The 144,179-nt window shown below is 38.6% G+C and overlaps 1 long non-coding RNA gene across 1 annotated transcript; it reads right to left on the reverse strand.

Annotated features, from left to right (window-relative positions):
- Window positions 1–28,456: 28,456 nt before the first annotated feature.
- Window positions 28,457–119,475, reverse strand: LOC131424765 (uncharacterized). The gene is made up of 3 exons (XR_009228283.1): window positions 119,355–119,475; window positions 30,580–30,655; window positions 28,457–29,017 (listed from the first exon to the last, which is right to left on the reverse strand). It is a non-coding gene; the product is annotated as an uncharacterized LOC131424765 (long non-coding RNA).
- Window positions 119,476–144,179: the final 24,704 nt, after the last annotated feature.

Below are 144,179 nucleotides of genomic sequence, written 5' to 3' on the forward strand. Positions count from 1 at the left end.
TGTCCAGCCATAGAGCTGACTTTTGGGTAAAAAAATAACAACAACAACAACAAAAATTTATTTTGTGGAATTAGAATGCAGCTCTATTGCTAAAGCATAAACCAAATGCAAAAAAAAAAAAAATGCCCAAATAAAGTTCTCTATTGTGTGAACTTCTCTGAAAGATGCACTACTTAATTCTAAATAAACTCAATTAGAAAGTTTCATAGAGCTAGATAATAATCCATCTGAAATCAATGACAACCAGATGTGGCTTCAGAAAGTAGCTAAGCTTGGAATGTCTGATGCCATGCCTGAGAACTGATCAGCAGCTCTTGAGAAGCAGTCAGCTCAGTGTATGTGTGTACAGCAGAATGCAAAGCAGTGGCCTGGAGCCAGACTGCCCAAGTTCAAATCTTGTCTCTGTCACTTACTCTAAGAACTTAGATAACTGATTTAACCTCTCCTAGCCTCAGGGACATCATTGGTAGAATGGTGCTAATAATCTTCCCTTCCTTAGAAGGCTGTGCAGACTAACAGGTAAAGCACATAGACAAATACTGAATACATGGTAATAGCTCATAAATACTGTTTCCAAACTAGATAAAATTTCAAGACTAAAACAGATACTTGGTTTTAATGTTAGAGGAAAAAATCTATTATCTAATTATTTTGATTTGTCACAAATGGTATTCTCTTCTTGAAAAAGTAGAAAGCAGTTTGATTTTTATTAGATGCATTTTCTGTTGTAAGAGGCACAGTCATCTTGACCTCTGTACTTGAAGTCTTTTCCAAAGCAAGTGAGTCATAAAATACTGCTATGAGAAATCAAATGAAGAGATGCTACTAAATCTATAACTTAAAGCATTGTGTGTGGTTAAATCAATGGTACCATTGAGGAAAAGGGACTTTGCAAATGCTCCTCAGGGGAAAAATACCTCCCTCTGTTTGGCAGACAATAGAAATAAGCTTTTACTTTTGGCTACAAGAAATAATGAGCTGATAGACTAAGCTCTGTGTATCTCAAAAGGAAACATTTTGTGAGGCAGCAGAGTACGAGTATGATCAAGGAAATCACAAGAAGCAATTTAGAAAGGAAAATTGGGTGACCAGAGTACTTCAGTCGAGAAGCAAATAAACATAATTATTATGAGCAAATTCATGCTATACTAAAAAGACTTTCACTAGAGAAAATACTAAGTAGTAAGTTAAGGAGAAACTGTGAAGAGTATAATTTACTTCTAACAAAAATTCAAGATAAATTTTAGAGCCACCCCCCAGGCTTTTCAAAGGACACAGGTACTCTAGCCTGTGCAATAAAAATGTCTTTGTAAAATGTGTAATGAAAAATACATACTTTAAAAACAATTCACTTGTAAGAAATAATGATGAAAAGGCAGTGCCCCTGGGGTTTTCATCAACCCAGGAGTCATGAAAAGAGATTATAACATATATTCATGAACTGTTGTGCATATTTAAATACATAGCATGGGTGGGGGATTATTAGAAGGCAAAGTGCTCAGAGGCAACAGAGCAGGAGGGTTATGAGGTGACTATAATGAATACAGAGGATCTACCTCTCTATATTAGTCAGCTTTCCCTTGCTGTGACAAAATACCTGAGAGAAATCAACTTAAAAGGAGGAAGGATTTACTTTGGCTCAGTCTTTGGTCACTTGGCTTCATCATTTCTGGACTGTGGTGAGATAGAATACCAAGGTGAGGAGCGTGTGGTAGAGCAGAGCTGGTTATCTCATGGCAAATGGAGAACAGAGAGAGGAACAGGCAGGGAACAAAATATACCCTTCAAGGGTGACTTACTTCCTCTAAATAGACCCCATCTCCTGAAGTTTCCACTACCTCCCAATAGCCCATCAAGCTATGAATCCCTCAATGTTTTAATCATTCATTGATGAGGTCAGAGCCTCCATGATACAGTCACCTCCCAAAGGGCTCACCTCTGAACACGGCTATACTGGGACCAAGCCTTCAACATATGATCTCTCTCTCTCTCTCTCTCTCTCTCTCTCTCTCTCTCTCTCTCTGTACTGAAGATTTAGCCTATGAGTTCTTTACCACATAGTTACATCCTCAATTCTTTTTATCTTCTATTTTGAGACAGGGTCTCCCTAAGTTGCTGAGGATCTAATTAATTACATTGCTGAGGCTGACCTTGAACTCACCATCCTCCTGCCCCATCCTCACAAGTCTCTGGGATTGCCAGTGTGCACCACTGCACTACACAACACATGAACTCTTCAGAAACATTTCAGATCAAAACCATAAGACACCTTAAGACCCCTGTAGATGGCTATCTATCTCTTAGGCTTTTCCTGTCTTAGTAGAGGATAGAATGTGTCCTCTACTTTGTACAGGTGATTTTCTAATTGGCAAATCTCAGCTAGTAGTATAATTTAATAAACTCCCAGTTCAATGAACACAAACCAGGCACAAATGAGATGCTCAAAAATAAAGTAGCTGAAAAACATTTACTTGGTAATTAATGTAGCAAGAGCAATTTTCATCACCATAAACTCAGTGGGCAAATGTGTAAATTTTATTGACTATAGCTGTTATGGTTTGTATCTTGAATGTCCCCGAAAGACCCATGTGTTTAAGGCTTGGTCACTAGCCTGTGGCACTATGCAAGGAGGTGGAACCTTTAAGAAGTGGAGCCTACTGGACAGAAGATAGGTCACTTGTTCTTAAAGGGGACATTTGGGATTCCAGCTCCTTCCTGCATTTCTTTACTTCCAGCTTCCATAAGGTAAACAGGCCTCTGTCACATGCTCCCTGCCATGATGTACTATGCTATGACAGGCCCAAAGGCAAGGGAGCTAAGCAAACATAGAATGACTCCTCTGAAACCATGAGCCAAAATAAACCTTTCCTCCATTTAAGTTTGTTATCACAGGTATTTTGTTACAGTAATGGAAAGCTATCTAACACAGCAGCTCAACTTCTTTGTTCCTTATCTTCCACACTAACAAATGGCAGAATACATACTGCCCGTTCAAGATATAACTTTAGTTCTTCTAGATGCTTTCATTTTCAAGTATATTGACAAATTTAAGACTCTCTCCAACTGACTCCTTTTTCTCTTTATTTTACTTTCTTCTCCAAGAGGAACTGTTTTAAAAATTTATTCTGATTTGTTATATACGATGGCAAAATGCAATTCATTTCATATTACACATATAGAGCACAATTCTCAAGTCACTGATTGTACACAAAATATTTTTTTACACTCTTTGTGTCTTCATACATATACTTAAGGTAATGATGTCTAACTCATTCCACCATCATTCCTACCCCTTTACCCCCTCCCTTTTCCTCCTTCCCCTTTGCTCTATAAAAGTTTCTCCATTCCTCCCATGCTTCCCACCCCATCGCCATTATGGGCTAGCATCCTCATATCAAAGAGAACATTTGGCCTTTGTTTTTTTGGGATTGGCTTACTTCACTTAGCATGATATTCTCCAACTCCATCCATTTACCTGCAAATGCCATGATTTTATTCTCCTTTAATACTGAGTAATGTTTCATTGTGTACATATACCACAGTTTCCCTATTCATTCATTTACTGAAGGGCATCTAGGCTGGTTCTTTGATTTAGCTATTATGAATTGTGCTGCTATAAACCTTGATATTGCTGTGCCCCTACAATATGCTGTTTTTAAGTCCTTTGGAGTGGGATAACTGGGTCAAATTGTGGTTCCATTCCCAGTTTTCCAAGGAATCTCCATACTGCTTTTCCATATTGGCTGCACCAATTTGCAGTCCCACCAGCAATGTATGAGTGTGCTTTTTTCCCCACATCCTCACCAACAACCAAGAGGAACTTTTAAGAGAAACTTCTAAGAACAGCTCACTAGGAAAAAGATATCCATTCCATGGTCATTGGATGGTGTTCACACTGGCTTTAACTGAGCTATATAATCTCAGTAGCCTTTGGTGGATGTCATCTATTTTCTCACTTGAGTACTTTAAGATGAACTTTTGATCAGTACACACACTCAGAATCTTCCTCATTTCAAATCTGGAATCCCACTGGGGCTACCTGCTCCATTCTAGGTACATGCATACCCTCCTGAGGGAATCAGAATTTCAGGCTCTTCTTTCTATAGCATTCCTTGGTGATAAGCTGTCTTATTACAGATATCATCCTGTTGATGGGATTCAGGACACTACCCCAAATATGGCATCTTGGAACTTAAGGATTTAGAGGAGGCAGGAATTTATATCAACATATTCTCTGTCCCCCCAAAGCAGGTCATAAAACCTAAGAAGGATCTTTGACTTTCCCCAGAAGCAGGTCATAAGCCCTCACGAGAGAAGTACTTTCCCTGTACCCAAAGGAAAGGAAACTTCTTAGCTCCAAAAGAACAAGGATCACAAAGAAGAATCTGAATCAGCAGACCTTGCTACCTTCCTCCCAGTTTATTACTATTAGTTTATGCTCCCTTTATACAATCATATCTCCTCACACCTCAGCTCTTCTTTTCCTTAAGAAGGTTCCTATACAATTTAAAATTCACATTAAATAAATTTACGTGCTTTTCCCTTGTTAATCTGTCTTTTGTTATTGTGGCTCTAGCCATGGATCTAAGATGGGTGAGAAAAAGATACTTTTTCTCTCTTACACTATCAATACTGCAATATTATTAAAACAAAGTGCTTTTCTCCACTTTTATAAAGCTGTATTGAATATTTACATGGCTAATCATTAATTTTTAAAAGAAATAATTGGGAACAGTATACTATTCCCAGTACACATTTAATCAGCTTGCATAAATCAAGAATTTTCAATTGTTACATATATGCATACACATATATCCTTAGTCATCATTGTATAACATCTATATATTTCTACTCTCTTAGGTATAACATACAAATATAAATACATATAAATTGTGCATTTATATTTAATTGTGCCACTTGCTTTATTGTTACCTGTCATAAATTGAGATATTATGATTTAATACACAACCATGTTTCTGTGTAAAATTAATTTTCAGAAATGATTATAAGATGCAGTACACACTGGTAGTTTGAGATACAGATTCCTGGACTGAAACCCAGCTTGAAGCATGTTACTTTATTTATATGTGCTTCTGTTTTCTAAAGTAGAAAAATAAAAACAATAATATACCTATCATATAAAATTGCTGTGGAGACTAAATGAGATCACACACTTAAATTGGTTGGAGTGATATCTGATGCCAAGTCATAGTGCAATAACAGTTTACTGTTAGTATTATTTCTGGAAGCCCCCAAACCACATCTTGACCCAGGAAAACTGTACATCTCTTGGGAATAAAGTTGATCCTGTCTGGATAATATCATTTGAGGCCTAAACTTTTAGGAATACCTTAAAGATGAAACAAATATTTATTATTTTAAATTGTAGATGGAACTTTATTTTATTTTATTTATTTATTCATTAATTATATATGGTGCTGAGAATCAAACCCAGTGCTGGGAAAGTACTTTACCACTGAGCTACAACCCCAACCTCCAAGTGTTTATTTATTTTTTTATGATTGGTCTAGGGGGTCAATTGTGTGTCACAGGATACAAAAAAATATGAGGTCATCTTTTGGGCTGTTCATAATATTCTAAGTTGTTTCCAGCATTTATATAAGCACCAAATAAAAGAACTTTTGAAAGGATTGTAATTTTCCAATGACTTACTTCATGTTCAATGGAAAACTTAGAAAGATATGATAATAATCACTTATATTCACATACATCTTTAAATTTTTAAAAATGTGTATTATTTTCCTAAAGCTGCCATAATAAATTGGGTGGCTTAAAATAACAATTCTTTTCCTCATGCATTTATGAGTGTGTGTTCTGGATGATAGAAATCCAAAACTAAAGTATAAATAGTATTGATTATGAGAGAAAATCTGTTCTATACCTCTCTCCTCTGTTCTAGTGAAAACTGACTAGTAGATCTAGCTATCCAATTGCTACCATCTACATGTTGAGTCTCCTCATCTCTGCATATTCTTATAGCCCTTCTCAATATGAATACCAGTCATATAAAATTAAGGGCCTATTGGACTCCAGTATAACCTCATTTTATTTTAATTAATTATATCCACAATAATCCTATTTGCAAATGTCATCACATTCTGAATTTGGGGAGCTAGAGTTCCATATGTCTTTTTGTTGGGGGCAGATCACAATTCAACTCATAAAAGTACCTTAATAGCAGTTCATAAAGTAGGAATTATTCCTGCTTTATATATAAGGAAGCTGGAGCTTCATATCACCCAAGTGTCCTGTCCAATGTACTGTAGCTGTGTCTTAGGTTTAACTAAGCGCTTGTGACTCAAAGTCCAATGCTTTTTGTGCAATTGCATCAGCATCACAATAATAGCTTTCATTTATTTTTTACCTACCATTTATCATGAACTTTGTATATAATTTTTATTTTATATTCTTCACTTTTAACTTTATTTATTTATTTTACATTTTATTGATTCTTTTTAGTTTTACATAACATTAAGATTCCTTTTGTCATAATTATAAAAGCATGGAATACAGTTTGCTCTAATTTAGTCCCTAGTACTTCCCCTTTCTCCCTCTCCTCCCTTTCCTTATTTCCTTTCCTCTATTCTACTTATCTTTCTGCTATTTACTTTTAGTTTTTTTTTTAATAGTTAATAGTGTCTTTTAAATTTCATATCGTATGAGGGAATGAATTCAGTGGTGTTCTACCACTGAACCAAACCCCCAGCCATTTTAATTTTTTGAGACAGGATCTTGCTGAGTTGCTGAGGCTAGCCTCAAACTTGCAATTCTCCTGTCTCAGCCTCCCATGTCACTGCAATAATAATAACAACCAACTGATTCTTAAACTGGATTACACCCCAAATAGAATTAGTTGGTTAGTATTATTGGAAAAATAAGAGGTATAGTACGGTTCAAACCTGGGAATTTATACCTCTTCTTCTACCCTGTCATTTTGCCTTCCTTTCCAGTCCTACATAATTCAGTTTAGGTGGAGCCTGAGCAAAGACAGAATTGACATAGGCAGGAGAGCCCAGAGCAGAGTACAGAGTAGTGAAGCCTAGTCAGTTAGGCAATGTCCTGCAGTGGGGAATGGAAAGTGATTGAGATGAGCAGACATGGTGCCTAATGGGGTCCAAGGACAAGAACACAGCTTCACTTTTGTGACATTCCTGCCAGAGATGTACAACTTAAGTGTAATCATAAATAAACACCAGAAAACTCCAATGAGGGCTAGTCTATAAAATAATTAGCGAAGTGTTGTGAATGTGAAAGTAAAGGACCGAGAGACTGATTCAGAATGAAAGTGGCAGGAAAACAAAATGCAATGCAAAATTTTGAACTAGAGAGAAGAAGCTGTTCTGAGGGCGCATGGCTGGTGCTCCTGAATCTCCCTTCATCCTGCTTGCTAGTCTCCCCAGAGCTCTTGCCACTGTGATGAGGCCCTCCCCGGAGCTGGGCTGATGCCGGTGCTATACTCTTGAGCTTCAGAACTTACTGCATCGAGCTACATCCTGTTCTTACTAAGTTGCTGAGGCGGGCCTTGAACTTGTGATCCTCCTGCCTCAGCCTCCATAGTCTCTGGGATTACAGGCGTGGGCCACTGAGCCCAACAGTTGTTTTTTGTTTTAATTCCTCTCAACACCTTCTCCCCACTCTCAGCCCCCAGGAAGACTGATGCTTAAACACAGAGGAGCCCTGGGCATAAAGACATTTGTCCTCGCCACTGGAATGTGCCAGACTGGCTGATTTTCCTGCCCAGGCCCCGGCTAAAATGTTCGTGTATTGGAAATTCAATCTCCGTATTCATACATTAGCTGTACCTGGAGGTGGGGAATCGTGGGCGTGGTGAAGGATTCTGAGAGTAGGCATTGTCATAGGGAAGGAGCATCAACAGGTAGGGAATTGGTTTATGCCATGGACCAAGTCGATTCCCCAGCCCACTCCCCCCAACCCAGCCCATGGATACCCGGAGAACCCAGGCTTAAAAGAAAAGCTGGATTGCAAGGAAAATAGGAAAATAAAGAGAACACGTGGCAAGCTGGGCACAGTGGCACACACCTGAATCTCAGCTGCAACTCTGGGAAGAACTAATGGAAGGGATGCTGGGTGGCGGGCAGGCTGGCCAGTTACTTTGCTGCAGTGGGCTTAGTATTTTGCCTTTTATGGTTGCATTCTTATTTTTTCCAAAAAAGTTGAGTCCTAGCTGGGCTGGGCGGTGCAGGCCTGTAACCCCACTAGGGAACCTGAGGCAGGAGAATGGCAGGTTCCAGGCCAACCTTAGCAATGCAGCAAGACAGTCTCAAAGTTAAACATCAAAAAAGACTGGGATAAATCAAAGGATTTCCTATACATTAGTGATAAATCCACTAAAAGAGAAATTAGGAAAACTACACCCTTTACAATAGCCTCAAACAAAATAAAATGCTTGGGAATCAATCAATCAGAAGAGGTAAAGGATCTCTACAAAGAAAACTGCAGAACACTAAAGAAAGAAATGAAAGAGGACCTTAGAAGATGGAAAGGGTCCCCATGTTCTTGGATAAGCAGAATTAATATTTTCAAAATGGTCATACTACCAAAAATGCTATACAGATTTAATGCAAATCCTATTAAAATCCTAATGACATTCTTCATAAAACTAGAAAAAGCAGTCATGAAATTCATTTGTAAAAAGAAGAGACCCAAAATAGCAAAAGCAATCCTTGGCAAGAAGAGAGAAGCAGGAGGCATCACAATACCAGATCTTAAACTATACTACAGAGCCATAGTCACAGAAACAGATTAAAAGACACAGAGACAAGCCCACATCAATACAGTTATCTTACTAGAAAAAGGTGCCAATGATGGAGAAAAGAGCCTCTTCAACAAATGGTGCTGGGAAAACTGGAAATCCATATGTAGCAAAGTGAAATTGAACCTCTCTCACCCTGCATGAAACTCAACTCAAAGTGGATCAAAGACTTAGGCTCTAGAACAGAGACCTTGTGCCTAATAGAAGAAAAAGTAGGTCCAAATCTTCACCATGACAGCCTAGGACCTCACTTCCTTAACAAGACTCCTGAAGCACTGGAAGGAAAATCAAGAATCAACAAATGGGATGGATTCAAATTAAAAAGCTTCTTAGCAAACAATAAACTGAAGAGAGAGCCCACGGAATGGGAGAAAATCTTTACCATATGAACCTCAATTATAGCACTAACCTCCAGTATATATAAAGAACTCAAAAAACTTAGCACCAAAATAACAAATACCCCAATCAATAAATAGGCTGAGGCACTGAATAGATACTTCACAGAATAAGAAATATAATCCATCAAAAAAGATATTTTAAAAATGTTTGTCATCTCTAGCAACTAGAAAAATACAAATCAAAACTACTCTTAGGATTTCATCTCACTCTAGACAGAATGGCAGTTATCAAGAACACAAGCAATAATAAATGTTGGAGAGTATGTAGGGAAAAAATACACTCATACATTGCTGGTGGGACTTCAAATTGGTGCAACCACTGTGAAAAGCAGCCTGGAGATTCCTCAGAACACTTGGAATGAACCACCATTTAACCAGCTATCCCACTCCTCGGTTTATACCCAAAGGACTTAAAATCAGCAGCATACTACAGTGACACAGCCACATCAACGTTCAAAGCAGCTCAATTCACAATTAGCTAGACTATGGAGCCAACCTAGCTGCCCTTAAACAGATGGATGGATAATGTACACAATAGGATATTACTCAGCTGTAAAGAATGAAATCATGCATTTTCATGTAAATGGAACTGGAGGAAATCATGCTAAGCGAAATAAGCCAATCCCAGAAAAAGAAAAGACTGAATGTTCTCTCTGACCAGCGGTTGCTGATCCCTAATGAGGAAGTGAGATAGGGAAGAAGAAGGAACTTTGGATTGGGCAGAGAGGACTGAGAGAGGGGGGAGGTGTGCGGATGGGAAGGACGGTGGATGGAGACAGACACTTTTACCCTACATACTTATCATTGGGCTACCACTGCGACTCTGCACCGCATACAGCTGAGGATGAGAAGTTGTGCTCTGTTTGTGGGCAGTGTGTCCACTGTAATGTAAAACTAATTAGAAACATTTTTCTAAAAAGCAAGAAGAAAAATCATCTCTTGCTTAGATCTCACAAGGAGCCACCGTGATGGGCTTTCAAACACGGGCCATATAAGAGGGGGGCTGTGGCTGGGTTTTTTGTCCATAAGTACAGGAAGCTCTTGGTGGTGACCTGTCAGACTCCCAGATGGTTAGCGCGTTTGGGGGTTGGTGGCTGGTGGTTGGTGGTTGGTGGTTGCGGTGTTTTGCTAGTTTTTGTTGTTGTTGTTGTTTTTGGGGGGGATTCTGTTAGTTTTGTCTTTTGGTTGTTGGTTTATTCTTTTGTTTGGGTCTGTTATTTTTATTTGAGTTGGTGTTCCGGCTTTAGGATGCAGAGTCAGAGTAGTGAGAATAGTGTAGGACCACGGGGGCCCAGCTTCTGCTACGAGGTGGCCCTCACCGACCATTACCAGGTGGTGAGGGAGCTTGGGCAGGGGGGCTTCAGCCAGGTGTTACTGGCCCGCCATCTCCTCACCGGGGCAGAGGTGGCGGTGAAAGTGGTGCCCAAGACAGAGGGGAACATGCCCGTCCTCTTCGAACCAGAGAGGTTGATGGCCCTGGATCACGGCAACGTGATCCAGCTCTTCCAGGTGACCGAGACCGCGCGCACCGTCTACATGGTCATGGAGCATGCAGATGGGGGAGACCTATGGCACTGCATCCCGGAGGTCGGTGGCCTGCAGGAGGATCAGGCCCACCCGGTGTTCAGGCAGATTGTGCGCGCCGTGCGCCACTGCCATGACAGGGGCATCGTGCACCTGGACCTGAAGCCCGACAACGTGGTGGTGGACATCAGGGCTGGCAGCGTCAAACTCATCGACTTCGGCCTGGGCGCCTCCTTCACGCCTGGGCAGAAGCTCAATGGCTTCTGGGGCACTGTCCCATACCATGCCCCTGAAATACAGCACCAAGAATACGAGGGTCCCCCGGCGGACGCCTGGAGCCTGGGGGTCACCCTGTTTCTCATGTTCACAGGGAGATGCCCATTTAAGGCGAGGGCTGCCAAGTGCCTGCAGGACGTCCTCATGCAGGCCAGCTACTACCTTCCCAGGTACCTTTCCCAGGACACCTGCAGCCTCCTCCGGCAGATGCTGAGGCTGGACCGCTGGCAGAGGGCCACCCTGGAGCAGGTAATGGGGCACCTGTTGCTGAGCCAGGGCAGGGAGCCCTCGCCCAGTCCTTGCAGCAACCCGCTCCCCAGACACCCTGACCCCTCCATGACCATCCTGTTCGACATGGGTTACGACCCCTACCACGCCTGGGTGTCCCTGGACCAGTGGAAATACGACCAGGCCGTGGCCACCTACTTTATCCTCCCGCACCAGAGAACCCAGTGGCGGCCGGGTGGGCGCTTCAGGCGAGGCCTGTGCGCAGAAGGCTAGTGGGGCCTCGCCCAGGTCCCGGCCTGCGCCCCAGGAGGTGCGCCAGCCAGCCTGCCAGTGCCAGCGTGCCCGCCATCCCTCTGCACTTCTTCCACGTGGGCACAGCCGCTCCCAGCCCAACCTCCCGGTGTCACCCTGTGCCCCACAGGCCCCAGGACCCCAGGCCCAACCCATGGAGGGTCCTCTGCAAGTGCCTTGCAGAAGTCCCCAGCTCCTTCTCCCAGGCGCCCTCCTCAGGCCAATCCTCTGACAGCAGCAGGGGCTGGAGGGTGTCACCAGGAGGATCGCCACCTGCCTCCAGCAACTGTGCTGCTGCGTGCCCTGGTTCCTCGGACAGGGAGGCCATAGGAGCCCTAGGTTCCAAAACAGAGTGGCCCCAGTGGACGCGCCCTGAGGAGGCACACAGACCAAGGGACAACCAGAAGACCTCGATCTCTGGCAAACTGACCTCACAGAGTCAGCACCCGTCCCTGCAGCAGTGAGGGATGCCCACTGGCCTGGGCCTCCCCGCGGACTCCAGCCGGTCGGCCTCCACCACCACTCTCCTCTGCCCCCTCCTACCACAGTCACCAGAGACTCTTCCCTGGGACACTTCCCCCTGCCCTGCTCTGCTCAGTCTTCCTCCCGGGCTTCTGGGACAGCAGCGAGGGTTCTTCATAATGTCTGTTCCTCCCCCACTGTATAATAAAACTGATGCCCCCCCCCAAAAAAATTGAACTAGATTATTTTGATATAAATATCATGATTGGGACAACTGGCAAAACTTAAATGTGACTTGATTATAAGATGAAAGTAATGAATCAATGTTAAGATTACTAATTTTGAAACTTCTGTTTGGTTATTCAGGATACTATCCTTGTGCTGGGAATAAGAATCTTTTTTCATTTAAATTTGACCAGTTGGCCACTTTTTCCAAAGCACATGGACTTCACATGGTGGAGACTGAATTACTGAATAAAAATGTGAGTAGTTACCCAAATGTGGTAGAATGAGAGGCTGAGCAGGCAATTACAATATCCATCCTGCTGCTCAGTATAATGTTGAGGTTAGGACCTTATATTCTAGTGACATATAGTCACTAGGAGAAGCCCTTGATCTGGTCTTTCCTAACTATTTGATTTCATTGAAATTTTTTCATTTATTTGTCCAGATTTTCCATGTATGAAGTTAAAATGATAATCTTAAATATTTTACAGGATTATTGTGAGAATTCAGTGAATTAGCTAACATCAAGCACTCAGAATAGTATCTGGTACATAGCAAGTATCCAAAAACATTAACAATTACAGATACATTGATCAACAAATGATCACTGCATGCTTGCTCTATGTGACATTCTTTCTAGACAGGGAGAACACCAATAATAATTCAACAAAACAGATTGTCCAAGATGAATTTAAAATCCATTCTGTCCCATTGTCCCAGATGTGGAGCATTTCTAAAGACTTACATTGAGCCACTTATGGTAAATTTCATACAATTATTATTTGCAAAATTGTAAACTTAGGACTTAATGGATTTAAAGAAGCAGCTTGTTTAGGATCAGACAACTAGTAGTCACAGAGGTTAGTTCCTCAAATTCTCACTTTTCTTTCAAATGTGGGTGGCAATACTTTAAGAAACTACTCTAGGAAAGGAAAACTTGGTTTACATTCAGCTAACATATATTAAACACTTACTTGACACCACATAAACTCATCTTCAGTAAGAACCTAAGGAGTCAGTGTTGTTATTATCCCTATATTCTGGTTATACATGATGTAGATCGAGAAAATAAGGATTATAGATATAAAGTGACTTGTCCCAGATCACAGAGCCGCAGCTAATGGAGCTATGATTCAAACCCAGGTAAGTCTAACCACTTTTTTTTTCCTCCATAACCTACTATGTTGTTTTAAGTTGTAGCAAATAGTTGACACTTCATTTGTTAGCATTTTTTGAGCAACTACTATTAGCCAGACATCTAGACTCTGTAGTACAAATATGAAGTCTTGCAATTCATGGAACTCTACAGAAACTTGTGTTTTCAATAATTAGGAAAGGCTCCAATGACTGCCTGCAGGATCTGAGGGTCAGTTCAGCTCATGCAGCAAATGTAAGGTGAATGGTGACTTATTTATACATAAGAAAATTATACATGCAAACACACATATATTCACATATTCTAACTCTAATATCAAGAAAGGCAGTAATTTAAATGAGGGCAGCAGAAAAACCAAAATAGACTTCTCAATGGAATTATCTGGTTTTGCCACATCCCCCAAGAATGTCCCTTGGAAGAATAAAAACTGATCTTTAAGAGAATGTATCAAATCTTTGTGCTGCTCATCCACTCTCACCATATAAAACTCCTTTCTCCTTTTTCTTCTTTCTCACTTTCTCCTTCTCTATGTTTCTGCATTCCTTTCTTCCTGTCTTTCAGTACATTGAGATTTTTTACTGCAGTGACTTAAGCCTGACAGTGGCCCTGAGGGGCTTTGCCTACCCTGCTGCTGACATCTGGGGCTAAAGCATTTGCTAAACCTGTGTTCTGGGTGATAGGGCATCAAACAGAATCCCTGACTAGTTGTGATTATCAAGGGTACTGTGGAATTTCTCACTGTGGTGTTAACTGAATGATCTGGCCCCTTGGCCTCAGAGCTATTGCTTTGGCCTGCTACAGACCCTTGTCTGCAGCTTCAATTGAAGAATTATCCTTTACATCTTCAAAGACTCTTCCCCTGATTTGCTACAGTCAAGGCCATCTCTAGGCAAAATTTTCCTATTGGCTACTAGATTTTGAATTCCCTCTCCCTGAGTGTAGCCATTTTCCCTTATCCACAGCGATCTCAGGCCACTCTCTGGCCACTGTACCCCTCACCCCCAACTAAGCATGCCCAAATCTTCCGAGTGGCATCACATTCCCTGAATCTGCTCTTTTCCCCTGTTCCTGTTCTCCTACCCAACGTGCTACTCCTATATCCTATTCTCTTGGGAGTTCTTTATTAGGGGACTGCTAACTAGGTTGAGAAATCCCGTATTGAAGAGATAATACTTGTAAATAATCAATGGCTTTCCTTACAACCTCCCCCAAATCTTCAATTCTCTTCACAGAATTTATCTGTAAGTCACAGATCACATCTCTATTGAGCCATTTCCATGTGTCAATTTTTTTTTTAAAATTTGCTTATTCTAATTAGTTATACATGACAGTAGAATGCGTTTTGATACATCATACATAAATGGAGTATAACTTCTCATTCTTCTGGTTGTACATGATGTAGAGTTACACAGGCCATGTGTCAAACTTTTCATGGATATTTTACATTGACTTATTTAATATTCATGGTGACTCTACAAATTAAGTGCTATTCATCTTACCCTTTGTTTACAGATGAAGAAACTGAGGCACAAAGAGGTTAAAAATTCACCCAAAGTCAAATAGAGACTCAGTAAGAGAACCAGGATTTGCTTCCAGGCATTTGGGCCTGAACCTGTGCTCTGCCCACCACCACATGCTGTCTGTCAAACCTGATTCTTCTCTGCTATTACTCTTCTATTTGAATATCCCCAAGAACTAGATACAACCAGAACCACCTAGACAGCCAATTGGCTTTTCATAATCTAACCCCCAACTATCTCACAATAATTGTGCTCCATTTCTCCACCCTACATACCAATGCTTGGAGTGTCCATGCCCTTGATATTGTGACCAGATAGGGATCCAAGGAGGTCCAAGGGGACAGACAGATTTCAACTTGGCCCAGATGAGTTCTTGACACACTTCTGTAAAGAATTAAGCAAAGACTTTACTAAAGGACAGCAAAGGTTTATATACCCCAAAGGTAGGTACAGAGGCCCTTAATCTCTCAGAGAAGATAAGTAATGCATCCAGTGTTGAGCTCTCCAATCATTCATAAATAAAAAAATCATTCATTTATCATAAAAAAATATATGAAATTTTTATAAAATATATAAAATTTTGGGGGGAAGAAAATATTCAGGTTCCCATGCAAGCTTTTGTGAGAATTCAGTCTCATGTCAAGCACTTGATATTTGGGAGTCAGAATATTTCTTCTTGGTTAGGCAGTCTAGCCATAAATCAGTTGTGGGCACAATGTATAGGACTTCTGAATCTGGTAACATTTAAATTGATTATGTTTTTCTTCTAGTTGATCTAATACAAGTATGCACTGGAGGTTTTGTTCATCTAACCAAAGAGATAAGCATGGCTACTTATGCTCATAGATTCAGGTCTTCGTTTACTAAGGGTTGCCTTTTCTCTCTTCCTAAGAGATCACCCATCTCAAAATCATGCATATTCTTTTTAGTCTTATTTCTGATGTAGTTCAGGAAATGCTACTCCAAAATATGCTGCTTTGGAATACTGATTACTTTGATCTGAAGGCATTTGAAAATCAACAAAGATGGGGAGAAGATTTATCTGCACTCTCCTTATCTGCCTAAAGACTACTGCCCAAAAGAAACTCCGTGGTCCTCAGTGTCCTCCCTGAGATGTTCATGAATCAGGGAAGATTAATTTGAATCACAAGAGAGGAAGCTAGAAGCTGATACCATGCTCAAACATTGTCCCAAACTACCACCTGTTCTTCTAAGGCCCCTATTCACGTTTCCCCAAATAATTTTCTCCTATGTTTTTTATGACTCATCCCCATGCAGAAGGTAAAGAAGTTTCTCAATCTCACTGACTTTTTTTTTTGTAATTGGTATTCACTTTTCTTTCCCTGTTGTGCTTTATCCTTCTTTGTGTAATAAAATTGGTATGCTTTTTCCTCTATTAATCTGCCTGTTGTCAGTTCACTTCATAGACTCAAGTATCAAGTTGAGGGAAAGTCTTCACTATCCTCCTCCTCCATCATTCCATGTCCTCTGCACGAGGGCCTTTTCCTATACTCTGACTGGAAAACCCATGCTTCAAAACCTATCTCTAGTCTTTTCCAGTTCATTCCCCTCCTTATCTGGATCACATTCCTATACATCTCAAATAACCTACATACCATTTCAAGTAACCTTCACCATGTACTATTTGACTAACAGTCAAAAGACAATCCAAAAATTTTTCCAATTACTATGGCCAATTTCATGATCTGGTGTCTGGTCTCAGTCAAAGAAAAAGAGGCTCTTAATTTTAAAGCAGCCTAGAAATTAACCATCTTCATACACTTAAGTTAGACTAAAGGCAGTTAAGCAAGCAAGAACTACCATGTAGAAACCACTTACAATACAATGGTTACTGCCCCACAACCTAGATCATATCCTGCCAGACAGGGATTGAAAAGATTACTTTGATTACTTTGATCTGAAGGCATTTGAAAATCAACAAAGATGGGGAGAAGATTTATCTGCACTCTCCTTATCTGCCTAAAGACTACTGCCCAAAAGAAACTCCGTGGTTTGAAAAGATTCCCTACCTAGGCAGTGAAGTGGCTTGCAGGTCAATTGATATAACCATCCTTTTTCACTCCTCTGGGAAGACCATTTTTGTCCATCACTCTTCATAAGCATGCATTTCTTTCTCTGGGGCTTAATTGTCATAGCATCTTAATTCTTACTATGGAATTAAATTTCAGGGATGGCAGACTGTAGTCAAAGGGCCATGAAAATAAGTAATTCAAAATTTCACTTGACCATTGCTCAATTAACTTTTTAGAAAACTTGAAGAATAATAAGTGAAGTCAGAGGATTTGACAAGATGTGGTTTCTAAATCTGGGTTAGGTTATCTCTCTGCTTCTCTGCCTAGTTATCTCTCTGTTTCCACCTCTTAGTTGAGAGGCCTCTAGGATAGTCTATCCTTGTAGCCCTCAATTTGAAGAGTTCTCTCAGCAGAGCTTACTCCTCATCTCTCTGCTGTTATACGGCCCAAATTAAACCTAAGGTGGTAACGTTTCTTTTATTACCTTATTGAAAATTTTTGAAGGAGGTTATAGCTATGCAGGACAGGGAATATATAGAATATATAGAAACTCTATGTCTTCTGCACTGTTTTGCTGTGAACCTAAAACTTCTCTAAAATATGGAAGTTTTCCATAAAAAGTAATCAACAAATTCAAGATCCTCAGATTTTTCTACAAAACCTTCCAAAATTAGTTTAAGAAGGCATATTTCTATATCAAGAAATAAGAAAAAAAAACATAGAAAGCTGCTTTGCTGCCCCTGAACAAGTATTTCTTGTTCCTTAGGCAAAAATGGGACATTCCTCACTCTGTCTGACTGCCATGGTTACTGGCCACATCCCATTCCTGACACCAATTTTTTGTGCTGTTAGGGCCTGTTGGTTATGAGCAACAAAAGCAGACTTCAGCAAATAAATGACAAAGATAACAAAAAAATAGAAAATAAGGAAGAAAGAGGGGGAAGAGATAGAGAAATGAGAGAGAAGAAAGGAAGGGAGGTATAATTTAGAAATGTATTGATGAACTCAAAGTTTCCCATACTGGTAGGAGGAATTGAATTGTCAGACTCCAGGAAGGACAGTTCCCAGGGATCTTGGTGGTGGACAATAAAAGACTGTCTCTCCAGAGTGCTCTCAGCAAAATGGAACTACTACTATTTTCTACCCTCATGCAATTTAGTCAACAATTCAAATACCTAAGATTATGAATGTCATTGATTTGTTTTGAACCACAAGCGGGCACACTTCTGAAAGAATTTGGGAGGGGAGAGATGTGAGAATGGAGTACTTTCTCTCTGAATGGTTGTGTGTCAGACTTGGGCTCACCCTTGTGATTTGCAGAACTCATGCCCACAATCAGAATGAATTCTCTCAAGAAAAAAAGAATTTTTACCAACAGAGAAAGGGGAAAAGATGATGGAATGGCCAGCTTAACAAATCTCTGTTACAATCCTAGGTGTGGTTCTTAATACTTTGCATGTCATTTTGTTGTGTATCTATCAATCATTCTTGTTGGACATGATTTTTCAATGCCTGTTAGTGAATTAGACACACAAGGCTCTCTAAAAAAGCATTTTCCAATTGCTCACTTAAAGTATTATCATTCATATTATCATAACAGGGGTCTACTTATAATATTGCCTAGCATTTTTAAAGCAATGATATAAATTTTAAGACTACCCTTTAGGATAAGTGAATCACCTAAGTATGTAAAATCATTCTAATTAAAGACTCATAATTTCAGGGTGGGAGGGAAACTTGGAGTTAACATTCCACTCTCTTTCCTCTTCCTTACAACTGCTCCATTATGCCCACCCCACATGTGTCACTGACATCAAGAAACTTTTCCATGAGCTTTGCGTTTATTTCAGTGAAACATGGAGTATCTGGTTTGAAGAGGACCTTTAATTTGAGAATTAAATGTACATCAATTAGGTGTATTTTCTTAGTGGTTGAGAAAAGGAAAATGAATGAATAGCACAGGCATTCAGAACACAGGCTATGCAGTCATAATCCCATCTCCACTACAAATGGTCTATATCAGGAAGTGAAATGGGAACAATAATAATATCTAGTCCATGGTTGATGTGAAGACTAAATCCAATAATGCTTATAAGGTCTTGCTATAGCCCATTTATAATATTCTTTATGGAATATTATAAAACTCAGTAAACAATATAGCTTGTATTAGATCTGATCAGCTATTAGATTTGATACGTGAATATTTCTAAGGGATATTTTACAATAGTCACACAGATTATAAATAACCTAATAGGACAATTGTGTTGGATTCCGCTACTTTGCTAGCTCTGATCCCATTAACCATGCATTATCGGTCTTATTAATGACCACCATGCTATCTTTTACACAAATATTAAGCTTCGCCTTTTAGCCCTAGGCCTTTTACTCCTGTGCTCATTAACTCTGTGCTATTATAAAGTCATTTTCTGTCACTCTTTATTCTTGCTCTTCTAGGTGATTTTATCCTAGTAAGAAATCCTTGCATTTAGCAAACTTGACATGAATGTTGCTTTATCTTTTATCTTAACTTGGGTGTGCTATAGCCCATTTAGCTTTGAAATTAAGCTTTGGGAATAAAAGCATAGAGTTTGCTGACCTTCGACAATCACTCTAAACCTCTGAGCTTCCTGTCCAAATTTCTCTTATCCCTTCCCATTGTCTACAGGCCAGAGAGAGAGTCTAGACATCAACACCACACACGTGCTATCTGGGCTATCCAGCTCCCAACACTAGAGAACAGTGGGGACATCTCCTTCTGTGGCTCTGTTTGCATTAGTCAATGTGGCACTAGTCTGAAACCTTCTGTAGACATTTATAACTGTGTCATGCCAACAAATTACTTTATCTCCCCCTTCTCTGATGCCAAGCCTTTCTAGGCATGTTCTAAATTCTTCAGAATGAAAGGATGACATTTAAAAGCAACTTTACTTGCTGGGTGACAGGCATGGTGATATCATATTCATTATCATCCTTTATTATTTATTATTATTATTATTTAGTTGAATGGTGATACTGTTAATAATAGTGCACATTCTATCTCCAAACTTTTTTTTGGTGCTGGGGATTGAACCCAGGATCATGCATGTTTGGCAATTGCTGTACAACTGAAACACACCTCTAGCCCCAAACTTTTTAAAGCCTTATTTATCTATTTATTCAGTAAATGTTTATTAAACCACTTCTTCTTTTTTTTCCTAGATGATGGAAATAGTAGTACACAATGCAGCTGGGATCTGTCCTCTTATACCTATAAAATCTATCATGGACGACTGGTAATTGAACAAGCACTTATAAGAGAGCAGTAAACAGTGCTGAGAAAGAGATACAGTGCCTTGGAAGCCTAGAGCAGGACGCATCACATGGAGGGTGTTGGAAAAGAAATCCTCAGGGTAGTCTAGGATGACCAGTGAGATTTAGCAACACAAAAAGGAAGGTGAATAAAAGGAATGAAGGCAGAATAACTTGCAAGCACATAAAGGCCTTCAGGTGAACATCTCACATACCACGTGCTCAATAACTTATTGACAGAGTGAAAGAGAAAGGATGACATATTGGAGGAAATGAAGGAAATTCACCATGACTAGAGTGAAGTGAGCAGGTTGGGTAAACATAAGATGAAGCTAGGTGCATGAGTAGAGGCCAGATCAGGCAGCCTACAGAAGGAGTCACAGCATCATCCATTCAGGGCAATGAAAAGCTGCTGAAACAAGACAGCGACTTAAACAGGTTTTCATTTTAAGACTATCACTGTGGCTGTAGAGTGGAAAATGAATTGGGAGCAGTATAGGAGAAAAAAGTCCATAGAGTAACCCAAGCAGGAGAGCACGGTGACAAGGATATGGTATGAGAGGACATAGTATGAAGTTAAGAAATAGTTTGGATCATATGAAACATTTTGAGAACCCAGGAGGAAAGCGTTGCTGAGGGAAAGAGGTCCAGAGGATTCTCAGGATCTTGGGCTCAGCTCTGATGCCTTCTGATGAGAGAAGTAACTTGGGGGAAAAGGATAGGTTTGGAAGAGTAACAGGAGCAAAATCCAGATTATTTGCAGTTGAAGAGTGAGAGATGAAAAGATGGAAGTAGCATAGATAGATAGACTTCTTGTTTCTGGAAGGTTTGTTCTGAAGAAAAAGAGAAAGAAAATGCAGTAGCCAAAGGGGGACAGGGGGTCTATGGGAGTGGCTCAAGGGTGGAATGGAAAGAATAACCACAGAGAGCAAAATTGAAGCTGTAAGAAAGAAGGAGCACAACTAGTAGAGTGAGGCCTCGGAAAAAGCACAAAATTGGAATAAAGAGCCCCAGAGAGAGGGCAACACAGATGTGAAGGACAACAGGAATGATAGCGATGTAAGTGTGTGGGTGCAGACCTTGGTAGTCAGCATCTGTTTTGTCTGTAACACAGAAAGTGGGGCCATCCAACTCAGTTTGAATGTGGCAGAACAGGAAGTTGAAGCAGAATAGAAGCTAAAAGAGCAAAAAGAGTGTATGAGGAAAATAGAGAAGGACTATCAGGTAGCGTGGAGAGTCCAGTAGACCCTGGAGATCGGAAAGCTGCTTGCACTCAACCTCAGAGTTGCATAATTTTCTTAGTTTTCAGCAGGCGTAGGCTCTGAGCAGCAGGCAGCTGGACAGGCCCACTTGGATTCCTCTCCTATATTTGGACAGCAACTAGCCAGCTCTTGCCTGGACCCTCAGGGAGGAGCCTAATCCACAGGTTAACAGAGATGCATGTAAAATTGACACATTACATACAATAACTACTCTCAGTGCCCTGAGAATGGAAGAAATAGTGGAAACAGTAGGGAGGCTGACAGCTGAGACTCAACTGTCCCTCGCCAAGGCACAGGGGCTCAATTCTCCAATCCATAAAATAATGGGATTGTACAAAACAGTCTCCTCCCTGTGAGAGATCTAAATTTCTGTGAAAACTGTGTATCTGCTGCAAAGATAACTCCACAATGTTACCATAAATTGGAGAAAACATTTCACAAGTGCAGAATTTCCAAAAACCTCTAGAAAGGCAAACTTCTAGAAAATCTCTTACATTCAAGAATAAAGATTCCCTGATTCCCTGTAAATTCACATTTTACTCACATTCAGAAACCCCTCAGATTAAGGCTTGAACATTTAGAGGTCCAGGGCATCTATGATGCTACCTAGAAAAGCAGCTCAACTTGTTGGCATATCATAGAGGGAAGAGAGCACCTCCTGAACAGTGGGATTAGCTAATCTGGGAGGTATGTAACGAACGTCCCCCCTGAAGGAAAAAAGAATATCGGGGGACAATAACAGTAAACCTTTATGTAACTCTAAAATTAATTGACACGTGGTTTAAAGCCAAATCAAAATAATGTGTGTGTATGTGTGTGTGTGTGTGTGGTTTTTTAAGTGCCTTTCCTAGAAACTCAGACCAGAGAGTAGAGGAGGGATTTTTCTTTCATTTTCCTTCTCTGCCAGATGAGTAATTTCAGAACGACTGCTGAGTGCTGAACAATAAGACATTCAAGGACCAAAACTGGAGAGTCGTTTTTTTCTCCACAACACCCTCGGGTAGCTGTTCGCTGTCTCTGGCAGACAAAATTATTTTCCAGCCGGCTCCTGGAGGACCATCTATAAACAAATTAGAAATTTCAAAGGGTTTGTTTTCTGCCTTCTGGCTGCCAGTAGGGGCCGTTCCCTTTGTGTCCTTCATATGAAAAAGTAATTTAACAAAGAAAAAAGAGAGAGAGAGCTGCCTCAGTTCAAAACAGACAAGCATGTACACCCTCTTCCCTCCCTCTGTCTTCTCCCTCTGTCCATTGTCATGTTTGGTCAGTTTTCTGTCAAAACAACTTTTATTGTATGCAGCTTTCAGTCCTGCAGGGCTCCAGGAGCTTGGGAGACAAGCTGTTTTCCTACAGCAATTCCATCAATAAGAAGAAAATGGGAAATGAGTACTGATTTATGGCTGATGCTTCATAACAAACAGCAGCAGTAAGAAAACGCCCACCCGGCTATAGAGGGAAGGAAAGAGAAAAGTGCGTCCCTTTCCGCCCAGTTCAGATTCAGACCCAAGCAAGCAAACACAGCCTGAAAACAAAAGACATCTTTCTAAGCACTTTACAACAGCTTGTCAAGTAAAGCACAAGAATACATTTCAATGGAAAGAAAAAAAAAATCAAGTCTGCCTCATGCTAACACAGAGCAGGAGTTAAGCTGAATATCTGGCACCACTAAAAAACCTTCCTCCCCCAAAATGTCTTAGTTGATTGAAATCACCAAGTACACAGGTATGAGGAATGTATTTTATTCCACATGAGAGAGAGAAAGAGAGAACACAACCGGCTCTTGGCTTCCTGTAAAGAAAACTGAGACCTAAAGAATGGGAGGTGGGGGTATGTCTGTAATGACAATAGCAAACTGTCCTGAAGACAGGACCAGCAGGCCAGGGTCACTGCTCCCTGTTTCATGTGGCCCAAAGTCAGCATATGGAGAATGAGATGCTTTCCTGAGTTTTGGCATGAAAAGTCCATTTTCTCATTATCTTAGTTTTCATTCTCTGAGATTGATTTGAGGCTTGGCTGGCAGTCAAGGGCTGAAGAACAGGAGGTTCACAAATACAGCTATTTCTAGCATGCTGATACTCTCTACTAATCATGGTTTAAGTGGCATGCCAAATCTAGACTCTGCTTTCTAGGGCCCCATTCAGAGGCTTGCACTTTAAGGTGAAGAGGTCTTAAAAGCCTTCCTAGCACGGTGCATTTCATTTAAGGAAATTCTTGGCTCAGGAAAACCAATTTGAAACTATTGGGAGTATGCCAATAGAAAAAAGAAATACTGTGTGGCCTTAATTTGATTCTGGGTATTTTTTTTTTAAACATAAATTTTGCATACCTCTATTTTCCAATTCTATGCCTGCAGAGTATTTGGATTTTGCAGGTAAATTTCTGGCAGCCATATCAACCTCATATTCAAATAAAGAATGAAGAATGGCTTGTTGGGGTAAAGGGCTTCGGAGCAGTCCCAGCCCAGGTTCAGAGCACACACATGTGTATGTGTGTTCTTGTTGCTGGAGAAGGGGGAGGGAGCATGCAACAGAGTGCTAGTGAAAGGAGTGGAGATGGAGGATAGAAGGGTGACATCTCCATCTGGCTAAGGTAAGTGCGACTTTCCTCTCTAGCCCCAGTCAAGCAAAATATTCAGAACAATGTTCAGATCATGAGAAACAACAAAATTATTTCCCCTCTTCCCTGTAGAAATATTTTGACTCCTCCCACATGCACCCTACATACATACCTCAAAGTGTATGTTTGGGAGCTGGTTCAGAAACACACATCATTTTAAATTCATTCATGTATCCCTAATCTGTTTCCGGTGAATGAGATGAAGCCATCCCTTTCTGCACGGTGTTAAAGAAAAGCATAGTGTTGGAGGTGGAGGAGTCGGGTTTCAACAGGAGTATTTATAGTACTTGGGCTGAGATGACTGACCTGGGTTCAAATGACTAATAGAGAACAGACAAATGGTCCTTCCCTTCCCCCAATATCGTCAAAGAATACAATATTATGCTGAAGACAAGATGTAATAAGCCTCAACACATGTAATCTAAGGGAGATGAAATATAAGTCACAGAGGGAGTCTAGGTAGTGTATTCAATAACATTCAGCAGTTTTACAAATTGTTTATTTCCTTCACCAGATGGACCTTTTTAAATTTCCTCTCTATGTACCTTAGTTCTAATGGAAAATCCACCTGAACCGCTTCAGTGCCTGTGCGGCCCTTTCTGGGATCCTGGCCAGACACAGTGCACGCAGGGTTAACGCCAGCCTTGAGCGGCTGTCTGCCCTGAGTAAGGTTATTAAACAGGAACATTTGACTCATAATTTGTTCTCCTCATGTTAAGTAGATTGCAATAACTCAGCTGTCCAGGATCTGTTTATCAATGCTCTGTGGCTTTCAGCAGCAGATATTTTATAACCACTAAGTAGATGTTCAGACCACTCATCAAATGAAAATCTCCTGTACTCAGAGCTGGTGTTATCATCACAACCCACCAAGTGAAGAGCCCTGGAGAGGTAGTAACCTTGCCCCAGAGCCTATCAGGCTTAGCCAGATCCTCATCCTGGGGAATTCCCTTCCACTAAATGACTTTAATAGAAAATGTCCCACCCTCACAAGATACTAGAACACTTGAGGGACTCTTCGTTGGCTTGTACTGTCCTAATAAACTGCCATTATATTTATTTTTATTGTCTCCTTTATTCTAATAGAAATTTTTGTAGGCATCCTAATTAAAAAAAAATAAGAAAGAAAGAAAGAAAAGAAAAAAAGAGAAAGGTAGATAAATAAATCTATAGGTATTTCAGATTTTGAATTTTTCAAATTTTGAAATATTGCACATACATAATGAGATATCTTGAGAATCAGACTTGTGTTTAATCATGCAATTCATTTATGTTTCACATATACCGTACGCAATAACCTGAAGATAATCTTATACAATGTTTTTAGCGCAGCTTGTTTTTACTGCAATCTGTGGCCTGAGGTCAGGTATGGAATTTTCCACTTCTGGCAATATGTTGACACTCAAGAAGTTTCAGATATTAGAGTACTCCAAATTTCAGATTTTGGGATAATGAATGCTCAAAGCAGTCTATATCATGTTGATTTTGTATCCCTGAAATTATACAATCTGAGATTAATTGAAGACATGATTATTGGCACTGATATGCTCCTCCATAATAATCTGATTTTGTTAGTCATTCTGGCATTTCCCACTTAGCATACAAAGTGTGAAGGTGAGCAATAATTTAACTGCAGGATATTGGCCAATTGTTAAGGCACTAGTAATGAAACTAGATCCTAAGCAACCTCTTAGGAAATACCCCAAATAGCAGAAGGACAGAAGAATAGAAGTGTTTTTATTATTAAGTGAGAATTTCCCACATGTTGAAAAAAATGCTTGTAGCTGGGCATGATGGTGCACACCTGTAATTCCAGGGACTTGGGACACTGAGGCAGGAGGATCACAAGTTCAGGTCCAGCCTTAGCAACTTAGTAAGACTATAAGCAACTTAGTAAGATCCTCTCTCAAAATAAAAAATAAAAAGATCTGGGGATGTGAGTCCGTGGTTGAACATCCCAGAGTTCAATCCCTGGGATCAAACAAAGAAAAAAAGAAAAAAAAAATGCTGTGGTTCAATCTTTCAAACAAAGTTCTTGTACTTATCAGTTATATAAACAAATGAATTCCCTGTTTTGATTAAACGTCTTTAAGTTGGAATACTGTTGCCTGTAACTGGGGAGCACTGAATAATCCCCATGCTATTGATAGGAGCAGGGTGCTGTGACTGGCTCAACTTACATCTCTCCTCCCACCTCAGGGGAGGAGAAAGACACTGCTGTAGGGTAATAGCCACTCAGGTCGACATAAAATGCAAGGAAGGCTTTTCCCTAAAGGAACAGGGGCCACTGTTAGTAGAAGATAACAAAGAAAGGCAAGGCAGGCAGACACAGTCAACTACTATCTTAAGAATCCTCTAGCTAACCCTATTTCCTGCAGGTTACATTAATCACAGGGTGTTATTCTTATCACTATGACAACTGCTGAGAAGAGAACAATTTACAACTAGAAAAGAAATAAAAAGATTATTAGAAGAAACCTCTCATGAGAAAATGTATTTAATATAAAATCTGAGGAATAAACATGAAGCAAGACAAATTAAGAGTCTGGAGTTGAAGGAACAATATAGATAAAGCCTCATAACTCTAAAAGAATTTGGAAAACTCTGTTCTAATTCATCTGCAGATATTAGCAAGATAACAATAACCAATAACAAAGTGGAACAGTTTTAATAACATACTATAATTTTAAGAAAGAAAAGAATAAGAAATGGCCACATTCATCCTACCAAAAAAAAAAAAAAAAGTTGGAAAAGCTGCATTTTTAAAGAAAAAAAGAAGACCCAAAGAAACCCACATGAACTAAGTTCCACAAAGCAAGGAACTCTTTACAAGAAGAAATGTCTTACCACTGCTCTCATACCCGGCAGAGCAGAAGGAGGAAGGTAAATCTACCAAAGTTTGAATAGACCAAATTCTAATGCACTTTAAACAGCTTCATGTGGCATTCACAACAGATTGCAGTCTAAAGATGCTCCAGCCACAGAGTAAGGCTCCAACTACCCACTGTGTCTTCTCCATGAGTCTTCATTGAGTTCTCAGGAGTCCAGGAGCCATACACCAAAAGCAGGGCAGAAGAGAGCTCACAGAGATGTTCCTCATGGGTTTAATACACAATGGATCACACATACTCACATTACAGGTGATTTTTTTATACAATAAGATTTCCTTATATTATTTAGAATTATATGTAATTTACATACATAATTATATGTAATATACATATAATACTATGTAATGTAGTATATCCACCTATAGCACATATACACATATATAAATATATGATTTTTTAAAAAACATTTATCTACAGCAAAGACTAGCAATGAATATGGTATTTGTAATATATATAGTAGTAAAATCTAAAATGACAAGGATTCAAAGTGTAAGGAGTATAGAAGGAATTATTCTGTTTTAAGGTTCTTACATGGCTCCTTGAAATAGATAACATTTTAATAGTTCATCCCATAAACTCTAAAACAATTATGTAAGACAAATCTAACACAAAGAATCATAAAGATAATACATAAGACAAAACAGAACACAAACACAAATGCAATTCACTTGAGAGAAGACAAGAAGGAGGAAGAGTAGAATAAAGAACAAATGGATTAAATATAAAACAAACATCAACATGGGAGACTTAGAGGCAACTCTATCAATAATTACATTAGATGTAAATGAACTAAACATACCTATTAAAAGACAGAAATTATTAGGTTGGATTAAACAACCAAGACAAATTTATGCTGCTTATAAAGAACTATCATTGTTATGAAGCTCAGATTAGTTGAAAGTAAAATCATGGCAGAAGGTATAAGCCTGTGGTGGGTAATCTCCAGAGAAGGCTGCCATCCATTCCTACCTGCCTGGACAAGCATGCTGCTCCTCACATCAAAAGCTGCAATCCAATTCCCCTCTCTTTGAACCTAGGCTGGCTTTTGAGGCTCGTTTAATGAGCAGAGTACATCAGGCATGCCATTCTGGAGCCTCTGAGGCTACTTTATCATACACCTTGCAGTTTCTGCCCAAGATTCTTAGAATGCCTGCTATTTGGATGCTGCTTTTGAGAAAGCAAACACCATGCAGTGAGAAGTCTCCATCCTCCTCTGTGGAGTGAGCAAAAGTGGAGAAGGGGTAGAAAGTTACTGTGATGAAATCCCTTTACATGGACAGAAACACTTGGAATAGAAGTTTTTCTGCATAAAATTTCCTATGATTTTTTTTTTTTTGCAATGCGTTGTACTTAACCATGAAGTGTATGGTCACTTGGGGATGGAGAGGAGCAGGTGAGCATGGGGGTACATCAGGACAGCTCTTCATGACATCATTCCCACAATACCACTGCTTCAGCTATACTCCTGAGACAATTAAAGAGAAATAGAAGTTTTTCCCCCACTGGAATGCTCTAAAATGAGTTTGAGTAATGAAGTAACTAAAATAACTTCAGGGACCCTCTGCATCCAAAGCTGAAAATCCATTCACTACCCAATATCCCACCCTAAATAATGTCCAGAGATGTTTTTTAACAGAATATATGAGAGCTTCAGCAATGAGATTAAGTGGCAACATTAAAATATCCCATAAAATGCATACAGATATTCAATAATAAAATGTCAACAATGCAGAACTTGTTCAAATTTTAATAAAAATGCACCCCCATTATCATATTAAAATTCAAAGACATAACATACCAAATATAAGTGCAAATAAAATTTTGCCCTTTGCAAGTTAAAGTCCAAGGCATGAAAGTTAAAGATCAGTTTTTCTTGTCCTACCCAGTTCAAGATCTGTAGTCAGGAATTCTCAAAGTTCAAAATCCATCCTTCCTAATTGAGGGTTTTTTTTTTTTTCATGTTTCCAAAAGGAATTTCCTGATGCCTCAGTAACACTAAGCTTCCATCAGTAGCTTCATTCTGGGTTGTCTCTCCTTGGGATGGATGTAGTTCCTTCTGTACATCAAGAACAGTATTAGTTCAGTGCCAGTTTTCTATATGCATCCATTTCCTAAGATCCTGAACAATTCATTATAACACATAAGGTTAATCCAGCCCTGGCGCCACAACCACTAAATTGAGAAAATAAGACAAACTCCAGATTTGGGTATAATTACTGCAGGAAAAGTAAATTCAGAAAACCTAATTCTAAGGGTTGCCAGAGCCCATCCAGAAAAGAATCAATTATGTCTGAAGGGAAGAGAATAGATGGAAAAATCCTTGGTTCAGCATCACTACCAAGTTGATGCTTATTTTCTGGAATACACAAGCTATGAACTTAACATCAACTGGGTGAAGTCTCCCAGCAACATATTAATATTGGCTGCATTCATTCACCATTTCTGTGGGTGATCTCTCTTAACTTGCTGTCTCATTTCTCAGAGTGGCATTTGAGATATTGCAGCCTTGTTGCAAAGCTTAGAAATGTGAAATGATGGAAACCCAGTCAGTAGCTGTTCTTTGAGCTGCACACATTTTCCATCCAATGTATTTAACTACCGAGTTTACATATTTTTAGTTCCTGGAACTCAGACTCTGCCTGCAGGTTAGCCCTCTGTGGCAATGCAGATTGCACAGTGTCTTGGAGAAAGCCTTTGTTAGCTTCTGTTGCAACCTCTGCCTCCTGTATTAGAAGTGCCTAGGGAAAAATTGTACCTATGCGTTGAGTATATTCAGCTAGTTGGACCCTCTACCTCACACCATATGTAAAAGTTAACTAAAATGAATCAAAGATCCAAATGTAAAAGCTAAAACTAAATGCTACCTGAAAGAAGCCAAACATCAAAGACCATATGTTATGTGATTTAATTCATATGAAATGCTCAGAATAATCAAATCCATAGAGACAGAAAATGGATTAGTGCTTCCTACAGGGATGGGATGGAGGGGCATGGAGAGTGATTGTTAATATATACAGAGTTTAGAAATGATAAAAATGCTTTGAAATTAGTGGTAATGCTTGCATAATCTTATGGATATATTAAAATACACCAGATTCTACACTAAATTTAAAGGGGTAAGTTTTATGATGCATGAATACCCTTAAACATTTTTTTAACTCTTAATCATCTGGGGGGGGGCTATCTGAGATTGAACTCAGGGGTGCTTAACCACTGAGCAACATCCCCAGCCCTATTTTATATTTTATTTAGAGACAGGATCTCACTGAGTTGCTGAGCACCTTGCTTTTGCTGAGGCTGGCTTTGAACTCGGGATCCTCCCACCTCAGGTTCCCAGGTAGCTGGAATTACAGGCATATGCCACCATGCCAGGCTTAAACATATTTTTTAATGAAAACTGCTGCAGTACTTAAGAATCCTCTGCCCCCAGGGCCTAATGAGGACCAATATTATGATCCCATCGTCAAGATGCCATTTTTCCTTTACCCACTGGCATATTCTCTTGGAACTAGTTACATTAGATTTTGCACCATCACTCCAAAACATAGCAGTTTAGAGTAGCAGCCATTTATTTAGTTCCAGATCCTGCAGGTTGGCATGTTGAAAGAAGAGACTCACCTTGAGTTCTTCTCATTTTGGATCAGTACATGTGTCTGCAGTCAGCTTTGGGGCTGCCTCAGTCAGGGTGGGTCATCTTTGAGAGAAAGAGGGAGAGGGAGAGAGAGAAAGAGAGAGAGTTCTCAAAGGAAGTCAAACAATGTCATTTCCACTACATTCTATTGGACAAAGTAAATAACAACACCAGCTGTGATTCAAGAGAAGGCATTCAAAATTTTCAGTTTGCTAAGAAGAACTACAAAGTCTTATTGCAAAGGCTATAGATTCAGGATATTGGGCATTTTGTAATCTACCATCTCCTAGAGCAAAATTCCAAGACAACAGCTAGAGAACAAGAAGCACACATCAGACAAGGAGGATGAAAGATTTCAGAGAGGAAATGTCTAAGATAAAAACAAATAAAAACTGATAAATTGATATATTAGACCAGATTGAAAGGAATTTTAAAATTTCTTCAGAAAGTACTAGTATGTAATATAGGATCATGGAAAATAATTCCTTTAGGAGTCAGGTGAGTAATATAATTATGTGAAGTGGGAAGAAATGATCTGGGGAGTATATGTCCAGCTTAAAATAATCAAATTCTTAGCTTTGGGGAAAATAAAAATGATTTCAAATATATTAAATATAATATATAGACTTCATGGTGTATGTGATCATATTTACATAATTGCCTACTTACACATGGTCATAATAACATAAACACTGAATATTAGCAACCAGAAATATGATATAGTTGGGTATAATGGCACTTGCCTATAATCCCAGCAGCTCAGGAGGAAGAGGAAGGAGGATCGAAAGTTCAAAGCCAGCCTTAGCAATTTATCAAGACCCTAAGCAACTAATTCAGTGAGACCCTATCTATCTCTAAAAAAAAATAAAATAAAATAAAATAATAGGAGACATGGCTCAGTGGTCGAGTGCCCCTGAGTTCAATCCTTGGTGACCCCCCCCCAAATGTGATATAACTGTAATGATAGAATAAAGTAGGGAGAGGTGTATGTTAGGATCAGGAAATGAGGTGAAAGGGGATCAAACTCCAAAGATCATCCAGGAATGATGGCTCACACCTATAAATGAAGCAATTCAAGAGGCTGAGATAGGAGGACCACAGGTTCAAAATCAGCTTCCAAAATTTAGCAAGAGTATGCAACTTAACAAGACCTTGTTTCAAAATAAAGATAGAAAGAACTGGGTACTCTTGGTAAAGCACTCCTGGGTTAAATCCTCAGTACCCTCCCTCCTCCAAAATTTCCAAAGATCAATAGAAACCTCAATGCATCTCAAATATTGCTGATAAAAACTTGAAGACAAGTCTCTGATTTATTGAGAAATCCCAATGTGCAAGCTAAAAAAAAAAAAAAAAAAACAGGAATATTAAACTAGGTAGTAATTGTTGGAGACTTAGGTTGTCCTGTATATTATATTAGTAGAGACTGTATTTGTTTAAAATTAAGATTATTTGAAGAAATCTAGACAAACTATCACAAAACTTAATTCAAAGAATGTGCTAATTTCACTTAAATGTAGGGAAAGCAGTTTTAAGATTTCCAATCACAAATAAAAAAAAAATCTTTGTGACTTTAAAAGAGTAGTTAATGAAACCATAGGATGATAGTAAATGATTTTGAAACAGTAAAGTTTATTGGGAAAGTTTCTGAAATTAGTGACCATTTGCTCGAAATGACTCTAACTATGAGCATGTGTTTAAAGTCATTACCTTTAATGACTTTAAGAAATCCTGCTCCTACTTTATAATACATTTGGTAACTCTGACTAAACTAGGGCCTGCTATTTTAGGGGCAAGTTTAAACTTCATACAGAGAAAATTAATATGTGTTAAAGCACACAAAATCTACAATAATAGAACATGAAGGCAGACACATTCTGGAATGATGACATAATCTTTTCATCCTCTGGTTTGGGTCCAGGTACTTAGTTTTAGCTTGGAGGCTTTATAATTTTTATAAAATAAGATTACCTATAAATCTTCCTTGTCAGAAAACCAACAGTAATTGACAGTGTTTTTGTATCTTGGCTTCCTTGAAGCAATTCTCTTTCATTTTCTGTATTTTGAAAACCACATACCAGGATTTCTCCTGGAGGCCAATTAGATTGATGTATTGGCTAGTGAGGATGGGTAACCTCTAGAACAAGGAACTGGCCAGAGCCATTGTTCCCACGGGTGCACTTACCAGGCACACCTGAGTCTCATTCAAGCCTCCACCATGTAATGCCCTCATTTAAAGCAGAGCCTGTGGGTAATAAACAAAATGTACCTCAGTGGTAAAACCACACTGTCCTATTGAGCAGGCCACATCTTAAGGGGCACTGGGAAACCAAATGTCTGTTTTGTGATTTTTAAGGCCAATGACAAGGAATTAAATTAATTTCTGGCCTTGGTGTCCCTTCTCTCATTTCCAAATTCTAGATAAAGAAAAATGTGTATATTTGGGTGTTGGGGGGGAGCAGATAATCAGACCATTTTAATAGTTCTAAATTACCTTGTTAAGGGGTAGATAGATATTCTACAGAAACAAAATGACTATCAATTTGAAGATGAAAGATATGCTTTTACTTTCTTAATTCTATTGAATGGACATCCATTGGATATCTTTACTTTCTGAAGAAACCTTATCCAGACCCCATTGAGTTTTTTAAGATAAGTAGTTTGCAGGCCTGGCCCTGAAGATCTTACACTTTCATCATAGAATCTAGGATTTAATGGATACAATCTTGTAGCTTGTAGGCAAATTTGGTACACAGCTTTGTTGAGTTTTGTAATTAGAATGTTTTATGTCATGACTTTTCCAGTTAATGTTCTGGGAACTTACATCTGACAACTTCCCAAAGCTATGTTACCCATTTAACTCCTGAAGCAATTGAGTTTGCAACACTGATGTAAACAACTGAGGCCACAACACAAACCCATGGAATAAATGGAGAGACAAGATGTTATAGAGGGAAACACATTTTTCATCCAAAAGAGATTCACATATGAATTCTGGTTCTGCCACTTGATATCTACATGATCTTAAGCAAGCTATAACATATTCTTCTTAGGGCTTTATTTTACTAACCTATAAATGGAGTTAAAAACACTAAATCACAATGTAGGCACACTACACAAGATTTCTGATTGTCACAAGATCTGTTACACTGTGAAGTCCTTATATAATTAGACTCCTATCATATCCCTCCCTGCTACAGATGCCTAAGAGACCTCAGAAGAAGAATCCATTAATCTGTCTGGGTGACCAGGAAAACTTCACTAAAGCAAGTGGTCATTTGAATTAGGCCATGAACCATGGAAAGGATTTCAATGGATAAAGAGGGGATGTAGGGCTTTCTAGGGTTGAGGTCTCGTGTTAGGTAGGTGGGGAGTAAGGTCACTTGATGAGGGTTCTGTGGGAAGGGAAGGCAGGGACCATGTCCTGAGAGTAAGCAGGGAGCAGCCTGGAACAGGCTGTGCTGTTCGCCACTGGCTGTCCCATGTCCTGATTGTGTGGTAGAATGCACAGTTGGTTGTATTTATACAGTCTAAGTTGGAGTCAAATAATTCACAGATCCTTGGAGCTGAGATCTGGAATATAAGGGCTTAGAAGGCCATTCATGAAAGACAAACTTAAAAGGAAAGATTAGGCACCAGGGACTAATCCTAGAGTTGTGAGCACAGGCATATACTTCTTGAGAACAAACTCAGATGCCATATCTTATTCAAATGATCTCTCCTGAGGTTCAGTGACAGGAATTTATGTTTTACATATTTTTAGAATTATGAGAATATGTCTATTAAGTCCTTCTGAACACTCTGTAACTTCTACAGGAAGTGCCAACCACCTGACATGAAGGAGAATTAGATACCACAATGGTTATAAGGGTAGATGACCCTGTTGTTCTGCACAGTGTCTAGAGAAGTCATGATTTGTACTGTGAGTGGGAACAGAGAATCCTGTGGGGCCAGGTAAGTTGCTCCTTCCAGCTTTCATTCTGAAGCAGGAGATGAACATGTTTGTGGACATGAAGGCATTTGATCAGTGCTCTCATGATCTGGGTATGAACTTGGAGCAAGTGACTGAAATTAGGAAGATCAGTACTGCAAAGAGATGAAAATCTTCCTTTGTGAGGAGGGTTGTGGAAGTCATCATGAAGGAGGGAAGGTGAAGTTCAAGACATAGAGCCCAGCTTGTTAAAAAGCACATGCACCATCAGGACTACAGGAGCCAGAGGACGAGAAATCTAAAATGAAGTCTGGCACAAGAATGTTGAGAGGATGATAAAAGTAGAAGTAAGAGACTCTCTCCACAAGTGGCCACTGTTACTGTTTCAGGATGCTTGCCATCCCACAGACTGGACAGCACCAAGCCCCTGGCCTGACCACAGCACTGGCACTTTTGCCCCTATGTGGTAATACATCCAGTTTTCAAGTACACACAAGAGACCTTGAAAGCAGAAATATGTATGTGCACATCCATCCAATGCAGTAACTAGTTACTATTCTGTGAGTTTGGGCAAAACTCTAGCCTTGCAGAATGCCAAGAAGTGGAAGGATTCTAATCTTCTGAAAAACTTATCATGAACTTTCCTGAGACCTTTTCCCAAGGCTCGAGTCAAGGTATTAAACCATTCTACTCAGATAATCATGGGAGAATGCAGAATGGGGAGAATCAGAGGAGAATGTATACAAAAGTCTATAGCACCAACAATCCAGACTGATAAAGCTGTCAAACTTGACTATCTTGTGGCTAGGAATCTGGGGTCAGCCCTGTACTCAGTGTCACCCTACTGAAGCAGCAAACCTCCCATCACTCCACCACTTCAGAAGCCTTGGGTCTCCATGGGTAGGTGATTTTATCATGATAGTTCGGGGAAAATGATGGACTCCCCAAAATCCCTCAGGAAGCAGGAATGTGTTGTGATGGGTGTGTGTGTGTGTGTGTGTGTGTGTGTGTAAGACAGAGAGAGAGAGAGAGAGAGAGAGAGAGAGAGAGAGAGAGAGAGAGAAACATGACTATCCTGTAACTTTTAACAGGCATGGTTGATATCACTCAGAATGTGATATATATAAAATCACAGTGCTACCTGATGTAATATAACAGGGTGGTGATGGTGATGATATATAAAAACATGGAGAGAGAGAGAGAGATAAAGACATCTATCCATGGAACGTAGTCATTGATACTCACTGAAAAATAGGCAGCTAGATCTGGAACCTTGTATATCTCATGGAAAGTAAAACTTATTCTCTTCAAGGAATGCATGATATGTGTATTGAGGGTGTTCTTGGGCTGAACTGTCAGACTCTAATACAAATGATAATCTCCCATGATTCTTTGTGGCTTAAAGATACACTCATGAAAGCTTCATATAAATATTCAAATTTTCAGGATCTCTTCTAAAATGAAGATGTGAAAACAATGGTTCTTCATTCCCACATGAAAACAATCCACAGGACCTGAATAAAAACTTACACCTGTATGTTCTCTCCAATCCCTACAAATCTTTTCTACTCCTCCGTGTGTTTCATGGACCACTTCCCTCATTTGTGTTTGTTTTTTGTCTATCTTAATTAAAGAAATAGCAAATACAGAGGATCTGCCCTGATCAAAGCAGGAGAGGTATAAAGTATGAATTACTTAACAGAATATATACTAAGTTATGGGGATAGAAGGCAAGGTTGGGATATGATGGAGAGAGCTATGAAAACCATCCTAAGCTATTAGATGTGTTCTTTGGGTAATGTTAAGAAAGCTTCCACCTAAGAGTTAGGTAAAATGTAAACTTCTTAAAAAATATGATTTCAGAAGCAATGTGAAGGACACAATTTTAAAGTTAAAGAGTAGAAGTTAGGAGGTTATTTTGGAGGAACACACCCAAGAAAAACATGTGAGTATGACCCAGAGCCTTACCCATGATGCTGGAGGAGGAGGAAGAAAGACTGCAGAGAACTGAGAGATGGAATCTACCAAGCTTAGTAGGCAATGGTCTGGATGTAAGTAAGGAAATTAAGATGATTCTACCTTCAGTGTGTGGAAGAAGAACATTAAACCATGAGATGAATTCATAGGGTGCTGAATGCAAGGAAGGATGATTTTCAGTTGATTATTCTAAATTGAAGGAATCGACTAGTCCTTTAACATGAAAACACCCACCAAATGGAGCTCAGGGAAGAAAGACTTAAATATAAGGACTTGGATATCCTCAATAGAGAGGTGATATTTGAAGCTAAGGATTAGGTAAGATGGTCCAGGACAAGGAGAAGCCGGGCAGCAGAGCCTTCTGGAAGAGTATACTTTCAGAGATGGTGATAGAAGAAGTTCCAACAGGTGAGGCTAAGACCCTTGTCCTCTGGCATTGGGTGTAATTTGACCAGGGGTAAGCACTGGTTGAGGTCAGGGTTGGGCAGAGAGTGAAGGTAGGGGAATTATTCCACTGGGTCCATCTCTACTGAGTTTCCCCAGGATGACCGCATCTCTCGCTGAAGTCCACAGCTCTTCAAGGTGTCAGGCACCCTGCCCCTTACAGCAGTGGGAAGAAGTCTCTAAGGGTGGTCGCCTCCTATCTGTAGTTCCAGAGTTCTGCCCCCTCCTTTGCTAACTTCCCATACCCTGCCCTATCTTTTTCTTTTCTATTTTTTAATTTTTTTACTTAATAATAATTGCACATATATATGGGATACTGTATAGTATTTCAATATATACATACATCTATACATTATGTAATGATCAGATCAGAATAATTGGCATATTTATCACTTCAGACATTTATCATTTCTTTATGCTGGGAACATTTAAAATCTTATCAGCTATTTTGAACCATGCAGTTAATTGTTGTATATCATAGTTAGGCTACTGTGCTATGGAACATTAGAAATCATTTCTTCTATCCAACTGCATCACCGTACCCATTGACTATCTTCTCTCCCCCAAACCTCTTCCAGGTTTTCAAAACCACTATGATACTCATTTTTTTCTACAAGATCAACCTTTTTAGTTTCTACTTATGAGTAAGAACATGGGGGTTTTGTCCTTCTATGCCGGATTTATTTCACTTAACATAATATCTTCCAGGTTCATCCATATTGTGGCAAATGAAAAGGTTCCATTTTTTTGTAGCTGAATAGTATTCCATTATATACATGTGCCACATTTTCTTTAGCCATTCATCCATTCATTGGCACCTAGCTTGATTCCATAGCATGTCTATTGTGAACAGTGCTGCAATAAACACAGGAGTCTTGCCCCATCTTTGTCCCTTCATTATGCCTTTTTCAATTACTCAATGTGAATGTGCCATCTGCTTCCAGATAGAATCCTACTGACTCAGAGGTAAATCCCTTAGGGTGCAATATCCTGGAAGCCCTGGTAGAAGAGTTGAATGCTGCAGACTGCAGAATAAAGATTGGAAAGAAGCAGAATTTAGCGTTCTCTCTCTCTCTCTCTCTCTCTCTCTCTCTCTCTCTCTCTCTCTCCAGAACATTGGTGTAAACAGGAGTCGGGTTGCAAGGTTTGACGGCAAAAATGAATTGCTAAAGGAAATTGAGGCAGTGAGCAAAAACTATTGCTTCAAAAAGGCTTGTGCTGTATGGGGCAGAGAGGGGAAGGAGATAGGACATCAGTCTGAAACAGAACTCATCTATGCCTTTAAAGTTAAGAGACATGGAAATAACACCATAAAATTGCCTTTTTTTTTTTTTTGGTCAATTGCCTTATTGTCACATGATCCAAATGGCCTCTTTAAATTAGCAAATCACTTTCTCCCCGGAATTTTAATATGACAGAAAGGTTGCAAATATGACCAAGAGACAACTAAAGATGAAATATTGAGTTCAGGCTTACCTCTCTAAGTCATTCCAGTTATTAATCATTTATAGGACACCATAAGCCACCTCCAGGAAAATGATGACTCTTTATTGCTTGTTAAAAATATTTACATTTTCCTCCACCAGCTGTATATAAGGAATTGATATTTTCTGAATTGCTAAGTCAATAACATCTTCCTTGAGCCATCAAAGGATTTGATAAACCAGCAAAACACAAGAGCCTCTGCTGCAAATAAGTGGGAGGCACTCGGGCTGTCAGGCAATTAAGTGGACCTGAATCAGCTGATGTAATTAAGCCTCTTACTGCATAATTATCTTTATTTTAAATGTGTCTTTTGATGAAACATCTGTTCCCTGCTCCAGATATGAAAAGAGGGACCCATGCTCATGAAGAAAACAGAGCTTGTGAGGCACTCACACATGCTGCCCGGGCTGCTCAGATTCAAGGCAACAAATGTTGTCATTTGTTCCATCTTCGCATGCAAGAGGCAGGTGTCCTTACGTCCTCAGTCTGCGTTTGCCTGACCTCCGAGCTCAGAGCAGCTGCCTGGAGTCCTGTTACATAAAGCAGCCAAGGGGACAGCTCAGAGGCTGGGGTACATCTAGCTATGTGGGCCAGTGCTTTGGCCATCTGCAAAGAACAATCAGATGTGCTCAGCAAGCCTAGCTCGGATTCTAATGGTCAGTAGGATTCCCTCAGGTACTTGCCTCCTGGCAGCAGGACATAACCTTCTTCCTTTAACCAAAGATAAATAGGATCAGTCAAATCAGAGCTTGTTAAAGGCAAGTCAGTGCTACTTTAATTTTGGTGTAGTGTTTTGTCTTTTCTCAATTCTGCAGACCCCAAACTCTTACTTGTCAAATCCCCATGTTTGTCTGAATGAAGGATTTTGAATCACACTAATGGACAGGAGAGTCACAGGCTTTGGTGAGAAAGAGACCTGCTTTTCTACTCTGGTGCTGCCCCTTGTGGGGTAGGTGAACCATGGTTGTCTTTCAGCATTACTTGTTCAACTCTATAAATTGAAAATAATGACACCTACTAGGTTGGATGCCTGTGAGAATTAGAAGGTAGACAGAGGTCCTGGGAGAGTGCCTTGGATATATTAGCCAATCTGAATGAACTAATGTTCTTTCCCCCTTTCTCTGACCCACTTTCTCTACTGCCCATGCAGAGGCCTAAATACCTGTTTCTTAATAAACAGTGAGAAATCTGCTAACAAGATTCTCACCGGCACCACCTCTATCCACAGAGTTCTGCAGTTTGGGGGGCAAGAATTAAGAGCATGAGGGTGAGTGTTTAGTGGAATCAACAGCAATCTAGAGCAGCCAGAGGAAGGAACAGCATCTTTGGTGAACCAAGGTCATGCCCCAGACCCCAGTGACAGCTTCCCTGGCTCATAATGAAGAGAGTTTTTAATCTTGAAATTCTATGTTCTATATTTTAGGTAGATCACTCCCTTTTTATTTATCTCCTTCAAATTATTAGTACCATTCATATTAGATCAATTTTTGGCATGCTAAGATATTGAACCAATGCCCTAATCTCCTTCTTTCTTTTATCAACTTATTGAAATATACATATAATTCATCTATGTAATATGCACAATTCAATGGCTTTTAGCATTTTCACAGAGGTTTACATTCATCAGCACAGTCAATTCTAGATTGTTTTCACCACCTCAACAAGAAATGCTACCCATCACTTCCCATTCTGTTCTCCTTCTGCCCTAGACAGCTGCTAAGCTGTTTTCTGTCTCTAGAATTTGTCTTCTCAAATCATTTCCTATAAATGGAATCAAACAATGTGTAGGCTTTTGGTGTCTGCTTTCTTTCACTTAGTACAATATTTTCCAAGTCCATTAATTTTGTAGTTTTAGGGGCTGGGGCTGGGGCTCAGCAGTAGCGCACTTGCCTGGCATGCGTGAAGCACTGGGTTCAATTCTCAGCACCACATATAAATTAAAAAAATAAAATAAAATAAAGATCTATCAACAATTAAAAACTTTAAAAAAAATTAGTTTTATTAGATTTTATTCCTTTTTATGGTCAAATAATATTCCATTGTATGGATATACCACATTTTACTTATCCATTCATGATTTGATGGGTATTTAGTTGTTTCCTCTTTTTTTAGCTATTATGAACAATGCTGATATAATAATTTATGTCAAGATTTTACATGAACACATATTTTCAATTTTCTTGTGTATATACTTAAAGGTGGAATTGTTGGGCTATATGGAAATTCTATTTTTAGCATTTTTCCCCCATGTGGTGCTAGGGATCTAACTCAGGGCCTCATGTATGCTAGGCAGGTACTCTACCACTGAATGTTTCCCACCCCTCCCAACATTATTTTGAGCTTTTGGGGGAACTCCCAGACTGTTTTTCAAAGTGACTGCATCATTCTAAATTTCCAGGAAGATTCTAAATTTTTCTTGCCAACACTTGCTGTTATCTGTCCTTTGGTGTACAGCCATTATAGGATCACAAAATGATATTTTCTTGAGGTTTTGATTTGCACATCCCTGGTAGAAAACTATCTTAGTCTATTATAGAAAACATTTCAATGACTCCGACTAGAAGCCTGGTCCTGAGAATATGTTTTTCTGGCTGCGTTGTGCCTTCAAGATGACTAATAGCCAATACAGAATGTACAGCAGTAAGACAGCTGCTAAAGGTCCTTTTTGGGCCACACCTTTATGGGAACATGTAGCACATCATTCTCCAATGGGGGAAAAATTCATCAGGGATAACTTGGTCATCTCAAAGCAAGGGCATTAGGAAGGTAGACATCACATTAACTAACTAGGAAAAGTTGAAATCCAATTCCATAATCGACTTACTATTTAATACCAAGCTTTAATACACTATCACCAGTGATGTATTTATATGCCACTTATGTGGAAGCAGGGACAGAGAAACTAAATGGCATCAAAAGAACTCAGTATGAGCCTGCTTCTAACTTTTTTAAAGGATTTTAAAAAGTCGGTAACATTAGGCTTAATTTTTCATAAGATGGAAAAAAAGCAACTTCCCTGTGGGGTTATTATGAGGATTAAGATAAAGTTGTTGAGTCTACTTTATAACTTACAAAGTACTATGTCAATTACTATTATCTGGTACTTATTAATACTAAAATTGCTCACATTTATTAAAAATTTGTCCTATGCTGGGGCTGAACTTCAAATCTGTCAAATTTGGTGTCTTTATGGGACTTAGATAAAGAAACCCCAACTTTGTATAACATTTTATATTTGCACATTATTTTATAAGCTTTATAACCGTAAGTGGCAGCAACTCTGGCTGAAATCACAAATGAGCCAAAATTCTTCTATATATCCCACAAGTTGAGGCACAATGCAGCTAGGAGAAATCATACTCAGTGTCCCAACTATGTAGACAGGGGAAGTGACAGACATACCGTCTTAGAATGAAGCAGACTGCCCAAAATAGCAACCTTAGGGAAAATCCAAAGTAAAATGGGATCGGGACACCTCACAAACTCAGCTCACCAAGACAGCATGTGTTCACCCTACAAAAGTGTGAGTGTGGCCATGCATGCACATTTAACTTTATCACCTGGGCTGTCACACACAGCTGCATTGAACTGGAGGTTTGGTTGGGCAGGAAGATCTAAAAAAACTTCATTCTTGTGTCCGGTTGCCCACCAACCTATTAGAGGGGCGGATCCTGTTTTGTTGTTTTTTTTGTGTTTGCTTGTTTATTTGTTTTTGACATCCTTCAATAGTCTAAACTATTGGTGGATTTGTTTGGGGAGGGGGGTTGTGTGTGGGTGGTGTAAAAGCAGTAGACACACAGTATCACTTCTGATCACTTCTGCTACTTTCAGAGTCAAAGGCAGTCCCCAGGTCAGCTCAGAGGCAACAAGGTAGAGGAATAGACTCTACTTCCTGGTGTCACAAGACATCATATTTCATATTTAATCTACTCTGCCACTACACAGGAGTCTTGCTTTACTTACAAAAATGCCGTGAGCTTACTGAAACATGATGAGGTCAACTATTGCTCTTTTAGATAAAGAAACTCAGACTCCAGCTTAAAATCACATTTATGAGACAGAGCCAGGTTTGAGTCCAGGTCTTTCTGACACCTGCTATTGACTGTATAAATAAAAATCCTACTGGTTATGATCAAAGCTCCTGTAGAAATTGTTCTCTCCTCTATATACATCAGGACACAAACAAATGATTTCCTTCAAGCATATTTTTCCAAGAGATTCTGTTTCCCCTTTAGAAGATTTTAATGCCGTCTGCCTGATCTCCAATTTTGCCCTTCCTCAAAGGTCTATTTTCCTCTATAGAAATGGATTTTCATTCAGGCCAAATTCAGTCACAGAATCATGTTGGAAATTTCAGAGAAAACATGAATAGTCCCTATTTTCCTGAGAAGTTATTTTTTTTTCCAGGCTAATGGAGGAGAAGCAGAAGTTGTAGAGAGAGGGCAGTCATTTAGACCCTTAGTTTTAATTTTCAATCTTTCACATATATTCTGATATATTTTTCTCCCCCTTTGAAGTAGGTATTAAAAGTAGTAACTTAAAGGTGAGGAGAAAGACCAGAGAAAACAGGTCCCCATCTCTGTAAGAAGGTAGAAAGAAGAATAGATGAAGATTATAAGCTCAGATTCATTTGAGCTCTACAAATGACTAGCTATTTGATCTTAGGCAAATCATTTCAACAAGCCCCAATTTTCTCATTTCTTAAATGAGAGGATGGAGTTGGATACCCTCTCAGCTCTAACATTATTTGATTCTAGTGCCAGAGCATGATTTTATCATATTTGCCACACATTTTTTTATTCCAAAACACACTGACATCATGCTAAATTAGGTTGACTCATGTTCCCCATGTAAACAATTGTGGCAATTGCCAAAAATTTTTAACAAACAAAAAACAAGTGTTTTTCAAGTTATTTCCTTTAATTCTCTGATCATATTTTTTCATGTATTGAAAAACTGCAAGGTATTTCTGTACGTTGTTCTTTATTTGATTCATTAGATCTCACCAAAAATATCTCACAGGTCCTCTTTCCCACTGAAAGTATCGTCTAAAGCATCATCCAAAGCTGAGCAAAAATATTTGAACAAGACGTCTTGACTTGGGGAGGGGAGTACATCTGTGTTCAAGAAAAAAAGCAAATGCACAAACTAGATGTTAATCTTTCTGTTTGATAAACCAAAGCATATTGATAGGCTCCTGCCAAATAGTTGAGATGTATTATAAATGAACATAACTTGTGTTGGATAGCATGCCGACTGAGTTGTAGAATATAGCCTGGAGGCACTTATAACCAGATAGAGCCACCAGAGGATATAGAGTTCTCAGGAAAAACCGCACATGAAATTGTGAAATGTTTTGGAAAGTAAGAATTCCAAGCTATCATCTTCCCAGAAGATCTGATTACTCTCATATGTTCTGATTTCATAGCAAACACGGGTCCAATTGACATTTGGGGAGGAATTTTTTTCAAACAAACCATTTGTGGCATCCTTGGAAATAATTCTTGATGGTTATGCATTATGGAAAAGCCTGGTATCATCATTTCTCGAGTTTATATCCACTGAATTTCTTTGGTCAAAAGAAAACTTGAGTAAAGACACAAGCTCATACACTGTTCTTTGTCACACAAACTGAAAACCACTTGACCTTTACTAAAAGTCCTAACATGGGACAGCTTAACCTAGTGCAAATGAAGAACTAGAAGCTCTAGCCTATTTCCGGTCTTTTCTGCATGTCCCACAAGACTCTTCTGAATACAGAGTTCTCATCCTCTGTGCAAGCAACTTGATGTGTGAGATCAGCCCAGGAGGACAAGGAACAAGTCTTCCCTGTGGCAACTTTGTCTCCACTCAAAGGCTACTGGAGCTTATCTTGAGATGGGAAGAGGAAGAGGATGTAAGTATATTTCTTTGCTAGGAATTTCTCTTGACCTTGCCCCAGCAGTTTGAAACTACTCTTCGTACTTACTTTTCCCCAGTTTTCTGTAGACTTTGACTTCAAATTTACCATTCTTTCTCCTCTGCCCTTCCATGGTCTCTCTGGCACTATCGCTCCTCTTTTTTATTTGGTCTACAAACGCAGATAACTATAGGGAGCCATGGAAGGATAAGCTTTTTCCATTGTACAATAAATAGAAAAGTCAAATTCTATGGGGAAAAACATGGAAGGACTTCAGGTTGGAGCAGAGAATGTAACAAGGTACATGTGGCTCTGTCCTCAGCAAGCTGACCAGTCTTATTTTCCTAGCTGCATTTCAGTCTTCAAGTACCTGTTTTAGTCAACTTTTGCATAATTGTGACCAAATGAACTGAGAAGAACAATTAAAGGAGGAAATCTTTATTTTGGCTCATGGTTTCAGAGAGTCAGTCCATGGTCAGCCTACCTCATAGCTCTGGACCTAAGGTGAGGTAGAACACCATGGTGGAAGGGTGTGGTACAGGAAAGCAGCTCAGGATATGACAGCCAGGAAGTAGAAAGAGAGCTCTGCTCACCAGGGACAAAATATAATCCCCAAAGTTCCACCCGCCCCCGTGACTTCCTTTGTCCAATCACACCCCACTTGCCTACAGTTACTACCCAGTTAATCAATAGTGGATTAATCCACTAATGAGGTTAAGACTCTCATAACCTAATGATTGTACTTCTGAACATTCTTGCATTGTCTCATCCACGAGCTTTGGGGGACACCTCATATCCAACCCATAAGAGTACCCTATTTTCCTCTGACTTACTTTTTATTCAAAACAAAATTACTCTCTCATCTGAAGAAGTGGTGTAGACATATTAGTTGGCATACATCATTCTTGTATTTACCTCTGAGTCATTAGAACATCCAGGCAGTAGACTTTAAAAGGTTATTACGTTTTAAAAATTGTCCTCTCCAAAGGGGGGGAAAAAAGAAATCACTTTTAGTAGGATAGCACATGGGACTGTTCATTAAAACTGAAAGTAGGGGACTTCCTCTACTCCCTACTTTCCTCTACTAAGATCTAGGCACAGCATATGACTAACAAGAAATCCTCTAGTCACCGTCATCATGACCAAGCCCTAAAGAATTTGAAGGACAAGGGATGCAGGATCCCTCTTTCACCCTGCACTCAGGAAAAAAACAAAAAACAAACAAACAAACAAACAAAACCAACCTAATTTTAGGATAGGATTTTTAATGATAGACAGCATGTTTTCTCAGCACACAGGCCCACCAATCTATAGTGGATCTCTGGCCAATCCCCAAATTCAGGCAGTGCCCAAGGAGGCCAACACAGAGTAGTCAAAGCAACTAGATTTCAACAGGGCCACAATGGGTAACAGTATCAACACCAGTTCCAAACAAGGACTCCTCAGCAGTCTGAGCCAGATCCCAGGCACCCTCTTTTGCTTGAGGTATGGTCTGATTTGGTCTGAGCTATAATTACTCTTATGTGAGGAAGTTGTCAGATCATCAGGAAGAAAAACACAGCATCCTCTTGTTTACGAGGAACAAGGGCTCAGATTCATTATATTGGAATATGCAAGTTTTAATTCCAAGTCAAGGATATAGGCATGTTGATTTCAGAATATTGTCTTAGTTTCTTCCGTTATATAACAGAATACCATAAACTAGGTAGCTTCGAAAATCAAAATTTATTTCTCAAGTTCTAGAAGTTCAGAAGTCCAAGATCAAGTACCAGCAGTTTGAGAACCCACTTCTTAGTTCATAATTGGTGTCATCTCACTGTGTTCTCAGGTTGTGGAAGAAGCAACGTTAAGTTTTCTTAATAAGGGCACTATCCTGCTCATGAGGCCCCACCCACATGACTAATCACACCCGTAGGCCTCACCTCCTAATACCATCACTTTGGATGTTAGGTTTTCAATATATAAGCATAAACATTTAGACCATGGCACAAGGTACAGGGGCTCAGAGTCACTGAATACATATAAATCTTATATCCCAAACTAGGGAAGTAAGGAATACCAACTTTATATCTGTAGATTTTTGGATTGCCCAACATCCATTCTTTTTCTTTCAAGAATGTACTCTTTCCCATCAGACATAGTTAGGTGAAAAGAATTCAGGGACCATGCATGCCCTTTCTTACTCAAGGGACCAGTGTAAGACTCCATTTCATCCAACCAGATACCCAGTATTTAAAGCTGAGAATAGAGTAAAGGGGCCTAGAAATGAATGAAGCTCATTTCATCCTCATGAATTGTTGTCACTGAAGTGTCTGGAATATCCTGCTTCTTTGCCTCTGAAGTTGAATAATTTCTTGTCACATCCCCAACATCTCCATGACTCCTTGAAGTTTTTTGAGTCTCTGGTATTCTTCCAATGCATTCCTGCTATCCTTAGTTAGCCACAGTTCATTTCTATGGCTTGTAATTAAAGATATGTAACTAATACACACCGATAGTCATACAATGGTCCACGCTTGACAATACATTTTATTCATTTTGTACCCAAGTTCATTCCCATAACAGTCTGACATTAGTAGACCAGATATTGTTCTCATTTTAAATGAGAGGGAAAAAAAAACCCCAAACTCAAAGAGTTTAAATAACTTGCCTATGTTCTCATAGCAAGAAAGTGTTCCCAGGCCTGAGTCTTTTGGCTTCACATCTAGGGCTCTTTTCACTGAAGTGAGGTGTGAGTCTCTCATCTGTTCTCCATAAAGCAGCAAAAGCAAGACAAGTTAATTGGAAACACCTACAATATTTGCTAGCATTTATTTGACTAATATCATGAGTCTCTTTCAAGATTTCCCTTTTAGTGTACAGGGATCTAGATGTGAAAACATTCTTTAATATAGTACAGCAATGTTAATGGAGCCAGAGCACAACAGAGTGACACATTTACATTTGGAAATACTGAAAGTAATGACAAATTGGCTCTGAAGCCACCTATAATTGTTGCCTTTTAGAGGAGGGATACTTAAGTCCATAATAACTGTAAAAGAAAATGCCTTTCGAAAAACAAAAATACACAAGCCTGTTTCCCAAAAGAAAGTACTGTTAATAATCAAAAGTTAGGCCTGGCATGAGCAGTAAGTATCTGAGAGTTATTTCTCTGAGTAATTTCTGAGAATTTCAGATTTTTTTTTTTTTTACCCATGTAAGGACACATTTTAAAGCATCACCAAAATTTAATTGACCATTGCAGGATTTGTTGAAACCAGTACAAAATAGAGTATAGGGAAGGGAGGGAATGGAATAGGAAAGACAATGGAATGAATCTGATATAACTTTCTTATGTACATATATGATGAACACACCACAGTGAATCTCACTTTCATGTACACTCACAAGAAATTAATTAAAAAATAACTAAGGGTAAATGAAAGAAAGATCAAAAGAGGGAAGGGAACAGGGGGTAGGGACAGGGAAGGGGAAGGAGAGGTAAAAGGATCTGAATTAGAATATGATATATTCCATATTTGTATAATTATGTCAAAATAGATTCTATCATAACATGTAACTGAAAAGAACTAATAAAAAATAATAAAAAAGAAATCAGTAATATTTATTTGGAATTTAAAATCACTAAATAAATAATTTGTCTGAAGTCATATTTAAGGTCTTCATCAACTTTTGGTGCAAAAAGAAAATAATTCAGTTTAGAATCATAGCACCTGAGGAATCACCCCAAAGCATAGAATCTACCAACCCCATAACTAAAATATTAAACTTCTATTTCCAGCATCACTCTCAGGCTCATCTCTGGGAGCACATTTTTTTTGGGGGGGTGGGTTCCAGGTATTGAACTCGGGGGCACTAGGCCACTGAGCCACATCCCCAGCCCTATTTTGTATTTGATTTAGAGACAGGGTCTCACTGAGTTGCTTAGCACCTCTTTGTTGCTGAGGCTGGATTTGAACTCGCAATGCTCCTGCCTCAGCCTCCCAAGCCGCCGAAATTACAGGCGTGCACCACTGCATCCAGCCTTGGAGCAAATATTTTAATAGAAGGTGAGAAAATATACAAGTATGATAGTGCATGCTTTACTATCCTACAATAATTCTCAATTTAGAAGAAAGAGCCTTCATGAAAATACTTGAACTATACCCACTGAATGAACAGACATGAAAGAAGTAGTTCATGAACATGTGAGTTCATGCAGACTTAAAATTTCTGCTTGTTACCATCTATGCTAGGCCCTCTTATAGTAAAATATACCACATAGATAAAATGTATTTTATAAATTATTGCCATTTCATAACCTTACATGAAAAATCTGGAAGCGTAACTTTTCATTCAAAACTCTGAAGTACTAAAATCTGATGTTATTTTGCACCAGGGAAAACGTGTGGCAGGGGGAGGCTATATGTATCTATATGCTAGATAAGTGCTCTAGCACTAAACTATTCCCCCAGCTCTCAAAATAGTTCTTCAAGTGAAGGTTGAACAGAAATGTCCAGACTGCAGGTTAGAAATAATGCCTCTCTTTACTGTGACTTCCTTTAGTGAGTTTTCTTCCTCTAGCTCTGGGATTTGTTAGCACTTTTTTGTTGTTGGTTTCTGTATCTGTCTCCCTATTGCAGAGCAAGCACAGAGTTAATATTTCTACAGTAACAACTATTCTTAATAAGGAAGACAAACCTTGTCAAAGCAAATAAAATGTTTTGGAAAACAAAGAGAGTAATTTGTAGGATGTGATTTTGAGGGTTTGGAATTGGGATAAAAAAATAAATATTAATATCTTTTTTTCTTGAAAGTACTTTTCTGAAAGAAAAAAATTTGATATTATAAAGAAGAGATTCATTGCAGTATTCTAATTTTGTATCACTCCATTAAAAAAAAGAGTTTTACAAGTAATTGCTTACAGAATACATAAATGTCTCAGAAAATAAGTGAATTCTACTTTATTTGGGGAGTGAAGGGATGAACAAGAGGTAGTGTCTATAGTTTGCTGGATTTCTCAGGCTTTTCTGTAATTCTGCTGCCTGCATATCCAACAAGCTGAGAATCTAAGATGTTGAAGTAGGTCAAATTTCCTCTTTCCATTCCCCAGGTTAATGACATTTGCTGTGAAGGCCGGGTGATTACTTGAGAGTTGGGAACTGGAGAGAAGGAGCCAGAAGGCTGAGTCTCAGGGATAATATACTCCATTTATCTGAAGAGAGTATTGTGGAAGTTCCCAAGTTATTCATCTGTATAAATAACATTGCCACCCACCTGGCAATTTCTCAGAGGCATGCCTCTGATTGCCTCTCTCTAGCTGCTACACAGAACAAATTTAAGTCTCATAGCTAGTCACCTTGTGGTGTTATATATTCTATTTATTGCAAAATGCCCATTGCTAAAAAGAAAGAAAAGAAAGTTTCAGGACTTTTTTTTTGTCATTTCTCTAAACATTCTGTTTTCCAGATTTAGTACCAACCATCTATTCACCAGGCTTGACTCCAAATGTGTTTTGTCAGTCTTCCACATCCCCGTAGGGATGAAAAATCACTGATAGCAATTTTCTGAATGTGTCAGAGACCAAGGGAAGTACCTGATAAAGCCTTTGCAACAATGAGGTCTGGATGTTAGAGCCACCTCCTGTCAGAATGGTATTGGTTATGCAAGAACACTTCAAAGTTAATCAAGACACCTGCCCCCTACATACACACATACACACACACACACACACACACACACACACACACACATCAGGATCTTCCAAACAGGGCAAGTTAAGTGGCAGGAAATCAGGAAAAAAAAGAGAGGGTGGGGGGAAACTCCTCAAAATCAGTTATTTTGGGAGAGATTTTCTGCCTTATATTCATTTCACATTTCATGGTGCCTGCAACTTTGAGCCTAAGTAATGTTAAAAAGGGAATGTTTTATATTTGTGTTATATTCCTGGATTTCTATACACAGTAACCATCTAAGTGATGAGAGACCTCCTAGTCCTTTCTAATTTTCCCTGTGTGTACAGTGTTATTTCAGGAATCAAAGTGTGAGGAGTTTTCATGCTTTTTAAAAATAAGAAATTTTCATGCTACCTTTCCTATGGATACTACAATAAACATATTAGTTCCAAATGGTTGAGTTTTCACTTCCACAGAACTAACTCTAAGGCCCAACTGTGTGGATTCCTCAGCATGTGGGATCACAGAAATCCAGAGGGAAAATAAAGGGCAGGATACATGAATCTTCACTGTGGAATGAGCTGAGGTGCCTGGAGTCACTGACATCCAGGAACCTGGAGTTGAAGAATGACATTTCTTAGGTAATTATGATCTCAGCCAGTTCTAATGGAGTGATAATAGTTTGGCTGATCCTGTGGGTGGTGTGCATTTCAGAGCTCTCATAAGTTCCAAGTTATTCTTTAACCTCAGGAAAAAAAAAAAAAGAATAATTGACCTATTGGGAGAAGGGAGAAAATTGACTACAGTTTCTTTGGCACTAGGGTCCCCTGTCATCTAGAAAATAGTGATTGGATTACAGACTGGATTAGCATAATTTAGTGGCAAAAGTACTCGTAACCATTTATCTTCTGGACAAACGGCTACTGGACCATGTTTCTTCAATTCTTTCCCTTCTACCTGCCTAAAGTTGAAAGGGGGGGGGAGGAAATGGGGACCAAAGGGTATAATGTGACTCTAAAATCCTAAATGCACAGGACCACATGACACAAGAAGTGTCCCACCATACATGAGTACTGTGCACAGTATTATCAGAGGCATACAGTGGGAAATGAAACTACTCGTTAGAGCTGTAGATTTCTTACAGCTAAGGGTGGTGATTTTCAACAATTGTTTCTTTGCATTGAGCAATTTTGATAAATTTTCAGTATTTTAATGATGTTTTCTTAGAAATAAAATCACAGTAATACATGTACCATATTTAAAAATCAAATACTATAGAAGAGGTTTTAAATATTCAAAAATTTTCCTCATTTCATTGTCCCCCTTCTCTTTCCCCAAGGGCCCTGCATTCCAGAGATAATTACATTAATCTTATTGTTTTCATTTAGTTAATCAAGACTAAATAATAAATTATACCAAAATTATTTATATTATTTTAGCATTCTACTTTAACTTGAAGATGAGGATTTAACTAGTGAAAGCTGAAAAACAATTAAAAATTTTGGAATGTTATAACACATAAAACAGTGTTCACTATCAAGTTTAGCAGTGTGTTAGGTTCATATTTCTTTCTTCATATGTCCAAGGTCACAATCTTTGTGCCATTGAAAGGAAAAGGATCAAGTGAATTAAACACTAAGTCATATGGGTTTTCTAAAAAATTATTACTAATATGACATCATTCTACTTTTGTTGTGTTTTTCTTTATTTCCTGGGTTTTATAACTGCCCTTTTTTTTAAGGCAAATAAAAAACTAATATAAAATTTCCTTGGCTCCCCAAAGTTAGGTAAATAATTCCCATAATAAAATTTCCTTAACACACATTTTGTATGGCATTATAATTACACATTTTGGTCTGTCTCTCCTGACATAGATTATAAATTCCTTAAAAAGAAAAAATAATCTTTTCATGCCCTCCCTCTAGCACACTGCCTAATACGCAGTATGTGTTCCTTACTTACCTTATGTCAATAAATAAGCATTGTCTGTAGATACATATCTCTCCAATAAATATTATTTTCACTCATTTTAACTTCTCATCTCCACCCTCCTTTCTTCTAGGTTCATTTGTGAACATTAAAATGAAGGAAAAATTTACATTTCAAGTTGTTTTCTTAAAATTCAGATAAACATGGCATAATTTATCCCTTGACCTTCAAAACAAGATTAACTATCACAAATATCTTAGAAATTTCCTTTTTCTCACCTTCTACTTGTGAAAATCTCATTTAAAAATATAATGTATTAAGATGCTAAGGACAGAAAGACTTCATCTAAATCAGTTTCTATTGTCTTTAAAGCTCATATATTCTATGAAAACATAAAATATACACACAATGATATAGAATATACAAATTTAAAGACAGACTATGTGAATGCAAAGCCATGGGCCAACTCCTAAGCCAAACAAGTGGCACTGATTCCTTCTTTGCTACCATGACCAATTGCTTTCAAAGTACAATGTGATTTTAAGGGCTTGTCAGAGTCTGTTCAATTTCATGTTATCACAATATTTCCTATTATGAAAGAACATTGATGCTAATATTTATAAAATTTATGAACATATACATTTGCAAAATGTCCTCCTCATCTTTATTGAAAGTAGTTTTGTTTTGTTCTAGGCTACATGTCCATTTTCTTTTGAGCTACTATCAATTCATTTGGCTAAAGTTTTACCTCAACTATTCACATTTTTTTAAAAGTAGTCTTTTATCTGAAGTATCACTTTGACAATGAGAGTTTTCTTGACCTCCTCTATGATTTGACACACCCACCTATGACTCCTGGAACATTTTCCAGATCATCAGAATACAAGCTGTGCTTTGCTATACTCTTTTTAACCTTTTTGTCATCCCTATATAACCCTGGAAGGTATGGCTCTGTGTTCACAGCCTAATTCCATGTTGTACTAAGCATCAAATACATGTTTGTTGAATAAATTGAGAAATCTTTCTGGTGGAAAACTTCTTTTAATATAGCTATAAAACTTTTTCTTATGCAAATATTCCCAAATTATTGCCTTGGTCCTAATCTTTTTGCCTCTAAATTAAGAAATTATTTTTATTAATAATTACACTTTCTGACAACACAAAACATGGGGTTGCAGAGAGTCAGGGAGACAGCAAGACTTAAAATCCCACCACCGGCTAGTGCTGGCATTCAGCCTTGTCTGAAGTTGTTTGATGAATGGGTAGAACAGACCCGATGAAGGTTTATTTTCACAGAGCTGAGGTTATTCTGAGGGCAAAACAAAAAAAAAAGGATTCATCCCAAGGGGTGGGGGTGAAGACATTTAATTTTTGACTTTAAAAGACGGACACAAAGAGAGAGAGAGAGAAAGATTGAGGTTGTAGTGAAACACTGAAAAAGAAACTGTTTCTCTAAACTTTTAAAGAATTAGAATATAAGAGACACTGGTTTGAGGCCTCTAACCAAAAGAAACATGAAAAGGAGTAAGTCATTCTTCCTAAAAGAATTAGAATATAAGAGACACTGGTTTGAGGCCTCTAACCAAAAGAAACATGAAAAGGAGTAAGTCATTCTTCCTCTTCTAAAGTATTATCTCAGACTGCTGTATGGATCATCCAATGGGGCAGTCCCAATGATCAGAAAAGACACCGGAGGGGGACTATGTGTTTGGTGGAGGTGCAGAAAGGACCTGGAGTTGAAGAGCAAAGTAGTGGTGTGGTCACCAGAAGTTAAGACAATCCACAGACCTGTGGCACTGTCAGCTCAACAAGAATATTTGCAACCATGAGTGAAATGGACCTTAAGAACATTATATATGCTTATATATGCTTGAGGGAAGATAATTTTTATGAAGTGAAAGATTCTACAGAAGTAGACAGTGTCAGAAGTCAGTAAAATTTGGATCCTCTTTTCAGTCAACTATTATTTATGATTATGTTCTAGGCATTGTGCTTGGCATGGAGTGTTGCTGTTAAAGTGACTCCATCTGCACTCCCAGATGGAATGGCCTGGAAAAACCTTTGTCGCACTAAAATTTAGAATGGCTTCCCACAATAGCAAAATATAAAAATAAAATCGAAGTGGGAAAATATGACCAACGAGCATATGAAAAAAATGCAAATTTAAACAATATAGATCATTTTCTCCCATCTAATTGGCAAAATTTTAAACATCAATAATATAAAATGTTGACAAAATGAAAGAGACATATGTACTCTCATACAATGTTTGTTTGAAGTGTAAATGAGAGCAACCTTTGAAGCAACTTGGAGATATATAGAGAGAGGGATATAGAAATACACACATACACTTATCAATCCAGAAATTCTACTTCTCTTCTATGTCATTGAGAAATATATGCACACATATTCATGAAACAAGGGTTTGCTTTACTGCAAATATGTATGGTTAAAAAACTAATAACAACTAGGATTCTGGTAGAGTAGGGATCATCAGGAATCTATCTCTATGCCTAGACAATTGCTCTGGTGGAATCTGTCTGGTGTAACACTTTTGGAACTCTGGATTCTATTAAAGGTTAGCAAATTTCAGAATAAGATTTGGATCAAAAATCATGGTTAATTTTGGTCTGTTTGAGCTCTTAGCATAGTAGTGCCTACCCATTCCCTACTCTTAGGCCCACGGCCAAGTTGGTTCCCGGGAGTTAGGGGTATGGCTCAGTGATGAAGCCCTTGCCTCACATGCACGAGGCCTAGAGTTTGAGCTAGCACCTCAAAAAAGTTGAGGGACAAAAGTTGATTCTTTGAAAAGATCAACAAAATAGACAAGTTTTTAACTAAATGGGCTAAGAAAAAAAGAGCATATTCAAATTATTAAAATTAGGAATAAAAGTAAGAATATTACTACTGACATTTTATTTCTATAGACATAGAAAAAGATTATGAGAGTTCCCTGAACAATTGTACACCCCAAAATTGGATAAAGTAGATTAAATGGACAAATTCCTAGAAACACAAGGTCTATCAAGACTAAATCTCGAAGACATTGAAAATTTGAGTAAACCTATAATTAGAAGAAAATTGAATCAATAATCAAAAATCTCCCAACAAAGAAAAATCCTGAACCTGACAGCTTCACTGATAAATTCTACCAAACATTTAGAAAAAGAGCTAATACCAATCCTTCTCAACTTTTTCCAAAAGTTACAAAGTAGAGAATACTTTCTAACTCATTATAAAAGGACAGTATTACCCTGATACCAAAGCCAGACAAAGGCACTACAAGGAAAGTACAAACCAATATTCTTTAGGACAATTGATTTTAAAATGCTCAACAACATACAAGCAAACCAAACTCAACAGTATGTTAAAACGATTACAATGTGTACTCAAGATTTATTACTGGAATGCAAGGATAATTCAACATAGAATAATTTTTTAAAAAACATTTTTAGACTGCAAATTGGTGCAGCCAATGTGGAAAGCAGTATGGAGATTTCTTGGAAAATTGGGAATGGAACCACCATTTGACCCAGCTGTCCCTTCCTCGGTCTATACCCAAAGGACTTAAAAAGAGCACACTACAGGGACACAGCCACATCAATGTTTATAGCAGCACAATTCACAATAGCCAAACTGTGGAACCAATCTAGATGCCCTTCAATAGATGAATGGATAAAAAAAAATGTGGCATATATACACAATGAAATATTACTCAGCAACAAAAGAGAATAAAATCATGGCATTTGCAGGTAAATAGATGGAGTTAGAGAAGCTAATACTAAGTGAAGTTAAGGAATCCCAAAAAAACAAATGCTGAATGTTTTCTTTGATATAAGGAAGCTGATTCATAGTGGGATAGGGAGAGGGAGCATGGGAGGATTAGATGAACTCTAGATAAGGCAGAGGTGTTGGAGGGGAAGGGTGGGAGCATGAGGTCATTAATGATGGTGGAATGTAATGATCATTATTATCCAAAGTACAGGTATGAAGACATGAATTGGTGTGAATACACTATGTACACAACCAGAGATATGAAAAATTGTGCTCTATATATGTAATAAGAATTGTAATGCATTCTGTTGTCATATATTTATGAACACAATACCTTTATTTTGTTTATTTAGTTTTTTTTTTTTTTATGTGGTGCTGGGTATCAAACCCAGTGCATCATGTATCCTAGGCAAGCATTCTACTACTGAGCCATAATCCCAGCCCATCAACACAGGAAATTTGATCAATGTAATATGGACATACCTCATTTTATTTTACTTTGCTTTATTGCTCTTCACAGATAATTGTGATTTTTACAAATTTAACGTTTGTGGCAACCTTGCATCAAGCAAGTCTATCAATGTCCTTTTCCTAGCAGCATATGCTTACTTCACACCTGTGTTTCCTTTTTTAGCAATGCTCACAATATTTCAATTTTTTTATTATTATATCTGCTTTGCTGATCTTGACCAGTGATCTTTGATGCTATTATTGTATTTTCTTTGTGGTACCATGAACCACACCCATATAAGAAGGCAAAATTAATAAATGCTGTGGATACTCTGACTGCTCTACCATCCTCTGCTTCTTTTTGGGTCTCTGTATTCCCTGAGATTCAATATTACTGAAATTAGAAACTGAAACTGCACTATTTCTGAGTTATTCCTATACTCCACGTTAGTAGAACAAAGGGGGGGGGACCATATGTTCCTCTTAATAGATGGAAAAGAAAAAGTATTTGATGAAATTTAACAACTTTTCATGATTAAAAAAAAAAACATTCAACAAAGTAGTAATAGAAGAATACTACCTCAACATAATAAAAGTCATATGTGAAAAACTCATAGTGAACAACATATTCAATGGTAAAAGATTGAAAGCTTTTCATCTAAGATCATGAACAAGAGAAAAATGCCACTTTTACCATTTCTTTTCAACATAGAAGTTCTAGCCAGAGCAATTATACAAGAAAAGGGGCGAGGAGAAGGAAGCTATATTAGATATGAAGAATTAAAATTATTTCTCTTTACCGATGATATTATCTTATGTGTAGAAAACCCTAAAGAGTCCACCAGAAAAAAAGTAAAACAAATAAATGAATTTAAGAAAGTATCAGGCTATAAAGTCAACACAAAAAGTCAGTTGCGTTTATTTATATACATAGTAAAAATCAATAATCTGAAAAGAAAATTATGCACTTATAATAAAATCAAAAGGCATAAAATATATCATAATTAATCTAACCAAGGCAGTGAATAATTTGTAATGAAAACTATGAAACACTGCTCAAAGAAATTTCAAAAGCCAAATGAATGTACTTTCTAATTCTAGTAATCCTAATTCTTCTAATCCATGTTCATGACTTAATGTTGGTTAGATATCCATCCTACACAAAGTGATCTATGGATTGAAAACAATCCCTATCAAAATTGCAAAGAAGTGTTTTTGGAAAAATAGAAAAACCCCTGCTAAAATTCCTATGAAATCTCAAAGTGTCCTAAATAATCAAAATGATCTTGAAAAAGAAGAACAAAACTGGAGGAGTAACAATTTCAGTTTTCCAAACTCAGTACAAAGTAACAATAATCAAACAATGTGGTATTGGCATAAAAACAGACATATAGGTCAATTGAATACAATTGGAATAAGCACAAGAATAAGCCCTCTCATATATAGTCAAATGATTTTGACAGGGGTGCCAAGACTATTCAATGCAGCAATAATAGTTTTTCAACAAATAGGGGTTGGAAAACTGGATATCCACTTTCAGAAGAATGAAATTGCATCCTTATACAATACCAAATACAAAGACTAATTCAAAAGGATCAATGATCTAAATATAAGACAAAATCTATAAAACTCTTAGAAGAGATCTTAGGACAAAAGTTTTACAACATTGTATTTGTCAATGGTTTCTTGGGATGACACCAAAGACAAGCCACAAAAGAAAAAAAGTTGACTTCATAAAAAAAATTAATTGTGCAACAAAAGAAACTATTAACAGAGTAAAAAGGCAACACAAAGAATGTGATAGATTTTCAAATCATAATCATATATCTGGTAAGGGGTTAATAACCAGAATATTATATAGAGAACACCTCAAACTCAAACAGAAAAATAAAATAAAAATAAAACAGAAAATCCAATTCAAAAATGGGTCAAGGACTTGAGTATACATTTCTCCAAAGCTGATATACAAGTGGCCAATAAGCACTTGAAAAGATGCTCAATATCACTAATTATTAGGGAAATGATAATCAAAACTACAGTGAAATACTACCTCACACTCAGGAGGAGGAATTGGAACTCTTGTACTCTATTAGTGGAAATGTAACATGGTACAATTCTGCTGTAGAAAACAACATGGCCATTCCCCAAAATATTAATAATACAATTACCAGATAATCCAGAAATTCTGCTTTTGAGTATATGCCCAAAGTAATTGAAAGTAGAGTTTCAAAGAGGCATGCGTATATCCATATTCACACCAACAGATAAAATATGGAAGTGACCCAAAATTGGTGTATTCATCAAGTGGACTGTTATCCCACTTTAAAAAGAAAGGAAATTCTGACATGTTACAGCATGGATAAATTTTTGAGGACATTGCACTAAGTGAAATGAACAAGTTACAAAAAGACAAATACTAATAAATAGATATATAAAAATTTAAAGTAGTCAGGCTCATAAAGTAGAATAGTGGAGATCAAGGGCTGGGGGGGAGGAAGGAAATGAAAGTTATTATTTAATGGATATAACAGATATGAACGGTGGTTATGGTAGAACAGCACTATGAAGGTACTTATTACCACTGAAGTGTAAAATTAAAAATGGTTAAGATGGTCATTTTCATGTTATGTATATTTTACTATAATATAAAAATTAGTGAAGAAAAAACAAACTAGTAATAACCAAAATATTGAGTAATGGAGAATGGGCTAGATTAAATCAATATGTCCTATCCATAACTGAAAAACTAAATAACAATTTATATGAATAAAGCAAAATGGAATGCATGAGCATTTTTGAAAAGTTCCCCCAAACCTTGTTGCCGGTACAAAGCACAATTCCTACTGAAAAACACCATTTATCTTGAAAAGCAGTAGGGCTTAGTGTCTAGAAGTATCAACTAGGCTGTGAATTCTGACTCTGCTGTTTGCTGACCGTGTAACTGTGGGAAACTTAACTTACCTGCCTGGATTCCTAAGTCTTCTCCTTAGTAAGATAGGAATACAAATAATATTTAACCTCGAAGTGTTGTTGTAGGGACTAAATTTAATGTTCTTAGAACAGTGCTTGACATATAATGAGAACGCAAGAGATGTTAGTATCATCATTATTATTATTATTTAAAAAATCGAAGTATTCTCTTTGTGCATGCAAACACTTTACACACATATACACACATATACATTCAGGGACAGTATTCCAAAGGACATACACCAATCTAGAAATAATGGTTAGGAGAAGAGAGAATTTGGGTTAGAGATGGGCTCCTGGACAGGGTGTGTATCTTTATCAGCAATCTTATAGTAAGAAATATTTTTATATTATTATGAATTTTAATATTAAAACAGATCGAACAATAATAACAACAACAAAAAAATACTATACCAGAATAAAGAACAGAAAGAAAGGGAGAAGGTGGAAGAGAAAAAAGAGTTAGTATCCTGGTATCCTGAGCTAAAGCAGCCTGAAAGTCTATGGTCATTATCTAAATTTGACCTAACTTGGAAATAGTAAGCGTTACTACTAGAATAAAAGAATTAATGATTTCTGAATAATTAAAGAATTGTCAATGAGCAAATAAAAAACGAGAATATACCCCCCAAATATTTCAATGATCATGTAAAAATTTCCATAAATCCTGTAGATGGAAGGTATCTTTCTCTCACATGTCCTTCCAGTTTTACACAATGCCCTACCACTCCATCCCCTTGTTCCAACATTTGTTGCTTTGTTTTGTTTTTGTTTACTTTGCCTTTCCTTTTGTAGACTGTTAGGAGCTTTGTAAAGCTCTGTGTAAATATCAAATATAAAACACTAATTATAAGCTTATAAACTTCATTTCTGTTGAGTAATGGGAACTGTGCTGTCAACTCAGGTCTTGACGACAAAATGCCTGTGTGAAATAAGTTGAGCCCCTGAGAAGAAAAGCAGCTTTCAGTGCCAAGAATTAGCACCAACTGCCATCCGAGCCTCCATGTGACTCAGTCAAGTTGCATAATAAGAACAGATAAATGGAAGTCAAAAACCAGAATACATTAGGGAAATGTATTTTTGAGAGTTGGAAGCTAAGTGAGCAGTGGCAGCCTCTAACTTAATCCCAGTCAGAGATGGGCAGAAGGGACAGCACTGGTAGAAATCAGTAAGTTGACATCTTTGTTGATGATCCCTCCTGCTCTGGCACCTTATCTGTCCTCCCACCCCCACCTCCTACTGCCCCAGTGACCTGTGGTCTCCTGACCAGCTCTACTTTCTCATCACATCTTCTTGATACTGTCAGGGAAATAAAATAAACCTGCTAACAAAAGACCTCTGCATGCCAGCATAGACAAAAAAAGAGGAGGCATTGTAGATTCACATGCATAAAAATGTGTACAAACTCTAGGCAGAATTTTCACATCAGTTTATACAGAGAAGTAGAATGAACAATTAAAGTGTCCTTCCCTGAGATGACCTCCTGTGCACCTTGAGGAACTTCTAAGCTAATCTTGGAAGTATTTGTTTATAGTGATAAACCTCAGGACCATGAATGTGCACTATAGGATTAAAAACTGAGTCTATAGAGCAGAGCTTATTATGACTAGAAAGAGACACCCTAAAGGGAACAGGATGGGGAGAGACAGCCACCTCCCCCTCTTTATTAGACAAAGAGGGCTTGATCATCTTACCTTACAATCTGAAAGCTTACCTTACAACACAAAGGGGGGAATCTTGATTCATGTGTCAAAACCTTAGATGATTCACTATTTGGAACCTCTCTTGTCAAATGTAATTTTCAGGGCTTTGTCTGTAACATAAAACAAAATCTTGCCTTTGGGGCTGATAAGATGAAATTTGTCTTATTTCTTTCTCTGGATTTGACTGAACTTGGCAAAGAAATGAAGTTTCTAACAGTCTAGAGTGGGTCGCCTGCCTTCAAGGTCAAACCTCGGACTCCAGAGGGGATCCTGAAAATCCTGTCTGTTTGCTGAAGCACTAGTTTGGCACAGGTAGGAAGATTAAGAAAAACTAGGGTTGCCAGCCAAAAGCAGTTCGGGAAGAATTTTCCACTTTTTTCTTCTCTTTCTCCCTCCTTCTGTTGCTCAGTCCTGCTCACTCACCCTCTAACAGCAAGCCCTCATCTCCTCCTGTCCTCCTGTCACTGCCTCCAATTCCTTCCCCTATTTATTATCCCACCCAGAGGTTTTGGGCTTTAAATGCTCTGAAGAACAATCCCTAATAAAGCAACTGATTCTTAAAGAAAGTGCTAATGACACAGTCAATTTAACTCTGGCATTCGTAACCATTTTTTCAAACTACCATTTGGTAAGCAACAAAGCTTTGTGCTGAGCTCTCAGGCTGTCAGAGAAAGCAGCTCCCAAGTATTTAAGGTTTATGATGAGGCTTCATGGCCACAAACCCCATGCTTTGTCCCCCACACCCTTACTACCAGCATGGGAGACATCCCTTTCCTCTCTTCCGTGGATAGTTGCATTTTAAAAATCTGATTTTTCCCCCCAATCTGGACAGCATTATCCTCTCTGATTCAGGGCAGACCTCTGACGACTGAACTTGTGACAAGCAGATTACAAAGCTGGTTTATCCAGGCATTGTGTTTCCCTGGCTCTTTCTGATGCCAAAGCCTCTGCGGCAGCAGGGAGCACTAATTGCTCATTTGCGGTGGTGACCTTTTCAACTGGACAGCGCCTCGGATCTGGTTCCACGTTGATGTCTCTCTTCTTTAATTACAGTGTGCTGGCAGGGAAAGAAGTACCCGGTGGCACCGAGTATCTAGTGTCTGCACCCGTCTCACTCTGCTTCCCAAAGCAAGAACTGAGAGGCAGAGGCATCTGCTCTATTCACTCACGTTGTTTTTACACTTGGATTCTGACGAGAATTTAAGCCACCAGGATCAAGTGCATTAGGACATAATGGCAAGTCATTTATCTAGGAGCCATAGGTTTTTCAAAAGGAAACTGGACAAATCTGCATCACATTGCAGGTGAAATAGATTCAGAGAGGTCTGTTTTGATATTTAATCCCCAAACCTTATAGTTTCAGTCAAGGTCAATGTCTGTGGCTATTTGCTCTTTGGGAGTATTTCAGCTAACAGCCTATGTTTGTCCCTCACTACCTATTGTGGATGCAAATCCACCACTATATTAATCTGATGCAGATAAGACAGTACCTATAATGTCAACAAAAAATTTCCAGGGAGCTTAGCAGATTGTTGGTGCTTTATAAAGGATTTTGCAGGACCAGAATGAGCTGACATGGGTACAGAGAGCAAAATCTGAGCAAAACATTAGTCAAACTCATCTCAGAATCCTGCGATACTGTCGGAGGGGTAGAAAAAAGAAAGTCAACAGTAGTGCAAGGCAGGGAAGGAGCAGTGAAGGGAGAATTGTCACTTGTTCTGCTTGTCTTCCTTCAGGTATTCCAGTTCATCTGTCTGCTACAAGAGTTGCATCTGAATATGCACTGTCCCCCAGTAAGGCAGAGGAGAAGGGACACATCTGTGCCTGTCATCCAACCAAACCCTGATGGAAATCACTGGACATTTGAAAAATAAAAAAATAAAAAACTCAGGGGAGAAGTAGAAGTTAAAAGAATTTCAAGGAAATAACAAAGCAAACTGGTACTGATAGAAGTTCAACAACAGTACAGCTGCATCTTGGTCACATTTCTCCCTGGTTGTGTATTTCAATGACATTTTACTTTTATTATTTTACCAACCACTTTATATGAAAAACTGAAGCATCAAAGCAATAGTCCCTGCCCTGCTCCTGTGGCCCACCCATCTTCCCTTTATCAAACCCACTCTCACAAAAGATATGGAGCACACATTCACTCTATAAATGTGTTGGACATTATATCCACATGCAGTTTGCAAGTGGAAGACATATAAATGTATCTGAAATTTATTAAGATTACTGAGGAGGTTGTCCTCAATCCTCTGGTCTTCAACTTAAAGAGCTATGAAAAGAAATTTAAAGAAAAAAAAACTTACTTTTTTACAAAGAAAGAATAGTTTTATATTTTGAGAATGAATGAGCAGTGATGACACAAAAGATTATGATTCTCTCTGTAGAGTTGATACCATGCCTATTTGAAGGATGTTGTCATCCCTGTATGTCAGAAAAGAAGGAGAAGAAAAACCTTCTTCCATATTTTGACTATAAATCAGGAGCCCGGGTCTGGCTCTCAGTCTTTCCAGCAACTCCTTCTGTGAATGTTCTTGTTTTCTCTTTCCTCCATGAAAATAACTTTTGCATTCCAACCACCACACTCATTGCAATATGAACTCAATCCTGGTGTAAGCACTTAAGCAAAAACCCTCAGAGAATTAAGCAAAGGCAAGGAATATTATTTCCAATCCCTGTTGGGCACTTTATACCGCCATCAACTAGCCAGAACTTGATGGTAGAATGAGATTCTAAATAGACTTTTTGCCAAGAAAAGAAAAGCTATTTTCCCAGAGGAATTATAAGAAAAAGCTAGTCAAATACATCCTCTGAGACAAATTGGTGGCTACCATGATACCTAGTAATGAGATGATGCACTTTTAAGGGAAATAGAAAAATTTTCATAATTTCTCAGATATGTCATTTGAATTGCTCAGCTAAACATTAATTCCATTGTCTTCACTTAAACAGGCATATATACTATGGTCAATTCTCAGTCTAAAACCCCTACTGACTTCAGAGGGAGATTTTCCTGACTAAAGATGACAGGATACAATTCCATGTAGGCTTGAGTGACTGTCTGTCATTTTTATTACTTGGGGCTGGAAATGTTTTCCAGCAGTACAAACCCCAAGGGACCACATGGTGCCTAAATTATCCATCTGTAATGCTGTTTGGATCCTTGTCCTCTGACTTCACGAGGGACCAGAGTGCTTGACTGCTATTGACTACAAGGGCATAATTTCTATGCCTTACATTACTGACCAAGGAATGCATTTTCCAGCTGTGGAAAGTACAAATACGAATGTTATGTTCAGAAGGGGAAACACTGGGGTCCAGGTGGAGCTAAGAGATCTTTACCAGGGAATAAGCATGTAACTGTACAACCGAAATTAACTGAGAAATTATCCATGGTGTGTTGAGCTCCAATATCTTTTTCAAGTCTATCTCAGTTATTGGTTGGGTCATTTAAAAGAGGAGATGGGAAAGAAGAGCTAAGTACAGGGGCAAACTGCATGTGTCAAGATCCTGGCTCTTTTCAAAATAATGAAACATTTTGTATTTACATTTTCTCACAACAAGAACTTAGCAGATTCCTAAATATTCCATAGAGAATAATTCTGATGTGTTCTTTTGGTGTCAGTCTAGACACATTATTTCATAGACTCAGAGCAATCCAGAAGGACACAGCAAATTTCAGTAGCTAGGATTTCGACTCCTTTCTCCAGAATCTCCTCACTAAGAAATCTGAAAATTGGAGCAATAGAAATTCTTTTCACAGTGAAATAGGCAGGCAAAATATTAAAAGTCCACTTTTGCTGCAAAAACACCTTTTTGAGGGAGAATGGCTACAAAAATATCAACCAGGAGGGAATCACAATGTATTATTTTTTCCCAACGTTGATTTTTGTTCTTCATCCTTATGTACTAAAAGAAACATGACAGAGAAACAAATGTCCCTCTACTGTTTACATTTGAGGTTTAGAGAGAGAGCAATCAGCAGATTTTCTGTAAGATCCATCTATCTGTCACTGTGTTTTATTGGATACGGCTGCAGCTGAATCAAAAGGGGAAAAAAGAAAAGAAGTGAAAGTGACAAAGACGGTTATAAAAATAGAAAAAAGGAGTGAAATCTCTGGAGTAGGAGTGGACCAAATACAGCTGTGAGCTATATTCCCTCTGCTTTTATAAAGTGTGAGCACGTACTCTTGCCACGTAAGAAACAAATTATGAAGACTAAGCATGTTTTGTGCTTTGGTATTGTAGGAATTCACGATGAGGTGTATCAGACACATTTCACAATGTGTACAATTGGAAGTGCCACATAGCAATTTGGTTAGCACCACTACCCACTCCACGCCCCACCCATTTACAGAAAACTAAGCATCAATCAGTCCTTCTTATACACAGATGGAAGCCAAAGCTCAACTTGCCATTTAATAATTCCCACAGTCCAAGCCCTCCTTTTTTTCTATAACCTAATTCCCCTTCAATCTGCCCCAATGAAAGTGTTTTCTGCTTAAGTGATTTCTATGTCACCTTCTTCCACGGTGCTCCCTTATTTGGTGGTACTACAAGAATCCTGCCCTTCTTTGAAGACCTTCCTTATCATTTGGACAATGCCATGTTCTTAAATACCATAGCAGAAAACTGGCATGAAAGTACAAAACATTGTTACACAAGAACAAATAAAATATTTATAGTCACTTAATAGCTTCAAAGAGGTGCCATTATTTTATCTTTTTTTCATGGTTTCTGTGGGTCATGAATTAGATTGGGTGGTTCTAACTTACTGTCTCTCTGTGATGGATTTGGAACAACTGGACTATCCAGAGCTTGGCTGGCTTCTATTCCTCTCTCTCTCTCTCTCTCTCTCTCTCTCTCTCTCTCTCTCTCTCTCTCTCTCTTCCCCCTTCTTCATCTGCTCTTTCTACCTGGGCAAGTTAAGATGTCCTCACAGGATCATTTCCATATACTCCATTGGTCAAAACAGTCATCAAACTCTGCCCGGTGTCAAGAAGAAGCAACATAGAACCCAAGGTTTGTTGGAAAGAATGTCAATGTCACATTCTAGGAAAAATATGTGAGATGAGAATGTTTTGGGGCACCTTTTTTTTAGAAACACAATCTGTCACAAGAATAGATTAAATTTTTAAAGGAAAAAGAAGAAATTTCTTCACCCTGACAGTTCTCTACCAAGTAACAGCATTCCTGATAGCTATTCAACTATGTTCACAAAGTTTTTTTTAAGACATGCTTTTAAAACGTCATGTTTTAATAAAATAATGTATGTTTTTGTATTGTAGATTATTTTTCAAAAAATACTATAGTTGCAGTGATGAACAGAGTAGGCCAAGTCCAATTGTATAGTTTACTGTTAGGATTTGTCCCAGTGATGCTGGGATGAAGCAACACAGCCAGCAAACTATCAAAGCGCAGCACAGCCTTCTTTTGACTCTAGTAGATGCCATAGCCAGGGTGATGCTGTTCACTGAAACAGGGTCCTGGGCCCCACTGTTCTCATCACTGTTTAGCTTACTGTCCACAGATGAACATGGCCTGAAACATAACCTTTTCTTGTGGGATATTTCACAGAATTGTAACAGTAACATAGTCTTGAGCCTCAATGGTGTTCTGCACATGAATCCTTTATAAATCTGTACAAGCACTGATTGACATCATCAGATTCAGGCTTCGTGCTGCCATTAAAAAAAATGGTTGTAGAATCAAAATGTGCTTTCAAATTAATTCATGTTAGTGACTTGGATTTCTCTAATACCAGAAAGAGAAAATTGAGTCTATACCTGGATCTCTAAAGAATTATTTTCTTCTTTCTTTCTTTCTTTCTTTCTTTCTTTCTTTCTTTCTTTCTTTCTTTCTTTCTTTCTTTCTTGTTCATTTACACACTACAACATCCCCAAAAGTCTCCAAACTCCAAAAATTCCTCCAGACCTGAAATAAATCTATATTATCTGTATCCCACACCTCCCTCCAAATGTGGTACTATAACACTCTTTGGTAATGACACACCTCTTCCCTGTGGGCCAAAATACCCAAGTGAACCAAGTTAGAATGCTCTTCCATATGAACATCTGATGTTAATAGTTCTTTTTGGAAAAGCAGTTTTCATGTCCCCATAGTATTTTCCATTACCAAGGAAGAGCCCATAATCCAAATCCTTAATGGGTCAGCATTGCCAGGGAGTGCAGTGTCTCTCAGACTTCATGTGTTTAGGAATTACCTGGAATCTTATATTTTGATCCCATGGGTGTGAACTCAGCCCAAGTTCTGCTTTTATTTCTTATTCTTTTTCTTTCTTTTTTTTTGTGTGTGTGTATGTGTGTGTATATGTACTGGGGATTGAATCCCCAGAGATACATCCCCAGTCCTTTTTATATTTTATTTAGAGACGGGTCTTACTGAGTTTCTTAGTGCCTGGCTAAGTTGCTGAGGTTGGTCTTGAACTTGGGATCCTGCTGCTTCAGCCTCCCAAGCCACTGAGATTACAGGCATGTGCCACCACACCCAGAAAAAATCTGCTTTTGTAACCAGCTCCCAATGACAGCAATACTGCTAATGTGGGAACCACACTTGGGGTTGGAAAATCCTATTTTTAAATTATGGTTTTTAGTTATTTAGATTCTAAATTACTTGTTTTGAATTCCAAGTTTCTGAAGATTCAGTATGTAAATAGGGACAGATAGTGACCTCTGTGGTAAAAGCAAGGTCTGTGGTAGCAATGGAAATGAAAAGGTGACAGACTAGGGCCCACTTGCCACTAGCAGGTGGGTCTGAGGAGGCAGGGGGTGCGTCATCTCTGGAGTTGCAGACCAATGCCGACCTCACCCTTTTACTGTATTTCCCCCTTTCTCTGAGTCCTGAACTTCACTTCTTAGACAAATCCCTCTGTGTATTGTTTTCTGTTCAAAGGTGAACTGTTAGGCAATGACCAAGCAGAGATGCGGGCAGCAGGTTGGGAACAGCTAAACGGGAGGCAGGGTGGGAAGACAGGTGTGCAAACCAGCTTGGGAGGCGGGAAGCGAGACAGAGAAAGGCACTGTCTGACAGTCTTGTTGGGTGGGAGGGAGCCAGCACCCACAGTGAAACCTGAAAGATGCCTGAACAGAACTGCCCTCATTTCTAATTTGGCTCAAGGCTGGGCCTCTGGTACGTTTATTTCTGCTAAAATTAACTGTACTTGGGTGAACAGAAGACATGTACTTAAATCTCAGTGAGCTGTTAAAATGTGTTTATTTAGGCTTTATTTAATCTCAGATTAGGTCATTTTCCTTTTGAAATTGTACATGAGCTCTAGAGGGGAGTGCCTTTATCTGATTGCTATTAGGAGCACAGGTGTAAAGAGAATTTTGTTTTTAAAAAAGATTGCAAGGGTCATTGAGTTTTCAAATCAAACAATGTGAACCTTCTAATGTGACTAAAGAGAAACTCAAATATTCACAATCAACCTCTAAAGCTGTTGAGGTTTCTTAGAGTCTTTGTGGTGCCTCAGAAAAGCTGCATTCCTAAGCCTCCAGAGAGGTAAACAGAATAGAGCTGCTGGTCACATTTCTTTTGCTCCACACCTCAATGCTGTCATTGTCTCTACTTGCCCTTCCTTGGAGGGGATTAATGGATTTCAACAGAAGCTCTTGTGGGCACGGGGAGGAGGTAGCTCCTTGTTTTATTTGCCCCTCTCTGTGTGGTTATGAAGTGTTCTGATCGGATGACCTAGCACTGCCAGGAGGAGACCAGCCCCGAGTCAAGAGGACTCTCCTGCCTACAGCTCTCTTTCCTCTACCAGCTTTCTTAAGATCAGAGGAAGAAGAAATTTTTTCCAGGGAAACCCTGATTCTGTAACTTGTGGCTCAGAGCCCACAATAAAACCATGATAGCAGTCTATAAACATTAAAACATTAATCCTTTCCAAATAGAGCCTGACGAGAACAAGCCTAATTGCAGTAATGACCTGAAGTGCAGACGCTGCCCTGCATTAATCTCTCTGGCCCTGGTGGAAACCAGCACGCAGAACCCTGGGACTGTGCGTGCATGGACCTAACTAGCTATGATAATGAGTCGAAGCACAGGCTTTCCTGCTACATGAGCTGACTGATTATCATCAAAGGCCTAAAAGATTTTTTTTAATTATTATTTTAAACCACTTTTCAAAGACTAAACATTTTAAAAACATTTACTTTAAATGCCATTCTCCCATTTGTTTTCATTTGTAGTTTTAAACTATAGAAAAATCTTCAGTTAGATGAAATATCTTAATTTTTATTCCTTGGGGAGTGTATATGTATGTATATAGGCACTTGAGTTGTACTAATATTTCAATTTGGTGACTTGAAAATGTATGCAACAGTCAGAAAATGAATTCGTAGCGAGTATGAAAATTACAGCCATGTAGGGTTCACCACATCTCCCTCTCCTTCTCTTTTTTCCAACTTCACCCAGAGAGTGGCCCCTGGTTTCTAAAGAAAAATAATTTTTTTGCATCCCAAATCAGTATCTGGACTTTTATTTGGATAGAAAACAAAGAAATGAAAAAAAATGTAAAGAAAAAATATCCCTTCCATGTTCTGAGTGGGAATGACCCTCAGGCCCAATTTCAAGGATGAGCTTTGATTTGTTTATCTGAATTAAAACACACACACACACACACACACACACACACACACTCTACTGTCATCTCAGCCACTATGAAAAGGTCCAGTGTTGTTTTCTTTATAACAATTGGTTTGGTTAGTTTACAAGAAATACTCATTCCCTGAAATTAAGAACTTTTTGTACCTTATTCACCTAAAATATTATCTATTTTATAGCCAATAATCAACCAGTCCTGCTATTGCAGTAGTTTGCTGACTGCTCAGACCACTTCTGGTCCTGCATACTCGCTCAGTGTCTTGGCATCACCAGCTTCCTCAGGCGAGCATGGTGACCAGGACCACAAACCTAACAAAGAAACTGAGTACTGCTGTCTCTGACCATCCAGAAAGGGTGGTCAAGATGTACAAGATTATCTTTCCTAGAAAACATTTTGGCAGAAACAAAGCTGAATTTAGAGTGAATCAGGCAGGCTGCTGCCTAAGGCACTGTTCTATAAGACATAGTAAGAAAATCATGGATATATCATGAGGTAGAGAAACTTGTATTTACCATATTCTTCTTAGGAAGGAATGGGAGACAGGGGTGGATCTGAGACACCAGGAGGCATTTTTTGAGTCTGATTTCTAAGAAGAGTGAGCCAGGGATCTGTGGTCAGGGCCTTGCTAAGTGGAATGTCTAAGTCCAGTAGAGCAGAACAGCTTGAGATATGAAAGTAGATACAGAGTTCCCCAGTATTCCCCCTCCATCTTTCTTATAAACAAAGTGCAAACTGTCTTCAAAATAAACAAGCAAATATGCAAAGATTATGACTGTCATGTCAGTTTTCCATTACTGTAACAAATACCTGAGATTATCAACTTATAAAGAGAAAAGATTTATTTTGTCTCATGGTTTTAGAGGTTTCAGTCTAGAATTGGTTGATGCCCTTGCTTTGAGTGAGGCAGGACATCATCAACAAAAGCATATGGCAGAGCAATACTACTTATCTCATGACAGAGAAACTAAACAGAAGGAAAGGAGAAAACCAGGATCTCATAATCCTTCTCAGAGGCATGTCCCAATGTCCTAAAGACCTCCCATTAGGCCCCACCTCCATTACCTCCCCATAGCACCACCCTGGGGATCAGGCCCTTAGCATGCAGCCATTTGGGGGACAATGAAGACCAAAACCATAGAAATGATTTTAAAAGAACCAAATCATGAATTGCCAGGTTGCCTATAGTCTTCATCCAAGACCCGTCAGACATCATTATGACAGTCATCCACTGAAATGTCTAAGTTCTTAGGGAGAGTTGCTCTCTTGGTGCTCAAAGTGGGATGTTATATGAATGTCTCATTTTTATATATAACAATTGTTGTTAGGATTTTTTTTTTCAATGGATCACTGGTAGTTATCAAAGAAGACAATACTTTTAATTCAGCTGCTTCCTTCTCTATACCATCATCTCATTTATCTCATCGTTTCTCTTATAAAAAGTTTGGTTTCACCTCATTCATGATACCCATCAAATCCCTGGATCTGGAGGGCTTGTCTGCACCCTCATTTGTTTCCCCACCAGGAAAGAGAGAAGTATTTGCAGTTGGCTTTGAGGGTAGTTTTATTTTATTTTGTTTCAGCTGGGTTTTTTGAGTATATTTTTCATTACCTGCTAATCAAAAAATAGTAACCATCAAAACATTAGCTCCAGATTTTTAAAAATCATGTTTGGGAAACCATGATCTCTGGGGACACTTATTATCTTGTTACAATTGTATAACTATAGGAGAGAACACTTTTCCCTCATTATTTGCATACAGCAATACTAGGATCAGCCTTCACCCAACCACAGTGGAAAATCACCTGTTTCTGACTTGTTTTTCTTTTTGTAGTTTGAGAATACTAATAAAAAATAGAATTATGTTCAAGCATGGGTTGGTTTATTAGTGGAAAATCTGTAAGTACCCCCCCCCTTTTAAATAAGATTGCTTAGTCTGAAAGAAAGCGTTTTGCTAAGTTTTCTTTCACTGGACTTTTGTGGCTATGAACCCTATGTTGATTGTTTGGGTTTAGGATCATTGTAAAAGGAAAGAGGTAGAGAGCATTGGAAGGCAAAGTGGGGCATGTGATGGGCGCCCAAGCCCAGAATCTAGCCCTTGACACTATTGCTATCCTAGTAGCAGGTGGAATGAAGATTCTGCATGAAAAGTTGGAATTCAACTGCAAGATTGGCTCCTGTCATCTTGGTTATCATTATGTCTCAGAATAGCATTGCTTCAGTCAGCTTTACCAAATTAAATCAAATACAATGGCCTTACTAGCTAGGGAACAAGAAGAGGTTAAGTAAAGTTTTTCATTTTGGTTAGAATGAAAACATACATCTCTGTGACAAAAGCATGTTATTACAAAGGTTGTTCTGATATGATCAAACATGATTAAAATCACATATTCCATAGTTCCTTTATATTTGGTCTTTACTCTGATGTGCTCATTGGGGTAAATAGTTCAGCTTGTTCAAATCTGAGACTCAGAGCTAGGTCTTTACTGACCCTGGTGTTTTAGGTTATTGGAGTTTTTATGAGAGCTGATCATCTGCTACATTGTGAGGATAAAAGAATCCTCACTCAGTTGGGACTCTGGCATCTAATACCAGTAATACTTTACAAGAGACAACCAATTTTCACTTGGATTTTTCTCCAAAATGATACATAAGCCATAGTTCTTTCCTCGTGTGTATCTAATATGTATATATAGAAGTCTTATTGTGTACATTACATAAGAAAATATATTTTTCTTTCTACTCTAAGCATAAGTACTACTTTTTTGCCATAGTTGCCAAAATGTTTATCATTCCAATATATTTATCTTGATTAGGGTGAGTGTATAAATTAATTAACCTTCCCTGGATAATTTTATGAAAAATCAAAATTACAAAATACTAAAACACAACATTTCACTGCAATACCTCCAGTGTTGAATTCTCATGACTTCCATGAAACCTCTTCAGAGTGAGTGAGAAGAGGTGAAGATGCTCATTAGCCTTTAATTCCTGGGTGTGATTGTGCCCTACATTCTTCAAATGCCATAGTACCATGTTTGTACATTGAAGAAATATTTCTATCGTGCGTTTCCTTGTAATAACCTCAACATTACATTCTACAGAGTAGTAAATATTCACTTAAATATTAATACAGATTAATCAAGGATTTTCTATAATGACCAACATCCCAATTTTATAAAGCTACACAATTTAATTTAGATTATCCAGCCTTAAAAAGGAGGGAAATTCTGACACATGCTACAATATGGATGAACTTTGAAGACAATATATGAAGTGAAATGAGCCAGTCACAAAACAACAAATACTAAATAATTACCCTCATATGATGTACTTAAAATATTCTAAATATAGACCAGAAAATAAAACTGTGGTTGCCAGAGGCTGGGGTAGAGGAAGATGGGGAATTACTATTTATAATGGGTACAGAGTTCCAGATTACAAAGTAAAACTAAATCATAGAAGCAGTGGTGGTGGCAGCTACACGTTATGAAAGTATTGAACATCATTAAGCTGTACAGTTAAAAAGGGTTAAGATGGAAATTTTATGCTATTTTACCACAATAAAAAATAACAATTAAAAAAAAAAACTTAACTTGATCCTGCTTTACTTAATGCTACTCCACTTCTGGTTATTTCTGCTTCTGGAGCCATAATCCAATAGGTCAAATGCAAATATCAAATAAAAGACTATTCAGAATTTATTGCAGTCAATTGGTAAGAATTTATTAGGCATCTACCATGCATGAGATATTTAAGGAATATTAGGAAATATAAGGCGGTTCTTCATAAAAAAAAAACCTCCAGAATTGTTTGTAACGTTTTCACCCATCAAAAAATAAACAACCATAAAGCTTAACAAATGGTGAACAACTCATAGAAATATGAAGATTTCAGGTGTTTCCAGATTCTCCCTAGGCTCTAGGTAATTAGGTTTATTTCCATGGCTTCTCTCTACAAAACTGGGTACCAAATTCACAGGTAGATGCAAGTTCTTGGATTACAGACACAGTGCCAAGGTCAGCTTGCCTAGCAAAGTGCTAAGATTCTGAAAAAGAGGGAACAGGTTCTAATGCCAAGGGAAGGAAACCTGGGGGTGTGATAGGGGAGGGGATGGTGATAGTCATCTGGTGGGAAATTGGCAACTACAAAGTATAGGATGTCACACCTGCACTACACATCTGACTGCAGGTTGTTTCAGTTTCATATTTTACATTGCTCTCTCTTAAACACGTCCCTAATTGTCTTCACACCCGTTGACATGGCATTCCCTGGGGGGATGGCATCACCAAATCAGTAAAGGCTATGGGAAAGAAGAGAAGAACTAATACCTCTGCAAGGAACCATCCCTCTCTTGGCCCTCCGCACCCTGAGGTATGGGAAGCCGGGGTGTGGAATCCTGGATGCAGCAGTGGGTTTACTTATTCAGGGTTTTGGAGAAGCAGAATAGGCAGGATTCAGATTAGGCCTTGACCTACTTTTAATGCCAGCCAGAAAGGCGCCTCAGTGGATCGTGAGTGCTCCACACTAGAATGCTTTAGAACAAAGGGTGCGCAACGTGAAATCTTGCACACAGAGAGGCATTTGAGGCTCAAAAAATACCCAAATATACAATGGTCTCTTGTTTAATTATAGTAATTATTCACCAGACTCCAGATGTTATGAAAAAAAAAAAAAACTTTATCTTTTTATGATTAGAAGCATGAATCCTTTCAAATGTGTGTGTCACTGAAATGGAATGTATCTAATCATCAACTTGCAGCTGAGAGAGTGCAGAGTAAATAACTGAAGCCAATCCAGAGCCTTATTAAAAGAATTTGTTTCCAAAGAGAGCAAGAGAAATACCTTCCATTCGGAAGAAATCAGCCCTACAAAAAAATAGTCAAAAGTACTTGGGGCATTCTGGCAGCATCAGGACTTATTTTATAATGTTCCATCAAATTCTGTCCAAAGTACACTGATGGCTGTGAACTGTTTATGATGCTGCTGCATTGTCTAAAAGGTGACTGGGAGTCCCAGGAATCAAGGTCCCCCTAAATATGTATGTCTGATTTGGGAAAAAGAAAGCAAGGCTGTTTCCCAGAAGAACAAGCCTGTAAATCCATCTCTGGGAACTGTTCCCTTAGATCTTACCAATTCCATGAAATTAAAGGGAAGACAATACACCTTTCTTTCTGCAGGGGTCCCATAGGCATAACTGCCTAATAATTGCTAAGATGTAGTAGCTGGCCTATAAGACGGTTCCTAATAATGCTTACCTCCTGATATGCATGCCCATGTGCAGTTTTTCCCCCAATTTGATTAGGGCTGACTATATAAATAAAAGGATATCATAGAAATGATGGTGTATGTATTCTGAAGTCAAACCATAAAAGGTATTGACACCTCCTTCTTGTTCTCTCTCACCATCTCCCTCTCTTTCTCTCTCGTCCCCTCCTTTCTCTTCTAATCCCTCCCTGGCAACCATTTCCCTTGGATCACCCATTCTGGGGGAAGCCAGCCACCATGCCAGTGGATACATAGAGGTGTCCAATAGGGGAAACCATGTGGTAAGAAAACAAAGCCCCTGCTCCCAACAAGCACTGATTTAGTCTTCTTGTGATGGCAACCACAGCTACTCTCTCCACTGCACTTCACAAGAGACTTGAGCCAAGATCATCCAGGTAAGCCACTCCCAGATTCTAGACCCACAGAAACTCTGTGAGATAATAAATATTTACTGTTTTTGAAGGCACTAAGTTTTAGGTTCATTTATTATTTAAGTAACTATTGCATAGGGCAATATTAAACTGTGTGGCCAGACCCTTTTACCTTGAGGCCTCTCCAAAAATAAAGTCATTTCAGTTCAGGCCCAATAACAAGGGTTGTGTGCCTGTGTGGATGGATGCTAAAGGCAGCTATAAGTCTCTTTCACCTGTGTTGCACAGCATAGTTCAGGGGTGCCCAAATATGCCATTCTTACTCATTTTATGGACTTTCATGTTAGAATGTGTATTTCGTGAATTTCTCTCTACATTTTCCTGAAAGAAAGAAAATAATCTCTGTTTGAAATACCAAGGTGCCACAAGAAACCAAACAAAGGCTTGAAAAAGGGTGGGGAAGGCAACCTTTACTCCTGCCAGAAGGGCATGCTATCTAACCTGGCTAACAAGCGTACTGGATAGGCAGTCCCCTTACTTTTATCCTAAAACAGCTCTGCCCTTCACCGTGACCGGAGGAGCTCAGGGTTACAATCTATGTGATTAGCTAATTTTAAAATCGGGATGGGCAAAGGGGAGGACTATAATTAAAACAGCTACAATTGGATCCAATTAAAGCTAAATACATCTGAGATCCATTTCCTGACTATATTCTGAAAAGGGACTGCCTAACTTTCTCTTTGACACAGTACCCTCACAGATTATTGAACTTAATTTATAAAATACCTTTAGATCATTGCCATATTCAAAGTAATGTACCAAATGTAGGAGATACTCATAGATTTGGAGCATACATAGACCCTGTCCTCAAAAAATTACACTACGGAGGGGGAAATGTAAGCACACAGGTGTTGTAAAATAAATACCCCAATAAAATTATATAAGAAATATGCAGAGAGGTAATCAGGGATGAGCAAGAAATATTATTTGAAATTTGGTTAAATAATAGTTAGGACTTCAAAAAAGCAAAAGGGGAACTGAGAAAGTCATCTGAGAAGGAGGAAGATGAATGTGCCCAAGCAGCCTCGGAGCTGATGGAAAAGCAACCTCAGATATACAGTGGGAATGGCCAAAGGTCTTGAATGCTGGAACCAGGAATTTATATTTAATTGAGTAGCCAGCAAGAGACGTTGAAGGGTTGTCAAGTTGAAATGATAACATCAAAACTGCACTTCAGGAAAATGATTGAATACAGAGAGAACAAATTAGAAGGGGGAGTGGCTGAAAGGGAACACAGTCAGGAGGCTATGGTCATGTCTAGACAGAAAGAACTAAGGTAAGAACCAGGAGGGGGAAGTGAGAATAGGAAGGATGGGCATATATGAGATAAAGAAATTGTGAAATATCTAGATTCTGCCATTAACAGGATGAAGTTGAAGCAGGGAAAGGGAGAGAACGAATCAGGCAAGGCAGACACAGGTGTTTCATCCTGGAATATAAACAGTGTTAGAAAGAGAATTAGGAACAAACAGAAAGGCTGTGGGGAATGAGAGCAGGAGAAGGTAATTCAAATATAAATGCACATTAGACCCTGTAGCCTTCTAGTCTATCATCCTCAGAATGCAGGTGGGTACCTTTTGCAAGTACAAATATTCTGATTTGCATTGGAAACTGTCAGGCTGGACTTGCAAATAAAGTATAAAACCATTCAGTATACCAATGCAAATATTCTTTGTATCAGTAGATGGAAATATTAAAAAACTTCAAATTAGACTTACAAAAAAAAAAAGTCTTTGCTTCTTTTGTCAAATGAGCTTCTAAACAAACTCAATCTGACCCATCCCAATCTGTTTGTTTTTAAACAAACTCTTTGCCTTATCATACTTTATGAAATGGCTAAAGAATACTTACTCCAGTTTTATAACTCCACTTTTCCTAGCAGCTCAACTTGGGAAAAATCAAAACCTGTCTACTCACTGGCAATCAGCTAATTGTGTGAAATGCCATGTTCCATCTGATTTAATTGCACCTCTTCTCTTGTGCATTTTTAGCTTGTTCTATGTGCTTAGCTTAAAAACATTTTTCCGGGTCTCAAATAGAGATCTTCTAATACCCCAATGCCAAGAATATTATGCAAAGCTAGGGTTTAAACCCAGACTTTCTAATTAGAAAATTGGGTTTTAAGTACTTCTATGCATATAACATAAGGTAATTATTTACTAAATATAAGTATTATTTGCAAATTATAACAGATCCTGGCTAGGGTGGCATAATGAACAGAGCAATATAAAAATCAATTAATAATAACAATAATTTACTGGAGCCTTAGTGAAACCACTTTAAGCACGTTAGATATATTAACTCTATTAAGGGTTTAACCAAAATTTCAAGAGCCAAGGGTTGAACCTAGGTAGACTCAGATTCTGGGTTCCCAAACACTAGTCCCACAAAGAGGAATTTTTCACAGGCATTTCTGTAGTTGGCACAGTATCAGGTTTCTATTGCTGCTATAATGAATTCACAAACATTTAGCAGCCTACATGACACAAGGCGGCATCTTTCTATCTCTCTTCCTTAGTTACACCACCTTCTTGCTCTGACCTGTTTTGCCTCATTCTTCCTTTAAGAAAACTGTGATTACATTAAATCCCTAGGGAAAACCTGGGTAACAGCCCTGTACTGAGGTCACCTGGTTGGCAGCTTAACTCTCCTTTACCATGTAACCAAATATGTTCACTATTTCCAGGGTTTAGGATGTGGACATATCTGAGGACTATTAGTCTATTTCCCATAACCGCTAATGCTCCAGGTAAGGAATTTAAAAATCCAAGTGTATTTAAAGTGTTAGAAATCAGAACGATAAATAACAGAAGGGAAAAAGAGATGGGTGGGTGAGGACACATTGCTGACAGAACTTATCTTGTAATGATGAGTATAAGCAGAGTCTGAGATCCATTTCCTGACTAGACTTCTGCCCATTGCCTCAACAGCTCTATCATTCATTCCTTGAGAGTAGATATAACCAAATTCTAGTTTTCTCCCATCACTTCCTAGTAGCTCAATGAGGAAAAATAAAAAACTGCCTCCATTTTACCACCTTACCCTCCTTCAGAATCAATATTTTTGCAAACTTGAGTGCAGCTTCCTTGGACTCTCACAGAGTGTATTCTCTCTGTCCATCCCAGCCAGGGAGGACTTCTCTCAGTACCAGGTGGTAACTGGATTGAGGCACAGAACACTGTGGCTCCAGGTGGGTATATGAGACACTTAGGGAGATGGTGACAGCATCTGGGAGGGTAGAAGAGTTGAGGTCATCCAGGCCAAGAGGGAAGGAAAGGGTAGAACAGAAGGAGGAAGCAATGGCTCTAGGACCCAGAAACTAGAGCCACTAGTAGACACACTAGTGTCCAATAGGCTGAAGGAGTCAGCGCTAGGATTGAAGGGGTAAGAAGTCAGTCCAGAGAGGCTGTCTGGGTCACATCTCATAGGGTCTTAGCACCCATCTAACTAAGTAACTGAGATTTAACATGTAAGCAACTAGGAAATCATGGGATGTGTGAAGAAGGAGCTAGAATCAACCTACTGGTGACCAGCTGTGAATTTGCCTGTCATGTTCCTCTACTATAAAGTGGAGTTAACAGTGCCTGCTCTGCTGAGTGGTAGGGAAGATTCAATGTGAGCCAACCTCTTGGCACGATGCCTAACACGTGGTGAGTGTTCTGTGACGGTGAGATAGAAAATGATCTATGCAACCACACTGTCAGCCAGCAGCTTCATCCTGGAGAGCTAAGGTGCAATTACCTTAATGCTTCAAGGTCCATTGTTTGACATCCAGAGTCCTGTGTGAGGCTTCTGCAAACTGAAGGACAGATTGGCCTAGCGTCCTCTGCTGACTCCAGGGCATCTGCTGCCTGTGGCTGCTCCAGTCTGCCAGTTGAGACTCCCAGGATCCCTCTCATAAAATGGTAGCAAGCTTCTAAAAGTAGGTGCAAGGCACATGGAATTGTGGTATTCATAGGCTGACAGAAAGACTCCAAGGGGATCCAGGGCATCTGGATTCACAGTGCCTCAGGCCTTCCATTGGTACTGCTTTCATCAATCCTGGCCTCTCCCCAGTCTGAGGGCCCCTCTCCCTCTTTCTTTCTCATCTTTACTCACCAACTCCCACCACTCTGCAGTTCTAGAAATTGAACCCAGGATCACTCTTCCACTGAGCCACATCCCTCGGTATTTTTGAGATAGAGTCTTGTTAAATTGCTGAAGCTGACCTCAACCTTTGATCCTCCTGCCTCAGTCACTGGGATTGCAGGTGTATGCCACCACACTTTGCTATCCCTTGCCTATAAAAGGTAAAAATATTATTTTTCTCATATTATACAGATCATCTTCTCTCTTTCTGTCACATCCTACTTTCAGCTTATCAAGGTATTCCCTGCTTTGAAAACAAATTCTAGTGCCAACTCTGAAATGGTCCCATGTTTTTACCATCCAGGAACAGAAGCAAGGTCGTGTTTGGCTGGACCTGAGAAATGAGACTCAGACTGTGTTGCACAAAGGGTAAGGCATCATGTTGCCAAAGGAGGATTTCACATCCTTCCCCTGGCAACTCTGCCTGGGAAAGGAGCCAAAAGCCTCCTGAGACAGAGGAATGGAACCTGTCCCATCTCTTAGGAAAATGGAAAGACATAAAGGTGACCTCTGCCTGGAGTTAGCTGAGCTGGGCACGTTAGAGGGCACGAACTCCTTCCAAGACAGCCCTCACTTCTGACACCAACTGCCAGTTCATAGCATTCTTAAAAACAATCCTCAGTTTCAATAACTCACTAGAAGTACTTTAAAATTCACTGAAAGCAGTTATACTCATGGTTACAGGGAAAGGAAATAGGTCAAAAGTCAGCCCAGGGAAGAGATGCACAATGCAGGGTATTGGAGGGTCCTCAACTGGAAGTTGCTGTTGCCTCCCTGGGGAATCAGGACATGAAGGTTTGGCAAAAAGCACAGAGTATTGCCAACCAGGCAAAGCCAGAAAAACATTCATCCATGCCAAGGCCCAGGTTTCAAGGTTTCTTTTTCTTTTTTTTTTTTTTTAGAGATCCATTATGCAGGCTTGACTGATGAATGGACTCATTACCCACGTGGTTGGTCTCAGTCTCCAGGCTAACAATAGCACATGATTCAAACCCTAGCCCATCCCCGTGGTTTGTCCACCTGGGTCTCTATGCTGAATGAATAAGTCTGGTCCTAGCCTAAGATCTGGTTGTGATCAGCCTCTGCCCTGAACAAAGATGTTCCTCCAGCTGTGACATGACACATCTCCCAGAAACTGAGCAAAAGAAAAATCCAATTCTTTACCTCACAGATTTCACATGGCTAACAGGAGCCAAAACTATCTAAATGTGAACAAGTTCCCCCTACCTCCATCCTCATTCCAGGAGGAACTAGGGTGAGTGGATGGTTGAGATCCACTGGGAATAAGTTCTAAGTTTTTAGAGGGTGGTAGATTTCTGACACAGGAATAAGCAGATCTTAGCCCAGTCATTCTAGAAGCATGGGTCAGAGAATCAGCTTGCCAGGAAGGCTGAGAGGGTGGGAGGGTCATTCACAGTGGAATAGGTGCCAGAGGGTAGAGAAAGTTGGAAAGAGGAAGTAAAGGGAATTCCTACATAAATGAGGAAGGGAGATGATGCAGAGAATGTCAACTTGTAAAGGTATAAAAAGTAAAAATCGTGAAAGATACATGATTGAGGAGGGTGTGTGGCTTTGCACATTAGATACGTGGCACTTTTGCAGATGAAAGACCACCCTGTTTAAACTATGCCAGAGCAATAAGTATAAATAAGATTGTCCCTGACCACCCAGTCAAAAAACTTAACTAGGGTTAACTGCAATCAAAGGCTGGTGACAAATGTCCCAGATTTGGCACAGTTCACTCTGGTTTCTGAACATGAGAGTCGTGAGCACTGAAGTAGGACTAGTTTCAAGGGCCCTGGTCCTGGTCATGCCTAGCTTATAAGGGAATGTCAGTGAGGTGCTGGCTTCTCAGCATATAGTCTGTAACTTTTTCTGGAATTAAGTTTAAGTGAAAGTATTTAGAATAGACAAAAAAATCTAATTTTTATGGCCATATTTGCATGTAATATTTCTCCTAAAAAGTTGATTTTCCTGGTGGGGTATACATTGCTTGAATTCATTTTATAAAAGACCAAAGAAGGCAAGAAAGTAAACTATTGAAAAAAAAATGTGACTGGGTAGCAGTCTCCAATGGTTGCTGCTCTAGAGTTCAGTGTGGACAAAGACGGCAACACTGTAGCGGTATTGGAGTCTTAAAGCTGCCCTCCACACACAAAGTGAACTGATACTATGTCTTGGTCTCAATTCTGTCTCCTTTCTTCAAATGGAATAGAAGAAAGCAATATATTCAACATCTCTACAGAACAGGCAAAGTGGATCTTTCCAGGGCTCAACTCTGACTGGGGCCTTTTTCTCTGAGAGCAAAGTCTGGTGCCTCTTTGGTCTCAGCACAACTTATGAACTCACCTATCAAGTTCATGGTTGAGGCCCCTATTATTAAAAACAGATTAACAAGATAAAAGCATACAAGTTTATTTAAAAAGTTTTGTGTGACCCAGGAGCCTTCACAAGGAAATGAAGACCTGAAGAAACGGTTCCATGTGCACATGTCAGGTTTGATGAAGAGTGGGCAGTCGTGGAGATACACACGTGGTAAGTACAGAAGGGGTGAGCTAACAGTAATGAACTGGGGGAACTTAGTCCTGTTTGTCCTTATTCTGCTCCATGACCTTTGGTCTTCAGAAATGAGAATTCCCCTCTTCCTAGTATAAAGAGGACACCTTTTGCATAAGTGTCTTATGATCTATTTCAGGGGAAGTTCAGAAAGATTCCTCCTAGGTTTATGACCTACTTTAATGAAGAAAGGCGAGGTAAGGTGCAAATGGCCTTCTTCCTTCTCCCTATTTCTTCAATGTGCTGAGGTGCCATTTTGGGAGGGGGGGATAATTTTTCCTGAACCCCTTCAGCTCTTTTTTTATTTATCTTTCCAATGCAGCCCTTTCCTCTTACAGGTAGAAATAACTAGGAATTCATCAAGCATCCCCTTTCCAGGCAACATCTCAGCCAGGACTAAAGCACTAGTACTAAGCTCAGGGTGTAATTTCATCTATCCAATCAGTAACGATAGAGAGATGTGCAAAGGATCATGGGAAAATAGAGTAGCCCCTTCCAGGACAAGGTGATTGCCAAGCTGCACATTACAGGACCAGCAGGAGAAAGCCTGGCAGGAGTGGTGAAAAAGGTCCAGTCTGAAGGGAGAGTATAATCCAAGTCTGGGGGCTACAGAGATACCACTGAGCATTCTCATTAGTGGGGCTTCAAGGTGGCATTGACAGAAGAGGAAATCAACCAGGGAGGATGAAGACCAAACACACAGCTTATTTGCCTTTCTACGGCAGGAGGCAGGAAGTTACTGAGGGATTTTGTAGGGAAATGAGGATGCCAAATACAGAGGTTGTCTAGCTAACAAGGTGGATTTGAGGGTCAAGATGGTGGATGCAAGGTCTCTAGTTGTATAAAAAAAATTGAGTTGTAGAAAATGCAAATGCCCCCGCCCCACTTCCCAGGAAAATGACGGGATGTCCCCAGGTTGTCACCTGGGAGATTAGCTCACTGGATACTTACAGATCTCTAGTCCCCTGACAGGATGCTAGGGAACTATGCATCCCTGTGATCACCAAATCTCCAGAGATTCCCAGATACTGAGGAAGCCTTTACACTGCGGTGTCTATGTCCATATCTACATATTTCAGATATTTTATATTGTATTGTTCTACAATCAGTGTGTCTTACTCCCTAATCCAAAAAATATATACATTTTGAAAAATGTATCTACAAAAATTGTCAGAGGAGAATCCTGACCTTCCACAGGTTGTACCACAACTACTTGTGGGTTACAGAAATACAACACCAGGAAGAAGAAGATGCACAGCAGATACTAGGATATTTAAAAAGAAGTAGGGTCTGCATATCTGAGGCAGTTCTCCTTATAGTTCAAGATGTCTTTGACAGAAGAGTCAGTTTGGGATTATTAGAATTTCCTAACTAATGTTTCTGCCTTTTGTGGAAAAGTAGACCCAGCCTTAGTGTGAGGACGGAGCATTTATCTTAATCATTGGGAGCTAAACGGCTTACAATAAAGTAAACTGTGTTTGGTAATTAAGATGATGTGCATTGATTCCTGCCAGTTATATCTTTTCAAACATCCTTATAAGGAAGATCCAAAAGTCACACAGCTGAGCTGTCAAAAGGCTGTGTGTGGGCTGGGAAGAAGGACAGCAGGGAGCAAGGTGAGAGGTTTTTTCTGTTTGTTTTGCTTTGTTTCCCAAAGTGCTGCTAAAATTGATGGCACTATTTCATGCTTGTAAAGAGGCAGTATGATTGTCATCCAAGCAAGGTTTCTTCCTCTCCCCAGAGACTTAAGGGCTTTGATAGCAAGTGGTCACATGCAAAGGTATAAATAATCACCATTTCCTCCTGTAAAAATAAATAAATAAATAAGTTGTGGTTTGGTGGATGAATAGGGGTATACAGTATTTAGAAGAAATCATGAAATTTCACTATTAGGCAAGAAAAAGAAATTAGTTGCCTCCAAATTGAAAAAGAAAATTAAAATTGTCTCTGCTTGGGGCTGGGGATGTGGCTCCTGCGGTAGCGCGGTTGCCTGGCATGCGCGGGGTGCTGGGTTCCATCCTCAGCACCACATACAAATAAAATAAAGATGTTGTGTCCACCAAAAACTAAAAAATAAATATTAAAAAATTCTCTCTCTCTCTCTCTGTCTCTCTCTTTAAAAAAAATTGTCTCTGCTTATAGGCAACATAATTTACACATAGAAAACCCTAAAGATATCACAAAAATAAATAAATACATATATTATGATGGCAGATATAATTTTTCAAAATGCTTCTTTTCCCTGAAAGCTCACATTTTATCACTAGTAAAAAATGTTGTCAGATGTTTCCTAAATAAATAAACACACAGTTTAAACTAATAAATGAACTCAGTAAAGTTGCAGGCTAAAAAATCAACATATAAAAAAATCAATGGCATTTCTATACATTAACAGTAAACTACCCACAAAAGAAATTAAGAAAATAATCCCATTTAAGATAACATCAGAAAATAAATACTTAGGAATGAAATGAACAAGGTAAGTAAAAGATCTGTATGCTGAAAACTATGACATTAATAACAGAAATTGAAGACACATAAATGGAAACAGGTCTTGTGTTCATGGATTGGAAGAATTAATAGTGTTAAAATATTCTTCTACAGAGTCAATGTGATCCCTATCAAAATTCTTTATAGATGTAGAAAAATCAGTCTTAAAATTTGTGTGGACCTGTAGAAGACCCCAAATAACCAAGAAAAATACAATTGGAGGCATCATGCTTCCAGACTTCAAATGATGGTGCAAAGTTATAGGAATCAAGAGAGTATGGTGGACTGGGGTTGTAGCTCAGTGGAAGAGTGCTTGCCTAGCGTATGTAAGGCACTGGGTTCCATTCTCAGCACCATGTACAAATGAATAAAATAAGTCTATCAACAACTAAAAAATATTTTAAAAATATTTTTTAAAAAAGACAGTATGATATTGGAAAAAATAAACACATAGACCAATGGAATAGAATAGACAGCCCAGAAATAAACCGAAACCTACAGAAAAGAAACCCAAGCCTATATGGTCAACTAGCTTTCAACAAAGGTGTCAAGAACATACAGTGGGGAGAAAGAGTCTCTTCAATAAGTCTTTTTGGGAAAACTAGATATCCATATGCAGAAGAATGAAATTAGACCCAGATCTTACACAATACACACACAAAAAAAAACTACCTAAAATGGATTAAAGACCTAAACATAAGACCCGAACCACAAAAAGTACTTGAAGAAAACATAGGGGAAAAGCTCTTTGGCCTTGGCCTTGGCAATGATATTATGAATTTGACTTTAAAAACACAGGTAACAGAAACAAAAATAAAGAATTGAATTTGCATCAAGTGAAAAAGTTTCTGCACAGAAAAGGAAACAACTACCAGGGCATCCTATGTGAAATGGAAGAAAATATTTGGAAATTATATGTCCAATAAGAGTTTATAGTTAATAATAAGAAACTCTTCAAAGCCAGCCTCAGCAACAGCGAGGCACTTAGCAACTCAGTGAGATCCTGTCTCTAAATAAAATACTAAATAGGGCTGAGGATGTGGCTCAGTGGTTGGGTGCCCCTGAGTTCAATCCCTGGTATCGTGATGACGACAACGATGATGATGATCATGATCATGATCATGATTATGATAAACTCATACAACTCAATAACGAAAAAACAAAAATCTTTCAAGTAAATAATGTACAATAGACCTAAATAGACATTTTTTAATTTGTTCTTTTTAGATACATGTCAGTACAATGTATTTTGAGATATTGTACATACATGGAGTATAACTTATTCTAAGCAGGATCACCTTTATGTGGTTTAACATGTTGTGGAGTTACACTGTTCATATATGAACATAGAAAAGTTATATCCAATTAATTCTTCTGTCTTTCCTATTCCCATCCCCGCTTTCTGCCCTCTATTCCCCTCTGCCAAATAGACATTTGTGTGTCTTCTTTTGAGACATACAAATGACCAACAGGTATATAAACAGGTGCTCAATATTACTAATTTTTAGGGAAATGCAAATCAAAACCACAATGAGCTATCACCTCACTCCAGTCAGAATGCTCTGATCCAAAAGGGAAAAATGTAGGTGTTGGTGAGGATGTGGAGAAAAGGGATCCCTGGCACAGTGTTGTGGGAATGTAACTTAGTACAACCATTATGGAAGACAATACAGAGTTTCCTCAAAAAATTAAAAATGGAACTCCCATGTGATCCTACAATCTTGCCTCTGTGTCTGTACCCAAAGGAAAAACACATCTCAATGAACTATTTGTACTTCCATGTTCATTCCAGCATTATTCACAAATGACCTAAACATCCTATGACAAATGAGGACATAAAAAATATGATACATACGTTATTATATATGTTATACCTCCCCACACACATACACACCACAGTGGAATATTAAGTCAGCTTTAAGAAAGGAGGAAATTCTGCCATTTGTGACAACCTAAATGAATCTGAAGGATATTATGCTGAGTTAAGGCGGGCACAGAAAGACAAATACTGCATGATCTCACTTATAACTAGAAGTTTATAAAAAGCCAAACATGAAGGAACGGAGAGTAAACTGATGGTTACAGAAGGTGGGAAGTAGGGAGAGGATGTTGGTAAAAGAGTACATACCTTCAGTTATAGAATGAGTACCTTTGGGAGACTCAGTGCCCAGCACCTTGACTATGATTAGTCAGAAAGAACTGTGTGCTGAAAATTGGCTATGAGAGTAAATCTCAAGTGTTCTTACCAGAAAAAAAAAAAAATCAAAAGTAACTAACTGGGTGAGATGGTGGAGTTGTTAGCTTGATTATGGTGATAATTTCACAATTTACATGCATATCAAAACATCATGTTGCATGTGTTAAGTACATACAATTTTTATTTGTCAATCATAGTTCAATAAAGCTGGGGGAGAGGGAGCTTCTTCATGCCTTCTCTAAGGAAATGCCCTCTTAACTAACTCCTTCTGCATCTTGAGCCCGTGTGCCTCCTCTGAGGAGGCTGATTGTGTGCAATAGCTGCTTGTATAGGGGCATTAGGCTGAGTTTTCTGTTCTTTTTGATCCCTATGTCTACTTTTTTGCCTTGTTCACTCACTGGAATAAAAATTTTTGATTCGTATCTAAACCAAGTCTTTAGAGAATATTTAAAAGAGAGAGAGAGAGAGAGAGAGAGAGAGAGAGAGAGAGAGAGAAAGTACCAACATAGAAACTTTACTTTTTATCAAAAAAGGGGGAGGGAGTAGGTATGATTCCTGCATTTCCTATTTATATCTTGGGGTCCAATAACATCAGCACAGTTAGTTATACTTGTATTTAAAATATGGACACAAAAACAATACCTAAAAAAAAAAAGCAAGTGTTTTCAAATCTGAGTTGGAGATAAGATGGAATTTATTTGAGGACTGTGGTAGTCTCAAAAAAAAAAAAAAAAAAAACAGCAATGAACTAAGACAGCATACTGAAACCAATCAAAGCAGTATCTCACCAGCAAATACAATCACTTGAATGCCACCAGAATCCGAAGACTATTCTGCCCTTATCATTCTCTAATGGCTCATCTTCTACAGAGAACATGGTCTGAAAGTATGGGGAAAAAGAAGCAAAGATAATCACATACTTTAAAAGTAGATGACTCCAAAGAATGCAATAGGTAGAGTCTGTTTCCTAATAGGATTAAAATGAACTAAATTCAGAATCAAATTGAAATCCAGGGGAATATTTATTGTTCCCACCTTCTTAATGCCTTCCCTTAAGCAGGTTTAGTTTTCATTCATCTGGCTGATCTATGACTAATAAATTCTTTATTTCCGCAGCCCGTGAGGAGCAAACACATCTTTTTCATCATTCCTCCTCAACAAAAGCTCCTCTTTGAATCCTGTTTTCTGTCTGAGTTGGCACATGGGGTGGGGAAGACGGGAAGCTGGGAGAAAACAGGCAGTGGAGGGTGTGGGGTTTCAGAGATGACAAATTCGGCCCTGAGCAACAATGCTTCCTTGTCCTGGAGCATCTCGACCCTTCTACTCTTCACCCGCGTGTGGTTAATCAGATTAAAGGCCCCTGAGAAACCCCTTTGATTCCCTGTCAAACAAAGGTATGCAAAGAAACAGCAGATAGCAGAGTACAGGGCTTGCACCTGGTGAGGAAGAGAAGCAAATGCAAACTGTATTGTGTCCAGGAACCTCAGACTCCTCCCAGGACCTGCCTGGGCGCTGAAAGGTTTCCTGTGGTCCTGGCACTCTAGATTCAGTGAAGGCTTGGGGCAATTGGTAAACAAAACCCAGCTGAGGGTCTTTTGCATAGACTGCGCATCCAAAGACATCAAAGTACCACAGGGACAAAGTTCTCTGGGTGATGTCACCAGCTACCACAGGGCAGCCTGATTGTGTAAGGGCCTGCCTGGCCTAGGCGAGGGTGACATCACGGGATGTGATTTGAGCTGTCCTTGTGCACAGAACTGTGTGTACAAAGAACAGGGTCTGTCTGTTATGTGGACACAGAGGGCATTGTGCCTCATATACATTCAAAATACAATGGGAGAGATTTTTATCTTCCATGAATATTTAATTCTCCTGAAAGCTAACCATCTGCATATCACAATACCTCAATGCTTGTGTGTGATTTTTCTCTGCTGTCTTTCAAAATAAAGCAGACTATTTCGCTCTTCCTGTGATGCCTTGAAAGTTGCTTAAATATGCATTGATCCCTTTGATCTAATGAGTGTGTGTATTTTAAAACAAAGTCAGCACTGTTGCTCTTATCTATTTGTGTAGAGGAAACAGAACAATGAGGGGAAACCAGGTCAGTTTCCATTGTTTTCCTGGTGGCCTGTATCACAATTCACTGACGTTTTGAATGTTGTTTAATTTTTGCTGATGTCTTTTTATCTTAGGCTTCATGTGAATTTAAAAAGAGTTCCATTGATATGCAACCTACTGTGTATTATGATATCCTGCCCGCCCTGTGCACTGTGGAAGCCTGCAGCTGCCTGAAACTTAATTATGCATGCATGCATGCAAAGCCCAGATGCTGGGCCAAGAGTGCCTCAACCGACTACAGTTTCTCACTTGTTTTTGTTTGAATTATAATTGGGCAGATCTATATTTCTCAACCCATTTTGTAGCTTGAGCAAGCTCCTCTTTGCCTCTGTTGCTACCTCTGCTTAACTCAGCTTTTCCACGAAGGAGCCCTTTGCCAATCAGAAGTGCCTTTGAGATCTAAGAAGGGTCATTCATGGGTTTGACAAATCCTTTTACCTACACAGCAATTTTAAAAGGTAAAAAAAAAAATGACCCTAGCCCCAATCAGTTTTCCTCCAGATGGTTGGTAGCATTAAAAAAAAAAAAAAAAGAATAGTTAACTAGAAGCTGGCATTTGGGTAGAAACAAAGAAGGCTTAGAGCCAGACGGCTACACTAGAAAGGAATACAGAGAATAAAGCCTTACACCTGCTGAAAGAAGGTAATAGAGACTAGCAAAAGCAGTTTCGTTAAGCATGCACACCTTCCTTTTAGAGAGTCTTTGATGAAATGTTTTCCAACCCACTCAGGGATCTCAGTCTTCAAGAATAATAAAGCATCACCTGAGAACATGAACTTGGGTGAGGCCTGGCAGTGAATACAGCCACATCAGTGTCACCTGGAGCTGTCCTTGTCAAGAGGCATGCAGAGGCAATAACCCTCTCACCTAGGGCAGCAACTGCTAGTCATATCTATTTCTGAGGCACAGGGACACTGGCACTGTTTTTAGCAAGGGACATCAAATAAGATACATTTTAATCTCATTGAAAGTCATAGGATATTTTGTGAACCAAAGCCAAAAAAAAAAAAAGTTACAGAACTGTAGTGAATTTCCAAAAGTAAGTGGGAATGTATGATGGGATAATTATCCATGATAATTTTAAGACATCTGAAATCATTGAGTTAGCATTATCATTTAATTAGATGACTTCTATCTGAAGAATAATTCTTAACAAATGATATTTTCATCCAAGACACTGTTAAAGAAAAATTCCAACACCATTAAAGTAGTTATTCAGGACAATGTGGCAGGTGTGGGTACTACTGCTATAGATTTTGTAGCAGTGGGGAAAGATTGGACTCCACTCCTAGCACAGTAAGAAAAAGTGGGGGATTCTGAGGAAGGATTAGTAAGAGAAAATAACAGGGTAAAGTCTGTATAAAATGACTTGACAGGATTCTTCCTGGAGACAGGCCAGAACGCTTAGATATGATAGAAGTCCTAGATCAGGCCTAGTTGAGCAAAGGGCTCAGTAGAGCCCAGATAAAGTTTGGTCAAGAAGAGAAGCTTTGTCAACACCCACTAAGCCTGTCATAGTTTCATCATGGCTACTTGAGACAGGTACTATTACAATCCCCATTTTACAGATAAGAACATGGAGCTCTAGAGAGAGTTTCCTAAAACCACAGGTTTTTATGTGTATAACTAGGGTGTTCAAACAAGTTGTCTGAACTACAAGTCAATGCACCTAGCAGCTATTATATTTTGCCTACATAAGGATATTTGACTCAGATATTCTTTCTAGCATATAAACTCTCTGGTTCTCAGATACAAATGACACTGACATTTGTCTAGTACACAAATTAAATGCTAAACACTGTTGCAAGATCTTAAGAACTACCCTATTGTTATAGCTTGGATAGGACATGTGCCCCCAAAAATATTAAAGCAGGCATGTTCAGAGGTAAAATAAGTAAATGATGAGAGCTGTCATCTGATCAGCCCATCCCAGTTTCAATGGATTCAACGGGTGGTAACTGTAGTCAGGAGATAAGTGGAGGAGGTAGGTCACTAGGGGCATGCCCTGGAAGGGATGTTCTTCCTGCAGCCCTTTTTCTCCCTGTGTCTTTGCTCCTGACACCGCTGACATAGGAGAGCAGCTTCCCTCCCCCATGCCATTCCCCAGGATGGGCAGCCTAACCTTGGGCCCAGAGCAATAAAGACAACCATTGATGACCTGAGACCTCTGCAGCCATGACCTCCAAATAAACATTTCCTCCTCTAAGTTGTTCTCGTCAGGTATTTTTCTCACAGTGATGCAAAAGTTACAAACGCACCTATATAGTAGAGGCATTTATTCCCCATTTTCTGGATAAGGTCTCCATACTTGTCCATTTTACCAGCAGTTATCGAACTTTAACAGGCTCCAAAATCACCAATAGGGCTTATAAAACATAGATGTCTGGGCTCCATACCCAGCGTTTCTGATTCAGTAGGGCTGACTTAAACCCCAAGAATGTCCTCTTTTTTAAACACATAATGTGGGTGGTGCTGGTCTGGGAATCACACTTCAAGAGACTCTACACCATGTTGTACTATTATTAAAAATAACAAGCAGAATTGATTGTTCCAGTTTCTTCACATATGTTACATATATCTTTCTTTTTTATTTTTTTAATTTATATATGACAGCTTCTGAATGCATTACAATTGTTATTACACATATAGAACACAATTTTTCATATCTCTGGTTGTATACAAAGTATATTCACACCAATTCATGCCTTCATACATGTACTTTGGATAATAATGTCCATCACGTTCCACCATCATTTCTAACCCCATATTCTCTCCCTTTCCCTCCCACCCCTCTGCCCTATCTAGAATTCGTCTACTCTTCCCATGCTCCCTCTTCCTACCCCACTATGAATCAGCCTCCTTATATCAGGAAAACCATTCAGCTGGTGGGCCTGCAAAATGGTACAGCCAATATGGAAATCAGTATGGAGAATCATCGGAAAACTGGGAACGGAACCACCGTTTGACCCAGCTATCTCTCTCCTTGGTCTATACCCAAAGGACTTAAAAACAGAATACTACAGGGACACAGCCACATCAATGTTGTTTTTTTTTAAAACATTTTTTTATCAGTTATTGGCGGACACAACATCTTTGTTTTGTACGTGGTGCTGAGGATCGAACCCGGGCCGCACGCATGCCAGGCGAGCGCGCTACCGCTTGAGCCACATCCCCAGCCCACATCAATGTTTACAGAAGCACAATTTATAATAGCTAAACCACGGAACCAACCTAGATGCCCTTCAATAGATGAATGGATAAAAAAAAAATGTGACATATATACACAATGGAATATGACTCAGCAATAAAAAAGAACAAAATCATTTACCTGCATTATTTGCAGGTAAATGGATGGAGTTAGAGAAGATGATGCTAAGTGAAGTTAGACAATCCCAAAAAACCAAAAGCTGAATGTTTTCTCTGACGTATTACGCATTCCGAATCCTCATAAGGCAGAGGCAAATTAGGTTCCAAACACTAAAGCAACTTGTGCACTATCATACGGATGGTAATAATTTCTAAATTAGATAGGTCTACCACCTAGAAGTAGTGACCAAAAGATTGATTGCTTATTTATTTCTCAACCCCAAGTTAGCCATAATACCTAACTTAAATTATTTGCCACTTAAATTATTGCTATTACCCAAACCCCCCAAAATGAACCCACATCCAGTAGCCGAAATAGCACCAGAAAATGCATCTGCACCATGATCCAGTCCCTTGTGTTTCACAAACAAGAGGAAAAAAAGATACACTGCCAGAGAAAGACTTTTTTTATATCTTTTTTTTCCCTAAATCCATCACTTTATTTTTTTTATTATTAGTTGTTCAAAACATTACATAGCTCTTGACATATCATATTTCATACATTTGATTCAAGTGGGTTAATATCTTTATTTTTTAATTTATTTCTATGTGGTGCTGAGGATCGAACCCAGGGCCGCACACATGCTAGGCGAGCACTCTACCACTGAGCCACAACCTCAGCCCAGAGAAAGACTTTTATCTACCACATTCACTCACATCTTTCCTTTTCTCCCAAGTGGAACTGAAATATACTCATCAGCATCATTTTTTGCCTTGAGTGGGTCAATGAAACTTGAATGCTAACTCATGGTCTATTAATATTTGAAACATTGATATCAATATCACTTTTAAAATTGCATTTTAAAGCAACTTTACAGAGAAGAACTATCAAATAAACATTCAATTCTTTACTGTTTTCCTGGATATGTTACTAGACCTCTCTGAAGGGCAGTCTCTCCATGCCTAAGATGGAGATGATAATACCTACAACATCCACTTGCCATGAGAACATTTGGGAAAGTGCTGAAATAATACTTGGTCAATGCTTGCAGGGATTGATGCTCTTCCCAGCTTCCATAAAATTTGCTTCTGGGATATTTTTCAATATCTTTTTTCTTCCCTCTTTTAAAAAAAAAATATATATATATATATATATAAACTACTTTGTAAACCTGTATGTTTTGTATTTTCTTGCTTAGTAAGCACTTTTTCTCTTACAGATTTCTCTCTATCATTACTTAACATTTTAATAATCATCTAGAATACAATCGCATTACTAGAAAATCATTAATTTAAAAAATTCCCTATTAGGAACATTTGGATTTCCCTCCAGTTCTTCCCTGGAATGAAGGCATTCCTTGGACTGTTTTTTCACATCTAATATTTTCTTTTTTTTTTTTTTCCTGTCTTTGGACTCCTTCCTTGACTGGAAAGTCTTAGAAGTATAATACCAGATCCAAGGGTAAAAAGCAGATCTTCAAAGCCAAAACAGAGTATCATCCTCAGTGCCAAAGCTTTTAAGACACTCAGAAGAATATTAGTGTCTGGAAAGCTTTGGCACTGAGGATGATACTCTGTTTTAGAAATGCTCAGTCCGTTGTTTTACATCCACCTCTCTATTCTTCTCCAAGGAAGCTCTTCCTAAGCAGCCTCATGCTTGGCTCTCATCAGCTGCTATTTTTTTTTTTTTTTTAGAGCAAGTGGTGCTGTAGGTCCATGAGCCATCATAGCTAAACAGATCAGAACCCCGTCTGATCGAAAGATTCAGTCATTAATCTATTTATTCTAATATAGTTGACTCCAGTTTATCCCAGGCTGCCAGAGATGATCCATTAATAGAGGTGTGTATCAGAACAGAGACTAAATATAAAGGGCTGGACTCCCCGATGGTATGTAAGCTCACTGCTGGAAGCCCTCCAATCGCTGAAGGTCTTCTTTTGTCAAAACCAAATTTGTGGGGCTGGGGCTGAAGCTCAGTGGCATAGCACTTGCCTGGAATGTGTGAAGCACTGGATCCAATTCTTAGCATCACATCAAAATAAATAAATAAAATAATTTTCAAAAAGAATTTTTAAAAAGTTGTTCCTTTCCTAGTAAATTTACAAGCAGATGTTCAAGGTTAACAAGGATATGCCTATAAGCTTTTAGGATGCCTGACACTCCTATCATGACATAACCCTAGAGAGAGGAACAAGCACAGATTGCTCATTCCATCCCCATCCCACCCCACCCCACCCTGTATGGGTGATTAAGCTCAGGGTCACTATCACTGAACTACACCCGAGCCCTTTTTATTCATTTGTTTATTTGAGACAGAGTCTCACTAAGTTTCCCTCTAACTACAGATTCTCTTGCCTCATTCTCCAAAGTTTCTGGGAATCCAGACCTATGCCATCACACCTAGCTTGGATTGCTCATTTGGTAAAAATAGATCATGAGGTGCTCTTTTCTGAGAAGTAATGCAAATAAAAGTATTATAGACTAGTCATTCATTCATTCAGCATATGCCTGTGGGTGTTTAACTATGTGCTTACACAGTTCTAAAAGCAATTAGCAAGGTATGAGCATACACACCTTCATGAAGCTTCTATTCTGATGAGATTTGGGTGAGTTTTAAAAGAACCAAATAAAAACAATTCCAATTCCCAAGAAAGAAAATGTCACATTTTTGGTCCAACATGATGGTAATTGGCTTACTTTTCTGAGCGTCAGACCTGTTGGGCCTCACAAATCATGTCCCCACACCTCCCATATGTTGCATATCACCCAGCCTGTTCCAATCACTAGGAGCCACTTCTTCACGTGGAGGCCATTACATTTTGTATATCCCAAATTAATTGGAAAATTCTTTTAAAAAAAATGATCAGAACTATCTCTCTAAGATCTCTAAGATCCCTTCATCTCCCTCTCTGACCACATAGCCCATATTACCAGAGGCAAGGATTTGAAGTTCCTCTGGAGAAAGATGGCAGTACCATGTACTCACAGTCAGTGGTGAGCTGGGAGCCTTCAAGAAGAGTGTGACTCTGGTCCTCAGGTGCTGGGAGAGCTAGGGCTGTCTCCATATACTGAGATGGCAGAACAGGGACCCCAAAGTGACTGTATTCTCCAATTCATATGCTTCCATATGTACAAGTTTGATTTCTTTTCACCTTTGGCCATAATTCATAGCTACCAATAATAAATTTGGCATAAGGATTCTGCCAACAAAAGCACCTTTTTGTGTTCTACCAGTTTCAGAGACTTCAAACACCGTGAAGAGGGCTGGGGGTGTAGCTCAGTGGAGGAAGGCATCCTCAGCCTGTGTGAGGCCCTGGGTTCAATTGCTAGCATCAAAAATAATAAAACACTGTAAAAGAACAGGAGGATGGGTGCCCTTCTTCTCTAGGTGGTTTTCACCATATTCTATTATGGCATCTAAGAGAATCATTTTTTCTTGTATAACATAGTTCATGACAGTTTCAAAATGTAGCCATTCACTATTTTGTATTTTAGGAGAGTGTGATAGCAACAAATATACACACACACACACCACACACAAATGCACATTCATGCACATGCACAAGTACATCTCAGATGATCAAGACTGAATTTCCCCCTAGGATGGAAAGAAGTTATTTGTGCAGACAACCAGCAGGTCCCAGCTTCTAACAACTCCATGTTTGGAAGACTAAGCTTTATCTTTGCTCCAAAAGGCTGCAATTCATGACAGCATCCATTTCAGGAGCCAATAAAAATGCAGAGTGGTGGGAGGGTGGTGACTATTGTGCTCCACAAACACACACAAATTTGTTTTCCTCTAAGGATGAACACAAAGCTCCTTATGCACTAAATTAAGCACGTTAACCATGGCCCTTCCTCTGGGCCTTGTTTAAGAATGCACGAAAGAACCAGAGATTATATACACAACATACATATAATGTATATGTGCATATAAGTGCGTGTGTATGTGTGTATATAAAATATTTATTAATTTATAATTAATATTAGTCACACACAGTAAGGTTAATTGTTGCTTCTCTGAACACTTAATCTGTTAGCAGTTGATAAATCTCACCCTGAATAGAAGTGAATCGTATTTAGGTCACACAAAGTCATTGCCGTTTTTTAATTTAAACTGTGCACTAGATTAAAACACAAGAGTGTTTCAGGAGGACAATTCAGAAGCAGCAGCAATAGGCTGTCATTTGGCGTAAAAAGTTTCCACAGCACACCCCAGGGACATGTTAATCAAAGCTTTTTAATGGATTCAGTCTGATCTGTGACAGGCTTTGTTCCAGAGATGGCATTTGCAGGATAGAGCTGCAAGTTATCAATAAGACACAGTAATTGCAGGGAGTGATTGAGCTGCATTTCTAGGGCTTCATACCATCCGGCTTTTTTTTCTTTCTTTTTTTTTTTTTTATCAGTTGAGGCAGAGATGTCTTGCAGTAAGAGTCAAAGGATGACTTGCTTCTTTCTTTCATCTCCCAACATATAATGATGGAAAATTAAGCAATAAGAAAAACTGACATTAATTTATAAAAAAATAAAAAAAAAAATCGTGCCCCTTTCTCCTTTCTCCTTGTTAAATCTTTGTCTTAGACTTTTAAGCCAGATCTGGGCAGCAAATCTTTTAAACTGATCAGATAAATCCATTTTAACCAGAGGCAGGCATTTGAAGTTCCTCTGTGGGCTTGGGCTGGTTCTTCAGTGGCTTCTTCATTGAGTTCTTTATTATCACTTGGAAATCAAAACAGCCAGAGGCTAAACTAATGACTGAGGATCACACTGATCATCTAGGGATAGTTAGCTTTTCAGCCACTTAAAAAGGGAAGAGCTCCCCATCAGAAGGGAGATGTCTTGGTGTCTGTTAAAAACCAGGCATGTAATAGGAACCTAATGGTTGTTTTCTTTAATAAGTCACAGTCATCACTCTGGTCGATCAAAACCATCCCTTAGTAAGAGATGTCAAGGTGGATGAGCGAGAGAAGGGGGAGATAATGTTCAAGAAGAAACTAGTCTCATTTAAGGTGCTTTTCCACAGCCACGTGGCTGTCTTCAGTTCTTATGTCTCTGAGCTAATATGTCACTGCTAAAGATTCCCATACCTGGATCACCAGTGTCAACACCTCGGAAAAAAAATCAGACATCTGCAGCTTAGTCAAAGCAGATCTCTCAGTATTTCCCAGTGTGCTGATGTGTATGTAGCTGTTACTCAGTTCCCCAGGCAAGGGGTCAGGCAGATTTATCAGCCTATTCAACTCAGCTCTGAATGTACTGATGCACAGATTGGATGTCTATCCATGTGTTTGGCTGGAAAATAAAATGATACAGAGATAATCCCTGAGATACTAACACGTGATATAACACTCCTAACACTATGACTCTTATTTTTCCATTATGTGATCTCCCATATAGAGTCCAAATTCCTTAGCAGGCCCTTCAGGACTGATTCCAAACTACTTTTTCAGCCTCATTTTTTTTTGTCATCAACCCACACTGTTCTCTTTTGGTTGGTGGCATAACATGTTTTGTAATTTTATCTCTCTGGTCTTTGTTTGTAACATTCCTTCAGCCTGAAATTTCCTTCCCCTCACTTACCAAATTCCTTCTTAACCCTTAAGTCCCACTCAAATGCCATCTACCAAGCGAGGTCAGAATTAACTGTGACAAAGGATAGAGCCACAGAAGGTTGGAGCACCAAGGTCATGGTACCAGAGATTGTGCTGTCAGAAAGCTCTAGGGAGAGAACACAGCTCCCAGCCAACAAAGGTCATTTGTTCTCAGGAGTCCAAGTGATAGCCTGTTGCTTCCCAGCATGAACAAACCTCTAAAATTCATTGGAAAGGAAAGAAACTAACCTCAATTCTGCCCCTGGGAGAGCCAAACACAGGTCATATTAGGCATTTATTCAAGAAACCACATGCTTGGTTTTCACCTGGAGATCCAACACATTTATAGACAAGGTCTATAAGAGCTTATGTTGACTGGAAGGCTGCGGGACACAAGGCCACCCCCAGCATCTATTTCCCTTTCCAGGTTCATAGCACCTTGTTTACCTTGGAGGACAGTAATTCTCAAACCTCAGACCATCAGAATCACCTGGGGGTTTTTCCAGTAGTAATGAGCCCCGTCCCCAGTGTTTCTATTCTGCAGATCTGGACTGGGGTCAGAGAATTTACATGTCTCACCAGTTTCCCCAGTGATACTGAAGCTCTGGGCTGGAAGAACACAAACTGAGGGCCATGCTTGAGGAAACTGCCTGTCCTCACCTCTGTCTGTTTTGTGAAGTACAGACTTAAGGAAAGAGAAGGGGCAAGAAGACATGTTCCTAATTAGAGATGGTGAGTCCCAAATTAAGGAAGTGGAGGAAGGAAGGAAGAGAACAAGGAGAGGGGGAGCATTTTCTGATGAACTAGATTCGTGAAAAAAAGAATCCAGAATGTTCCTACCTCTTAAGCTTAAGAAACTCATTGCAAAGTGGGGAACTGTTTTAAAAATAGAAAGGATTTGGGCTTGATCATTTGTTGAGAGGAAGGAGACACGGAAAAACTGATAAAGGAACCAAGGGGATAAAAGATGGAGCATGATTTATAAGGGCCTGGAGTGTGCCAGGATGAGGCCGAGCTCACCACCCTGGAAGAGAAACAGCCCCAGGGAGGGGCTATGGAATGGGACTCACTTGTAGGTGAGAAGTTTGGAAGCTGGAGGAGTTCATTTCAGTGTTTTCTCTGTAAAACAGAAGTTTCTAAGATTAGACATTTGAGGAGAGATGCTACTACAGGAAGCATCAGAGAGAACTGTTGAGGGACAAACCGACCAGGAACAAGTCATAGAGCTGAAAAGCGCTGAGCAACACATATGACATCCCCAAACTTTACACCCCAAATCTGCAAGGCTCACTTGAGCTTCACAGCAACCTACAAGCTCCCAGTTGAGTGTGAGCTCAAGATCTTACAAATATCACATGGTACTAAATTCAGGTCTATTACTATGCTTAATGGTAAAATATTTGTCTGTGCACAACACTGGCTACCTTGTTACCCAGAACAAAGGGACATGGTAGAAAGGAGAGTTTTAGATTCTGTTCTTCCCACAGATATGCACTGCCCCAGTGAAGAAGCCTTTCCAAGGGTGTTTCTTGTAGCCCTTTTGTATGCACAACTTTGTGCTTCAGTAGGGTCCTTAGCCATGGCCCTGTAGTTACTGCCATGACTAACAACCCACAAGGATTTCTTTCATTCTATCCGGTGTATCATAAAAGTCTCCAAACAAAACTAATTTCTACTGACCCTTAAGGTTTTTGTAACAGAGCCTCTTTATAAAATCCCCTCTCCTTTCACAACATGGGATATTATATTTCCTAACAGGTAGAAATCATTTCTCTAGTCCACTTTAGATTCATATGGATCCCATTTCAAAGCTACAGCTTATAATGGCTGTTGTATCAAATAAAGGTCTCTCACAGTGCACATACCCTCAGGAGCAGGAATTTGCCTGCTGTAATGGATAGAGACAATTAGAACACATTCAGACTAGGGTTACACAGCCCTGGTTTAGAAAAGTTCTCTGAGCAGGTAACCCGAGAAGAGAACATATTTAGAAGCTCTGGCCTGTTCTCAAAGCCAGTTGGATCTATCTGTTTTTATGCATATGTGGAAAGAATTGATGTGGAGCACAGATGCTTTAGTTTAGCCAGAGTGAAAACAACCACCCCACACCCACATGTACTTTCACACATATATGTTCCTCCTCGTACATTGCCATAAAACTAAACCAAAAGTCATTGGGACGTTTCAAGAAAATTAAAAGCCAGCTGAGTCATTTCATTACAATTATGCAGTCATTTTCAGCTTGTAAAAAAGACTAATATGGAAATAACTATTGGGGCATTTCTCCTTGGCATTTTCAATTTATGTATCACCACCTTGGCCTCCTTTGGTACCATGGGACCAATCCAGTGACTGTTCCTGGAAGCACAGTGCACCTCAGTACGATGCCATGTGCCAACAACTGTGGGCCTAGCTTTCCACTGGCTCAGAGTACATTGCAAATAAACAGTCTCCAATCCCTGCTTGGTGTCTATTTCATTTTGGAAGTGGCATTTGCAACAGGCCACGATAATGAAAAGGATAGTTGTTGTTCCTTAAAATTTTAAGAGCTGTCTCCATTAATGCAACTCCTATATTAGGCTAGTGCATTCTTTTTTTTTTAAGAGAGAGAGAGAGAGGGAAAGAATTTTTAATATTTATTTTCTAGTTTTCAGCGGACGTAACATCTTTGTTTGTATGTGGTGCTGAGAATCGAACCCGGGCCACACGCATGCCAGGCGAGCTCGCTACTGCTTGAGCCAGATCCCCAGCCCCAAGCTAGTGCATTCTTAATTTCATTCCATCCCTGAACTTAAAGGCCGCAGGAATAACCTTATATTTTACAGTATATGCTTCCCAGCCACTGAATCCTACCGGAGAAGATCGTGCAATCAAGCATATTAGCCCCCTTTTAAATTCAGTATCTCAAACCTCAGATAGGGATTCCATCAGCCAGCAATTCTACTTCTGTTTTCTTGAGTGACCTTGCCCACTTCCTGAGGTTGTTGTTTCATACCGTTCCCTGGCTTGGAAGCTTCTAGAACTCCTCTACTAACCTCATCTTCAGCTAATGATTTTACTTCATCTTTCATTAAGAAAATAGAAAGTACAGAGAAATTGTTCATCTGACCACTTCCAAAATGAAATAGACACCAAGCAGGTATTGGAGACTGTTGATTTGCAATGTACTCTGAGCCAGTGGAAAGCTAGGACCACCAAAGCCCACACTTACATCTTATTGTTTTTCTTTTCCTGAGCACTAAGCCTCTTGTCACTAAAGGACAGTACCTCCATGCTTGCTCTGGACCTTAGTACTTCTCAAGGATTTCCCTCCTTCAGTCATCCTGTACCTCCCCTGCATCACCAAACTCTCACTTTGAAAATGCCACTCTAGCTGCTCCTTTGTAGAAATAAAACAAGTGACACAGAACATCTATTTCCCTATGGCGGCTTAGCCCCTCTACACTCTTTGCAAGTCCTCTTGAAAGTCGTCTACAAGAGCCATTGTTACTCTCTCACCCTCAACATATTCCCAACATCCCACCTTCTCTCAGCTGCACCGAAGCCATCCTTGTCCAGGTGGCCAATGATTTCCATACCGTTAAACCCAATGGACACCTTCCTTGACCCTCAGCAGTGCTCCAAATAGAGACATTTACTCTCTTGTTCTTTCCTTATGTTCTCACATGTTTTCCTTCCTATGCCAGATTCGTTTTCCCAGTCTCATTTACTGGCTTCTACTCCTCTGGCTGAGCTCAGGGATTAACTCTGGACCCCACCTCTACCCCCAAATGAGATCCATTTATACGTGTTTCCAAAAAAATCAACTTTATGCTGATGATTTTAAATTGTGAGTCCTCAGCTTCCCTGCATGCCAGACTTAGGTCCATCTGGATAATTGATGTTTTCATTGTTTTTTCCAATGAACAATTCAAACTGACTGCATCAACAATAGAACTTGAGACAGTTCCCCTCAAAACCATCCTCTAACCTTTTAATGCCTACTCAGCCTTCCTGTTTTGTAAGTACCAACAATCCTGACATTCAACCATGCTTCCTGTGTGCCAGGAAGCAACTGATCTGCGCAGCCTCGGGGCTCACCACATTCCTGTGGGGTAGACATTTGTATGTGGCCCATTTTGGAGAGAGGAAAACCAAGATGCAGAGAGATTAACTTTGCCAAGGTCAAGCAGCTACTAAGAATCTTAAATTGTTACAGAAAATATGGAAAACATGGTACTGGGAAGAGACATGCAGCACTTGGAGACGAAGAAGAGCATTATTTAACACTGGTACGGGCTCTGTGGAGTCCTCTCTGAAAGCTGAGCATCACCCTTTTGTTCTCAGTATCTTTTACACAGTGCAGACTTTCAGGTTTCAGGACTTTCTCATAGAAGTAAATTTGATTTCTCCCCCCTTCTTCAGGCATCTCCAGTTTTTTCCATAGTTGCTAAGCAAGAATGATTGTAAAAGCATGGTTGCAGTTATTAATAGGGATTACAACACAAAAGTAAAACAAAACAAAAATCTTAGGAAGGAGTTGTCACTACAAGATGGGAGAAAAATCCAGACACTCTAACTCAAGGATCAGTGTTCCCACCAATACAAGTTACTGTCCTTTCTCCACAAACCTAAAAGTTTTATTTATTGTTCTTTTCCACATGTACATAATTCATCAGCAGGTCTGCTTAACTCTGGCTCTGAAATATATCATGAATCTGTCCACTGCTCTCCATATCCCTTACCACCATTTAGGTATCCTGTGTCCCGTGGTCACAGCCTCCTGATTTGATTTACCCTCTGCAACACTTGCTGACTCTGATCCACTCACCACAGATGAACCAGTGTCTTGATATGGGAATGATATCATACCACACCAGCTTAAACACCATCACCAGCACCCCACCACAGTTATGCGGAAGCCGAGCATCCCCAGCAAGGCCTGCAGGGAACTGTATTTCTTTCCAGCTCTGCTACAAGCCACTCTTCCTAACTCACTGCGACTCACCCCTGCTGGCCTCCTTTTGCTGCCATAAATATGCTCAGTGTTTCCTCCCTGACTCAGGGACTTGGCCCTCTTCCCTCTGCCCAGAGTGCCCCACCCTTTCTTTCACCCTTTAGACTGCCCCTCGGAAAGGACTCCCTAGAACACTCTACCTAAAGTAGGGCCCCTGGGCACTACTGGTCTATCTTATACAACTCGGTTCTTTTATTTATTTTTCATTTTCTTGGTTTTAAAAATTTGTCCCTCACTCCCAAGAAGTTCCATGAGACCTGAGCCTGGTCAACCTTGCTCTTCCTTACATTGCAGTGCTCAGCACTGTCGAGCACTTTAGTAATTCTCAATCAATCAATGTGCTCACTGTAGTTTCTTTACCTATCTTAAATGGGGCAAGAATACCAAAACTCATGGTTCAGCTATGTCTAAAAGGAAAACGGATTTTCTGTGAATGACAAAACAATTCAGAAATACTCCTGAAAACGCTAAAAGTAAAGGCAGGATGGCAAGGGGTAAGAAGATGGAGGAAGATTTCTTTGCACAACAGAAATACCAACTGTTGAGAGAAGCTTGGCTTGACAAAAAAGATAGAGTTCATGGTCGCTGCTTCTATCAGCTAATGGGGCATAAGGGATCCTCTTGACCCATGAAGTGAATAAGAAATTTAATTTAATAAAAAATATTTAAAATTCTGGTCCAACAGACCAAGATCACAAACTCTCTGTAATACAGTCACAATATGGAGAGTTAAATCATGCAGTTTGAAAAACAATGTAAATGCATTACCTAACCTACTAGACTTTCTCAAAAGAAGCATTAAATTGATTTTGTTCCTAATGTTTCCAAGATTCTCACGCAAAACAAGAGCATTTGCTGCCACTTATCAAGCCCTCCAGTTTATGCTTTCTAACAGGCAGCAAGGACAACGCTGCAGGAATGCTGGGTTCAATAATGACTGTGTTCAGTGAAATTCTGGGCCAAGAAATTCTGCCACGACAGCATAGACAGCATAAAGACACAATTTGATGCTCTCTGCCACAGAATTCTGCATCTCTCAGCCTGGTGCTCTCAGCCACATTATCTTTGGCTACTTCTGAGCCTCTTACTTATAAGGTCATGCTTCACTTTGCACATTCAATATACTCCAATCATTTATTCATTCATTCACTCACTCCATGATCCAATAAGCATACCAGGAGAGCTTGCTCCATGCCAGGTACTGGGTCCAGGGGTTGGAGATAGAGCAGGGAAGAAGACAGATAGGGCCTATGCTCACAGAGCTTCCTATGTGCAGGGGGTGGTAAAGGAGAAGGACATTAATCACCTAGGAAACTAGGAGGAAGAAAACCAAACAGGGTAATAAGGAAAGAGTGAAGGTGCCCCCACATGGGGAAAAGTGAGGAAGAGAAGGTAGAGCAGAAACTCTGGGGTGGGCAGCTATGAGTCTTCATAGGCACTGGAACCTCCCATCAGGGGCCTTTTCACACAATTCTCTGGATTTTTCTGGAACTGCTCCCTCCCTTTCCCTTTCAGGCCCCCAGGTTAAAATTGATCTGCCCTCTTAATATCCCGTGGGGTGCTACAACATCCTTTGTTTCTGAAAGCCCTGTCCATGTCCTTGTGGAAATTCTCACCAAACACCCAGCTGAGAGGGCTATTCTTTCCATGACCTTGACCAATAGCCACCATTCCCTAAATCCTGCACCAAGCTGCTCTCTCCACCTCAGCAGTTACCTTTGCTGACTCTTAACCAAGGTAACTCACTAGCTTGAGTTTGTTTCCTGTAAGTGGCTACCGCTCCACATAACATCACCTTTGGAATGCTAAAAGTGTCCAGGTCATTTAATACTGCCCTGGCTTTGCACAAACTTTCCTAGGATCAGAGCTCTTTTTAAGATGACACAGATCATCCCAATAAAATGTCCAGGACAGAATTTTGAACCCAAATAATGGTGTAGCATAGACGGATTGATGGATTTGTAGTTTAAGTCTGTGTGACTCTTAGAAAGTCAATTTCTTTGTCTTTAAGACAGTAATGATAATAATATGCAGTGATAACCTTATCCATTAGCACTTAAGATACTAATAGAGAGTGGACTACTCAGGCCCCATAAGGAGTAACTCCATCCATTCTGAAGTGAACCAGTCAGGGGAAGCAGATCACTCCAGCATTAATTTTGCTTCACCAGTTCTGAGAGGCAGAACATAAACAAAATCCAGGAAGACCCTTGTTTGGGTTACAAAGCTACAATTCCCCCCACAAATGTGAAAATACACAAGTGATTGTGTTAGCTTGGCTGCCAAAACAAAATACCACAAACTGGCTAGCTTAAACAACACAAGTGTATTTCTCACGATTCTGAGGTTGGAAAGTCCAAGACTGGGGTGCCAGCATGGTCAGGTTGCTGGTGAACATTCTGTTTCTGACTTCCTGACAGAAGTCCTCTTGCCGTGTCCTCACCTGGAAGACAGAAATCTCTGGACCCTCTCTCTCCCTCCCTTTTAAGAAAAGGGCCTCACTATATTGCTCAGCCTGGTCCTTAACTCAACACAATTGATTCTTTTGTCTCAATTTCTCAAATAGCTGGGACCACAAACATGCATCACTGTGCATGTCTCTAACTCTTAGTTTGAGGACACCGGCCCTGTTGGAGTAAGACCCCATTTTTAAGACTTCATTTAGCCTTTATCTTCTCAGGCTTTGTCTACAAATAGAGTCATGTTGGGGTTAGGGCTTCAATACATAAATTTTGGAGGAACACAAACACTCAATCCATACAGTTACTAGACCAATTACACAATGAGTACCCAAACACTATTTCTCAAGAATAGAAATGCACATGATTTGGAATTGCATTAAATTCCACACATTTTTTCTTTACATTACACAATAGTTTATGCTCAAGATTATGGTTAAAAATACCAAGTTAGGCTTAGTAATAATTTATATAAATAAACGACTTACTTAGAATATCTGTGCAAAACTAAATCAAAGAGCCAAAATCCAGTTCAGGCAACTATTTGATGTCCAAAGATCTAAATACTTAGAATTGCCATTGCTTTCCTAAAAATTTAATCAAATATATTAACCAGTATGAGAAACATTCTTTTGCCTTATTTTTATGTCATATACATGTGTGCTTTATAAAGAATTGAAATTTTAAATATTAAAAAAGCAAGAACTTGAAAATTGATTTATCTAATAAAATACTTGACAATAGTTTTCAAACTAACCAGATATATACGTTTCAACATGGATAAAAACCTTAAAAACAACTATAGGATAAAAAAAAAAAAGCAGATTACAGAAGAATATATTTGAATTACCTCTCTTCATTGTTATTTTCTTCCTTTAAAGAGTCAGATATAAGACAAATGTTGCAATTTAATCTCTGTTAAAACTGAATGGTATGTTCATGGATCCAGCCTGCTGCATTATTTTTCAGAATTTATGTCAATTTTTGAAATTTCCAAATTAAAAATAAAATATTTTAAGAATAACAAAAGCAATACAAAGTATCACAATAATGCACATTAACAAAATTAGAAAGTTAAATTTGGCCAGGCCTGGTGGCTGACACCTGTAATCCCAGCAACTCAAGAAGCTGAGGCTAGAGGATCACAAGTTCAAGACCAGCCTTAGCAACTTAGCAAGATCCTGTTTCAAAATAAAAAAATTAAATAAATAAAAAATACTAAAAAGGACTGAGTATGTGGCCCAGTGGTTGAGCACCTCTGGTTTAATCTGTGGTTCAAAAAGAAAAGAAAAGAAGAGAAAGAAAGAAAGAAAGAAAGAAAGAAAGAAAGAAAGAAAGAAAGAAAGAAAGAAAGAAAGAAAGAAAGAAAGAAAGAAAGGAAGGAAGGAAGGAAGGAAGGAAGGAAGGAAGGAAGAAAGAAAGAAAGAAAGAAAGAAAGAAAGAAAGAAAAAATTAGGTGGGAAAACTCAAAATGTTTCTTTAGTACACCATTCTTCACTCAAGGTTTACCAACCAGAACACCATTCCCTCACCCAATATGTTCACTCTTTTGCAGAGTTTATAATCTGTTAATGTACTCTTGAAACTTCTGATTTGGGGAGGAATTGGGGAAGATTATTCAGCACAATATCTATAATATTTCCCATTTTAAATTGATTCCAGGAATGAATACCTTTGCCCAGGATGGATTAGGCCACTGACTGAAAATTCCATATGCAAAACTTGAATACTTTTGTAAACTTTTTCAACTCTCTGTGGGAGATTACCCTGCATAACATTTTTCATCCTTTTTGGTCTCCAAATCCTCTACATTCTGAACAAATTATTGAGGCCTCCAGAAAGTTTTTGCTTTTGTGAGTTACACCTGTCAATATTTATCCATTTAGAAAGAAAAACTGGAAAGTTTTTAAAGCATTTTTATCAACTTATTTTAAAATTATAATATTATACCACCTATATGTCAACAAATATTTTAAATGAAAATAACTATGTTTTAAAAAATAGTGGGAAGAGTGGCATTGTTTTTGTGAATCGCTTTCATGTCTAGTATAATAGAAGGCAGTTGTATCCTCATGTCTATTTCTGTCTCAGTCAGTTGCAATTTAGTTTTTTGGTTGAAGAATATTAAGACAATCTGGTCACTCACATATGTGTAGTTGAAAAGGGAGGGGCTGGGGTTGTGGCTCAGTGCAAGAGCACTTGCTTAGCACATGGAAGGCACTGGGTTCAATCCTCAGCATGACATAAAAATTAATAAATAAAAGTATTATGTCCATCTACAACTGAAATTTTTTTAATAAATTAAAAAAGGGGAAAAGTATTTTAGTGATTTTTTTCACATAATTGTGAATACTTTTCTTTAATATTACATCAAAACATTAAAAATGATATGTTTTAGTTGCAATAAGCAATCTGAAATGTATAAGTGAGCTTTTTATACTGTGTTTTAGTAAAAGCCATTGGTCTAGCTTGTGGTTTTAATGGATCTTTAACCCATGTATGATGCTGTCAGATGCATTGGTCCTTTAGAAAATTTTTGTTTCCTAAGTTATGCAGATGTCTCAAAAGTTGACATATTTCATGACACAATATCAAATAATCGCATTTGTTAATATCACCATTGATCTCACCAGAAATGCCTTTAAGTTTCCAGAAGCTGTCAAGCCCATAATGGCAAATACAAGCTTTCTAAAGTTTTCATTTTTTTTTTCCTTGAAAGCTCAAATTTTATCATTGGCAACAAGCACTATCAGTCATTTTTCCTGAAGTAACCAGCTCACTTCATTCATGCTTGACGAAATGCCTGCCAAAAGCTCAAATCTGAATAACCACAGTTTGAATGTCAGTCATTCTTCAAGAAAAAATGGTGCTCCAGGAAAAAAGCCAATAGTTCAAGCTCCAACTCCACAATGGCACAATACTTTTCCATAAAGGACTGCTGTACCTCAGCGGCAATAGCACTCTGTGCATATTTTAGTCACTTTGAACATTAAAGACATGTGTTCAGAGTCAAGATTTAATTTTTAAAATAAATAATTTTACTTTTTCATTAAGGATATTCACAGGAAAAAAAAAAAACTGGCCTTGCTTTTGTTTTTGTTTAACTGCAAGTACACAGCAGTGATTCTATAGCTACTGTCACTGTTTAGTGCTGTCCCCATGACTATGCTGAGGCACTTTTATTCACTGTTGCTTTTCTAGAATCAGGGTGGATATCAGTAGAGTGAAAAAAAAAAAGCAAATTAAGTATCTGCATTATTACACAAAGAGTTTTGACTTCACAGACTCCTTAAAAGGGTCCTGGGACACCTAGATATCAGAAGACCCCACTTTGAAAAACACCAATGTAGAACTTCAAAAGATAAACAGCTTGGGCAGCCTTAAATTACTTGAAAAATTAAACAATAAAGATTAATGCCTTTGAAAACTGCTGTCATCCCTTGAACAACTAATTCACCGGCTTCTGCTATTGTAATCAAAACGAAACAAATCAGATTCTCCTGCAGCCTCATTTGTGACCACATACCCTCAGTTCTCCTAATCTTTTACATTCTTTCTGTTCCTTTCATTTCAAAGGTAAAGATAGTAACATTAAATATTTAGACTGTTCATATTTCATACTGCCAACAGCATTAAAAGGGAATCATGCCATCTTTAAAGTATAAAATTCTCTATTTAGGAGAATTTATGTTAAAGTTTTGTGTATAAGGCTTTGTAGTTCGGTATCAACTAATATTTATTTAATCCTTATTACATGCCAGATATTAGAGTTGATGCTTCAAGTTATATTTACTCTTTACAACAATTCATCAGCTATTGGCACAGTTTGTGACTAGGAAGACTCAGGTACTCACACAAACACACACACACACACAAAAAAAAAACATATTTTAGGAGATTCACTGATCTGGAGCCGTTGCATAAATATACATATTGAAAGAGCCTTTTTTTTTTCTATTGCCCTGAAAGATGAGTTTAGGCATTCAGTCATCTGATTCCCCATGAGAGCCTCATGAAGTAGCCTTTCTCTGTCCAACTTTCCTACCTACCCCCGTGGGGTATCACTGCCTAAAGGGTGGAGGAACAAAATAATCAGAGCGTCAGAGTGACACGTAACTACTGAGCCCGTAGACACTCCACAATTACTCTTCTATACTCAGAAACATGAAGAAATTGTCCAAGAGTAGAGATTTCACATGAACCCTATAATAACTGACGATTAGTCAGTTAGGCAAGAAAAACAAAACCAACTTTGAATGTTCGCTAGGGAGTGACATCAACATTTAAAAGTCACTGAGGTGAGGAATGTTTCTCTACACCTTCATAAGGAAAAAGCATACTTCTGAAACCTAGCAAACAAAAATCTTAAATTTTTCCTAGGCTTCACACTCATTGTTTACCCCATCAAAGGTCTTGAAACTTTGTTTCTAAACATTCAAACCCCATCTTGTGAAAGAGAAAATCAAAAGGCATCCTGGAATGTCTGAGACTGGAAAATTCCTTCCTCAAAATACAAGTTTTGCATCAAGACAGAAGCAGCTAGAAAAGTCTCGTGGTAGTGCCTTTGGGACTTCCTGAAGGTGGAGGACTCTGGGGGACTGGAGGTACTACAGATGTCTCCCCTGTCATGGAGAATGACCTGCCTGCCCAGGTAGGTAGGGCCCAGTCTCAGCAGACAACCATGTGTGGAAAGCTTTGTTCTGAAGGAGGGGGAACTAATTCACTCTGTCACCTTTCTTTAGTTGAGGAAGGTTGGCAATTTGAGAACCTGTGTCTAGACTCAACTTTTATGTGGAAAGAAAGACTTTTGCAATAAAATGGGTATTTTGTCATCTTTTAACAAGATGTCCACTTTATCTTAAGAAATACACAAAAGATAAGTGGAGACAGGAAACCTTCTATCAGGTCCTATGCAATGAGGCCAGAAAATAAGAATGAAAATTATATCATTAAACATCAGTTCCCTGTAGTTAAAAATACACATGGTTCTTCCTGGAGGTTTTGAAGAGCAACATTAAGCAGCCCTCCTGTGGATATTAGTTAGCATAAGTCCCTGCTTAGGTATAGGAAACATCAGATTTCCCCTCCAAATCCTACACTCTTTAGAAAATCATTCATGGTGCTTGTTCAATACAACAGCTTGTTTTAATTCATTCTTTCAATTTTAGAAGCCACAGGAATATATCAGAAATGGCCAAATCATAAATATTATTTACTTTATACTAAATGGAACTAGACCTAGGGAGACTTTGCTAATTGCCAGTATTGTAGCAGAGCAAAAATCTGTTCATGTCTCATTCAAGCAGTGGATTAGATAAAACATTAGTTCTGCGGAGCCAAGCCCTCCGGAGCTTTACTCATTTGCCTTCATGCAGGAAATGCTGGCACGTTAGGCCTCCTGGAATATCCTGAAGCTGGCCTAATAACACATCTGCTGTATTTATTTTTGAATGTAAATGGCACTCAAAAGTATGCTTTGAAAATTAATTTCGGCTGAAAAACAATAAACATTAATAAGTACAGATTTTGTTTCTGCTAACAATTACTTCATGAAATTGTTAGATGTGGTGGAAAGAACTAGTTTACAAATACAGTTTATGGCAATTAAATTCCTTTCAAATTGAACTACTCCAAACTGGATGAATTCTCCTCAGATGTTGTGAGGGGTATCAATACAGAATTGCATGATTTCCATGACTTTGTGTGCACATAAAGAGCAAAGGCACCCATTAGGTCAAGGTCGTTGTTGCCCTGAAAACAGAGGAAATTAATTTCTAACAATTGGATCAAGACAAAAGGATAATTACACAATTCTTTTATGAAAAATGCATTCTTAGTTGATGGGGACAACAAAACAACAAAAGACACTTCCCTGCTTCCTACTTTCTAAAAGATCTTTTTTAAATTATAAAAAGGCTAAAGGGTATTTTCTCTGCAAGTCCCTAAATCTAAAATGATCAAACAGCAGCAATGGCACTCTGGCTTGCAGTGTGACTCAGACATGGTCTGCCTACCCTTATGGCTGTATCGGACAGATTGAAGCATTCAGCTGGTTCTCTGAACCACGGCCATCTGTTTACACTGTGTGGTGAAATCGCAGTGCTGGGAATTGCTCTGGTACCTTTAGCATGGCCTGCAAACAATCACTCCTGGAATGTTTGGTTCTGTCCAATCCATAAGAGGAAGGGAAATTATCCTGGTGTGTGCATCCAGAGGCCACAGTGCATTCGTATCCAGCTGGACTTTTCATTCTGAGGTTTTTTTGTATTCAACTTCCTCACCTGTGAAACAGGGAGACTGATCACCTTATTTATTCCCTCAAAGGTGCTGATCCCACCTCTTTTAAACTTCTACTTTCTCAAAGGGAGATTATGAAATCCGAATGGTAATATGAACACAATCAAGAGAAGATTTGTATAGATGAAACCAAAGATGGTAATCCCCTGACAAACCAAGTCAAACAACTTTATCATAATAGAAAATGCAATTTTAAAAAATAGAGGACTGATCTAGAGAGACCCAGTTAACGACATATTTAATTATATAGCTGTTGACTCCTGGATGACAAGCAACTTGAATGAACAGGCTAGGAATGAAGCAGCTTTGTGGTAGAAACGCTCGTAGCTTGCAAGTAATAGGCACTCATGTATATTTGTTGATGGGAAAGTATGTAAATTAAATCAATGAAGCAAGATGAAAAGCATTTGCATTGATTAAAATGGTATCTGTAAGCTTATAAAGTTTGGAAGAGTTGAGGGAATATCCACTGAAGAACTGCAGAATAAGCCAGTCTGACCTGCCCTCATTCAAGTTGAAGATGTTACATGTGGAAATGCTGTGCAGGGCCTGGCAGGCAGACCAATGAGCAGCACGAAGTGGATCATCCCTGGGAATAACCAGGAGGGCCTAGAGACCAAGGAGATCAACCATGCTTCTCTTTTTCACTTGACTTTGCTACATTTACATGCATTTCAGATGAATTGAAGTATTAAAAAGTGTGTGGTTAGTTTTCTACTCTTAATCCTCTTTTCCCAAGGAAAATGAAATATATATTTTTGGCAGGGGGTGGATGGAGGAGTTGGCCTGTGAAAACAGGAGTTAAAACAAGAAAACCAGAAAAGCCACACACACTGCTTTCTCTAATTTCATTCATATCACATGCCTGAAGTTTAAAGAAGGGAAAAAAAAAAAAAAGCTCCTTCTTAAATTGGTTGTTTATAGGTCTTTGGCAATCATGTCTTGGTTCCAGATCACATTGCTGGGTCAAGACCAAGATCAGAATGCCCAATATGGAGTCAGTTTCTATTTCAGAAATTGGTTTGTTAATGACTTTCTAATGTCTATCATCATATAGCAGGAGCTATATTAATATTTTTTTCTCTCAGGCACTGTTACACAGATGTCAGCTCTAATCCCTATAGAAGGCTGCTACAAGTCAATCTTCATGGAAATATATTAGTGATGCCTGTGGAGTTTCTAGAAATATAAGAGGTGTGAAAATTATAATTGGAGAAAAATAAACCCTTAAAATTTTAAGCTGAACTTGGAATATGTGAAATTATTCAGTTTGATGACAATAACTAGCCTGCAAATTTTTCAAAATGACATTAGCATAGTGTAAACTAATAATGCATCCAGTAAAATCTTTCAGATTATCTCAATATATCAACTGTCATATACAAATCAAGAGGAAAGCTTTCTGTTTGGGCAGACAGTGATGCCCAGCACTAATATTTCACAATTATGAATTAAATGAGTACAAAATCTGTTTGCAAAACGTTATTGATGTTTCTCTTCCAACATAACCTTTACGCTGTGCTCAGAGAGTGGGAATACAGATGTTTTCCAACCTGCGGGGCTACATCAGGCCTGCCTTTCAAGAGCAGGATTGTGAACCAATGAAAGGTGTGTAAACAGATGACAGGGGCAATTACAATGTGGAATTGATTAGGCTCTCAATTACTAAAAGCACAGCACCAGCATTATTCTTTTTATGCTACTCTTTGATGACCAAAAAAAACATGAATAGCTCATCAGGACTACAATATGTTTGTATTTTGAATTTCTCTCAGGAAGAGAACATCTGCAACTACAGTTGGGGCTATGGAGAGAGAGCTGGCAGGAATTCTTACAGGAAAATGAATTTTAGTTATTCAGCCTTCAACAGGTATCAGTCACTTTTTAATTTTTCTAAATGTTGCAGAAGCACTTGGGGCCACGAAGTCAAGGATACAGTAGTGTTAAAGGGGAGGAGTTGGAGAAGGTCACTGAAAGTCTTAGACAGGGAATAGAAGAGTTTGTTGTGGCACAATCTGTAAATCAAATGATCATAAATTATTAAGAATGGATTATTTGAATCTGCCTCCAAACATACTTGTAATGCCTGTCTCATAAGAAATTTCTACTCCTTTTTATACTCTGCCTTTTCAGTTTGTCATGCAGATACTAACAGTTGAGGTTACTATACTCTCAAACCATCCTAAGCTGGCCCCAGAGTGGAACAGAACTCTTAGAATCCACTTGGAACTAGTCAACCTCCACCCCGACCTCTCCACTCCCCGATGCTCTGAACAGCAAACTTTCTAAACTCTGTGCCTTGGCCTGGTTGGAATCTCGAGGCTCAAACTGGAAGACAGCCCTTCTTTGAGATCACAGGGGAAAGTTGCTATTCCCCAAGTTGGCTGCTCACCTTAAAAATATCTCTTCCCTGCCGGTTTTTCTGTTTTGTTTTGACTTTTCTTTTTTGTTATGTTTGGTTCTTTCAAAGGCAACAAAACAGCCAGCCTGTGACCCATACCATAATTGTTAAAACAGAAGGATCGATTTTAGACTTGGCCCTGCATATGGGCAGATGTTTTGAGCATGGAGCTGGGTTTTGCTTAGGAACACTGAGAACTCATATTTGTAACGTGCAGATGTGGTGAAACTGGAATAAGTTCAGAGACGTGACAAAGATGATTAAAGGGGTAAAGAATGGTTTCTGAGGGAATACTAAAGGGATTCCTTCTGCCTTCATCCCAAGAAATGAGAAAATAATGATTATTAACTTCAAAGCCAGTTTGCTCTTCATGTCTGCAACAAACCCAATGAATGGAAATGGCTTCAATTAAAAGCAGGAGAGAATTTGGTGAGAGGAAAGGAAGGATTTCATGTCCTTTGGGGAGAGAAATATGGCAACCTGAGGTCATAGAGTCCACATGTATATGCAGTTTTTAACAAAGGTTTTGTTTTTTTTTTTAATCTGAAATCATGCACTGCTTTTTTTCTCTTTAATAGTCTAGTTTGGGGGAAGCAAAAGCTGGAAAGATGTAAATATCTCATTTCCAAACCCTATTCCTATTTTCTAAGCCTTCATACCCTATACCATAAAAGGAAATTCATAACTAAATCTCAGTTATGAGTGGATAATATTTTTCTTGATTTTCGCCATTTCAGCACTTTGCAGACACATATGGAAAAAAGGAAATGGAGGATTATGACTAGTCAGGGAGGGTTAAAGGGAAGAGAAATAGTCACAGATCTGGAAGAGAGCATATGTCATTGATCTTGTCTCAAGCTAATTGAGAACATTCCCAGGCTTTGCAGGGCAATACTATTTCTAGACTCTCAGGATTTAAGAAGTGCTCAATAGTTCGACACGAGACAGTGTCGAATACAGCAGTGCTTGATACAGAGTCTGGTTAAACAATAATTCAATGTGTCTTCCGAGCCCCCCAACACAGAAAAAGTAAGGAGGTTTTGCTTCTATTTGTTTAGAGGCAACTCCATGCCTACTGTAAAAATAATAATAGTAAAAGTGAAGGAAAAATTGGGGGCTTTGTTCAAAGCGACAGAGGACCAACTGACTCCTTTGTTTCCTTATTCGGCCCAAATATTCTCTTTCTCAACACTCCTTTTTTAGAAAACAGTCCATCCCAGAGCCCCAAATCAGGCTCCAACTACATGTAAAAAGAGCAAAAGCCTCCGTTGGTGACCTTCAAGCTGGCTAAAGACTCAGCCAAAACTTGTCACCATATGGAGTTTCCATTTCCCTATGAGAAACCACAGGGGTGCAAGCTTGGGGGACATGAATGGAGGTGCTCGGTTGTAAAATATTATTCACATGCAAGACATCATTGTTATTGTTTCCTGTAATTATTCTGCCTAATAATAAAAGGAAAATAACTGATTTTGACACCCAAGTTTTGCTGTAAATAGGCAGAATGTTGTCATGAATATGCAAAATATTATGATCATTGCCATACCTAACTAATTGCATTTGAAACATACTGGCCATAAAATAATTAATTAGCAGTGCAGAAAGGCATCATGATACTAGCTATAAATACTAAACATAACTAATTATTTCCGTCATAAAATGGTCCTGCCAAGTAATTTATAACAAACCCGGCAGAGAAGGCAAAGCCCAGAGTTCCCCTAGCACTTGCCTTTCAGGGGCTGTGTCACCCAGGCCTTTGTATTTTGTGATATTGTTGGGATGAGTGGATACCAATTTGAACATAAACTAAAATGAAACTAATCTAGGATTTTCAATGTTCTTTGAGCTGTTGGGTGATTGTGGTGGAAAATTCAGGCAGATCCTTTTGTTGTTGACATCAAAAGTGGTAGGTCACTCTGGACCTGCGGAGTACATTCTGAGCTCAAGCAAAAATTGATTTCCTTTTTTAAAAAGCAGCTGGCATTACAATGAATAGCCTTCTTTCGATTTTTCTTCTCCAGTGAAGCATTCAGTGAATGCAGCAGGCATAATAGGCTGAAGTAAACAGTGTCAGGTTCTGTTATATCAGGAGCTCTTTTAAACCAAGCAGACAAGCTATCATCAGTGCCTGAAACCCTGCAAATCATGGCAGAGTCAGAAAATGAGTTTGTTTCCTGACCAGTGTGTTGATGACATTTTGAAGAATGGAAGGAGGCGCTTTGCTAATCACTCTGGCTGCCGCATGCTCCATTATGATGCCATCTCTTTAATGAGCAAAAATAATGTGCCTGGATGAGGCAGTAATAGAATTAGAGGCTCCGCGAGCTGGACTCAGGACTGTGGTGAGCACTGTCTGATCTTGCGTGAAACATGGGAAAGGACCTTGGGATTATCTCTTAGGATCATTTATCAGAATCCTATGTCCTCATTTCTTTTTTTTTTTCTTTTTCTTTTTTTTTTTTCTGGTGGTTTGAAAATAGGAAATTGGCCTACATCGTATCAAACTATCTTGCCCTAGCTTTTATGTTTGTTGTTGTTTAGTCCTTAGGGTGAAGACCTCATGACAACTCAAAGACAGAAAGCCTGTTTTGTGGTAATTTTGCTTCCCCACCGCCCCCACACCTCCCCCGTCCACTCCAAGGACTGTGAAAGAAATGCTTATAAGCAAGGATTTGGGTGATGGAAATGTTAAAATACATTCATTCATGTCATTGTACAATCAGGCTTGCAATGATTTGACTGCTTCCTAAAAGCTGAAGACCAGCATTAACTTTTTTGTAAATAAGATTTCTTTTCTAAGTACACAGCCCTCTCACCTACACAACTGTAATAGCAAGGCCAGGGTCCCTTCAACTCTCCTTCATGCAATCCAGGGGACAGGGGAAGCATTGAGTGCTTTGGGAGAGCCCCTAGAACCCAAGGCAAGTACCATTCACATCCTGCTGATGAAGATTTCTCCTGAGAGTCTCTCCAACATAAATCCTTCTGCCCACAGCTCTCAGGATGAGAGGCAGCCACAGGGACAGGAGGGACTCCAAAGACACCCGGATGGGCAAGTGCCCAAGGGTAAAACAGAGAAAACAAATAGTTGCCACATGGTGCTGGGGACCCCTTCTTCTTCATCCCTTACTAGAATAGAAAAGCTCCCTCACCAGGAGGGTGTTTCTAAGCAATCGCACCTCTAAATAGAATGTAATTACGGAGGAAATTAACTTCACAGCTGAAGATTGTGTTGTCATGATAATTTAGAAGAGTGGGAAGGATGTTTTCTGAGCAATCCCTAATCTTTTTTTCTTCTCTCTTTTTGGTTATCACTTAATGGTATTCATTAAAACCGATAACAGAAATTGCTTCTCTTTAAATTTCCTACTGAGTCTCGATTTAGTTGAGTTAGACTTTTCTTGAAACAATACATTAGTGTCATGCCCAATTGACTTCTGTTGTAAAAGAAATAAATCTCCCATGTGACTCTGTTGCTCCCCTCTGGAAATGGTTAAAAATAAGCACTCTGTCAGGCCATTGTTCAAAGAACAACACAAGATCCCTTGACCCCCAATCTCTGTACAGTCACCACTCTGAGCTCTGCTGCAGATGAACTCCTGAGAGCCCTTCCTCCTGTCCAGCAGTATTTACCTTTGGAGAGAATACATGTCTAGAACACAGTGGGGGTTTACCCTTCATCATCAGCCCACAGGTCACTGCTGTTTTATGCACACTGACCCTGTGGCCCTGTAGCAAGCCCACAGCTTCTCCATGAGGCCCTCAACGTGTTCAAACTAAAGATTTGAGAGATGCTAATAAACATTGTAGCACACATTGATATCATTTAAAACTGAGTTTCATCTTCAAGCAATTAGCAGAGAAAACAAATCTCCCTCTTCCATGCTTGGAATCCTAAGCATCCTTTCTAGCTTGATGAAGTGGAGCCACCCAGACATGTGACATGGCAGCCACCATTTACTCAAGCTGGCAGCCTGACCCTCAAACAAAAGTGGCATAATTTAGTGAACAGATGATAATAAATGCTTCCTCTGGTGTTGGCCCCATCTTTACCAATATGGCTAAATTATGTGGGATTGAATCACTGGGTCTCTACCTATAATCCTCAAGACCATAACTCATCAGAGTCCTGACCAAAAAGCAAGTGTCTAGGTGTGCTGAGAAGAGTGTGTCTGAGTCCCTGCTCTATGCTGAACATATATAGCACTTGTCCACATGACCCAATTTAATCTTCCATAACCTTTAAGGATATTGTTACTAGAATTTCTTTTTTTTTAAATCCCTGTTCCGTTGAAGAGGAAATCAGACTTACATTGGAAGATGTTGCCCAACTAAGATGTGGAGGAACCCAGATCTAAATTCTGGGCTTTTGGTCTCTTAAAGCCACCATACCTGAGATACCTGATGGCCATTTGATTTGGCTATTAGCATTTGGTCTGAAAAGACAATATCGTTGCATTACTACAGCTCAATAATTTCCATTTATATTATTGTGATTAGTACTACTTCAGAGATGTGAATGAACATGTGGGAAAAGTTACTTTCCCCTTGCTAAAGGAAAAGAAAATGAGAAAGGAACCAATATTTGCTGAGTCTCTGTTATATACACACAAGTACAACAATTCTCCAAAGTAGATATTTTTATCAGCATTGTATAGATGAGAAAAGGAATGTTCAGAGGAGAATGATCTATGAATTTCATACAACTCAGTAGCAATGAAGCCAGACTCAAACTGAGATCTGTTTTGTCCCAGATCTTATACTGATTCCAGGGTTAAGATAAAAACTTCAAGTCTATAGGGATTAATTATGAGAATGAGTGAGCAGAACTTTCCAAATGCAGTCCTAACATTGATGAATTTAGAGAAATCTCTCTTTTAATCTTCAAATCCAAAGTCTTGAAAAGAGAAGGAAGTAATCTTAAAGTCACTAGTCTCAATTCTCATGGGAGAAAGAATAAATATGTTGGTTTTCCCCATAGCTGTTTGGAGTTTCACATATGTAAACCATGATGTATCTCTGCTGGGTAAAAAGAAACTTCACATGAAAATAACCAAGCAAACTAGAAAGCACCATGATAAGATTTGGCAATAAACTATGGTTTAATAGTTTTTGCTGTTGGATTTCTCAGTAGTCAAGGTCAGTGTGCCATCCAAAATCTCCCTCCCTTCCTTTCTGTGAGTTAAGAAAATCTGCAAGGGTTAGTAGCTCCTCACTGTAGCCTTTTCATCTTCCTTTTGTTATTAGAACATTTCCTTAGAAGAAGGTCAGTGTCAGATGCAAAAATGATATAATGTGCAGTTTTGCAGAAACAAAAGGTGTTCTGTGGAATACATATCAAGCAAACACCACAGTAAGCCAACGAGCATTTCATGAATACATGAGATGAATAAATAGTGAGCAGCATTTTGCATTTATAAGTTCCTTTTTATTGAAGCAGTAAACAGTCACATGACCTTGAATATAGCCCTTAGGATTGCAATAGAGTCTTTTTTGACAGTAGTCCAAAAATACGGCAGTTCTAGAGAGACAGAAAAGTACTAAAATTGATCAATGTCCCAGGAAGAGTTGATGAAACTTTTACATAAGAGAAATAACTATTTCAATCTGAATATCATATATAAAAGTTCAAACCAACTGTCCAAAGTAGCCATATTATCAAAATGAAGACAACTTACTCATGAATTACATGCCTTTATCTTGTAATTGGTTGCAAGATGTACATCAAATACTATTCTTCAAAGAAAGCTGATGGTCACTGAGGAATAAAATGCTAACAAACTCCCAGAGATAGATGGCCTAGCACCAAAGCACAAGACTTTTACATGAGCTCTTGTGCTATTCATAGCAAATGGCTTCAAGTACTCTTGGGGAGGGGAGTGTCTGAACATAGTGCCCTTCAATTTGGAAACTGTGCAATATTTTAAATACATTATGCTATTGAGGTCTCAAGCATATTTTTCACAGAGCCAATATGGCTAGAAGTTGAATTCCTGAGCTAATGTGACATAAAAGTCTTCTAGTATTAGCAGTTTTCCATCTTGTTCAAATAAATTGTATTACCATACATGCCCTTTAAAATGGCAGAAAAGCTGTAAGTGTGTCTGTATATCCTGTTTGAGATTAACAAAACCAAATGATCAATGTCTTATCACTTAAAGAATGAATTCTCAAGGAGTAACATCAGCAAAGATGATAAACTAGGATCCTATCTCCTCCATAGAGAAAAGGAAGTAAATACTACATGCCAATTAAAATAGTTAAGGGAGCATAGCACAGTACAGCAAAGAGTAGCAAAACTCCTGTGGAGAACAGAAAGAAGGATGTTTGCACCAAAAAAAAAAAAGTGTAGGAAACACCTTTCCTGTGTTGCCCAACTCTCAGTCAAGATCTGTGAGACAAAGATAAACAGAAAGAGCCTTCATCTCCTCCTCACTTCTACAAATACCTACAGGCTTCAACAGTACTGAGACCAGTGCATGGCCAACTGAATGCAAAGTTGCTTTAACATACTTTTAATCACTATATATGATATACCACACAAACAGAATGAAGGACAAAGACTGCATGATTATCTTAGTAGATGCAGAGAAAGTATTTGATGAATTGTCAGTATCATTTCTTGATAAAAGGACTCAAGAATATGTATACTGAAAGAAATTTCCTTAACATGATTAGGGTCATATATGCCAAGCTCACAAATAACATCATAACCAATGAGGGAAACCTCAAATTTTTTCTTCTAAGATCAGGTACAAAGCATCTATTCAACATAATGCTATAAACACTAGCAAGAGCAATTAGACAAGAAAAAATTAAAATATAAATAAATAAAAGGCAATCAAATCAGAAAGAAAAAAGAAAAATTATTCTTATTTGCAGATGGCATGACTGTGTAGAAAACCTAAAGATTCCATTAAATAAATAACTGTTAGGACTAATAAGCAAATTTATTAACAGCACAGGATTCAAAATCAACATAACAAAAATCATTTGTATTTCTTTACAATACTAACAACCTATCCAAAGAAAAAATGAAGAAAAAAATCCCATTTTTAAAAGCATCAAAAAGAATAAAATACTTAGTAATAAATTTAACCAAGGAGGTAAAAGATCTGGTCAGTGAAAACTCTAACACACTGATAAAAGAAATTGAAGACAGCACAAATAAATAGGAACCTATCCTGTGTTGGAGTAGAAGAATTAATCCTGTTGAAATGTCCATACAACTCAATGTGATCTACAGATTCAATGTAATCCCTACCAAAATTTCAATGACATTCATCACATAAATACGAAAAAAAACAAAAGCTCTAAACTTTATACAGAGCCACAAGCAACCCCAAAGATCCAAAACAATTTTAAGGAAATTGGAGACATTGTACTTCTTGATTTTCAATTATGCTACAAAGCTATTGTAATGAAGAATATGGTGCTAGCATAAGAACAGATACATAGACCAAGGGCACAAATACAAAGTCCAGAAATAAACTAAAGCTATATAGGCAACAAATTTTCAACAAGAGAACCAACAGGAGATCCAGTGGGAGATACCATTTCTTAAATAATTTATGCTGGGAAAAGGGAATGTCCACATACATAAGAATGAAATCAGGCTCTTATGTCACACACTAAAATGTCAACTTTTAGTGAATTAAAGACCAAAACATCAAGCCTGAAACTAGAGAACTTCTAGAAGGTTGACACCCAATTCATGTCTTCATACATGTACTTTGGATAATGATGTCCATCACATTCCACCATCCTTGCTAATTTCCTCCCTCCTCCCTTCCCCTCTCACCCCTCTTTCCTATCTATAATTCACCTATTCCTCAACCTATTTTATATACAAATAGAGATATGAAAAATTATGGTATATATGTGTAATAAGAATTGTAATGCAAAAAAAGTACATGTGTAAAGACACGAATTGGCGTGAAGACACTTTATATACAAAGATATGAAAAATTGTGCTCTATATGTATAATAAGAATTGTAATGCATTCTACTGTCATGTATTTTAAAAAATAAAAATCAATTAAATTTTTTAAAAAAGAGAACTTTTAGAAGAAAACACAAGGGAGAAAAAATCCTTGACACTGGTTTTAGCAGTGATGATTTTGTATATTACAAAAGCTCAGACAAAATAATGCAAAAAAAATTGTACTATAGCAAACTAAAAAGCTTCTGAGTAGCAAAGAAACAATGAGAAAAATGAAAAGACAGCCTACAAACTGAGAGAAAACATTTGCAAACCATATATCCAATATTGGTTGAAGGAAACCATTCAACTCAATAGCAAAATAACAAATGGTCAAATTTTAAAATGGACAAAGAAACTGAACAGACATTTCCCCCAAAGAAAGCATACACATGGCCAACGGTAAACGAAAAGATGCTCACAATCACTAATCATTAGGGAAATGCAAATCAAAACCATAGCATGACATCATGTCTTACCTGTTAATATGGCTGTTCTCAAAAAGAGAAGAGATAAATAGTGTTTTCAAGGATGTTGAGAAAAGTAAATCCTTGTACATTGTTGGTGGGAATGTGAATGGGTACAACCATTATGGAAAGTAGCAGAGAGGTTCCTCAAAAAAAGTAAAATAGAACTATCATATCACCCAGTGATTTCTCTTCTGAATAGAGACTCAGAAGAAATGAAATCTATGTGTTGATGAGATAACTGCCCTCCGATATTCATTAATCTTTCTCCACAGCAGCCAAAATATGGAACCACCCAGTGTTGATGGAGGAATGAATAAATGTCAATGTCTACGTAAATTGGAATTTTAGCTTTAACAAAGATAGAGATTCTGTCATTGGCTACAATATAGATGAAATTGGAGGATGTTATTATAATAAGTGAAATAGGCCAGGCACAGAAAGACAAATACTGAATGATCTCACTTATAAGTAGGGTCTTTTTGTTTAAAAAAAAAATGAATACATAAAAACAGAGAGTAGAAGGGTGGTGGTTACCAGGGGCCTGAGAGGGAGAGAAAGAGAATGCTAGGGAGGGGGACATTAGATAATGTGGAGATGTAAGTCAAAGGAACAAAGCTGTGGTTATGTAGGATGAATAAGTCTAGACATCTATCCAGCACACAGCATGCGGACTACTGTTCATATTGTACTGAGTCCTGGAAATTTAGATGCTTTTAGCACAAAGTTTTTTTTAAATGGGTAAATATGTGACATTATGGATATATTAATTGGCTTCACTGCTGTAACCATTTCATTATGTATACCAAAACATTATGTGGTACACATCAATTATATGTAATATAAAATAAAAACATGTTACAAAAAAGAATAAAATCTCACATTCTCTTTCCTACCCAATTGTTCTTTTACCCATTTACACTAATATAAGACAATGCTCTGAGAAAATATATTCTCTGGAGACTCATATTAGCTCTTTTTCAAAAGGCCAAGTAAAACCAATTTCTTGGGCAGAACTGCTTCCTCTTATAGAAAGTTCAATCTTATTTTAATTTTTAAAGAGTAATCCTACTGGGCACTAGACTATTGAATCACCATTGTGTGTGCGAATTTCATGCCTTTAAAGTTGCACACCAGAGAGCCTTCTGGACTGAAGTTTGTTTATTTGCAGCACAAGTCCAGCCAAGATGGCAGTTACAGCTTTCTACTGTCCTTCCAGGTATTGCTCCTTCTCTCCCATATGCAGGATCTCTACAGAGAAGGAAAAGAGCTAACCCTTTGGGCTTTGTCCTGACTCTGTGAACTCTACATCCCATTTGGAAAGCAAAGCTATGAATTCCAATCCCTGGATGCCCACTCAAAAGCTTTTGAAATGTAACTTTGTTTCTGGGATTGAGGCTTTGCTGTCTTTTATGATGGAGGTGATGGATAATGCTGACCTACAGAGAAATTAATTAGTATAATTCACTTGAAGGCTTATTGCTAACATCATTATAATTCATCCCCATAGGAGTCATTTGATTATTGCCTTTCTTGCCAATACAAATTAAAATAGCTAGTTACTAGTTGCAGATCATTAACCCATTTCAGTCTTTGCCATCCTACAGGATTGCAGTATGGAGAATATCAGGACCCTGTCTCCTACCACCCATCCTTTCTTTCTGTATAAAAATGATTTTCTTCATGTCCTTGAGCCCAATACAAAGAATACACAGATCACAGAGAAGGACTAGCCATGTTTCTGACAACTGTTCAGAGATATGGAATATTTAGGTGATATTTCCTTCATTATCTCTCTACACATGTTAGGAGAAAGGTCCAGAATTAAGAAGGAGAAGGAGACAGCTCCAAATCTGAAATCCAAAGGAGACAGCTCCAAATCCACTGCAGGTGGATTACATGTGGCACAGCATGCCTGAGCAGGTAGTTGACAAACAAAATCATATTCATTAATTAGTGACTTAATTATTGTAACTTCTAAACATACCACTGTCCAAAGGGAACAGTTTGTTACCCACTCTGGAACTCATTCATATTTCATATATTATTGAACTATTGTCAAAGTCTTGTCATTTTTTCAAAAGTACGTCACAGTCACAATGTATGAAGCTATGTTTTTAGAGGCTCAATGTTATTTGTACACATCTGAAAGATTTCTGTGCCTGTTGTAAATAAGGTGTCAAAAGTGTGTTATACTGAATTAAATTGGATTTGTCCATTCTATAATTGTGTAGTTAGTAAAGGAGAAAGACTAAATTAAAATAGTGTGTAAATTAGGAAAAGAACATACAACAGAAGAATAAACCATTAAGGATCAGTTACTTCTTAATTTGTGTTTATTATTCCTGATTCTAAGGAAGTCATGTTAAGTTATTGTTACATTGGTTTTTTTCATCCTGATGTTTCTGGAGAACTAGTCTAGCTGTAATCTATCCTCCCAATAAACTTCATCAAATTTCTTTACTTTGCTGTCCTTTAAAAAGATTCTCTAACTACATTTTCACTCCCTCTGAAGTATGTATGCCACATCTGGACTTTCAGGAGGAGAAGTTTACCTGTGAAGTTCATTTCTTTTACAAGAAATCTAGTAGGGTCACTCTCAGTGTGTCTTGAGTTTGTGTGCAGTATTCAAGTGTCAATAACATTAAGTCCAAAGGAAACCAAGATGAGTTGGGGGAAAATCACATTCAAGTCTGTTTCTGGGAAAACTAAACTATCCTTTACTTCCATAAATATTTATGTGTTTATTACCCTCAAAATCTAATAACTATAGACTCAAAGAGAATGACTTCATAGGGGAAAAAAATCAAAGACTGATCTGGCAGAAATTACAGTAGACTGAGATATGTGAGGGCTACTCTTAAAATAGCTGTTAGTTAGCTGGGCATGGAGGCATATGCCTGTGAACTCCCAGCAACTTGGGAGGCTAAGATAGGAGGAATGTGAATTTAAAGCCAGCCTCAGCAACAACGAGCCACTAAGCAACTCAGTGAGACCCTGTCTCCAAATAAAATACAAAATAGGGCTGCGGATGTGACTCAGTAGTTGAGTGCCCCTGAGTTAATCCCTAGTATCAAAACAAACAAACAAACAAACAAACAAACAAAAACTGTTAGTTCCCAACATTAATTTTTTTTTTAAAAAAAAAAAAAAGGTATACATATTAGGTCCGTGTTTCCCCAAATTATTACTTTCTAGGTCTAAAATACTTTACTAAGAAGATGAGTGTATTGCAAAAACCACCAGCTTTGGCACCTGCAAACTCACATTCCAGTTCTGACTCTAACATTAAGAAGGTCTGTGGCCAAATGTACCCTAACTGACTGGAAATTCATTTTTACAAATAAAAGGCAGATGAATTACAGCCTGAGGCATTTGGTTACCCAGGAAATCTATATGTCACAATGCTCATTGCCTTTTTAAAATAAAGTGAAAGTGAGCCCTGAAACTCCTGGTATAGCAAAAACTAGTTCCATGTTATTGGTTTTACTCTCCACCATGGAAACCCTTTAACTCCACAACCATATCTGAATCCCAAAGCTATTTGTGGTGGGTTTCTGTTCTATTGGACCATTTGGTTCTTATATGTTCAGTATTTTTTGTCAGTCCTTACAGAGTGAGGCAGGAGCAATGGTGGGAAAAAGCACAGGCTCTGGGCCTATGCAGTTGTGGGTTCAAATCTCAAGTCTGCCACTTACAAGTCTGCTGGGTGTTGTTGGGCAACAGCTTCATCTCCTTGACCGTCATTTTTCTCATCTATCAATGAGTATAGCGTTAGTACTGACTTCATAAATTATGTGCTCAAAATCTAGGGATAGATCAGTGGTAGAGTTCTTGCCTAGTACACAAAGGCTTTGGTTTAATCCCCAGCACACACACACACACACAAAAGTGTGTGTGAGGAGTGTTAAGGCACATTTATACAACTTAGCTATATGGTGTATAACAAAGATAACTGTTATTTAAAAGCAAAGCAAAATTTATGAGAAGAGTTCATAACTAAAGAGCAAATACTACCTTTGTTTCATGTAAGACATGAAAAGAACTTTCTGATTGTGTGATGAATTCTACTTTCCAGGGTCAAGCTAAAGCTGATAGTTCTGTGAATGAATTGAAATGATAATTTCTAGAAAACTGAATTTTTCGCTTAGTATAGGCAAAGCTATTTTTAGGCAACTTAACTAAAAGTCTAAAAATAAGAAATATGTTTCCTCCCACCTGGTTTGCTTTACTAAGGGAATGGTTACATGTATCATAGATGCTATGTTCTGAGTTCGCATTTCACAGAAGCCTAGTTCATTATGTTATTCCAGTTTCAGACAAGGGGGACTTCAATAGCTGTGTGTCTGTAACTCACTTTGCATCTTATTTAGACAAAGGTGAAAACAAATTAAAATTTCACATAAAAGTGGATATAAAATAACTAGAGTGGAATTAGAGTTAGACGGGGAGATCACATAGCACTGGAGGTTAAAAAATCATGAGCCTTGCATTAGCAAACCCTACATGAATGACCTCGGAATTTTCTGGACTCCAAATTCTTCATCTATAAAACATAGTAATAAAGAATATCCACCTCATAGAGTTGTTGTATGGATTAATGAGATGATACGTGAAACAATGTGTCTAAAGATTTACCTGAAGTTTTTGGAATTAGGGTTCCTATAGTTGTCCTCAGACTGAATGCTTTTACTAAAAAGGAAATCAGTCATCAGAAAGTCCCAGTGGATACTAAGAACTCTAATTGTGTTCATTATCCATTGTTGCAGACAGTTTGCTTCAAAATTCAGTGGCTTAAATAATGACCAATTATTAGCTCAAGAGTTTCTGTGGGTCATGAATTTGAGAATGGTCTAGCTTGAAATTTTTCACGAGGTAGTAGTTAACACATCTGCCAAAGCTGCATTCATGTTAAGCCCTGACTGGAGCTAAAGAATCTGCATGCAAATGACTTACACAGACTGGGAAGTTGGTGTTGGTGACTGGTAGCAGGCCACAGTGCCTTGACATATAGATGTCCCTATTGGATGCCTGGGTGGTAACTTCCCTTGGAGCAATTGCACCAAGAGAAAGCACAAAAAAGTGATGGTTTGTGACCTATCTTTACAAGTCATACACCATCACTTCCATCATGTCTGTTGGTCATGAAGAACAACACTGGTTCTATACAAGGGTACTGTGGGGCCAGGAACATCCCTCTAATCCCAGCTACTCTCAAGTCTAAGGCAGCAGAAATCACAAATCCAAGGCCAGTCTGGGCAATTTACCAAGACCGTGTCTTAAAGAATTCAAATGGCTCGGGATGTAGCTCAATGATAGAGCGTCTGCCTACTATGTGGAAAACCCTGGGTTTAATCCCCAGCACTGAAAAAAAAGAGACCCAGGGAGGGAACTACTCAAAAGCATTAGTACCAGGAGGCAAGATCACTAGGACCACCTAGAATGCTGGCTACCACACTGCTACCTCCTCCTTCTTCTTCTTCTTCTTCTTCTTCTTCTTCTTCTTCTTCTTCTTCTTCTTCTTCTTCTTCTTCTTCTTCTTCTTTTTTAATGTATATATAGTTGAAGATGGACACAATACCTACATTTTATTTATCTTTATGTAGTGCTGAGGATCAAACCCAGGGCTTCAAACCTGTGAGATAAGCACTCTACCACCGAGCCCCAACACCAGCCCCAACTACTGCTACCTTCTTGTAGTTGAACCCCAAACCTTCTTTATGAGGCATTTTCAGCATCTTCTTAGAAAAAGATGACCAAAAAAAAAAGCTAGAGATATCATAATACCAGACCTCAAAATATGCTATAAATCTATAGTAACCAAAAAAGCATGATATTGGCATAAAAATAGACAGACTAAAGAAGCAGAATAGAGAATCCAGAAATGAATCTGTACATCTATAAGCAACTATACAAAGTCACCAAAAACAAACATGGGGTAAAGAACAATGTCTTTAATAAATAGGAAACTCAAATCAAAAACCACAATGAGGTACCATCTGACTGCATTTTCGAATAGTTATTATCAACAACAACAAAATAAAATGCTAGGAGGGATGTGGAGAGAGTAAATAAGAATGTGAATTAGTTCAGTCATTATGTGAAACTATATAAAAGGTCCGTCAAAAATAAAAGTAGGTCTACCATATCATCCAGATATGCCACTCCAGGGTTTATATATTCATAAAAATGAAATTGTCATACCAAAGACATACCTGTAGTCCCACATTTATTGTAGCACCAACCACAATAGCTGAGATATGAAATCAGTCTAGGTGCCCATCAAAAGATAAATGGATAGGGAAAGTGTTTATATATATATATATATATATATATATATATATATATATATATATATATACATACACATACATACAGTGGAGTCTTATATAGTCATAACAAAGAATGATATCCTGTCATTTGCAAACAAAAAAAAATGGATGAAACTGGAAGACAATGTGTTAAGTGAAATAAGCCAGACACAAAAAGGCAAGTACTTCATGATCTCTCTCATATGTGGAAGTTTAAAAAATCCACCTGATTAGTAGAGATTGAGGTGGGTGGGGGTAGGAGTTGGGGTGAGAAAAGTGTGATTAGGTTTGATCAGTGCACACTGTATGCATATATGGAAATATCACTCCAAACTCCATTGATACATGCAATTAAAATATATTAATAAAAAATATGAAGAGTAGAATATGCAATAAATGTTGCAAAATATATAGCTAAAGATAAATAAAGCATGACTAGTATTGTTCATCAGGCTTTTTAAAAGATGAAATAAGAATACATAAATGCAGTTTTATCATATTTTCAAAGAGAGCTATTCTTGAGAATAAATGAGAGTAGTGACTTCATTGTTCTCCAGAAAAATGTCTGGCACACAGTAGGCCTGTACAACATTTGTGGTGATTCATTTTGAAATGTTTTAGTGTGCATGGTATGATGTGATGTGTGTGGAAATAAATGAATACTCAACAGGATCAAAGCCTGTTCCTGCTGTTTTCCTATCATGAGAATGTTAGCAATATGTTGGTATTTATATGATTTGTGAGTTTTAAGACATAAAATGGTTTGGGAGTGACATGAAAAAACTTGTGAGTCTTAAGTGAACATGAGATGGTCAACTACCCTCATCATTGCTGGACTTAGAGACCCAAGTCCCCTTCTTCCACACATTTCCATAACATAGAGCCACCTGTCAGAAGATAAGGCTGCAAACATGCTGGAAGATCTGGAAATGAGCCTTTTGCATGTGAGAAGCCAGCTATGTACCTAGGGGAGAGGGTAAGGAGAGAGAGAGAGAGAACTCTTCAGAATGAAGAGCAAAGATACTGGCTGATAAATGTCTATATGATTGGTGGACTCTGCTCAGAGACACTTCTTCATTGCAATAGGCATCCTGATGACACAAGGCTGGAGGATGGGGATGTGCAAGCCTCGCTGGCCTTCAGCTTCAAAGCTAAGAATAGTCCTAGGGATAACCTAACATTCACTACTATTTATGTACATCAACCAAATCAAAATAAATTCAGCTCCAAGGGTATCGGCACTCAGTAGAGATAGCTGGGGCAGGGGAAAGGGATGAATCAATGACTGTTCTTCTTCAATCTTCCAGGGTAAATTACTGTGTGGATTTGACACCTCTTTAACTATGTTATCCACTTGAAACCAGGCCCAGGCTTTTTTTTTTTTTTAAGAAAAAGCACATTGACCTCCTTTCCTTCTGTGTCTTCATTGTTGCTCTGTTCTTTCTTCTGTAAAATAAAACTCAGTCACTTTGGTTGGCAGTTCTCCTAATCAAACCTCTGCTGGAATGAGGTCTCAGCTTTGGTCGACTGTGAATAACTGTCAGTTCTATCTTCAGCAGTCTTGTCATGTCTGGGGGAAAGAATCTTTATGTCAAGAGGCCCTACCCTAACCTGTCTCAAAAGCCACAGCAAGTCACTCCCATGAGTTTTGCCAAATTTACCTGTGTCATTGATCAAGTGATACTAGAGAAGGTTCCTGGAGTGGGAGGGTGCTTCACGTGGGGATGGAGATTATATGGAATAGTATGTCTCCTTCTGATTTTTTCCATGTACCAAATAAGAAATTGTGCTTTCCCCACAATACAAACTGGTTTTAATAGAATCTATATTTTTTGTAAGTCCCCCCACCCCTGTTATGTGGTGGTTCCATATAAAAGAACTGTGTGAGCAAAGAAACCACATGAGCAGTTTCACAAATAGGGATGCTCCTGTGGTCACAGATGTATCCACAGCTCATGGCCTTTGTGAAGCACCAAGGTGGCTTCACCTGGTTCCACTAGGTGGTAGCTCCCATCTAGAAGTCACCTGGTTCTTCCAACAATAGAACAGATTCCAAATGTCTTATCAACCATTTAAATATTGTCACTCAGTCCCATGGGCAAAATCTTGCTCATTCTCCAGTTTTGCAATGACTGACATCTACAGAAAAACACTTGTTTGTTATCAAGGGTCAACTTTGCTGAGAAACAACATCACAATCCCTGAACCCATTACTGAATGAATAAAGTCTATATCTGCAGGTTTCCATGAGAAAGACCTTTTCTGGAGAGACAATAGTTTGGAGGTCCTTCCAGAATTTGGAGATAGCAGATGTTATTTACTAAGTTCACCTTTTGACCACTATCTACACTTACATAGCAAGGATTATAATGACAACGAAGCAAAATATTTTATGAACAATCTGTGTTATACATTGTGCTGTTTCTTAGAACCAAGTTGGACCATCTATGAAGCCTTAATTATCAAAACTACTACAATATGCTGATCCAAAAATGTATGTTATATGGCCAAACATCTAATTTCTTCCTGAATATAGGTAATACATAAAGAAGGAATAAAACATTATACTTGCTTCCAAAAGTATTTATAAAAAGAAATCAGGTTGAGTAATGTTACTCAATAATCTCTTTATTCAACCAAATTATTTGTTTCTTTTAATATAATTTCTTTATAGAAGCTTTTAAATTAACATCTAAAATAGTGTCAGCCATTTCCTCCCCATGTCACTAATTCTCATGTTTAAGAAGGTTCAAATTTATTTATGATTCAACCTCAAGAAAGGCTTCTTTAAAATCTTGACTAAAGTTATAAATTGTTTTTTATACTATTTTAAATAGATGTAAAATCTTAACATTGAATTCTCCTTCTCTTTAGAGAGCTTTTAAAGTTCCTGTTATGGTTTGGATATGAGGTTTCCTCTAAAAGGTCATATGTGAGACAATGCAGGAATGTTCAGAGATGAAATGATCAGGTTATGAGAACCTTAACCTAATCAATGGATTGATCCACTTGATGGATTAATAATATGAATGGATTAATGGGTGGTGACTGTGAGCAAGTAAGGTGTGATTCATAGAAATAGGTCACTGGGGATGTGCCCTTGGAAACTATGTTATCCCTAGCTCCTTGCACTAAAGCTTTCTCTACCTCCTGACTGTCATGAACTGAGTAGCTTTCCTTATTGTGCCCTTTCATCACGATGTTTTCTACCTCAGCTTGGGTCCACAGCCGTAAGTGGATTATTGACTGAGCCTCTGAAACCATAAGCCAAAAACAACTTTTCAAGTTTGTTCTGATCAGATGTTTTGGTCACTGTGACAAATAATTGACTAACACTGTTCCTGAAACTTGTTATATTTTAAGATGTATGTAACAGTGATCTATCTTAAGATCTTTTGATTATCAGAAATAGCCCTAATAGGGAATGGATATATATCATTAGTGACACTTTTCTAAACATCAGTTCCTTTTGCAGACTGAACAAATGTCCAAGTAATTAATTCTTTCTTTTTCACCCTTTTCACCAGTAATTGTTTATACACAAAACCTTTTTTTAATCAGTAACTAAGATCAATGAACTAAGTGGGCACATGGCCCAATGTTTTTTTTTTTAAACACACTGAGTTCAGCATTATTCTGAGCATGCTAAATACACACACACACATATATATATATATATATATATATATATATATATATATATATATGCTTATTTAATCCTCTCAACAACCATATAAATAGGTATCATTATCTCATTATCTCCATTTTACTGATCATAGTCATGAGGCACAGGGTGGTTAAGCAATTTGCTATCGAGGTGCCACAGCTAAGATGACATGAAGACATGGGATAAATCTGGGTTATCTGGCACCTAAACTCCCTTTCCATGCTGAATTCCTTCAATGTGGTCAGATAGATCCAGCAATGAAATAATTATTCAAAGTGTTACATTTTAAGGTGACTTTGGGATATCAGTCAACAGTAGAGTGAATAAATAAACATCTTTATTACTCATGTACTATACAATAAAATATTACACAGTGACAAATAAGAACTATTGGTTTACACAGAAACACGAACGAGTCTTACAAACATAATGTTGAGTAAAAGAAGTCAAACCCAAAGGAGTACATACTACAAGAATTTATTTACATCAGGGTTTCTCAACTTCAGCTCTATTAACATTTTGAGCCAGAAAACTCTTTGACATGGGGAATTGTCCTGTGCACTGGAAGACATAGTAGCATCCCCAGTTCCACCTACCAGACACCAAGAGGATTTCCACCCCACTCCCATTGTGACAACCAAAGATGCTTCCAAATATTACCCAATGTCCCCTGGGGGATAAAAATTGCCTTAGTGGTGAAAACCACTAATTTACATGAAGATAAAACACAGGCAAAGTGGGTCTATGGTGTTAGAAGCTAGAGTGGTGACCAGAGAGCCTTCCCTTCAGAAAATGTTCTACATCTGAATTTCAGTAATGGTTATATTTAAAATTCATCGAACTGAACTGCTAAGATATGTAAATGTTATTGTATATAAGTGATAAAACATCTTTTTCAAAAACTGTTGAATTGGGAGTGGGAGAATAAAACAATCTTCGGGAACTTAGAAGAAGAAAAATTCCCATGAAGAATGAAGGATCTGTGAGGGCTTCTTTCTGGGAAGGTAAAGTTCTGAGAGGAAGGATTCAAATAGCAGAATCAGTGGAAGAGGACTGGGCATTCTGGTCACAGGAGGCAGCAAGAGCAAAAGGAAGAGAAGCAAGATCATTCTTTATTAAGAATATTTTCCCAGATGCTATTTTCCTATAAATAAAACCAACAGCAACTCAAATTGCACACCAGGTGGGTGAGTATACCTCTATATTGTAGTATCTAGGTCAATGCCATGTTCATGAGGGGATGTAATCATCACCATTTGGTAATGGTGAAAATGAAACCTTTGAAATTAAATAGAATAAAAAACCATTGGGCCTTTCAGCTCATTACCTCACTATTGCAGAATTCCCCACTGTCGTCTATTCTTGCTATTTGTCCAGCCCCACTGCATCCCAGGTGGATGAGGCTTCCACTACATTTTTCATACAGCCAGTCAAAATAGGAATCAAACTCTCCTGGGAAGTTCCCTACTGTTTTTTCAGACATCGTTTTCTTTTAGGCTACTAATTATGGTTAGTTGCATTATTCGTCATCATCCTTAATTGAGCATGAACAATGGCTCAACACTGCAAAGAAAAATGTTAGAGCAGAGTCATTTTATTGAAGCCAAAGGATTTGGAGCTGACTCAAAGAGGAAGAATAATGGGAAATAGAAATTCTACTAAGGAGAGGGTGGCCACTGTTATAGCTGTATGAAGTGCAGAGCTTCCCTACATGGATGAAGAAAGGGCATTTAGTCCTGAGTACAGAAGAGTCAGGAGGCAGACCCGGGCCAGCCACCACCCCTGCTGATGTACTGTACTCCTCACCATTATATTGGGGTTGGGGGTAATGCAGGCTAGAACATGGAGGAAAGTGAAGCATTACTTTATATACCGCTTTGCGATATTTTAAATTCCACATGGAAAACTAAAACCAGAGAAGAAACCAGGGGCAAGTTCATCACCCTGTAAGCACCAAGATTTTAAACGATCTCAGCATTCCTTCTCAAGAATAGCTATGTGTTTGTTTTCTTTGAATAAACCATTACAATTGAGATTTATACAAATCCATGTTGTCTGTGTCTTCACTTGTTGAAGTCCTCTGTATCAGTAAGGCATATTTTTAGCCGCAGGTCATTTTTAATTTAGCTACAGGAAAAGGAGTACTCAAGGAAGAGTGGTTTAAGCAATACAAACACTCATTACCTGACTTACTGGGAAGTCTGCAGGCGCTTGTTCTGAGGTTGGCTGGCAGTGACACTGTGGACAAGGATTTCATCTCATCCTCCGTTTCTGCTCAGGAATCCTCAGGAAGTTGGTAATGGTTCTTTTACGGTTACAAGCTGATTGTTCCAATTCCAAGCACCACATCTTCAAAAAGAAACAAAGCAAAAAGCAAGGAGGGCTAATATGAATAGCTCCCGTGTACCATCCGCTGTTTTATGAGTGAAGAAAAATTTCCCCAGAAACTTTTTTATATCACATTGACTAAGAATGGTCCATTCCTGTTAGTCACACTGGCCAAAAAGGAATGGGATTTTACATGATTGCCTCAAATCAGTCATCATTCATTCTGGGGCTTATTGAGATTTACAAAATTGTCATAAAATCAGAGGTCTTTCACTAAGACAAAGGGGGAAACAGCTGATGGATAAGCAAATACCTTGTCCAGCTCCTGATTTTGCATCTACTTTCCTTAAAAAGTCTCCAGTCCACCTACATCAATGGTATATTCCATTTCATAAGCCTTGGTCTCAAATTCAGATTACTAATTCCGTTGCAATTTTCAAATCTTATAATAGAATGTTCCTCTAGGTTAGATTCTTTATATATTCAAGGTAACCCCCAGGACCATCTGGACATTTAACCACTAATTCAACAAATATTAACCAAATCTTTCTATATGTAAGGCACATCTTGGAGTGCTGAAGATACAGCAGTGAATAAAAAGAAAAAAGAAAAAAAAAGAATGGGCTGGGGATGTGGCTCAAGCGTTAGCGCGCTTGCCTGGCATGCGTGTGGCCCGGGTTCGATCCTCAGCACCACATACAAACAAAGATGTTGTGTCTGCCAAATACTAAAAAATAAATATTAAAAAATTCTCTCTCTCTCTCCCTCTCTCTCACTCTCTTTAAAAAAATATTTATTAAAAAAGAATAATTTCTTTCTTTATAGAATGTATATTAGAATGGGAAAAATTAGACTTTGATCAAAAAACAATTGCATATTATGTTGTGATAACACCATAGGGAAAGGTAAAGAAAGAATAGGAAGTGCAGAAATGGGAATTGCAATTTAAATTGTGTAGATGGAGGAAACCTTGTGGAAAAGATGACACTGGAATTAAGATGAAAAGTAGTTGGGTGAATATTTGGGTAAAGAGTGGTGAAGGCCAAGGGTGCAGACGCTCTGAGGTGGGAGTGATTCTGGCATGACATACAGGAAGCTGGGGCAGGAATGGAGTGTGGGATGTAGGTGGCAGTAGCAAGGAATGAAGTCAGAGAGGTAAAGCAGTCAGATCATGTAGAGGCTGCTAGAGGGACTCTGTCTCTTATTTTAAGTGACAGGGGAAGTGGTTGGAAAAGTTTGAGTAAACAGGTGATTTGACTTTACATTTTAAAAGAAGTGCTGAGTGTGTTAGGGGAAACCAACTGTAAGCAGGTAAGAGAGAACACAGGTGAATGAATAGGCCCCTGCAGTAATCCAAAGAAGTGGTGTAGGTCAGGTTGCTGTTAGTGGTGGTGGAACTCTGGTAGATTATGTGTGGTATGTGAAAATAAAAGATGATTTAACTGCAACTCTAGTTTTGAAGCTTGAGTAGACAATAGGATGGAATTTTTATTATTGAAGTAGAATGATATCAAGAAACAAGTGGGATGATGGGAATCTGACATTCAGTTGTGTGTATATATTAAGCATGAGATGCTTATTAGACATTCAAATGGAGATGTTAAGGACATAGCTGCATGTATGAGCCTGGAGTTCACATACACATGGTATTTACATGTAGTCACCATAAAAGTGTAGCTCATGTATATGGTATTTAAAGTTATGAGGTCCAAAGAGATCATCAAGTGCATGAGATCAAATAGAGTCTAAGTATTCTAAGGACTAAGTCCTAGAACACCCCAATGGTGAGAGTCAGCCAGTAAAAGAGATGGAGGATGAGTCAATGCAACAGAATACTAGCAGAGGGCAGGGTCTTGCTTGTGATTCAAGCAGGAGGGAGTGGCAAAGTATAAACATGCTGTCGAACAGATCAAAATATGAACTGGGAATCAAAAGAGTGTGGCTGAAGAAAGAAATAAAGTGAAGTGATTGCCAGACTGCCCAGATTAAGCACTCCTAAAATCGTGTTTACATTTTATTGACTATGCTGTAAATCATTCATGATTTCCTATAATTGTCTTTTCTCTTGGTCATTCTAGTATCTTTACGGACATTTAAACTGCTTTCAGCAATATTTTTATGCTTTACTTTAATAAAATCTGATTTAGAAAATCTAATCAATTAGATATTTTAGGCCTCATCATTGACATTACAAATGGACTCTGGTTTTACAAAATGATGAACCACAAATGACAAGCCCACTGATTTAATTTACAAAAATTTTACTTATCTGTTGCCTTTCAGAATCCATCTACTGCATAAACCGAGGCTTGCTGCCCTTCCTAATAGATGACATTGAATTTCTAATGGGAACTCGGCAATAGCAAATTCATCACGTCCCAAGCATGCCCCTGCAATATTTCATTTTATCATTAGTTACACTTTTCTAAGCTTTTCGGTGAGGATCACAAAAGCCATGGTGTACCATTTTGCCTGAATGAAGAAGTTTATATTTCCAAAGAAGAAAGAGAATGTCAAATCCCTGTTTAAATTTAATAATATATATATATACATCAAAAAAATTTGTTCCAATATATACTTTTTCGTATTATTTTATCATTATATTTATCCTAAAGCATTCAGTTCATTTCAAATAACTCTGTACATCATTTAACTGAATTAAACTAATATTATTATATCATGATCAAAACCCAACATATGATTATGTATATATTCATATATATTTAACATATATATCTGATAGATATAGATAGATAGATAGATGATAGATAGATAGATAGATAGATAGATAGACAGATAGATAGATATTAAAGAGGCATACTCTGGGAACTATTTGAAATAATCTTCTATTTTATGTTATCCTCTTTTTCAAGTCTGGTCTCTGTGATACAGCTATTTTTCTTCTACAGCTGATATAACATTTATGTGGGGGGAGATTTCTAATTTTACTTTGCTGGTGTATAAATGTGTCATTTCATACAACTAGCTGTTTTTCTTTGTTGTAACTTCTTTCTCTCTGTTTTAGCCTGAGGCTCTCCTCTTTATTTGATCAGTATAGTTTATATCATATTCTAGGCAGCACTTCTTCCCAGGAGAAAAACAGGATTTCAAATTGCTACTCATGATTCCTAAGGCAAACTGAAAGGGCACCGCCTGAATTAATGCTTTCTTTACTATTTTAAGTGCTTATTGGTTTTATTTCCATTCGTTGATGGATATATTTATTTTCTACCTTTTAATATCATTCTTTCCCTATGACTTCTAATTATTTTTTTTGCTTGATTATTTACTGTTGGCAATCCAAGTGGTTAGATATAAAAATAATTGATGTGAGCACTGGATGGCAAAATTCGAATTAACTTCTCAATAAATAATTATATGATAGTTGGGGTATGCTGAGTTCAATTTTCCCTTGGTTGGTTTCTGAGATAAATTTTACATTTAAGGAAGAAAAGTTGGATTCTATGTTTTCTATCACTATTCAAAGCTTACAGGGATTACATTTACCTTTAAAAGAGAGTATCTCTTTTTAAGAATATTTCTGTATGTAGCTGCCTAACAAAACAATATATTAGAGCTAGGGATATAACTCAGTGGTAGAGAGCTTACGAACATGTGCAAGACTCTAGGCTTGATCCTCAGTACTGCAGAAAAAAATTAAGTATTAAAATATTAAAAAGTGTTAGTATATTTAAAATGTTTCTTATGCCTCTTCATCTCCAAATTTAAGAGAAAACATGTACCATTGCAGAAAATAGTGGAAATATTCAACTGCTTCTGATAGGACATTAGTTTTCCTTGTCTGCCAAAAGCAAAAGAAACCATGAAAATAATTTCTCCAACAGAAATGATTTGAAAAAGAAAAAATAAATGAATTATTAACAAATTTGTAAGGAACTCAGAGAGAATGAAGCAACATGTATATCCTTAGAGTAAGATGTGGTCAAGAGCAGAGACAAGAATGGGAGCCAGGATCCAGCACCCTCTTCATGGGCAGGACTCAAGATAAAGCCACCAGACTCACGGCAAAACCCATGGTGACTTCAGGCCTCAGGAGGAGATGCATCCACATGAGGCATTTTCTAAACAGTACAAAGTTCTGAGTCCTTTTTCATGTCCACCTTTGGCAATTTATATTGTTAGTAGATATCCTAACAAAGAAAAAAACACATTCATATTATCTCTTATGTTTTTACCTTTTAGCCACAAATTTACCATTGGAAAAGAGAATGTCCAAGTTTCCCTATGTTTCCATTATGCATGAGATATTATTCCTAGAATGTTATTTAAACTATTAAAATTCAAACAAGGCCTATTTTTTTATAGCTACAGGTTTCCAACAAAGTGTAAATGCACCTCAGTCTTATGTTGAAATGCAGCTCAAAGAGCTTAGGAACTCTCAATCCCATTATAACACATCTTGTAGTATGGATTTGAATATAACTTGTCTCTCTACCAAATCCCATCCATCCACAGGTTAGAAGGCCAGCTAGATACCTATTTCAAGAGAACCCATTTAACCCAAGCTTAATTTGGATGATGGATGAATTGGTCTTAACCTTTTCCTCTTTAATACACCATAATTCATAACTACTCTGAGAATGTGACTACATTTATTCTGCCTCGGTTACCTCAAAATGAAATACATTGGTAGGGAAGTGCTATTGTTTCACTGATTGTAAATTAAAATAATAAAATTAATGTCAAATGTCATTTTAGCATATACTTTATTACCATGGTAACCTACAGGTAACCGAGTTGGTAAAATTGCAAATTACATATTCAGCTATTTAAAGACATCAATGAACTAAAGTTTAATCAAGCTTCTCATTGCTGTGCTATGTAATCAAGACGACCCGATTAATGTCAAACTCAGAAAGCCACAAGCTTCCCTCTCCTTGTCTGGCGTTTCTACTATCAAGTTCAGCCTGCTCATGGCTACGTGCTACATTTTGTAAGCATATTAATAAAGATTTGTTTCCTTGAGGGAATGGGGGCACGTTACAAAAGTAATTTCACTCACAAATGCAAAATGGAGAAGGTCAAATTCTTCATTTATCCTTCAAATGCAAACACCATGAGGAGCCTGAATACATCTCCTTCCAACAGAGAGATACCTGCAAGGTCGTTCCACTTTTACCCTCATCCAACCTCAGCCACTGGCATCAATTCCACACCACTCCATGGACAGTTGGCCCCAGATCAGAATTGATTCCTGCAGTTTGTTCCTTCCAGGTTGAGTACAGAGCACCAGGGGACTCCAGCCTCCTTTACGTCGGGTATTATACAATCTGATGCACCACTGAATTCCTAACAAATCTACAGTTCTCCAGCTGTCTTCACTGGCCACTAAACCAAACTGGATTGTGACTTTCAGTGAACACAGTGAAAGTAAAGTGAATTAACCTATTTGTCCTTTGAGAGTTGCACTGTGGTGAAGCATGGATATGGAGAAGGAGAATTCTGTGTTTGGAATATAGATGCACAAGCCCCAGAATTACTGTTTGCCTGTGAGATTTACAGGAGTGATGCTTATTAATGTGATCTTAATAAGAAACAAATTGACATAAGGCCTCTCTCTTATCCCCAAGTAGCTTCACCAGCAGATGGAGAGAGCTCTTCAGTCACTCCTGAAATACCTTGAAAAGCCACAGGCATTGTTGCCCTGGCAACGTTCTATGAGAACAAATCTTGACCCAGATGAGAGGGCAAGGCAGGTAATGTGGAATTTACTAATCGGAATGAAGCCTTTCCAGAAAAAGACGGTTCAACTGTGCTTAATTGCTAGACCCCTCATTTCTTACTCCGAGCGACACGTAATTTCTAAATCCCAAGCTGACTTGCCATATTATTTTTATATGTTCAAACCTCTTCCAACTTCTCTCTATAGGCACAGAGAAAGAACTCAGCTCAGCAAGATTTCCAGTATGGCAGGTAAGCAGAACTTGTGTCTCCCCGAAGTGTATGAGGAAGTCCATGGAGCCAGAGTGATGACGAGACCCAGTGGCAGCAACTCATGACCTGATAATGCCTTCTAGGACCTATAGCACTTCTGAGATCACCAAAGTATGGAGCAGGTCCTAAAGCAAGGACCTAGAGACCCTGTGCTCCAATTGCTACCAGGTCATTTACCCAAATGCTATCTTGGAGAAAGGAAGAAAGAGAACTCTGGGAGGCTGAATTTTACTTGAGTCAAATTAGAAAAGACTGAGTTATCTCAAGACATTTTAAATGTTTGCATCAGATCAGATTGAATTTATTTGACCCAACTGAAATTTGGTTTTTAGTCCCACTGTCAGTGTATGAGATCTCAAGGGGAAGATCAGATCAGTTACAAAAACAAGAGTTCATCTTTTTTCTGTGTATATATATAATTTTGTGATTGCATTCTGCCTGATTCTGCTTGCATAGGACTAACACACACACACGCACACACACACACATAGACACTCACATTTGCCTAAAGAAAAAGATAGGGAAGTCGCACATCTATAATCCCAAGGATTTGGGAGGCTGAAGCAGGAGGATCACAAGTTTGAGGCCAGCCTCAGCAATTTAGTAAGGCCCAAAGCAACTTACAGAGACCCTCTCTCAAAATAAAATTGAAAAGGACTGGGGATATAGCTCCGTGGCAAAGTACCCTTGAGTCCAATCCCCAGTAAAAGAAAGAAAGAGAAGTGTGGGAAGCCACTCGTCACCCCTGAGCCTTGAGTGGTGGGGGTTATCAGTCCAGCACACACACATGAAAGCACAAGGCAAGTGGCCTTTACCCTTGCTCGGCAACGGAGCCTGCTTCAAGTCTTACCTGGACATTACCTAATGGGGATGGGCAACCTCCTGAAACCTGATTCCCCTGCATAAGTGGATAGAACATTCCATCGAACCTCCTTTTGTGTGTCCCCACTATAAAAATAAGAAGAATTCTTGATCCTTCCAGCTCTAGAGCTGACCCTTGGGTCTCCAAGCTGTCCTGCTTTAGAAACTTATGTTCATGTGCTGTGTGGTTTCTTTGCCGTTTTCTTAGTTATTAATACAGCCAGCTCCTTTGAACCCAGCTCATAATGCCAGGGAATAGGAAAAGGTAAAAGAAAGGAAGATTGATTAGAAGAATAACAAAAGTGGAGATGATTCTTTCTGTCCTTTCTTCTCATCGTATTTTCTAAATTTGGTATAATAAACCTATTTTAGTAGTATGTAATTCATCTGCAAAGAGAACTCTTCAAAAGTATAATAATGAGAGTACACTCTTGTCAGGAGGCATCCCTTTTTGAATCTAAATAAATAACCCATCTCTGCTTGACACATTCTATAAAGCCTCTACTACAAAAGGTCTATCCCCTGGTGTGTTTGGGCTCTGGATTAGTACTTGGCCATAGGTTACCTTGGGTATGAAAATGAAGTTTTAAAACTAGTACTAGATCAGTTCACACATGTAACAATTGCATATATCTCTATTTATCTTATTGAAGATTATTGTTCCCAAAATTATTAAATTCAGTTCAGGTGTAGTCTCCCACTTGGTACTACAAAGCCATGCATCTTCTAGAAATTCTCTTTTCTAAAGTAGTATCTTGGGATAGATGACTGCATTATGTGCATTCTCCGAAGACTTCACCAGACACAACAGGCCCAAATGCTAGCAGTCCTAATATGGAACCCTAGCATTAGACCCATCTCAGAGCACAAAAGGAAAATCAAAACCACTTTGCTCTGTCTCTGCAACATGGTAGAACCAGGCTGCCCTACATGCAGTCTTAAAATCTAACCATCTGAGAGATTGAAGGTGCCACATTTCTAATGTCCACAACTACCTGTGCATGGCTAATCAAGGCTATTATAACAAGAGATTTCACCTCAACAGAAAGGGTTAGGCAGAGCATTCATAAAAATCAGACTTTTTTCTTCTGTTACAGTCTGATTTTCACACATTTTATCAATAGTGCCACAACCCAACAGATTCCAGAAAATATGTATCTAAGACCATATTTGAGCCAAGTGTTATCAATCCCTGAACATACAAACACTCTGAAAGATAACACGCAACCCTTCACTCCAAGTAATTAAAGCTTATTGGAAGCTGCCCTGATTCTAGCAGTGGAGAATCCAAAGCTCTTATCTGACAGGTTAATGAGGATTTGAAATGAATAGTATTACTAATGAGAGTCTTTGGAAATTAATCATATCATATTATTATTAACAACTGCAAAAGCTAAACTTCCAGAGATTAGATTACATAGGATAATTTTGAAATGTGAGAAAGCCAATATTAAAGTGACAGGCTATTTCCAAGTGGGGATAAGAAGACATAAAGTATAGAGTAAATTAAGAATGGATAAAACAATTAAACTGTTCCTGAAAGTTTCAAAATATTTGAAGAGATAATACTTTATGTGATCATAGTTTGTGATCTTGGGTGTGTGCGCAGTGTGTGTGTGTGTGTGTGTGTGTGTGTGTGCGCGCGCACAGTGTGCTCTTGTTTTGATCTTCTACCTTAACTACTACAAGAAAGAAGAATGAATGCTGGGAAATACTTGATGTTATGAAAAATGGGGCATAAAATAGCAAAGTTCTTATTACTCAGATTTGTTCTGACATAAGGCATCACATATCTTTCACAATTCCTCAGTTGTTTCTTCCTGGGATCACGGTATCTGGACACAGAATGCCAGTCTAGAAGTTGTCAAAGGTGAAGCACTTATATGGCCACCTCCTCTATCCTACAAGTGCGTGATGGGTGGGTCCAGTAACCAGGGACAAGCCTCCTACCACTATTCTTCTATGGGACTTTGAGATACGCTGTCTTATGCTGTCTTGTAAGGAGACACAGAGCTAGACAGATTTTACTAAGCCGCCATCATCACTTGGTTGGGAACGCTGAATGAACCGCAAGTGTATATCTGGCTGATACAGTGGTGAGCAAGACTCTGAGCTCATAAAGCTAAACGTCTAGTGATGGAAACAGATATGAACCAAGCAATACAATGAGTTTCAACAAACTGGAAGAAGGCCAAGAGTTGCAAGAAATAGTGTTGAAGTGGTGTGCAGGGCCAGACCATGCTTTGAAAAGTTCCCTGTCTATTATGCGACTAGTCTGGAAGGAAGCAAGAGGGTCAATATGGGAAGATCACTAAGGAAGTTATTACGGTAGTTCAGGGTGAAGAACTCGCTCCTTGTTGTCTTGCCCTAAAGTAGACAAAATAATGATGGGAAAAAAGTAAATGGATTCAAGAGATATTAAGAGGATAAATAAAAAGGACATGGTGGTGAGTTGAATGGGCAGAAATTAGATCTTTGGCATTCACTGAATTTCTAGAACAGTCTCGTAAGATTAATAAGATTATTGTCATTGTATAGAAAAGAAAGCAAAGGTTCAGAAAGACATGAAAAGGACAAAAGCCAGATTTTCTCCCGTCTGTCTGGGTGAGAGGCCCCTGTTTTCTCCCATGAAGCGTGTTTGTGGAGCAGAACATGACCTTCAACACTGTCACCCACATATTTGTGAACATTCTCCTGCTATCTCAGTTCCTATTTCTCTGTTCCCAACCTTTGCTCACAGAACTAACCCTTATTATTACACTTGCTGCTCCAATAGGCAACATAAATCCTGTGACATCTGTATTCCCATATGACTGCTTTTTTTTTTTTTTTAGCCAAATTTTCTCCATTGGCTTTGTAAAGCATGCTCAGAATTTTTTTTCCCTCTGTACTTTATAGGGTTACCTTATTTCTCTTGGTCCCAGGTTAACTTT

Source organism: Marmota monax, unplaced genomic scaffold (genome assembly GCF_021218885.2).
Source record: "Marmota monax isolate L192 unplaced genomic scaffold, Marmota_monax_Labrador192_F-V1.1 WCK01_AAM20220418_F8-fsc00006, whole genome shotgun sequence".
Classification (NCBI taxonomy): Eukaryota; Metazoa; Chordata; class Mammalia; order Rodentia; family Sciuridae; genus Marmota; species Marmota monax.